The sequence below is a fragment of the Triturus cristatus genome, chromosome 10 (assembly GCF_964204655.1).
Source record: "Triturus cristatus chromosome 10, aTriCri1.1, whole genome shotgun sequence".
Classification (NCBI taxonomy): Eukaryota; Metazoa; Chordata; class Amphibia; order Caudata; family Salamandridae; genus Triturus; species Triturus cristatus.
In genome coordinates, this window is record NC_140593.1 from 816,003,698 (window position 1) to 816,147,876 (window position 144,179).

A 144,179-nucleotide genomic window follows, 5' to 3' on the forward strand; every position below is an offset into this window, starting at 1 on the left:
GGGAGATTTTAGTGGTAGAGGTGCAGTGGTTCGATTATGCTCGTTGATGCTCTAATAATGCTATGTATAAGTTAGCATTCGCTACCCCATTTGCTTTTTTGGGCTCCATTGTGTGTGTTCGAAACTAAACCTTTTCTGTTCCGAGAAATCCCCTTTGCTAAGTTTGCTTTCTGTAATGAAGAACTGCTTGTGTTAGCGCATTGTTTTCCCTTTTGGTCAAGGCCCTCTCCCACCTGCCTAGCAGACAGATCGCAGCGCAGGATAATGGCCTTGAAAATGTTCGGAGTTGTGCAAGAGACGAGATTAGAAGTTTTTTTCTTTTTACGCTGTCCGGCCACATCTGTTCCATTCTATTCCACTGTGGGCATGTTATTAGTTAATCATGCAACAAACATAATGTATCTTCATGCTTGCCGTAAGTTAGTTCCCTCTGCAGCACTGTGCAGATGGGGCCCCGCTCTGAGCGTATATAAATAAACAATATTGGTTTGTATTCTCCACTGTTCCTCTGACTCTTCACTTGGCATAGAAGGCTGAGAGGTGGTCTACGGTGACCCAGGTGGCCCTAAGGGGGTCATTCCTTCACAGGGGGCGGTGGCTGAGGAGATGGAGGAGCAGTTGAAGGAAAACAAGTGCAGTAGTCATTTAGCTTGTCCTGCTGGTTTTGAACCAAAGCTACAGGAAGGTGGGCCACGGGTTCACTAGCCAGCTCCATGTATTGAATTTTTGGATGTAGAGGGTAATTTTCCTGCTAATAACCTTAATCGTCATCCTCATCATCCTGATACTCCACATGAAGCTTAGAGGGACTGTGAGCAGGACCAAATATCCCATCATCATCAGATTCCTCCAGAAAGGTTGAAGGTGGTAAGGACGACACCACTGCAGAATCCTCGAAAAAAACGCTTAGTCGACGAGAATGTCGTCGATGGATATACAGGCATTAAGTGCAACGTTGCGACCAGGCATCAGGTACAGTGTCGTTAGCTTCATAGACAGCAGCGGTGTCTGAGTTGTCGACGAGGACATAATAGGAGAAGAAGAAATTGCAGTCACTATCGTCAACGATGCCAAAAGGGTCGACGATGAAGAGGAGGTAGTCGACGGAACCAACGTCATCGACAAGGACGCCGACGAAGAAGTTGTTAATCGAGTAATCGGCGATGAGGAAACTGTTGGGAGGCGTTGAGGCCTTGGTCGTCGCTGGAAGCATCATCGGCGGAACCGTCATCTACAGCATAGTTGTATCCGTCGTCAACAAGGAGGTAGGTGAAATGGGCTCAGATGGGGATGTCTCCATCGACGGGGACATAAGCCTTCGAGCCACAGTAATCATCATAGATGGTTGTAAAGATTTTTTCCATGTTTCTGCGAGGAATGGCTTTTCTCCTCAGCAGGAAATGAATGCTTTCCTTTTAGTGAGGTGCCTGCATCTTCCTGATGAGATTTTTAAAAAATCTTTTTCCTGGAAACACTGGTGATTCATGAGATCTTTCTCTCCTTTTAGACGTTTCCTGAGAGGTCTGAGAGGTAGAGCTCTCGTCATCTTCAGAGACGACATCAGATTTGTTCTTAAGTCTCTGAAGCCAAATCAACAGCCTACCCTCTCTGTCTTTAAGGCTTTTGGTTGAAAAAGTCCAACAAATTCTGCAGTCCCTTACCTCATGCTGAGGGTAGAGACATGAGCTCTGGTTGGCAGTCTGGTGGCCCAGGGAATTTGGCCCTCCCCAATTCCAAAACAGGTTGTAGAAAACCTGGGCGTTAAGCTGGACCAAACCCTTTCTATGAAAGTTCAGGTTAGCACTACCTAGGTCATCTGCTTCGCCACTATGCGTCTTTTAAAAAAAGTTTTTCCTTGCCTTCCTTCAACCTCCAGAAAGACACTGGTCCAGGCACTAATCACGAGTCGCCTTGATTACTGCAACAATTTGGTTGTGGCAGCCAACACCACTCTGTTGTCCAAAATGCATGTAGTGCAGAATACCACTGCATGCCTGATCTGCAACATCCCATCTTGGTCTTCCTCTGTGCCTATTTTAAAAGCTCTACATTGATTGCCCATCACGAAACGTGTCATTTTCAAGCTTTGTTGCTTGACCAAAACAGCTCTTAATCACGCACTTCATACTCTTCTTCACTCTAGACTCTCCCAGTACCAGCCTTCCAGGTCCCTCAGGTCTACTAACAAGGCATTTCTCATGAACCTGCAGTACTGCACAGCCAGATTTGGGGGTCGATCTTTTTCTTACCTCGCCCCAGTTTACTGGAACAAGCTTCCCCTTCATATCTGCCCCTATCCTGACCACTCCAGGTTTAAAAATCTCCCACAAACACGGTTGTTTTAATTTTTTAGAGTGCCATCTGTCCAGTAGCAAGTGCCGAGCTACTCCTTCGGGAGGGAGTCGTCGCACTTTAGTATCCCTAGCCCTTCTGTCACATCTGAACTTGGTAAATTAAGCATAGGTTATTTGTATTTACAAAATCTACAAATATTGGATTTTTTTCTCCTACTATAGATGATTAATTACACTGACGATTTGAATTAACAAGATGATCTTTGCATTACAGCAAATACTTCAGCTTACAGATGTTCAAATGTGATCTTTTACTCACATCCTAGTCCTGCTGAGTATCTGGACGACTTCTGCATGCCTTGTGAACAAATCCCTGCTTTTGGATGAAAGTATTCCTTTCTGGACAGAACTGACTGCATTCACCTCCGTTCATTTTAAAAGCAGCAACTATGAACTCTTGTGGCATTCCTTATGGTTAACCGCTTTTCCTGAATTTCTTTCATGTGGATTTGTATTCATTCATGTTTTTGTTAACTATTCTAATGTAGTGCCAATTATTCTATTGCTGAAATCTTTGACCTTTCCTTTGCTAACTTGTGTCACTGGCAGTCAGAATTTGCAGAAATTGAAACGCCTAAAACACAAATTATTGAAGTTGAACATCCTTTTTGTAGGATCAAGGTAGGTAGCTAGCATTTGACTTGTTGCATAATCTCCCTATTCCCCCGAAAACCCTACGCCAATTTAGAACCCCATACTACTTTCGGCTTCCTCGTGATCACTAGTTTACCAGTAAATCTGGGTTTTCCCTTTTTATAATCACAGACAAAGTGGTATCCTAATTTTAATGCGTTATCAAGACTACAATATGCAATCTCTACTTCTTTCAAGGTGGATTATGACAATGGCCTTTATTTGGGCTTACCGCCCCTTCTTCATGAAAACCGCAAGGTCTGCAAAACATCACCAAAGAGGTGACAAACACTTACAATGCCTCTTATCTTTCTAGTACAGATCCACGTGGGTGTTCACAGCTTTAAGCCATCATTCACCTGTGAGGAAATTCAGATTTATAGGTTATAGATTGTGAGTGCAAGTGTACTACAGAGCTGAATTGGCAGCCATGTCTTTTTAGTCCTAGCACCAATATAACAACCTTCCTCAAATTATGAAAATTACAGCTATTGCTCTGTGGGTAAAAGAAAAAAACTGGTGTCCTTGTTCTCTCTAGCTCTGGTTCACCAACAATTCAGATCGGTGCTCTAGCTTCTATCCTAAGACGCCTGGCTAATGTTGAGCTTTGGACACAAAACAAAAAACAAACAAAACAAACCAAAACAAATAACCAGTAAAGCCCAGCACAAAACCTTTGTCCACATTTCTTTCCAAAACACTTCCCAATCATCAGATCGGACATTCAAAATCCAGGGTTTTCACATGTTTATTACCAGGAGGCATTTTAACAGAGAAAACTGTGTCATACGGCTGACACAAATTCAAAAGCAAAAGTAACGTACATAAATGAAATCATACTATTTTTGCAGCCATGCAATTGCTTGGGAGGCTTGCACATGTCACAAAACCAATCAAGGCAACACACAAAAGAAACATTTAGTAAAACAGCATAGTCATTGTGCAGACGTTTGCAAAAAAAAAAAAAAAAAGCAGAACACCAATTAGAAATCGCCAAACATTCAGGGATAACATGATTTTTGCTGCAAAATAAAAGCAGGAGTTATATTTGGGAGCAGTGGAAAATGAATATTTCAGATGTGACCTGTTCCTAATGTGCATGAAAGTATTTTAATGGAGAGCGTAGACCAATGGAATAAGAAATGCATTCTACCTAGTTGGGAGTAAGGTCTGAGGGCACAATCTCCCGAAACAAACATGGTTGTACTTAAATTACAACCTAGTCATATTGTTACGTAAAAGGGCTAACACAAACTAGTGTCCTCGAAGTCTGGGGCTTTTGTTTTGTAAATGGCATGAGGGTTCAAATGTACACGTATTAAACAGCAGTAAATGCAGATGGTCATTGCCCGAGATTGTATTTCTTCAACACTTTGGTGTTGCTTCCTGAAGAAACATCCCCATGCCTCACACTCCATGAAATACCTGTAAGATAGCACATTCAACCTGGCAAAAAGGAAATCATTACATTACCAAAAGGAACACAAGCCCTGGTCGTACACTGACCAACATCAGTTTTTGTTGCTCTATTACTTTCAATTAACCAGAAAAAGTCATGTCATACATTGTATCCCTGTGAGAGAAAAAGTGCCTGTGTGTTAAATTGTTTGAGAGCGGGAAAAGACATGGGGGAGGAACGATGGGTAGACAGACGGATGAAAAAGCCAAGGATTCATATCCAAGGAGACGCCTTATTAAATATTAGTGCGGATCCACCAAACCCAATGCCAATCAGCAGTCTTCAAGCAAATTCACAGGCTACGCTGTATGCCACCACGTAGAAATTCAGGGATGGCACCTTGTGCATTTAAGAACAATGTGAAAAATGCAAACTCGGAGAAAGAAAAATTCCTAAGATAATTTAAATGGCAACTTAAAAAATGTTTTTAAAGGTAAATAGGTCAAATAAAAATATTGGTTTCTGAGTTAAAAGGCTTTTCACAGGATTTTTTTGCATGCTGGTGACTATTAGAGACTGGAATAAAAAATGGTGTGATGAATATAATTTTAGTATGGCTATGCCTATTAAGAATGGCACTTAACCATACCCTCAGACTATCTCTGCCACGTCAATGTAAAATGAAACATGTCACTATAACGTTAAAAAAGAAGGCGAACGGACTAAATTCCCTGAAGAGGCCAGGGCTAGTGGTGGCCTTTTAGTGGCACCGCTTTTTGCTCACACAATACAACGAAGATGGGTGGAGGCAGCAGCACAGTCAAGCTTTTGGAGAGCTGCAGTCATGCAGCCCTTTGTGGCATGCGCCCTATGTCAAAGTCACCTACTAAGTTTGCATTAGGATTCTGCATAAAAGCAGCATATAAGCAGATGATGCACAATAGTTAAGTGTGTACTACATATGACAACCACAGTGCCCAGAAACTATCAAGATGGTAAGAGGCAGAATGGCGGTCACACTTATCCATATTACCACCAAGTGCAGTGAACATAGAAGATTTAGGTATTTTTGAACAGACATGGCAGAGATCGCTCCTCTATGACCAAGCTCTATCATCGTAGAATGAAACTGTAGGGGGAAAACATAGCGGAAGAATAATTTGACATTTTAAGGGTGACCAAATGATGGAAGCACCTGCTTCTACTAGGAAGTCTTGTTGCAGGACTCCCTTGCGGTGGCCCAACATCATTCCAGAAGCATTAAACAAACATAATTCCAGTAGCATTTAGCCATGCTGCGGAGTATATGTGGTTGGTGAAGCCAGTGCGTGAAAGTTTAAATGTCCTAAAATGTGTCCATCTGAAAACAATCGAACATATATAGGTTTGTAAATATTTGAAATCAGAATTATGTTCTTGCATTGCTAGTGAAATTGCAATTTAAGTCCGAACGCAATGAAAATTCCCGAAAAGTAAGAAATCAAAAACTGAATTGCAGAAATGGCAGTTCCAACAATAGTCATCAATGTACTTGCATATTGCGGTAGAAACATTGGCACACTGACTTTTGGTACCCACTACTGCCCACCGCAGCGAGACACTGTTGTAAGCACGTGGAAAGGTGTCAGATTCCACAAGGATGCATGGTTTACAGATAAAGAAACACAAGTCAATCATAGGCCAATGTTTGCGATCATAAAGAGAATTCTTAATGGTAACAGGTTCTCTTCTTCAATTTTCTGTCTACTTCAATATTCACACGATTTGGTGCGATCATGTGTTGAGAAGAACATATGCTAACTTCCTCCCCCCCCCCCCCTTCTCCCCCTCCTTGCCGAGAGTCTTTGATGGAGTCTTCCTGCATCAGGAACGCAGCTCAGCTGGCCTTTTATGTTGAAGGGCAAAATAAATTTAGGTCAGATTGACCCAACATGCTCCTTCCACTAGGTTCATTCGGGAGAAGAAGGCTGAACATAAGTCAAGGTCACGGTGCATGAATAGGTGCTGGTACACCTAATGTAGAGGACTGGGGCGATAGCCAGAAGGCACAGCATGGTGAAAGTACACCAGCGGGTTCAGAATTCTAAAAGTGCATGAATGGAAAGTTTGGAACAAAATGACTGGTCTGACAAGTTGGGAGTTCACAAACGTAGACTGGCCAGACAGATGAGAAAGAAAGGGGCCTTGCAAGACCAAATGGGGCATGGAAAGTGACAGCACAAATGGCATTGTCTTTCAAAAAAAACGAAAAAAGAAAATCACATGATGGCTTAGGTGGTGTCTCATTTTATCAAAAGCTCCATGAAAACCAAGTTGGGATTTCTAGCCCTCATTGTCACTTGATGATAAACTGGTGAAAATAAGATGGAAGATTAGCTTAAACTGGGCTCGGGCAGAAGAAACTAGGAAATAGCCTTGCGTTTGCCGGAGGAAATCTTTCAAGGGTAATAGATCATACAAGATGCTGATTACAGAAGTAGTCTTCATGTTACAATCCCTTTTATAAGCTAAAAGCCACAGAGTGATCAGTCAGACAACAGCTCTTAGCTAATAAATGACTGGAGGATACAGTTATACCCAAGGATGGGATGCATAAATCTTAGGAGATCATATTTCGGAAATCCTACCCACGACATAGGAGCAATCTCAAAAGCTTTCATCACAGACCACGGAGTGACTTCTCAGCTTGCAAGAGCCATACTTTTCGGATGTTGAGACAGGGTGGAGGCAAAAGACACTCAGATGTCACAGGGTAGCACTAAACGATAGCGCTTGTCCCCCAGTAACACATTTAATAGATACTGGACAGCAAATCAAACTTAACACTGGCATGGATTTTAAAGCTCAGCTCAGAGGCATTTCTAATTTAGATTGAAAGCCCAGAAACAAATATATCTAGAAGTAACCCAGAATACACAGGTTCATGAATTCAGGTAGCAGAACTTAACCAACACGCTATCCATCTTGCAGCCTCACGTCTTCTAAAGCAGATCTATCCTTCTGGAATCATCTCACAAATTCATTCGTTTGACCTCACTTATCCATCATTTTATGTTAAAGGTACTGCTTCCTACTTCAAGAAGGTTGCATTTTAAGGGAGACCATACTTTTAACAGAAGAACATTTCCTGAAATTTCATTTTTCTCAAGGTTAGAGAGCTGATCTATCATTAGCATCTCTGATTTTACAAGCTGAACCTGAAAACAGTTGTGGTTGTCCAGAAGAGCAATCTTACTTCAGGTTTTAAGCACCACTGTACCCCTGAGATGAGCCTTCCATACATCGCCTGATGTCCTTGGAGCTGGCTCATGAAGAGTATATATATATTTCAAGAGTGACCAGAAGAGGGGATGTTTTGTGGAGGGGACTGTTGAAACAGATTTCTTGTAACACATATGGGTAGATTGTACAGCTTAGAGAGTGTCCGGGTGAAATTGACATTGACTAAGATGAAAGCTCTTCTTCTGTAGCATATAATCCGTCGGGCTGACAGGTATAGTGAGCTGTGCTTCTCCTCACTTTGACGCAACCAACAGGATGCAATACAGAGGCAGCAGCCGCTCAGACTAACGAAACCAGGCCTCCTCTTCCTTACTCTTCCAGAAGGACATACTCTTTAAGCGACTGTGGGAGAGGGAGCTCCTTCACTGCGTCAGGCAAGTAGCGGATCCCAAGACTGGTACGCACACTGTACCGTGTGAGGGTCTTGAGCGTGCCAGGAGTGGAGCATAGTGCAGTCAGCTTGGCACACAACTGCGGATCCCTTGCCACTTCCCGTGGCATTATGCCATCTCGTCTCAACTCAAAGTGTCCAGCAGCCCGGTGAAGGAGTTCCAAGCAGGAGTCTTCCCTCTCTGTTCCAAGTCCTCTCACTAACAAGGCCACAAGCCTGGACACTGGTGTCTGCCCCTTCAAGTTGGTCACCCTCACCTCAGCACCATGATCTAGGAGGAGTCGCACACTTTCCAGGTTGCCCTTCATGGCTGCCCAGCTGAGTGGAGTGTCGTTGTTGTAATCCACAGCGTTGACAAAGGCACCACTCTCCAAAAGGGCCCGCACACAGTCTGCATTGTTCTTGAAGGCAGCCCAATGGAGTGGTGTGTCCTTGTTCCCATCCAGTGCATTTGGGTTGGCTCCGTACTCCAACAGGATCTCCACACAGGTGTCGTCTTTCTCTGCTGCATAATGGAGGGCTGTTCGGTTATAGCCATCATGAGCATTGACCTATAATCACAGTAAAATAACAGATAAGGAGTGAACATTCATTGACAGTGCTGAGCTCTTTGTACACAAACACTACATCTTTAGGTGGCTTTGATTGCATCATTTAAAGCAGTGGTTTAAAAACCCATATTTCACAAGCATGTTTTCATACCTTTGAAATTTTTCCTTAATAGGCCAATATATTATTTTCGTGAAAAATCCCTATCGCCCAATGAGACCTAATCTTAGTTTGACAGCTTTCCCTCCAGCTAATTTGTTGCTAAGCATGCCAGCTCCAATACACACATTTGGACTTCAAAATTGCCCTTTGGTTTAATCAGATTTCTTTTCTAATTGCAAACGGGGCCCATTGTCGGCTGTGCCTTGCAGAAAGCAGCTTCAAACCCCTCTCACATCTTCAAAGAACGAAAAACATTTTTAATAAAACCAGACCTTCTAAACTAAACAGTTGAACATGTACACATAAACCCACATAGGCAAACACACTGAGACTTCAATTTTGCCTCTAAAGTTATGACTAGCGTGGTTATTCTATAGGAAATTCCTTTTTGTTTCTAACAATACATTTGGTTCCCTTCAAGGAAAAGCCACAAATCTATTCAAAATTAAGCATAGCAGTTTGTAAAGTTGTCCCAATTAGTCCGGCTGGAGAGGAGTGGATTAGGTATAAAGAGTGGTCCCAGAAGTCACATGTTCCAGTTAAAATCCCACATACATTTTTGCTCTCAACAATAGCAGATATTGCTGGACAGAATCCCCAGTGTTTGCACATTTAAATATTAGCTGTTAATCAAGTTTAAGAAGAACCTATCATTTTAGCCCCAACCGTTTCTTTCTTCACAAACCTAGTTGAAAACAAAAAAACAAAATTCTGCGAGCGCATGATAGGTCTAACACGACCTCTGGTGAAGTGGTTAGGCAATTACTAAATGGATGGAAAGTAGTATTATACACATTTCTTTTAACTGGAACCAATATGTACTCAGGCCAGTGCAAGGCCTGGGGCAATGCTCTTCCATTTGTACCAATTGACGCTGGTACATATTTTTACTATGAATGTGCCTTCACTCTAAAAAAACTAAATATGTCCATATACAATTGGAAGGGTGTTTGCAGACTGGTGCAAAAGGAGAAGATAAGCAGATGTCCAACATTTAGCATTTACTTTTTAAACTGCCACAGGGTATTCTAGTAGAGCAAGCCTGCAAAACCTATGTCCTGAAGTCCAAGTCCAGCGGATACACTGGGGGCATGCTGGGGGGAGGCCCTGGCCACATGGTGGGGTTAAAGGCCATGCCCTGTATCAAAGCCCACAAGTCTTTCAGTCTTGGGCAGAGTTCCTGGATGAAGGTCGTCCACTATGCTTTTATTTAATGGAGTGTTGAGCACTGTGTTAAGTACCCCCTAGGCACAGAAACATTGTCAAGAATTCCTGTCATACAAGGGAAACACGCCCTTATGTAAACAGGAGAGCTGTTACATAACTCAAGGGAAACACGCCCTTATGTAAACAGGAGAGCTGTTACATAACTCAAGGGAAACACGCCCTTATGTAAACAGGAGAGCTGTTACATAACTCAAGGGAAACTCGCCCTTATGTAAACAGGAGAGCTGTTACATAACTCAAGGAAAACACGCCCTATAAAGGGAGGAACCGGGAGGTACAAGGCTGTCGGATATTGTGTTTACACCGACGTACCTGCTTCGTGAAGAGCAGTGTTCCGGAGTGGTGCTCCAGTAAGGCAAGAACGGAGGTAGGTCGAGTCGTTACTCCCTGGGCCGTGTCTTGCCCCATCGTCACCTGTGAAGGACCCGGAAGCTCTACCGGTCAACCATTGAGCTTCGCTTTTTGACTCGGCTGAGTCCAAGCGCAGTGGCGCTTTTGCTGGTTGGAGTCGTAACTCCCAGCCCGACCAGAGACACAGGGACTGCCAGCTGTAACGCACACCAGGAGGTGTTTGCCGCGTTACAGACTCGGAAGTCCACAGGATCGATCGAGCGGCTGCTCTCGGTTCAGTCTTCTTGCTTGTGATTGGGGTATCGGTGACGCATCACCAGGAGGTGACTCCGCGTCCCGGTGCAGTCTGAGGAAGAGGTTGAGCGGCTGCTCCCTTCAGGTAGAGACCCCGGCTGGGTGTTTCCCTGACTCCTCGATTCTCCCCAACACTCTTCGTGCCCCTCACAGCCTACCGATTGGCATTGTCGGCCATTTCATTTCTGCCCTCTGTTGGCATACGCCGGGATCGGCGTATATGCAGAGGACGGTTAGGACCATCCGTGCTGTGGGCTGGTAACGTACTTAGGCTGGAGGATTCCAGTGACTATAACTTTTGTTTGTTCTTTGTATTTTATTTGCCTTCATTAAAAGAACTAACCCTTCACAAGTGGTTGCGTCCTCATTGTCGTGTCTGTTAAACGATCCTGAGACGTTCAGGGCGTTACAAAATATCCGACCTTAATAACACTAACTGTCTCCCGGTCGATAACAGACATGGCAACACTTGATGATGTGCTGGCTGCTTTAGCGGCCATGCAAGTTGAAGTGGCTGCCTCTAGGCAAGAAACAGCCGATGTAAAAGCCAGACTGGATGCTATCCAATTGGACCCGCTCACGCCCAGCACCTCCCTCACGAACCAGACCCCTGCGGTAGTAGTGGAAATGCCGGTAGCCATCCCCTTGGCAACACCAGAGAGGTACAGTGGGGATCCTAACACAGTGCAGGTATTCCTCACACAAGTGGCGCTACATTTATCGTGCAAACCAAAGGCGTTCCCCACGAGTCAGGCTCGTGTGGCTTTCCTTATATCCTATTTGGCTGGAAACGCGGCACAATGGGCCGTACCTCTGGTGAGCAGGGACGACCCCCTCTTATGTGATTGGGGTGCTTTTCGCGAGGAATTCCTGAAGGTATTCGACAGAAGGGCTGACTCGTACACGGCGGACCGTGAAATGCTTGAGTTGAGACAGGGATCCAACGACCTGGTGCAGTATCTCAACGCGTTCCGAAGGCTGGTTGCGGAAACCAAGTGGCCTGTTGCTAAACAGACGGCGCTCTTCCATCAAGGGCTGTGCGATGAGCTCAAGGACGCCGTGGCTCATATTGACCCTCAACCCAAGACATGTGAGGGCCTTATCAACCTGGTATTACGGCTGGAACATAGGCTAAGTGAAAGAAAGGGGGATCATGGGAGAAAAGGAAAATCCCTTCCATCCTATGTGACGGTGGGAAGTCCTGAAACTTCCACCGCATCCAAGGGAGAACCCATGGACATCAGCGCAATACGAGCGAGCCTCACAGCCACGGAGAAAGAGTCACGCCGTAAACAAGGATTGTGCCTATATTGTGGCAAAAAAGGCCACTACGTACGTGAATGCCCTGCCAAACCGAAGACGTCACGTTATCGGGCCAACCGGTCGGTAACAGCCGTGGTGGACATACCGGCGGAAAACTAGAGGACTCCAAGACCAGAGAAGGGGCATCTCGGAGTCACTCATCCATCCCTTCACTTTCCAACTCGGTCACTAAGGGACAACGACACCTGTTTATCACGGTGCACGTGGGAGTGCATGACCAGTGGATACCCGTTGTGGCCATGGTGGATTCAGGGGCCACTGGCATGTTAATGGACCACAACGAGGCATGCAGGCTAGGGCTAGTGCTTCTTTCCAAAGCAGTACCCGAAGACGTCTATGCGGTAGACGGAAGGCGATTGGTGACGGGGCCCATCGGACAGCACACGGGGGTCCTTCCGATGAGATATGGGAGGAACCATTTAGAACAAATCGATTTTAACATCATCCGAGCGCCCCAATATGGCGTCATATTGGGATTGCCGTGGCTACAGAAACACAACCCCTTTGTGGATTGGCCAACACATCGCATCGAAATGACGTCACCGTATTGCATCCTGCATTGTGGAATAAGAACGGAATCCCTTGACGCAGATGAGAGCGGGAGTCAGACGGTGGCTACAGCGGCAGAAAAAGATGTGGCTCTCCCCCAGGCTTATCACAGTTTTGAGGATGTATTTGATGAGGTGAAGGCGGAAGTGCTACCACCACATAGACAGTTTGACTGCCAGATCGACCTGGTGCCAGGGGCCAGCGTTCCCAGCGGCAGGCTGTATGCCCTGACGGAGCCTGAAAACGTGCATCTCCGGGGGTACCTGGATAAACTCCTCAAGCTAGGATTCATCCGCCCGTCCAAGTCTCCGGCCGCCTTGCCACTCTTCTTCATCCCGAAGGCTAATGGGGAGCTGAGAGCCTGTGTGGACTTTAGGGCATTGAATGCGATAACCATAAAAAAATCGGTACCCCTTGCCTCTCATCAGTGTACTTCTGGAACAGGTCAAGAAAGCTCGTATCTACACCAAGTTGGATTTGAAAGGGGCATACCATCTGGTGCGCATGAGGGACGGAGACGAGTGGAAGACCGCCTTTAAGACCAGGTTCGGCCTTTTTGAGTACCTCGTCATGCCGTTCGGTCTGTGCAACGCCCCGGCAGCCTTTCAGTACTTTTTGAATGAGGTATTCAGAGAGGAGTTGGATATCTACGTGGTCGTATATATCGACGACATCCTCATCTATTCGTCCAGTGTGGAGGAGCACGTACACCACGTCAAAGCTGTGCTCCAAAAGCTGAGGGAAAACATGCTGTTTTGTAAACTCAGCAAGTGTGACTTCCACGTCACATCCGTGGAATTCCTCGGAGTGATGCTGAGTCCAGAGGGACAGGAGATGGCAGAACGAAAGATCAAGGCGGTGAAAGAATGGCCGGTGCCCCAAAGCGTGAAGGACGTCCAAAGTTTCATTGGCTTCGCCAACTTTTACAGGCGGTTTATAGATGGATTTTCAGGAGTGGTGGCCCCAATCACACAGCTACTGAGGAAGTCCAAGGAGTTTGTCTGGTTCCCTGAAGCGAACAAAGCCTTTGAGGCCCTGAAAAGCGCCTTTGGTAAGGCGCCGGTGTTGGCTCACCCCGATCCGGATCTCCCCTACGTGGTGGAAGCGGACGCGTCGGATGTGGCGCTGGGGGCTATCTTGTCCCAACGCAACCACGACACAGGGGTGCTTCATCCCGTTGCGTACATGTCCCGCAAACTCAACGACGCCGAACGCAACTACCATATTGCGGAGAAGGAGCTTCTCGCAATCAAGGACGCCTTCACCGAATGGAGGCATTGGTTGATGGAGGCCAAGAGAAGATACAAGGCTGCAGCAGATAGGAAGAGAAGGCCCGGGCCACTGTACCGCACTGGAGACTACGTCTGGATATCCACAAGAAACATGAGGTTTCGAAAGAACAGTGTGTTCCATCCCAAGTACATGGGCCCCTATCGAATTACCAAGTGTATGGGTCCCGTGAACGTGAAGGTGTGCTTGCCCCAGTCATTGCGGATACACCCTGTCTTTCATGTATCATTGCTCAAACCAGCACCCTCCAAGCCGTCTGGGACACCTAGGCCGGTATGCGTGGAGTCGGAGGTGGAGTATGAAGTGTCGGGCATACGGGCGTCCAAATGGCGCAGGGGGAAGCTGTGGTACCTGGTTGCGTGGAAAGGCTATGGCCCGGAGGAGCATTCATGGGAACCGGCTGAAGGGGTTCATGCTCCGCGCTTGGTCTCCTTGTTCCATCGGCGTTTTCCTGCCAGCGCTGGACCCGTGGGGAGCCGCTGAGAGGGAGGATGTACTGTCAAGAATTCCTGTCATACAAGGGAAACACGCCCTTATGTAAACAGGAGAGCTGTTACATAACTCAAGGGAAACACGCCCTTATGTAAACAGGAGAGCTGTTACATAACTCAAGGGAAACACGCCCTTATGTAAACAGGAGAGCTGTTACATAACTCAAGGGAAACTCGCCCTTATGTAAACAGGAGAGCTGTTACATAACTCAAGGAAAACACGCCCTATAAAGGGAGGAACCGGGAGGTACAAGGCTGTCGGATATTGTGTTTACACCGACGTACCTGCTTCGTGAAGAGCAGTGTTCCGGAGTGGTGCTCCAGTAAGGCAAGAACGGAGGTAGGTCGAGTCGTTACTCCCTGGGCCGTGTCTTGCCCCATCGTCACCTGTGAAGGACCCGGAAGCTCTACCGGTCAACCATTGAGCTTCGCTTTTTGACTCGGCTGAGTCCAAGCGCAGTGGCGCTTTTGCTGGTTGGAGTCGTAACTCCCAGCCCGACCAGAGACACAGGGACTGCCAGCTGTAACGCACACCAGGAGGTGTTTGCCGCGTTACAGACTCGGAAGTCCACAGGATCGATCGAGCGGCTGCTCTCGGTTCAGTCTTCTTGCTTGTGATTGGGGTATCGGTGACGCATCACCAGGAGGTGACTCCGCGTCCCGGTGCAGTCTGAGGAAGAGGTTGAGCGGCTGCTCCCTTCAGGTAGAGACCCCGGCTGGGTGTTTCCCTGACTCCTCGATTCTCCCCAACACTCTTCGTGCCCCTCACAGCCTACCGATTGGCATTGTCGGCCATTTCATTTCTGCCCTCTGTTGGCATACGCCGGGATCGGCGTATATGCAGAGGACGGTTAGGACCATCCGTGCTGTGGGCTGGTAACGTACTTAGGCTGGAGGATTCCAGTGACTATAACTTTTGTTTGTTCTTTGTATTTTATTTGCCTTCATTAAAAGAACTAACCCTTCACAAGTGGTTGCGTCCTCATTGTCGTGTCTGTTAAACGATCCTGAGACGTTCAGGGCGTTACAAACATGCTGTGTACAGTTAGTATTGAAGGCAAGGGTATGAGCTCAGGGCGTGGCTGATGTCCTATGAGTATGAAGGCCATGTCTTGTGTCATCTCAAGCACAGACGCAGTGCATAGGTTCCAAATAATTTAACCAAAGAAATTCACTGGCAAGACGCTGTTATAGTTGTATGATTGTTTGTCACCAAGATCCCCAACAAAACTACTGAAACACGATTGGCCACTGAAATTTCCATAAAAAAAGCCCCCATGCCCATCTCATGATTTCGCAAATTATGCCTCTGGAGGCTTCACCATAGAGCTCAATGAGCGGACCAACCTGTATGCTCTCCGTGCTAATAAAACCTTGACTCTCAATGGAATAGATGCAACGATATGGGCTACAGGTGTCTGATACTGCTGCCTTTCCTCGCTCTAGAACCCCAGCAAGGGTAAATAATCGCTAACAGTGGTGGTGCTGCAGCATTTCTGTCTAAACACTATGATGAGGACATCTGCTCAGTGGAACCACAGCTTTTCCTCTTTCTAATGACTGAGTAAGTCTAGTTGATGACAGTGGTTGTGCTGCCTTCAGTCTTCATGCAAACTGTTTGAGAACTGTGCCGAGGAATTGCTGCCGTCCTCTACCTATTATCCTGAGCCCATCTATTGCTAATAGAGGCACCGCTGCCTTCAGTGCAAATGCAATCACCGAGGACGTTTGTTCTCTGGGATTCCTGCCTTTCTGCTTTATCAGATCTCTCTGTGGACATCAAATCCTGACAGCGGGCTAAACGCCTTTCCAAGCATTCCCTTTGGTCAGATTCTCAAACGTATTTGTGCCTCCAAGTCTCCACCCACTTAGGTGTGCACATACCGTCCCTTGCATGTGCACATGTAATGTCCTGGTTCAAAGATTTTTTATTTTTTTATTTTTTATAAATAGTTTTTATTTAAAGAAAGAAATAAAGGGCATAATCAAGTTATCACCATACATGTTACATTCGCATGATCTATTCCATTTACGTACATGTAATGTTTGCAATCATATATACACAGTACATATCAGTTCGTTCTAAGTGTAATATAGACATCATTACCTTCAGCATTATTGCCTCCCTCCATTAAGTCGTCTTCTCGATTAATTGATGGTAGTTCGCAAATATATCCCCTATAGGTATTCCATTTTCCCCATCTTGTGATCCATTTTTTGGGGCATGTCCTGTGTATGTACACCATTTTTTCCGCCACCATCACGGTGTCCATGTCTTTACACCAAATTGCTAGGGTAGGGGTAGCCGCCCCACCCCAGTGGCGGGCGATGTTTCCTTTTGCTATCATGGTACCCAGAGTGGCCCAGGTCTGTTGTATTAAATTTAGGTCTAGTGCGTCCCAAATATTAAGTAAACAACATTTGGGCTCCCTTGGTACTGAATATCCACTCACCCTCGTAATCAGGGACATGACTGCCTCCCAGTATCTCATCGGGGCAATCCCAGATCGTATGGAAGAATGTACCAATCTCCCCACATCTTCTCAGACATAGCAGGCTTTCGATCTTACCAATTTTGCAGAAGGTAGTTCTGGTGTAGTAAATTCTATGAGGAATGTTAAGTTGTATTAGTCGTAGCTTAGATGTGATTGCTACCTCTCTGGGGGAAGAGAGCACCTCCTGCCATTCTGTGTCATCCAGTTCGCCCACTTCATCCTGCCACTTTTTTTTTTAGCTTTCTCATCGGGTCTGACATATAAATAATTTTTTTTGTATGTTCAGGAGATTGCTCGTTTATCTAAGTAACCTGTCAATAATCTGTCCTCTAATGGGGACGCTTCTTGCAGAGTACTGCCTCAAGGGCATGTTTGATCTGTTGATAGCAAAAATGTTCGGTTGGCGCCAGCTTGTATCGTGTTTGGAGATGTGTGAACGTGATCATTTTTCCCTTCACCCAGAGATCGCCAACCTTCGATTTCCTGATGAGGTCCCAGTTGTGGAAGTCTTTGCTTTTTTCCAGTCTCCCAGCTTGTCCGTAACCCATAAGGGTGTCGCTTGTGCGAGTGTTTCGGGCCATCCTAGTGTTTGATGCACTAATTTCCACGTTTGGAGCGTGTGGTGCGTCGGACTTAGCAGTGGGCGGGTCTTATTGTAGAGTGTTCGGTGCAGTCCCGTTGGTCCTAGCTGTAGTCTGTCGAGGGCATAGGCAGGGTCTGTGTAGGGGACATGAATCCATTGGTTCACCACTGTTAGTTGGGAGGCCCAATAATAACATTGTATATTAGGGAGTGCAATTCCACCATCGTACCAGGAGCGATACAGTTTGACCATAGCTATGCGGACTGGCTTGTGGTATAAGAGTTTAGTCACTTCTGCCTCGATGGCCCGGAAGTATGTTTGCAGGACTGGAAAGGGCGTGTTTTGGAGGGCGTAGAGGAACCAGGGGAGAGTCATCATTTTAAAAAGGGCCGCTTTCCCTAGCAGCAACAATGATAGTGATTTCCAATGTTTAGTGTCTTTTTGAAGACGTTTCAAAGGTGCTTGGAGATTCAAGGTCATAAATAATTCCGGGTCTCGGGTGATGTGGATCCCTAGGTATTTGAAAGTATTGTCTACTACTTTTACTGCGCAGCCGGTTGGGAGGAGTGGGGGAGGTCCTCTCAGGACGTACAAGACCGATTTAGCCCAGTTAATCGTATACCCGGAGTATCGGCCGTAAAAGCTACAAATATCTAGTAAGACAAGATAGTGAGCATTGCGGCGAGGCCATATACAAGAGGAGATCATCCGCATACAATGAAATGCGGTCTTCCAGGTCTTCAGTCCATTAAAGCCCCCGGATAACTAGGTCTTGGCCAACCCAGGCCGCCAAAGGCTCCAGAACCAAAGCAAAGAGAAGGGGCGATAGCGGGCATCCCGGTCGTGTGCCGCGGTTTAACAAAATCTCTCTCGACCTACGTCCATTGGCTACTATTTGGGCCACTGAGTCAGTGTATAGTAAGCGGACCCAGGAGCAAAATTTCGGTCGGAAGCCCAGTTTCCGGAGAACAGCAAAGAGGAACAGCCACTCGACTGTATCAAAAGCCATGCGGGCATCTAGAGATAGCACCACAGCCTTTTCCTGGATAGTATGACTACGTCCAAGCACATTATGTAGGCGCCGAAGGTTTAGCGCTGTATTTCTGCCGGGCATAAACCCGGATTGGTGCGGTTGTGTCAATTTTGCTAGGTGTGGTGTGAGTCTGTTAGCCAAGGCTTTAGCCACGGAGTTGATCAGCGATATAGGCCTGTAAGAGGAACCGCCCTCGGCTGGTTTCCCGGGTTTATGGATGGCCACTATTGTCGCACTCCTCTGATCACGGGGTAGCTCCCCTTTTTCTAAACAGTCTTTGTACATTGCCGCCATGTGTGGTGTGAGTGTTGTTGCATTACGCTTATACCACTCGATGGGGATACCGTTCGGTCCCAATGCTTTACCGGACTGTAATTTGTTGATTGCCAGCGCAATTTCGTCAGCGGAAAGTTCACCTTCTAGGGTCTGGGCCTCCACTTCTTCCAATTGAGGAAGTTTGATATCTCGGAGGAACTCCTCCGCGTCAGCTTGTGCGAGTGTGATTGTGGAGGCATAGACCTGTTCGAAGTGGTCCGCTAGTGAGTCCACTATACGCTCGGGATCTCGAGTCAAACCACCCATGGGGAGCTGGAGTTCCACCACCCATCTGTCCGCCTTTTTGTTTTATGTCGAGCCAGGCCAGGAGTTTTCCGGCCTTGTCCCCAGTCTTGTAAATGGTATGTTGGGATTTGGTAAGACGCGCATTCGCTGCTTCCCAGAGAAATTCCTTGTATTCTTGTTTCTTCAACTACAGGAGATGGGCATTAGCGTCCGATGGGTCCTGATTGTGGGAGCTCTCCAACTCCTCTACTTCTTTTTCTGGCGCCTCTATAGGTTTAACTTTTTCCCCTCTTGTGATGGGTGATTAGTGAAGTGGCTTGCCCACGGAGCACTGTTTTGTAGGCTTCCCAGAGGATGGTTGGGGAAGAAATGGAGGATACATTTTCAGTAAAATAGTGCTTAGTGGTGTCAGCTAGCCCCTCCCTATCTCTGGAGACCTCAAATACCCGGGATAGATAGGGAATATATACGGTTCTGTGCTGTAGAGTACCAAGTGTAGAGGGCGCTAATCGGGGAATGGTCAGAAATGCCTCGGCTGCAGGTGGCTATTGTGCGCCCCCGAATGATAAGTGTATTGTTTCAACGAGGGGAACTGGGCACGCCAAACATCCAGCATCCCTAACACGTGCAGGAAATCTGTCAGTGCAGAGTGTGAGCGCCGGCGTTTCATGGGGGTGTGCGATCTAAAGTGTCATTCAAAGTGGCGTTGAAATCGCCACCTATTACTAAACAGCCATGTGGGAGGCGTAGGAAGAAATCACTGAGTGCTGTAAAAGCTGAGGAATGATGAGCAGGCGGGATATAGACAGACTATATTGATTATTCGACCTTCCCATTGACACGAGATTGCCGCAAATCGGCCTTGGTCATCCTTGTATGTGTGCTTTACTATGATTGGGTATTGTTTCTTTAGGAGGATTCCCAGCCCGTGAACCAGATGTGAATTCTGAATGGACAGCTAGCTTAAAACCCCATCTGTCTAAGGCCTTACATACTGTCCCCGTCAAGTGGGTTTCTTGGAGTAGGGTTATTGCAGGCACCTTAAGTTTCAAATATTATAGGACTAGTCCCCTCTTCAGTTTATCCTGGAGACCATTAACATTCCAGGAGATGAGAGGTAAATGCTGTCTGGAGGATGTCATGGGGAGTATGTGTTCACGTGACTGCGGCATGAGGTCTTTGTGTCGCTTGCACAGGTACTGGCTGATTGTGTTCAAACATTGTAGGAGTATTAAGCATGGTTAGATCATGTGCCCAAGAGCATATAGAAACCAAAACAATAAAGAAAAATGAACTGTCCCTGAACATCCCAAGACCCTAGCCCCCCTCCCTGCAAGACGGTTGTTGAATTTCCCACCACCCCAACTTTCCAGAGTGCCTAATACCCATTACCAAATTCCTATGTAAGGGAGGGATAGAGCCCTCCGCACTTCCCCCGGGGGGGTGGGTCAAACACTGGATTAGTGACCTTTATAACTAGTATGAAAGTAAAGTTCAAGATGACATAATTCTATTGCATACAAAAAGTCTTATCAAAGGATCAATAGTCACTTGCCCATCTGTAATGTCCTTCGTTGTCGGCTCACCAAGGCGGTGGATTGGTGTTTGCTGCTAGCGACAATGTTCCGTCGTCATGCCCCTGCGGCCTTAAATGTTGTTGACAGCAAATCGCTTTTAACAGATAGGAGTCACGTGGAACCTGTCCCAGTGTGAGAACTTGACAGGAGTAAGTCAGTCCTCCTCTGAACGGCGGTCTGCGTCCAGAGGGTCCGTCTTCTGAGTCATGGAGCGCTGCGTTGAGCGATTTCGCACATTGTTCCGACGAGATCGCCCCCGATGCTGGACCAAGTGCCAAACCTCAAGCCAATCCTGTGCCTCTTCCGGGGTAGTGAAGAACCATGCCTTTCCATCTGCCTCCACCCTCAATTTTGCTGGAAAAAGCATGGACTATTTAGGCTCACGGCTTCTGAGTTCTTGTTTCACTGCCAGGAAATTTCGCCGTTTGTTTGGCCACCGCTGTGGTATAGTCCGGAAAAAAGGAAACTGTACTTTGTTGGAATCGAAGTGGCGGGCCAGCTCTTGCTGCCTGAAGGATAATGTACCGGTCGCGAAAATTAAAAATCCATGCGTATAGGTCGCGGGGGTGCCCCAGGTCGTGATTTACCCCCGGGGACCCGATGAGCCCGCTTGACGAGAAGTAATTGGAGAGACCCCTGGGCTGCAGATGATTCTTTACGATATATTCCACTAGTAGAGCCAGCGCGCGCTGGGCCCCCTGCGTGCTTCGGCACCCCCACCAGGCGAATGTTATTGCGACGGGAGCGGCCTTCATGATCAGCCAGTTTCGCCCCCATGGTTTTGTTGTCGAGTTCCAAGCGTTGCACTTGCTTTTTCAATGCGGCTGTGTCTGCATTCACATTCGCTGTTATGGACTCAACTTCTGTTACACGGGATCTCAATTGCCGAAAGTCCGCGCGGATAAGTGTGAGTTCAATGGAGACTGCATCAATCCGGGATTCTAAAGAGGCGCGGACTTTATTCAGGGTGGACATGATGTCTTGCAATGTAATTTCTTTCTCCGGTGTAGCCTCGTTGATAGGGGGTGTGCCAGTCTCGGATCTGTCGTGTATCTCTTTGTCAGACTTGGTATAGGCTTATTTGTCCAACTTGTTCTGTTGGTTCACTCGCTGACCCCGGCCCCCCATCTGGCCCTGCTCCCCAGACCGCCTCTACAAGTACCAACTGATTGAGGGCAGCAATCACCACCTGACCGTGTTACCCAATAGTGCACGCGGCCTATCAGCTTTCCTGCTGTTTGGTGTGATATACTATAGGGTCAGGAGTGGAGCTGAAGCACAAGACAGCAACTTGGGCAGCACGAGGCGCAATGCACGGCACTTCTGGGATGATCTGTAAGTACGCATACCAGAGGTCTAGGTCTAGCCTAGTATAAGTCTTGTATTTAGATGGCAGTGTCTCGGAGAGTTCAGGGTAGAGCAAGTAGGCCAGGGCCCTGTTGAAGCTCAGCGTGGGATCCCTGCCTCCATCAATTAACAGCAACAGAGGTTGAAGGGACTGTGGGGGTCTCAATTCTGGAGCATTGTGCAATATTCCCAGGGGTAACAGTTCGAGTATATCCAATGAGTAAGTCCCGAGTTGGGCTCTCAGTCGGTACACCAGCGGTAAAGAATAAGCCCCATGTGGAGTTTAATGCGGCGGGCAGCATCTGTTACGGCACTAAAGGGGTGCAGAAGGAATGGCAGTACCTGAGGGGAAGTGCGAAGCCGAGTCGGTCTCCACCCCAGCAGGAGACCATCAACCGATGTCCCCTCCCCGCTCTCCACACCACAGGGGGTCGGATATGACGCCGAGTCGTTAGCGGGTGTACGGCAGGCCCCAGAGGGTAACTGGCAATGCTTGGTGAGAAGTCCAGTGCGTGTTGTAGCAGGGAGCGCCGCCGGGCCCACCACTGCCTCCGGTGGCGCCGGGCGCCTCCTCCGTGCCGGCCTCCGTTCGCCATATTAAGTCGAGCCTCCAGGGGGTCCCACACCACCGCACGCAGCAAGGAAGGCGCCAGGAGCAAAGTAATGCGTTCCCCGGGTGCTGGCAGAGTTCTGTCGGGCCCTCGGCCGCCACACAGCGAGGTCGGATTACGCCCCAACGGCAGTCCACGTTCTTATAGTGGATGCAGGCCACAAGGGGTTCCAAGCCGTCACAGGCTGCAGCGACGGTGTCAGGAACCAGAGGAGCCGTCGTCCAGGTGCAGGTAGAATTCCGACACCTCAGCAGGTCATTTTTGAGGTAAGGAGCGGATTAATGTAGCAGATTGATGTTGTTCCCCCCCAGAGGGCTCGGAGCTCTAGAAGATGGCGGCCATTACGTTCGGCAGCTGGCCACGCCCCCTGGTTCACAGATTAATATATACTAACATTTTGTAACGCAGAAAATTCTTTATGTATGGTCGAATTTTCCCTGAGACAACTGTGTTTTTGGAATTATCTTTTGTACACCAATGTCTCAAGCGGCACAAGAAGGTGAAGGTGGGGGTGTTGGTGAAGGAAGGTGGTGGTGGGTGTGTGTAGGTGTGTGAGATGGGGGGGTCATGAATTTCGCAAAACAGAACTTTCTGTGAGATGCACATTTTTTTTTTTATAGAAAAAAGTGGATTCTCTTCTGAAATTTCAGTGGTATTGCAAGCATGTAATCTTGAAAAAAGCCATGTTGGAGAAACGCTTCAATTAAATTATTGTATTTTACTTTTGGAATTTATAAAGAAATGGGAAGCATGAAGTAAAGGCTTGCGAGATAGATTGTGGGTCATAAAAGTACAGGTTGCTTGTGGTTCAAGAGTCCTTGTCTTGACATCTTGGTGAAGGAGCAGGGTGTTACTACTAGGAGCCCACAATCTCTGAAGCTTAGGTGCTCTTACCTCGGCTCCTTTCTCCAGCAGCAGCTCTACGCAGTCGGCGTCTGACACCATGCAGGCGCAGTGCAAGGGCTTCAAGGTGCCGTGCATGCAGTTCACATCAGCTCCCTAAGAGAGAGGGGACAAGCAACAGCTCTCAACCTCTGAACATTTCCTTACTCTGAATGGCCTTAGACGGTGTCACTTTGAGTTTATTAAAAAGTTCAAAAGCAATAAAACCAAACAAGTCACCGCACATTCTTTTCAAAGACCAATTAAAAATGACCCAGTAAGTAGATGATGCAATTAATTACTATCCATAAAAACGAAGATACATTAACTATCTTATAATAAAATACTACAGCATAAGTCATTCAACATAGTTAATTAATATTCCACATACTCTGATCATAGCATCTAAAACAGCATATTAAATTAATTTTCTAACTTTCTCGATAAGTTTATCTTTACATTCACTACAATTTTAAAATATCTGTTCAACATGTATTACAAAGCATGTAGGGCAGTTGCAATTCCTGTCCCCAAAAATAATGTACTTCGATTTTCCAACTTTAGCAAACTTCATGAAGTGTGGATTTTAGGCTTCGCTTAGACGGCCGGCTGAGTCCATCTTTATTTTGCATGCATAGTTTTGAATTTACACCTGAAAGCGGACATTGAGCTTTCCTAAAATGTATGAATTGCTGTTTGCCCTACTGAGAAGGCCACTAAGCTCAGTAAATTATACAAATATTTTTATAGCCGCTCTGCCTTAAAAAAATAGGTTTTATGAATGGTTTATAATTTCAACTCATTCTTAACTAATGCTCTAAATTAGGTACTACAAAAAAGGGAAATGGGTGTGGGGCATGTTAGAATTCCACACCTACTTCCAGTGTAAGTCATTTGGCTGTGGGGGTTTAGGGTACCGCAGAAGGTTGACGATTATGCCCTATGGCTACCGTACATTGTGTTAGGCCATGCGCTTTGGTTCATGGTGCACGACGACAGGGTGCAGGACATCGCAAAGACTTTGATGAAGGCCAGCCTCATCTGCCAGTGACCAGTCTGGGCAGCCAAATGCTGCTGGGAGTGCACAAGTTCTTAACTCAGGAGTCATAACTTAATGCTCATAGCCAGAGGCTGTATTCAGATGGCTATTCAGTAAAAGGGAGTAATCAAACAAATGCTGAATTGTTGTGATGTAGGGTCTATGGAACACAATATAAAAACAATTCGATTCTGCCAATAAAAGGTAACTTTGGACCCTTAAATCCCACTCCTTTCCAACGCTGCTCTTGACCTCAAACAAGACATCAATGAAATCATATATCAAATCAACACTGACCTCAACACTTACATTTTTTAGGGGAAAGGTTGTGAAGCCAAAGGCCTTGACAATGACTAGGCCCTTCGCCTAGAGTCAGCTGGCCATAGCCAAAGACCAACCCAGTGGGCTGTGGGATGAATGGTTAAGAGTGCAAGCCCTTCACGGAGGACGAGCCGTCACACAGACTACTCTGGGCATGTTCAAAGCTGATGCCTAGTAGTGCCAGCCCCAAACATGCTTGACACTAGAAGAACAAAGTAAGCAGACCCAGGGGAAAGGGTGTGGGGGAATTGGGCTGCAAAGCTCAGAAATTGGAGGGCACCGTAGGATGTGATGAAAAATGTTTAAATGCAGAAAATGATTTTCTCAATAAAAGTTCCAGAGTTCGACGATTTCAGCGGTAGAATTCTATGAACCTTTCGATAGATCCTGTACACCTCTCGGTTATAGGAAAATGCTGAGATCCAGAGGGGCTTGGTCCCAACATACAGCTTTGAAGTACTAAACTACCTTCATTGCTCAAAGTTTTCGTTTATTCCACAAAATTGAAGCCAGTGACATTGTTCTGACTGCAATAGTGAGGGACAACATGCAAAACAATCTTACATACTACAAACTGCCTCTTCAGAACCACAAACTGGAAAAAACAAGAACCTCCCAGGAGATGTCGGTGATTGGAGCACACAAGGCCCAATAGTACAATCAATTGAATAAAAATCTTAACTCCAGTTTTAGAAACTCTTCAAGAGAGTCCAACACTACACAACATTGGCACTTCTTTGGCTGCCAAACACAAACTTCATTCAAAAGTAAAAAAAAATAAAAAATGACTTTGGATAGTCCGTTTATGCATCCGGCACTTAGCTTTTGTTTAAAAAATTGAGTATATAGTTTAATTAGTCGAGTGCAATACTCCAAGATTCAATGGTCAATCAGATGTACCACAACTGTAGATCAGGTCACATTTTGAGGCACATAGTCCCTTGTGTGGAAGAAGTAAAGTACATTGTGTGGTAGAAGAGATCGGTGTAGAATGTACACTTTTGCCCCAAAAACAAACATTTCAGTGCTATGGGCAGGTCTAACCGGCTTGACCAAAAGTCCATGAGTGTCCATACCCGTCTAATGAGGTCGTCAACATTGTCGTGGGGAAAGGATCGGATGGCAGCAATAGTGCGGATGAGTCGCTCCGACAGCGAATATTTGCTCTGGATGCTCTGCATGACGTACCACATGCTGGTCATAGACAGCCTTGGAATCACTGCTAACACAGCCCACCTGCAGGAAAAAAGGCAAAAGTGCTTTTAGAAACAAGCATTTGCAACACCAATAGGCTTGACAACCAGGAGCATGATTATTTGTTCTTCCTTTTACAAGCATAAAGCACCATAAAAAAAGATAAAATATAACATGCCACACCCTAAATATGGCCATCAAGTACGTCTAAAGAAATGTTAAAATGTGGAAAAAAATACCAACGCATATAATTTAATAGAACAGTAAGAGTGCTTCCTAATCAGGCAGGGATTTTTAGAACAGTTATACAAACCCTATTAACATTTAATGCACATCACAGAAAAAGATGGCTCTTATTAGCACAAAGAAAACATACTGCTGAACTTCTGTAACATGAAGACATTGTTTAAAGACTCTTGGGTGACTAAGAAAAATAAAAGAATTAAAAATAGAAAGAAACGAAAAGCGTTTTGTAACAGCAAAATATTGGTCCACCAGCCGTAGGACAGACTAGATGTGCACGTGTGACCAAGCAAAACTCCACCACTCTCACTGCAAGGCAGTGAATGGCTGAAAAGGGCTGGCTCACTGGCCCAGGTTGTATTCTAATGTGCAGAAAGCAAAAGATGAATGACAGCTGAAAAGATCACTGAATGAAAAGAGCTGACCAAAAGCCCCTCTGTCTAAGCATATAGAGAAATGCCTTTTTTTATTTATGAAGTTTTTAGATAACATAACTGTTGAGATAGCTAGGCGGTCTCCAAGACAGACATAAGAAACGGTTAAATAAATGAAGAAAGCATCTAAATGCTTTGTACTAGTACCCCTCCTTGCCATTGTACTTTGAAACAGGGGGCATGTAACTTCGACAAAGTGACACTCCATTAGAGGCATAAATGAAGTGCTCTTCGTGTGCGCTCTTTTTGTACTGCCACAGAGTCCAGTTAAGAATCTGCTGGAGACTGGATCCATAAACTGGGATCTGCCTTTATTTACCCAGTTTGTTTTTTTGTTCCAGACAAGGTCATCCAGTTTCTATATCTTGTGTTTGGCAGAATGTCTCTGGTCATATCTCTCTTTAACCCCTTCTGTGCCCATGACGAGATAGTCTCGTCATGGAGCGCGGTTGCGCTGTGCCCATGACGAGACTATCTCGTCATGGACCCCGCCCGCTAATGAAAGGGCCGGCACAGGAGGGGGAAAGGGCGGGGCACTCAAGGGGTTAAACCTCAGTTGATACACCTTGTATCAGTACTTCCTGGACCTAGCATTTCCATCATCAATTTCTTTTACCAGACTTAAACCAGGCAGGGTTATTTTTCGAGCTTGCCACTCTGCCTTTCAAATGATCAAAGTGTGATATTAAAGTTACATTGTTAGGAGCCGTATGGTAAGCCCACCAAGTTTCTCTCAGACTATTCTTAAGAGGGACTCCAAGATTGACTACCATATAGACGCATTATTTCACATACCTATTCAGTTGACCTGCAAGGCCATTGGCCTTGGGTGCATACAAGGCTGTTTTCTGATGAACAAGTGCTAAATCTTTTAGAAAATCCTTCATTTCTTGGTAGACGAACTGCACTCCATTATCTGTCACCAGATGCTTGGGTACCTCTCCACTGGCAAACTCCTTCTTAAGGAATTCTAAAATCACTTTGGTACTCCCTTTATTTACACACCTGGTTGAAACCAATTTAATGGTGCAATCCTTCCATAACAGAAAATATGTAATCGCAGGTGGTAACAACTCATATGGTCCCATAATGTCGAGACCTAACTTCACCCAAAGGTTACTTGGGTATTACTGCAGGTGACAAAGGAGCAGTACAGCAGGTGATAGGTGATTTGTCATTAGTGGCACACATCAAACAACTTGCGACTATTTCTTCTACTTGGTGGCCACCAATATATCTCTATCCTGACCTTGGTAAGGCTCCTCCTCCCAAGTTTTCCCTCCTGAGCCAGGTTAATTACTTTCATCCTTACTTCTTCTTGGGGACTATTCTTCCACCTCCGAGTTCCCTATACCAAAACGTCAGCTAATTTCTCACATTCTAAAGAGGCCTAAATTTTTGGTCCAAGTCCTTATGGTCAGGGTCGCCATGCACTATAAACTCCTTGATAACCGGTAGAAACATATTCCTCTGTTTACACCTTTCCCACTCTTCTTTAGTCCCAGCATCTTCTCTTACCCAGTTTAGTCCACAAATATCTAATCTATCTATCTATGGAGAAGTGTGGCTCAATGGTTAGAGCGGCAGACCCTGATGCAGAGCTCTGGCCCGGACCAGGGTTCAATTCCCGCCTCGGCGGGTCTTGGGCTTAATTTCCCCGGACCCGATAATTCTCGCCTCGGTGCCTATTCTAATCATGGGTTACACTCTGCAACTCTGGGCAATAGCTTGCTTAATCTCCACAACGGCCCCAACAGCGCTAGGATGCCTGGCTTCACCTTGGGGGTGCCCAGGTGTGGGCACTTCACAGGGAAAGGCCAGGAAGGGTTCCACAGCGGTATGTGCACAGCGCCTGAGAGACCCTTTCGGGGGTGTGCGGAGCGCTATATAAATGCACTACATTTACATTTAAATCATACTCCTCAGTCCTTCTCACAGGCATCTGCTGCTTTATTTTTGAGGCCAGGCAGATAGTGCACCTGGAATTTAAATTCTTCCAGCTCCTCACTCCAACTCTTTAGTCTAAGAGTCAACCACTCACTACCTTTTACAAGAGAAAATTTGAACCAAGGGACAGTGATCTGTCCTAGCAATGAATAAAATAACCCAAAAATGAAACTTAACATGACAATTTGCACGCACACACACACTAACGCTTCCTTTTCGTTCACAGAGTAGTATTTCTAAGCATCCTTGAGGTCATGTGATGCAAAAGCCACTACTCTCATCTCCATTAACCACTTGGATTAATACAGCTACCAATTCTTTCAAACCTGTATCTGTAGTGACAACAGTTTACTTCCGTACAATGAAATGCCCCAAGGTAGATATTTTACCACTTTCACTTTTGATAGCTTTAAAAGTACTATCACACACCTCAGATCAGGAGAAAGGGCACCCTTCTTTAACACTCTTATTGGTTCCACTACACTAAAAGAATATTTGTTTTACAAAACTTGTGTAATACTGTGCAAGGCATAAAAAGGACCCAGCTTGCTCTTTAAGTTCTGGTACTGGGCCTTTCATAATGCAGTCAACGAGCTCTAATTTAGGTTTAATGCCTTCCCCAGAAATTGCTTCCACAGGTAAGTCACTGATGTAACTAAAACTCTACACTTTTCTTTTTTTGTTTTATGTTATACCATAGTCCATCTTTGCCACATACCAAGATATCATCTAGGAACACCAAGACTCAAGAAACTCCTACCATCTTCCTGACCCTCTCAAAGCAAGCAGCCACTGAGCACCAACAAAAAGGCATTCTAACAAATCTGTAAGCTGCTATGTATTATAAGTAATGTGAGGTGTCTTTAACATTCATTGAGTAGTATCTGGTAATAGGTCGATGATTGGGCCATCATGCAAAAAACCTTGGCACCTGCAAGCATCGTCAGGGTTTCCGACAAGTTGGGTTAATGTTGGCGATTTGCCCAAAGACATTAGTTTTAATTGCAAAGGTCTACACACATTTCTATGTGCTTACCACCATCTTTGGGTGGCAGGACTACAAGCACTAACCACTCTAAAGATTCAATTTCTTCTATAACACCTTGGTCAAGTGATTTCTTCATCTCCTTCTGTGGAATAAACATCAAATTGACGACTTTATGTACTGTGTTGACTCATGGTTTTGCCTCACCCTTAAGAATGATAATTTGCTCAAAGTTTTTGAGTTATCTTAAATAATCTTTAAACACATGAGGAAACTCTGCCTAATACCCATCAGTCCCAATGATCATCAACCAGCATCCCTTCTTCTCTGCTATTAGGGTTGAGTGTAATCTCCATATCTCTCTGATGACGCCATCCCAAAAGGTTATATCCTCTTCTGGCTATGTATACATTTCATATGGTTTCTGTCATGGAAGGAAATGTTCATTACAACAATCTTGGCCCGCTCTTTAGTTTACAGGACTTTTACAAGGGATTTTAAATCAATTAGCTCTTCTGCAAATTGTTCTGCCCAAATGTTGTCACCCACCTACCATGGTGTAAGGGGATCCAGAATTCGCCAAGACCAATATTTTCTCTCCACCAATTTCGATCTCACAACAGGCATTGTCAAGGTTCCGTCTTCTACCTTCAGTTTGTGTTATTTTACTTTTAAGAGACATTATCTTATGCCTTGAGGACTTGACTCATCAGCCAAGTCACTTAAGGGGGCTACTTTTTAGACAGATGGGCACGAGCAGAACAGTCACTCATAGTCCGGGGAAGCAGTGGCTAAAGTGGGCTGATCATTTGGTCCAAAGTAGATATTGTGTGCGAAAGTAAAATGCGAATGACAGCTGATCAGGCCAATGGATTTAGAAGGCTGACAAAGAACCCTATATGTACATACAGTATATTTTGTTTCTTAAAACAATAGCCTGGCGAAACAGAAAAAGTGGTCTCAATGGCCAGAACTAAAGAAACTACATGATTATACACTATGCAACACCAGCAGATAAACGGGAAATGACTAAAAGGTGTGAACTTGTCACATATACATCTGGGCGGTGTTTCAAGTGAGAATAACATTAGTCAAGTCGTTTTTGTCACTTTCTCTAGTTGACAAACATTTTTTTTTTTTAAATGACAACCTAATCAAAGTAGATTACTCTGCGAGGTTTCCAGAGCTGCCTCTATCTCTGGCTCTCTACGTGATCTCCATTGGCTCAAGGTAGAGAACCGAATGTTATTCAAAGCCTGGAGTTATATGTTTAAGATTAAAATCGGGCTCGGCTCCCCAGTACCTGCAAGCTTTGGTCCACCTTTACTTGCCCTCACGCCCTCTTCGGTCGACTACCCAGGCTAAATTTTCGGTTCCCTGGATCAGACTGTCACGGATGGGTGGTCGATCTTTTGCTTGTCTAGGTTCTTCTTTGTGGAATTCTCTTCCCATGCCACTTCGCAACAAAACTGTTTACGGGAACTTCCGCAAATGTTTGAAAACTTGGCTGTTCAATCAATTTTCTGTTTTTCTTTTGTTCTCCTCAGGCTGGCACCGGGAAACCCTGTTGGGTAGCTGTCGCCTTACAAAATTAACATAACTCAAAACATGCCTTGAGCTAACTGGATGAAAAGTACATTCCTAAAACTCGGGTCAACAAGTCATTCTGGTTCACCAACAGCTCTAACAAGCAGAGATTCAAGCTTGGTTAACATAATTACATATATGGCTTTATACCCCTGCAGACAGATAATGCAACATTGCCTGTATTCACCCCGGATACAGATTTAACCCTCACAGACCACACCACCAGGAAAATCAAGACAGCATGGTATCAATTCTCTCTCCTGAAAGAAAGTGAAACAATTCCTTCCAGAAACCGAATTCACAAAATCAATGCAAGGACTTGTCCACTCACACCTAGATGATGGCAATACCCTGCTCAACGGCCCTTAAAACCCCTCGAATCCATCTTAAAGTCTATAGCAATTCTCATCAAGAATTTGAAGCTTGACCACATCGACTCAACGCGGTTCAGGTCAGTTTCATCTCCAAGACCACATGAGCCACTTACAAGTGTATCAGAAATGATACCAGACATACCAGGCTAAGAAACAAAGCATCTCAGGGGGACAGCACCACTCCAGTGAGCCCATACAGCGCTAGACTGGTGACGAAGAAGTGCAAGAAAAAATAAAAAACAGAAGGCAGGCTGTGTCCCTCTATGCACTCAGGATTTGGCACACCATCCGACATACTCCAACGCTCATATAATTCCGAAAGAAAGTGAAGACTTGTCACTTTAAGGAACATTATCTTTTCACACAATAGGAACTGCCCCGTTATCTTGCACTGCATCCCTCGGTTTCCACCCACTATTTGGTACTCTGTTGATCTTTTCACACAATAGGAACTTCCCCGTTATCTTGCACTGCATCACTCGGTTTCCACCCACTATTTGGTACTCTGTTGATATATATATATATATATATATATACACACACACACACACACACAAACACACACACACAAACAAACACCCCCCCCCCCCCCCCATTTAAATAATGCTGCATACAATACACAAGAGAAGTCTGTCAAAAGCACTGCACCAGGCAGGAAGAATCGGTCTCTTACAGGGGTACGAAAGCAAAAGACACACAAGGACCTGGCCTGGCAGTTCGGGCTGGATGTTCCCATCGGGCGCAGGGTCAAGACTGATTTGCATATGGCTGGGTCCAAACTGGAATGGCAAGGTTAGCAAAAATGATGGAATTTTGCCCAGATCATGTTGCTGATGTCCCCTCAATGTGTATGATATCAAACAGGGGGACAAGACTGAAAGAGGAGACCAGCTTTTAATATTCGTGACTTCAAAGACTCATAAAAACGTAAACAGAAAGGACAAAGTAAAGAAAGTTCAGATACTGAAGACGGGTCGCACAGACTCAAACACTGCACAATTGTTGACAGAAAAGGCAATGATTGGTGAACTGTGAGAAAAGGCAGTGGAGAGTGGTTTGCTATATAATCTGCAGAGTGTGAGCCAGCACCTCCACAAGCAGATGAATTACCAGCAAGGTCATGAATAGGCATATATTACATCAATCAAGCATGTGTCCAATGCATGCCTCCTCGTCAATTGCTGAGGAAAGATAAAAAATAACTTGCAATGAGGGTAATTTCAGATTCCATGCTGTGATCCCCTCAGCTGCAGTTCTGCTCTTCATGTCACTGCAGTGAACGAGCAAGTGCACAATAGGGGGCTAAGGGAGGAGCTCTCAAATCCGCGGTTTCTGGCTGGTCTTAGTACTTCGACAAGAGTTGCCGAAACTCTGTTGCTAATGGAAGTTGACTTGCCATGCATATAACCCATATTTTCAGTCTGAAAAACCTGTAGGTAGTGCTGGCACTTTACGGATGCAAGCTGTACTCGACTACATAAGCATGGTTGGCAACAAGTGGGTGGGGCAGGTGGAAGAGGTGTGGCGCAGTGGCCAGAGCAGCTGACTCCGGAACACGGGGGCTCGCGGTTCTATCCCCGGCGTCAGGTTAGCCCAGCACCATAATGTGACTCTGGGCAATAGCTCGCTTTATCTACCAAATGGCCCCCAGCGCCTTGACACCCTTAGGGGCAATTGTTCGCGCTTCACAAATACCAGATTATGGTTATTATGGTAGCATTCTGCAGTGGAGTGCTTTGAAATAGGGATGTTGATGGAGTAAATGCTCTGTAACTAGCATACATCTCCGAGTTCTACTGTGAGTGGTAGGCATCTCAATGGAGTGCAATCATTCTCACAAGGGTACCCATGTGAGAAGTGATTCGCCAGGTTGCATCAGTATTGGTTTACATATGTGCAAGGGTGGAAAATCATTGCGACAGGTTGGAAAACAGCGTGGAAGGTGGAAGAATATATTGGAGCGACACGGATACAAAACAGCAGTTTTGAAAGAGCACAATTAGGAGGGGTCTACAAGAAGCTTTTACAAATGAGGCACCTATGCAGTGTTCGAGATGCAAATTCAAAAAGCCTTTGATGAGGTTTCCTCTGCTGTTTGTTCCTTCTCCGCCATCTTGCTGACACTGCCAGTAGCCATACATGTTCATACACTCTGGCAGGGTTAAATCATACTGCAACACTGAGAAGTGCGTGGTTCTGAGATGTCAACGAAAGGGAAATGCATACCCAGCAACCTTGCATTTGAGACCACTGCCAAACAGAGATGTCAGAGGACCATAATCTAGTACTCAGTTGGATGAACTGCCGAGAATCATTTGAGAACGTCATTAGAAATTTAGAGAAAATGAGGGACACTCCGATTTAACTCCTTTTGAGGAAGCGCTATAGAACAGAGGTTACAGATCTCAACTAGACAGGTCGTTAGCAATTGCAGGATCACAGAAATGCTCAAAAGAAGCATAGAGGTCAAATGTGACCGAAATAAAACGTGGGCTATGATAGATTTGCTTTCAATGAGACGTTGAGAAGAAGAGTCCTAAAAAAAGAATGACTTTATTGCCTTCATTTTTTACATACTGTATCGGAACCACACGACTGGGGAATACCGGCGGATTCCCCATTTCGCCACAAAATATGTGCCCGAGTGTTCCAAAACAAAAAGATGCTTTCCTATATCTCCATCTAAGGATGTATTTTTAAAAATAAATGTTCGGGTTTTCTTGTACTTCACGCAAGTGTGTATATTTGATGACAGCGTACGTAGTCACCTGGTAAAACTCTTCCTTCACTTGCCCTGTTACATAGTAGAATATCAATTTAGAATGCTGCTAAGCCCAGGATTAAACTAACCTGCTGACTGTTCCACCCTGTGAAAAGCACTAGTTTGGATATCACACACAACTCTTTGACTTAAGTAGGAATGATGGAGGAATTCCAAACAATACTGTGCTGAAAAGTAGCTAACCGTAATAGCACTGCCATGAACATCAAGTAAAAACAAATACTGGCACTGCCAGTGGCTGAAGAGGCCTGACCCACTGCCCCATGCTGTACCGGGCAGAAGCAAAATGTGAATGACAACAACAGACCAATGGTTGACGAGAGCTAGCTGAAAGCCCTTCCAATTAAGTATATTATACATATAATTTTAGCAAAATCAAATGATCTTTGCTGAAGCCAGACCTAAAAACTCGGCCTGCTTCACTGCTGCTCTCTATAATGGAGTTGCTAAAAATATGGCTGTATAACATTTCTATAGGGAGACGTCAATCTTCTAAATATCCTTCCATTCTCAACTAGAGCTACAAAAAAGCGATAGGGGTTCAATCTTCTTAATCACTTTCCATTATTCAATTAGCACAATACATAAAGCTAAAAAGGTTCAATCTTCTTACTACCTTTCCTTTAATTAGCTAGAGCTACACCAAGCTATAAGGGCTCAATTTTCTAAAAACTTTTACTTTACTCTACTAGCGCTACACATAAAGCTATAAGGGTTCGATCTTCTTAAAACCTTTACTTTACTAGCGCCACACAAAGCTATAAGGGTTCGAGCTTCTTAAAACCTTTACTTTACTAGCGCCACACAAAGCTATAAGGGTTCAATCTTCTTAATTCCTCCGCTTCTTGACTTCTTTCCAAAGGGATCCCCTTGACTAATGTCCCAGAGGTTACAATAATCTAACTGACCCATCACCAAGTCCATGTTACTTCGATAGCAAAATTGGCTCTTCTGCAATCCAGATTCCCTCAGTGGCAGACATTGTAGGTTGACTCCACTGACAACAGTGCTGATTTAAGATGGGAAGGAACATTTTGTATCACAGATGACACCCTGGTTTTGTTTTCCCTGTTGTGTTGTAATGAGAAAAACACAGACTTGAAATTTGTATGAAGGGAAGACTGTTGAAGTCTGACCCAGCTACTCTGTGTTCCAACAGAGCGAAAGCGGAAACCCAGACAGCTTTTTACATCCAATGGTGTGTGTTCTGAGCAGTGTAATGTAATGCCGGCGTGGCTACTGGCTTCCTTCTCAGGAGAGTATGTGCCTCTGATCATAAAAGCCAGAGGCTCTTTGATGGTAGATTAACCGGACTCACTTTGTGCACCAGGTGAATTCGTTATAAAAGTGACAACCACGTGGAGGACAAATGAAACATTTCTAGTGATCAACAATAAATCAAAGTGCTGCATCACTAGATTTTACAGAGAACTCGCGGCACTAAAAGCTGCGAGCACGTAGAACATATTCATTTAAGTATCTGGTAGATCTATATTAATCATTCGTCGGTAAAAAGTCATTTGTACACTTGCACGGATTGCTTATTTCTAGATTCCCAGAGGAATACCTCAAATAAACAAGCATTTGCAATGCAATAGGTCTCGCATTTATACAAGTTTGAGCTATTGGCATTGTAAATGACAATGCTTTGTATTTAAGTTTGTTTTTTTTAAAACATAAATAAAAGGCACTGTCATTTACAATGCCAATAGCTCAAACTCGTATAAATGCGAGACCTATTGAATTGCAAATGCTTGTTTATGTCTGCCTACCTCAATTTTCTCCCTTTCTCTCCATGTCAATATAACGGCCTCTCCCCGTTTCTGCCACTGTTAGTCTGGCCATTAACCAACTACCAATACCACTGCAGCACCTGGACCAGGTCAGGGAAATGAGTGGTTATCAAACTCCTACGGTACTACTATCTAAAGTACCTGGATAGCAAATGCCACACTTCAGGAGAGGACTCTATTGCTTTACCACTAGGAAATTATTATATTCTACGTGTTCACATAGAGCAGACACCCGATGTTTTCACTGGGGGTGGGGCTGCAGGGGATAAGCTTGCTCCGATGAGAGGGCTGGTCTGGGCAGGAACCTGGCCCCCGATGCTGTCCCTACTCGGAGTGCTACAGGTTCACATGAAAGGGGCTTACATGACAATTTAAACAATCGTTGGCCTCCCTTGAGACGCACACCGAGTGTGATAAAACTTTCATTAACATGAAAGAGTGCCGCGCGAGACCACACATGGACGAAAGGGCGGGGCTAACCTGGTGGGTGTGCGGTCAGTGGTGGGCCAGGAAGGATAAAATGCGGAGGCGACCTAATGTGAAAGACAGTGGGGATACAGTCAAAACAGGCCAGACCAAACTACTGCGGTTGTAAAAATAAAAAATAAAGTAACTTGTTTGGGGATCAGAGATCAAGGGGCGTCGATAGCTGCCCTTCAAGAGAAGCTCATTCTGTGTGGAGGGCTGGAGGTCCCCCGCATCGACTGCCAGCAGCGAGAAGGGGCGGGAAGGGGTAGAATCGGCTGCGTGAAGGAGGGGGTGGCGGCGGAATTCGGAGGAGGGGAGTGAGTGGGTGGGTGGGTGTGAAGAGAAGAGGAGCGAAGGGGAGTGGAGGGGTGGGGGTGCTGCAGAGGAGGAGGCCGGGGTGTGAGTGACAGTGGGAGCAGGCTGGGCTCCCCCGGGGCCGCTGCTCGGGCCTTGTTCGGTGCCGGGGGAAGGCTGCCGGCGACTGAAAGGCCTGTCACTAACTCACTGGGAATTCCTGATCCGGCAGGCCATGAAATGTCTCCGCATAATTATTCCCGTCCGAGCCGATTAGAAGTCATCAGCAAAGAAAGAAATGTAATTAGCGAACAAGGAGCGCAACTCAGAAGTGGCTGAGGGAAGAAACCTAGAAGGTGGAGGCTGGGACGGGTCGCCTTTCAGATTAAAGAGGGGGTCGTTAGCATGATTAATATCCGCGTTCGGGGATCACTCTGTGGCGCGGGGCTTCAGGGTGCAGCCACAGACTGGCAGGGTGGGGAGATAAGGGCCTGCTCGGTGAACGTTGAAATGTGGAGTTGCAAGACTCGCACATCATGGGCTCGGAGACATTAACATTGGAAAGGAAATCCATCATCAGAGAATGTTGAAATATTGAGCTCAGAGGCTCACCCAGCATGGGCTCGGGGACATTAACCATGGAAAATAAGTCCATCACCAGGCAACGTTGTAATGTTGAGCTGTGTGGGAGTTAGCGAGTGTAAGAGAGGGAGGGGTTGGAGTTAAGTTTGGGAATGAAGAGGTCCGTAACTGCGGCAAGCCATGCTTTAACATATTTTGCTAACAGCTATTTGAAGTAGTGCTCTAAAAATCGGCATGACTTCAATTAGGCTCCGGGAAGCGGGGTCCTGTTTACATTCTTTGGAACACTACAGAGTGTGATAAAAGAGAGGATATGGGAGGGGGTAGGGGAGAGAGGCAATGCAGGCTGGCAAATGGTGAGCACTTTTCGCGGGCGGCCGTGCAGCCGCGAAAGTGAAAGAAAACTAATGCTTTCAGGCTGCCAAATGGTGCGCGCGCCCGGAGCACATGCACTGTAGTTGGCGGCCTGAAATGCACTTGTTTCCACTTCCAAAAGTGCCTACTAGAAGTCTCGCCATAACAGCGCTAAAGCGCTGTCTCAGGCGAGACCTAAAAAAGAGCTGTGGTGACAGTGCGTGGGGCTTGAAAGTGCACCGTTAGTACTGGTGGAAGTCGCGAAATGAGACACTAGCAAGTGGATGCGAACACCAAACGTGGCCACTGATCTATGCAGCACAGTTCTCTGCTGCCACCTTGTGTCCCAAGATGGTACAAAATGCTCCTAGCTAGTATCAGGAACCGCATTCGATTGGTCAAAAAGGCTGTGATCGAGTATTTGTCTGTTCTAGTATAAACATTTTTACCTCAAGAGTCAAGACAGTTTGTTCAAATCTCACTGTATTAATTAACAAACTGCAGAAAACCACAAGTTCACGCAATGAATACAATTAAGAGGCAAGATCAATAGCACATGTGCATAGAACAATATTGAAAAAGCCCGACCCCAGCAGTTAACACGTTTCGGATAACATGCACTGGTTGAAACTTATTATTTTCTTTAATTGAGAGCGCAGTAAAATTAAAAGGCGGTTTACTGTTTTGTGATGGGTGGGAGGTTTGCAGGAGCGTAACACAAGCCTGTTCGCTTTCTTTTCGGATACAATTAACTTAAATGTTTGCCTCCTTTGTTTAAAACACAATCCAAACAAAAAACATTTGTGTAACACCTACGATCTCGCACTTTTTATGATAAATGAGTAAAAGAGACCAATGAAATTCAACTAAAACCCATACATAGCAGTAAGAGAAGAAAGCTCTAGTAACGGGATTCAGAATGAATGTATTTCTTTGAAGCAAATCGCCAGCATGTGAAAGGTGTAAAAAAGCAAACAGCATGAAACGAAAATGACATCAAAATACTTTATAAAATTATGTGTGGCCATGATAAAATAACTAGAGCGTTTAATTACATCATGACCAACAACGGTTGTTGTTTCAAGAGCAGCGTGGGAGATGGTTAGGCAATATGAAAATTTCAGGCACTGAGAATCATAACATTCTGATGACGTAAAGTGACAAACTGAGAAAATATTACGGCGCAGAGGTGGACTCGGGTGAAAGAGTGACTGCTGAAGGAAAAACTGGCCCACCTGTGAAGCGCAGGTGACAGCTGCAACTTTGACCACTGCTTTTTTCAGATGCGCCATAAATCACACAGTGATATGGGGGTGTCTGGGGATTCTCACATCTATAAAGTGTATTGTACATTTCTGTTTTATTGAATGAACAAGGTTGCTTTGACTATGAGCTAAATGATGGATAAAGAAAACTACAAGAATCCACGTTAAGATAAAAACAGCAACAGATCAATAAAAGACGATGCATGCTAGAAGGAAAGATGCTGGTTTATAAAGGCGCAGAACGGTTCAAAAGCTTGAGCCAAGAGTACAGAGCTGGAATGGGGAAGGCGTTCCAGAGTTTGGGGCGAGGAAAGTAAGAGAAATGAAACAGGACTGATTAAAGGGGGGAAGAACAGAAGTAAGAAGAAGGTACCTTTCAGTCAGTAAAAAGATGTATAAAAAAAAAAAGAATACTGTACCAGACCGCATATCACGTGAGGGGTTATCAATATAAACATCAGAAAAGCTGTACCCACTCTTGGGCGTATTTAAAAGCAAACAACACGAAACAAGGAAGTGAAACCCAAAACTTAAATACCGTTTAAAGAGGGTATTGAGCACAAGCAAGAGAACAGGCAGGAAGAGAAGAGTAATCAATGTACAAGAAATGATAGCAAGAATTTGAAGCACAGTGGGTGCAAGAGTAAGAAAAGCGCAGGCCTTCCGGATGTTAACAATTGGTAATGGCACATTCGGGCAAAAGAAGATCGAGGCATAGAGGAGTTCAAAGATCACACGGAGGTTACAGAAAGAAGAAGAGGAGAGAGGGTGTGGATCAGGGAGAAAAGAATACGATAGAGGATGGCTGCAGAGGAAAGGAAAATTGAAAAGGACAGGAGTAAGTGATCAAAACCATGAACAGAAGGAGATCAAGAGGGACAAACAAGAAGGTCCGCACCAAGATAAGAAAGCGCACATTTAAATCCGTTCTTTATGCAGAGTGGGTGGACCTAAATCATCCAGGTCTGATTTACTGGCAGCTTCTGTGGAGCTCATTGTTGATTGAGGGCTTGGACCCACCACTTGGGAATATTTCAATCTGACTGCACAAACTGACAGGTGCTAGAATGTGTTTTGGCAATATAAGCAACATTGGTCTCTTCAAAAGGGTAATGGACAATGGTACACAGAACCACAATAGGACCTGTGGTGACATTCTCCAAAATGGAGAGACTCAATACATGTTTTAAATACAAAATAATTTGAAAACAAAGCAAGAACATAAAAAAAATTACATGGGCAAAAGGTTGAAAGTCAACAGATTTCCAGACCTCCGACATTTATATACATGGTGACTATGTCAGTAAATACATATTCAGTCAGTCAAAAAAAGGCATCTTATGCCCCACAGAAATTCAAAGAAGACAATTTGGAGTCAAGATACGTCAGCCGACGACGTTTCGATCTCAACTAGAATTGGCGGATCATCATCAGGACACAAAGATTTATGCCTGAATAATAGCCTGTACATCGAAGAAAAAAAGAGAAAGAAAAGGAAGGGGGTGGGGGGTAAGGGAGAAAGAAGAAGAGAAGGGATTATAGCGGTTCCGGGTAAAACCGTTTGATCAAGACACCAGTGTGTAGTGCATATCAAACCGATAACACAGGTGAGGCATCATAGAACTAGGTGCCAATGTATCCTTCGTGCTGTAAGCCAGATGAAAACAAGCAATAGTGGGATTATGGGTGCAAGAATAAGGTAGATTCTAATAGGCCCGAGAGAAGGGTAAAAATGAGCTAAGCATGCAGATCCGCTGACCTGTTAATACTCAATGTTCATTACCATATGAAAAAATGTAAAAAAATAAATAAATAAAAATAATAAAAAAAATCACATAAGTGCGTTGCCAGAGCCGCTGTGGCCACACATCCGTGGGCTGAGATCCTCAATAGGGCTGGGAGCAAAAAGTCGACCTAAACCGTATTAATAGCAGAGTACAGGTCACATGCGTGACAATTATTGGTAATATGCGAGTGCATAGTGCCAATGTAAAGGCGGGAGTGTGGCTTACTAAATAAGGTTATAGGTAGTGACACCACGATGGTGGAGTCCCGTCAGTCTCCACAGATAATTCCTTGCATCGGGTCCCCAGTCAAGATGGAGGGTTTATTCAGGCCTAAGGGAAAGAGTACATGATCAGGGTCCTGCGGGACTGCCGCAAAACAGCTGGAATTAGCAGGCCGCTGTTGGGACTTACCGGTCGGAGCGCAATGCTTGATGCGGTTTGGATTCCTGAGGATTCCAGTTACCTGCAAAAAGAGGAGCCTTCGGTATCCAGGTGAAGACCGGGTTAGTGAGATCACTATGAGTAAGCTGGCTCAGGATACTAGAAGCGGCGATACGTGCGCATGACTGTTAAGGCACAGAGGTGAACTAGCATCCGTGAGTTATCGGCTCGTAAAAGAGTGAAAATGGGAGCCATGATGGACAAACATTAATGGGGTGTAACGTGAGGAGTAATTACGTAGAAACATTTAGAAGATATAATCACTAGAGAACAGAGGCAATTTATCGCACACAGCCAAGGTTACAGTGAAGTAGCGCAGAAAGTGGAATATAAAAGACAAGTGAGGAAAGTATCAAGATGGTCATAATCTGAAAAGCGGGCATAAAACTATTGGCACAAGCTAAACATCGTTATACATTGACAAGAAAATAACAATGGGGCAATCAGAGAGGTATGATACAAGAAATTCTAATACATAAAGGGACTAAAGGGAATAGTAGTCCTATTGAGAATATGCCACTGAAACGCGTCGACGCCCAGCTTTTCGTTAACTAGAGACAGGGAATTAAGACCTATGCCTTTTGCTGCCTATAGTGAATCCAAATTAACGCTAATATGACAAAGAAGACTGTTTATTCTCCTTTTGTTTGGATATTGTGCCTATTTAGCATTGTGTCTAGGATTTATGTGTTTTTATCTTTTTTTAATATACTGTCACGGTGTAAATCGAATATTTGGACAGGTTTTTTTATTGATTAAAATACATATATTTTTCATACAAATTGTCATACAAGTGCTTTGATATATTCCGAGTGGGTTGTGAAGTGGTGCTTGTTGGGAGATATGAATGTGGTTAGATTGATTCTATATAGATGTTGATCAAAGGGAACCCTTTCTTTTAACTTTATGGTTATTGGGAGCTCGATCCCCTTGGTCCACAGAGCCCCCTCTCCTTAATTTGAAGGCGATCTGTGTTAGACAATTGCCTGAAGATCTCTTTCTTATATGCACCAATGTCTTGGAGGACAATCCCGCCGCCCTTATCTGCTGGTTTGATAATCACATGGTCTTTCAGTTTCAGCCCCATGAGGGCATTCTTTTCCCGCAGGGGAAGGTTATATGGAATAAATCTCTGTTTCAGTTCTAGTCCCGAAACCTCCTACAGGATAAGTTTCTCAAAGGTATGCATTTCAGCTGGAATGCTGTGGTGAGGGGTTGAAAATGTAGATGGTGGTCAGAACTGTTTATTGGCAGTATTGGTTGCCATTGGTTTATCTTGGAAGAAACCATATAGGCTAATCTTTTTAAAGAACTGCAATAGTTCAGTTTGGAGTTTTAAAAAATTGGGCTCGAATTGTTGGAACAAAAGAGGCCCTTGCTTAGTAAATCTATTTCCTCTTCAGATAGTTGATAGTTAGAAAGGCTAAAGATGGGTATTGTCATGTAGGGAGTGCAGGAAACAGGTGAGTTAATTCTAGTTGCCATTGGTAATATTTTTGTCTTGTCTGCCGCTCTCCAGCTGCGCTGTACCATCTGGGGGGGCGCCCTCTCCCCCATCCGGGCAGACGTCCCTGTTTAAAAGTTTAAAAATCGTTGTTACCTATATTTCTATTTCTAGAGGTGCTGCGTCCTTCACCTGAATCGGAGTTCTCCGATGATTCACCAGAGGTATCTGAAAAGCCTACAATGGTGTGCTGTTTTTATTAGATCTGCCCCATGGGCATAGTGAGGTAACATTTGTGTAAGTTCTATTAGTATAGAAATCTTCAGACAAATAAGGATAAGTTTTCTCAATCTTGTAGTTCCTAATATCTCTTTTGACATTAGTGCTCTTTTTGTTCTGTTCGATCCTGTTGAGCTCTGCAATGGTCTTCTCGACCTTCTCAAGAAGGTTTTTAGCATCTACAATGGTGCTAGTTTCATTTATCTGTTTCTCTATGTTGTTAATCTCTTCCAAAAGTGTTTTAATTTCTTCTGTGGCTATATCAATGCCTAGTACCATCCAACGTCTGGAGCACGTGATACCAATGTAGCTAAAGCCATTGAGAAATTTCTTATCAGTAAGGACACCCAGGATATTCCTTACTTGAAGGTCAACTGGTATTGTGTCGGCTTTGAGATACTCAGTGAGCATCCAAATCATTAGCTGGAGCCTAATAAATGTTTTCTTAGATTTCTCTAGTTGGTCAAATATCGAGATATCAGTTGAATGATAGCTTCCTTAGTCTCTGAAAAGAGAAGGGCCTTCTAAAGTTTTTTGATGTATTCATCAGAGTACATGAGGGCATGGTGTGTCATACGAATACACTGAAGCAGGTAGGCAAAAAAGAAAGAAAGTAAAAGGTAAGTAACAGGGTGGAGGAACCCCCTGAAACGTAGTAGGAGAGATGATGTAGTTCCTTGCAATCACTAGATTGCGCTAAATTATTTGTAAAGAAACAAGGGAACCCTACGAGTTAGAAGGGACCCACGGTATACATAACATTATAAGCGACATTGGTCCCTTATAAAGGGTAATGGACAAAGGTACTGAACCACAATAGGATAGATAGGACCTTTGTTGATATTCTCCAAAATGGAGACTCAATATATTTATTAAATACAAAATAATTTGAAAACAAAGCAAGAACATATAAAAAAAAATAACGTGGGCAAAAGGTTGGTAGTCATCAGATTTCCAGACCTCAGGCATTTTTATATAGATGGTGACTATGTCAGTTAAATACATATTCAGTCAGTCACAAAAAGGCATCTTATGCTCAACAGAAATTCAAATGAGCCAATTTGGAGTCAAGATACACAAGTCGACAACGTTTCGATCCCAACTAGATTTAGGGGATCATCATCATCAGGACACAAACATTTATGCCGTAGTAATAGCCAGTACATCGAAGGAAAAAAGAGAAAGATTCATTCATTTGAATTATTGTGGAGCACAAGATGCCTTTTGGTGACTATGTATTTACTGACGTAGTCACCATGTATATAAATGCCTGAAGTCTGGAAATCTGTTGACTTCCAACCTTTTGCCCACGCACTTTTTTTTATATGTTCTTGCTCTATGCTTTGTATTTAATAAATGTATTGAGTCTCCATTTGGGAGAATATCAACACCGGCCCTATTGTGCTTCGGTGTACTATTGTTAATTACCCTTTTGAAGGGACCAATGTCGTTTATAATGTTCTCTATACCCTAGGTCCCGTTTGACTCGTAGGGTTCCCTTATTTCTTTACAAATAATTTAGCGCAATCGAGTGATTGCAAGGGATCCCAATCATTTCTCCTACTGCGTTTCAGTGGGTTGCCCCCCCCCTCATTCTTACCTTTCTTTTTTTCCCCTTTTTTTCCTACTTCCTTCAGTGTATTAGTTTGACATACCATGCCCTTATGTACTCTGATGAATACATCAAAAAAAGTTTAGAAGGCCTTTCTCTTTTCAGAGACTATGGAAGCTACTCATTCGACTGATGTCTCAATATTTGACCAACCTGAGAAATGTAAGAAAAAATTATCAGGCTCAAGCTAATGATTCGAATGCTCACCGGGTATCTCAAAGCCTACATGATACCAGTTGGCCTTCAAGGAAGGAATATCCCGGGTGTCTTTACTGATGAATAAGAAATATCACAATGGATTTAGTTACATTGATACCACATGCTCCAGACATTGGATGGTACTAGGCATTGGTATAGCCACAGGAAAAACAAAAAAAGGTTTGGAAGAGATTAATAACATAAAGAAACAGATAAATGAAACTAGCACCATTGTAGATGCTAAAAACCTTCTTGAGAAGGTCCAGAAGACAATTGCAGAGTTCAACAGGATCAAATAGAAAAAAGAGACCAGCAAGGTCAAAAGAGATATAAAGAACTACAAGATTGATAAAATCTATCCTTACTTGTCTGAACATTTCTATACTAATGGAACATACACACATTTTACCTCATTACGCACATAGGGCAGATATAATAAAAAAGCACATCATTGTGGGCTTTTCAGATACCTCTGGGGAATCATTGGAGAACTCTGATTTAGGTGAAGGACCCAGCAGCTCTAGAAATAGAAATATAGGTAACAAAGATTTTTTTAACCTTTAAAACAGGGACGTCTGCCCAGACAGAGGAGAGGGCGCGCACCCCCCCCCCCTCCCCACATCCCTCCCCCCCCAGATGGTACAGCGCACCGGAAGACCGGCAGACAAGATAAAAATATTACCAATGGCCAATGGTAATCAGGAATAACTCGCCTGTTTCCTGCACTCCTGACATGACTGACCACAAGACAATACCCATCTTTAACCTTTCTAGCTATCAACTACCTGAAGATGAAATATCCTTACTAAGCAAGGGCCTCTCTTCTCTCCCAACAATTCAGCACAATTTTTTAGAACTCCAAACTGAACTATTGCGGTTCTTTAGAAAGATTCGCCTATACGATCTCTTCCAAGATAAGGTGATGGCATCCAATACTGCCAATACACCGTGCCGACCACCATCTACATTTTCACCCGCTCACAACAGCATTCCAGCTGAAATACATACCTTTGAAAAACGTATCTTACAGGAGGTTTCGGGGATAGAACTGAAACACATGTTTATTCCATATAACCTTCCCCTGCGGGAAAATAATGCTCTCATGGGGCTGAAACTGAAAAACAATGTGATTATCAAACCAGCAGATAAGGGTGGGGTATTGTCCTCCAAGACATTGATACATATCAGAAAGAGCTCTTCAGGCAATTGTCTCAATGGATTTAGTGACATTGGTACCACATGCTCTAGACATTGGATGGTACTAGGCATAGATATAGCCACAGAAGAAATCAAGCTTTTGGAAGAGATTAACATAGAGAAACAGATAAATGAAACTAGCACCATTGTAAATGCTAAAAACCTTCTTGAGAAGACCGTTGCAGAGCTCAAGAGTATTGAACAGAACAAAAAGTGCACTAAGGTCAAAAGAGATATTAGGAACTACAAGATTGAGAAAACCTATCCTTATTTGTCTGAAGATTTCTATACTAGTAGAACATACACAAATGTTACCTTACTACGCCCATGGGGCATATATAATAAAAACAGAACACCATTGTGGGCTTTTCAGATACCTCTTGGGAATCATCAGAGAACTCCGATTAACGTGAAGGACCCAGCACCTCTAGAAATAGAGATATAGGTAACAAAGATTTTTTTTAACTTTGAAACAGGGCTGTCCACCCTGACGGGGTAGAGGGCGCCCCCCCCCCCCCAGATGGTACAGCACACTGGGAGACTGGCAGACAAGATAAAAATATTACTAATGGCAACCAGGAATAACTCACCTGTTACCTGCACTCCCTACATGACTGACCACAAGACAATACCCATCTTTAACCTTTCTGACTATCAACTATCTGAAGAGGAAATATATTTACTAAGCAAGGGCCTCTCTTTTGTTCTAAATGTTCGGGCCAATTTTTTAAAACTCCAAACTGAACTACTGCGGTTCTTTAAAAAGATTAGCCTATATGTTTTCTTCCAAGATAAACCAATGGCAACCAATACTGCTAATAAACCGTTCCGACCACTATCTACATTTTCACCCCCTCACCACCAAATTCCAGCAGAAATGCATACCTTTGAGAAACTTATCCTACAGGAGGTTTCGGGAGTAGAACTGAAACACAGATTTATTCCATATAACCTTCCCCCGCGGGAAAAGAAGGCCCTCATGGGGCTGAAACTGAAAGACAATGTGATTATCAAACCAGCAGATAAGGGCGGGTGGGGAGGATTGTCCTCCAAGGCATTGATACATATAAGAAAGATCTTCAGGTAATTGTCTAACACTGATCACTACATGAGTCTAGGATTGGACCCCATCAGTGACATTCAAGATCTCATTCTTAATATCTCTGAGGCCGGCAAATAGAGGGTTTCCTAAGTAAGAATGAATTTCTCCATCTTAACACCAGATCACCCAGGACACCAGTGATTTACACGCTTCCTAAGATATACAAAAACACAAATGCCCCACCAGGACGTCCGATAGTGTCTGGCTGTGGCTCTATTTTGGAGCCATTTGGACGCTATGTGGATTGCTTTATTAATGAACTTGTGCCTAACACACTTTATATTAAGGATACGAAGGATATGCTCAACTTAGTTGAACATTTACCTTTTGACTCTTGTAATTGCATACTATGCACTTTAGAAGTCGAATCACTTTACACCAATATCCTGCAGGAAGAAGGGATTGATGTTATTGAAAACATTCTTGAACCCAGGACTTGCCCACACTTGGTCCCAACATTGTTTATCCTTCATTTGCTTATGATTTGTGTAACCCGTAACTTTTTTTCATTTGATGGCCAATTCTTTCAGCAAATTAAAGGCACTTTTATGGGAGCAGTCTTTGCTCCATATTTTGTGATACTGTACATGGATCGGCTTGAAACCAATAAGATCTTATCATTTGCCAACCCTTTATGACCAATATCATGATGTGGAAGAGATACAGCGACGATATTTTTATGATCTGGCAAGGCTCAGAAGCTACTTAAATCATATTCCATGACTGGCTGAATGCTAACTGTAATGGTTTAAAATTCACCATAACACAGTAAATCCCAAATAGCTTTTTTGGACTTATTAATCAAACAATAAAAATGGTGAACTATATACCACACTATTTCGCAAACCCACTGAGAGAAACACCTTACTCTCTTACACAAGCCATCACCCACGGGGATTTAGGGACACTCTACCAATTCTCCCAATTTCTGCGCATAAGAAGGAACAATTCCTTAAAACAGGATTATTTCCATGAAGCCAATAATCTGGCCAATAAACTCATGATATGGGGGCTATCCATGCAAACTTGTTAGAATGTCACTGAAAAGAGCATGGTATGGTCCACGAGAAGTATTTTTGACACCCAAGTCTAAAACAGAAAATGACCGCTTAGTATGTGTGTCAACATTTTCTGCCGTTTCCAATCAATTCAAGAAATGCATCTTGAAACAATGGCCAATACTCAATGCTGGCAATATGACTTTAGAACGTCCATGGTTTACCTTCCGCAAAAATAAAAATATTAAGGATCATTTGGTCAAATGGTGCCTCCCCCCCTCTCCCCCAAAAACGACCCAAACGCTCACTAACATTTTGGGCCTAGCGCCTGTGTGGCCCATTTCAAATGTGGTGGATGCAGTGTTTGCCAATTGGCCATGGAAAGCAAGTAGTTTGCTTTCAAAAACATTAAAATAACGTTGAGCCAATTTTCTAACTTTAATACTGCCAATGTTGTACATGCTATCTTTTGTCCCTGTAACCAAATTTACATAGGCCAAACCACCCAAAAGATCAGAATCCGAATCTACCAGCATCAGAACCGCCTTAGATGCAAGACACCCAATGCACCACTTGTGGAACACTTCACGGACCAAGGACACACGGAGGACGAGTTAAAATGGCAAGTCATCAGCGTGATCAAACCTCCACCACGAAGCACAGACATCAGCACCATCCTCAACAAAGAGGAACTGAAATGGATATTATGCACTAATAGCCTACATAATGGGTTCAACAATACGGAGGACTGCACTAACTTAATTTAATCTGTGAATCGTTACAATGATTGTATGACATTTTTTCCATACCAGCCAGTTAAAATGAGGCACCTGTGAGAAAGTCACAGTACCCTCACCAGTACAACTACAAGTACCGTATTATTTTATCATGAGAACGTAATTTTTTTAAAATAGATCGCGAGTCTCCCAATGATTGTTTATATGTTGCTTCAAACACGTCTCTATATTTTATTGCTCATGAGAACTTATGACTAAATCTCTCTAGTGCTCTCCAATCTGAATGGGACAGCTAGGAATGTTGACATGGTAGCCCAATTGCAAACTATTTTTCATATTGCCTTAGTCCCTTTATGTATCAGAATATCTTGTATCCTACATCTCTGATTGCCCCATATTGTTATTTTCTTGTTAATGTAGAACAATGTTTACCTCGTACCGATTGTTTTATGCCCGCTTTTCAGATTATGACCGTCTTGATGCTTTCCTTATTTGTCTTTCATTTAAAAAAAAACATTTTATTGAGTTTCACAAGGTACATAAAGTGCCTTGGCCCGCTGTATACATTTTGAACACAAGATATATCAGGAGTACCAATATATGCATGAAGCTGTGACACCTGCTGAACCTGCAGGCAAAACAATATAAACATGGCACAGGTAATCTCAGACCCCACAAAACCTATTAAATCTGGATGTATGCGAGTACAGACGGTAGCGTTATGTTATCTGGGCAGTTCAGGGACCAATGGTGGATGAGAGGACAATCTTATGAGGGGTCTATGGGTGGTAAGGGAGGTAAGTCTATACACCAGTAAACCGCCCATCGGGACCATATTTTCCTGTGTTTCTGAGGACAGCCCCGGGCCTGGAAAACCGCAATCTCTGCTCCCATGCATCTATCAGCTGGGCAATGTCGCGTTTGGCGAGAGTGAGGGATAAGAAGAGCAAGTGTTGCTTATATCTGTTCCCACCAATTCAGTCAGTACTATGGAGTAGAAATAATCTCGGGTCAAATGGGAAGTCCCACAAGAGGACCTGGCCCAGGCAGGATGCTACCCTGCGCCAGAATGGCTGCAGAGTGCTACAGCTCCAGACTGTGTGTAGGTAGGTCCCCCTCTTCCCTCTCGCATCGAAGACACACAGTGGACTGGATAGCACCCATCTGCCATAGGTGGGATCGAGTGAAGTATATACAGTGTATATATTTAAATTGGATGAAGCGGTAGAGTGAGGACACCGCCGCGCCCCGGGGGCTGGCCAGGGCTTCCGTCCAGTCATCGTCTGTCAGGTCAGGTAGATCCACGAGCCATGCCGCCCTCGTCTTATGCAGTGTTGTGCGGGTCTAGGTGGTCAGTGTCTGGTATAGCTGGCATATCTTATGTGCCCCAAGTCCCCCATTAGCAGGCGGTCCTCAAGGAGATGAAAATCGGGCAAGGTGTGGAGTGAGTGAAGAAGGGGGGCGAGTGCATGCCTCAACTGGAGGTATTTCTAAAATGGTCTTATTCAGCTGAAAATCGGTCTGCAGCTGTTGAAATTATTTGAGGCTACTGCCCTGCATGACATCTCCTCGGGTAGATCTACCCAACAAATCCCACCTACAGAAACCCAATAGTGCCATGACAGGGCATAGGTATGTGCCATGCCATAGCGGAGTTGCGCTCGTCAGGTGGCCTTGCCACCCCATATGTCGGACTGTATATCTCCAAAGCCAAACTATGGTTCTGCTGGCGGGAGGCAGGAAGTCTAAATTCAAAGCTAGATAAGGGGGGTGTGCTATATTGACATTTGCTCGAGCGCGTACGCAGGGTCCGTGGGCGAATTAGACAACCATTCATTGAGTAAGTGGTATGCCGCATACTAGGCGTATACATCTGTTGCTGCTATACCACCGCAGTACGTGGACTGCGTACATGTACTCCGTGCCACCCAAACCGCCCCTCCGTTCCATAAAAATTTGTTATGTAGGGCATTGACTTGTGCAAACCATGTACGTGGTATGTCATATGGGAAGTTCTGTAGCCTATACAGAAGGCGGGGTAGGGAGACCATTTTGAAGCTCACTGAGCGCCCATGCAGTGAAAGCGGAAGGTGAGACCATATCGCTGTCTCGTCTCTCAGGCTGGCGATGAGTGGATTAATATGTGCCCACGCGGTTTTCGGGCAGGGCAAAACAAAGATGCCCAGATATTTCAATCCTGCAGTCGCATGCGACAGCTGTGCTGCCCAGGCGCTGCGTCCCTGATCTTCGCACACAGGAAAAAGTACTGATTTTGTGGGATTTGTGTTGAGGCCAGATGTCTGTCCGAACACTCTGAGCATCAGCAGAATTCGGGGACCCGAGAACCATGGTGCAGTCATAAAACACAGCACATCGTCCGTGTAAAGTGCGATATGGTCAGATTTGGATTGTGACCACTCGAAGTCACGGATTAGGGGGTCCTTCCGCACCCATGCTGTCAGAGACTCCACGGCCAGGGCAAATAGTACCGGAGACAGGGTGCAGCCCTGCCTCCGCCCGCGGCCGATAGGCAAGGGGGGCGACTGGTGACCCGCGATCCGAAACTGAAGCTTGTTAGGTCTGTGTACAGTAGCCGTACGTAGGCTAGGAAGCGTGGGCTGAAGTTAATGGCTTTGAGTAGTTGGAACAGGTACATCCAACTGAGGAAGTCGAAAGCCTTATCGATATCGGCAAGCAGGGTAGCCACAGGACGACCCAGCACCGGAGCCTTCGCCATTGTGTTATGGACCTGTCGGATGTTGTGTCGAGTTAAGCAGTGTGGCATGAAGCTGGATTAAATCTTGAATGCAGGTACCGAGACGGTCCGCGAGGACCTTGCCTAAAAGTTAGGGCTCAAAATTAATAAGAGAAACGGGTCGATACGACGATGGTTCTTCTGGTGGACGGCCAGGCTTCAAGAACAGGACGATCTCCGCACGTAGTCAGTCTTGAGGCAATATATGTTGGTCTTGGGCCTCATGTATCGCCAACAATAAATGTTTGGCGGGGAAACCGTTAAGCCTAGGGGCCCGACCCGGTCATATATTGGCCAGCGCTGTACTGAGTATTTTGTTAACAATAGTCCCTAGCATAAACTTGAATAGGTAATATAATTACACTTAGGCTACAATGAGACCTATGTCAATTCCTCCTGTGTCCAGCCGGACAGAGAAGCATTTAATCTTGATATTTTTGCATAAAAATTAAGGGTAGTGAAAAAATGATGAGACAAAGGCACAAGCCTGTACCAGTTTTCAACCAAGGGGGAAGGGGAACAAATTAAGAGAATAGGGGACAATACAAGACAGGCAAAAAAGGCTTTGGAGCGATCAAGGCGGCTTACAATACATTGATTAAATTACGTAGGCACTAGCCAACAGCTACCACAATACATTTACACAATGGATCACATGTGGAACTGTTCTAGAAAGTCGACGTGACGTTTCGATCCCTAGCTCCTAGTGTATTGGGATCATCATCAGGACAAAGAGATATATAACAATTGCCTGGTATGAGTACAAAGCCTGTGGACGTTAATGAGGAAAAAATGGGAGAAAGAAAACATAACAATCAACATTAAGTTTGAAAATCATTATTCAGTATGTCAGCACAAGAACCAGTACGTAGAGCTGCATTTATAGTGCAACATGCGAACAGTGATGAGTGACCATGCGTTTCATCGTGTACGTGGCAGTGAACTTGGTCAAGGATGTCGGTCTTCCGCGAATGTTGGTGAAGTGCCTACTGTTGAGCGAGAAGAGTACGTGGTCGCTGAAGTCAATTGAGGTTCGTGCGACGATACAACAGGCGACGTGGAGGTCGTAGGGGAGGATGCAGTGTCGGGCACGGGAAGGTGGTACATGCGAGGAACTTAGCACTTAGCTTGGTGCCGGAGGGAGAGCTAGAGAGCTAATTAGGGCGATAACGAGGGGCGGAAGGCGTCATCTGCAGGAAGGGGGGTGGAAAATCAGGGGAAAGATAGCTTACCGGGAGGGTAGGCTGGGCTAAGGCGATCTACAATTAGTTGAGGTTGTCATGGACGCGCGTCTGGTAAGATATCCTGCGAGCTGCGGCAATGGCTGTCCGTGATTCCGTAATAGGGCTAAGTAGAGAAAGTGCATTAGCGAAGATCAAGGATGGCGTGGAGTCTAAGGACCTGTGCAGAGGTGGCGCTTACCTCGACAAGGTTCCGCGGTAAAGTAGCGCGTCTGGTGGGATGTCCGGGCAACAGCTGCGGACGCTGTCCGTGAATGGCGTGATAGGTCTAAATGGAAGGGACAGTTTTAGAGAAGGGAGGGGTGGGGAGCAGAAGAACGACGGTGTGAGGAGTGAGGGTCGCGCTTACCTCGACAGTGTATCAAGGTCGGTGGACGGAGAACAGCCGTTCTCCGGGTTAAGTGAGGACACGTCAGTTGCGATGTCCGTACGGCAGCTACAATGGCTGTCCGTGTGCCTTGAGTTGAGCTGGATAAAGGAAAGGCACATTAGGAGAGGGAAAGGTGTCCCGAGTTGCTAGAAAGCTGGTAAATTCGGCGCTTACCTCAAAAGGAGTCTCAATGTGGTGTGGATGAAGCAGGGTCAGCCAACAATGGGGACTGGGAACACGAGTGAAGTGCTGGGTTAAAATGGCAAAGTTTGGTAAAAAGAAGGATAGGACTACGATTGTGTGGAGCCAGGACAGTGGGGGCCATTTTGGAATGGGAAGAGGAGTGCTTGGTGCAATGTGTGAAATTGCGTGAATACGGGGACCATTTTGGAATGGATTGGAGGGTGCACGTGGGAATGGTGAGAATTTAAGAGAAAAGCCTAAGGATTATGAAGGCATAAAACAATATGAATTGTAGTTTAAAAAGCAATCTAAAGAGCAATCAGTTTGCATATTAACCGTGCAAGCGAAAAATTAGAACAAGTAAATTGCAACATTAATGGAGCCAGCAAGAATGTTCGAGGGAGAAAAGTCTCTGTATTTGGAGTGCAAGGTTAAATCAGCGTTGTCCAATCTTCTGTCCTGTTCAGGCCTTTACGAATTGAGTCAAAAGTGATAATTGCTTTCAATTCTTCTCTGTTTAGCATCTGGGCCATGTTACCACCACGTTGTGGTAATTTCAGTACTTTCAAAACAGTCCATCGGACCTTGCCTAAAAGTTTGGGCTCAAAATTAATAAGAGAAACGGGTCGATACGACGATGGTTCTTCTGGTGGACGGCCACGCTTCAAGAACAGGACGATCTCCGCACGTAGTCAGTCTTGAGGCAATATATGTTGGTCTTGGGCCTCATGTATCGCCAACAATAAATGTTTGGCGGGGAAACCGTTAAGCCTAGGGGCCCGACCCGGTCATATATTGGCCAGCGCTGTACTGAGCTCATCTACTGTAATGGGGACATCAAGCTGATCCTGCATATGGTCTGCGAGTGTACGGGGAGGGATGTCTGAGGAATTCGGCGATCTGGTCTTCTGAGAGCTGCTCCTGTCACGTATAGAGCGAGGAGAAGTATCGTGCGAACTCCCTAGCAAATGGCTTGGGAGAGAAGCACAGGGTTCCATCTACTCCTCGCAGCATTGAAACGCTCAAGGGAGATTTTGCAGCTTGGCACAGTCTGTGTAGCATTTTACTGGATTTGTCCCCCCATAACTAAATCTGATGTTGTGAGGCTAACCATATTTCCTTCGCTTCGCGAGTAAGATATTGTTGCATGCGCTGTTGCGCCAGGAGTAGGTTACATTGGTGGGTTGGGCTAAAATGAGTGATGAGCTGAGCTTCTAAACTCCTCTGGTGGCGCTCCAGGTCGACTAACCGTTTTGAGCGCTTACGTTTATTACCCGCACGGAAGCTTCTATCCGCCCCACGAAATGTTAGGTTTGATGGCTTCCCACAAAATTATTTTGGATGGGGCCCGAGACCACATTCGCTGCAAGATAGTCTGTCACAGCCTTAGCCATGGTCTCCTGTTACTCTGGGTCACGGAGGTGCCAGGGGGACATACGCCACCTGAATGGGGGTAATGAGAACTGGTGCGGAGTTTGAATAGGACCGGAGAGTGGTTGGAGAGCCCTCGCAGTAGGTGAGATATATGGGACATCCGGTGGACATAGCGGAGTGGTGTAAAAACGTAGTCTAGTCAGGACAATGATCCGTGGACAGCAGACATGTATGTGTATCCCTGTTCAGAGGGACTGTATTCGCGCCATGTGTCCGCCCAGCCCAGTGTAGTGGCAAGAAGATGCAGTTTAGTCTCACCCGTCAGGGGTTCCCGTACAGGATTGCACTGTCTGTCTATGGGTCTCATTTGTCTTTTATGATTCCACTTTCTGCGCTAATTAACTGTAACCTTGGCTGTGTGCGATGAATTGCCTCTCTTCTCTAGCGATTATATTTTCTAAATGTCTCTACATAATTACTCTTCGTCACGCTACACCCCATTAATGTTTTCCCATTGCTACACCCCATTAATGTTTTTCCATTGGGGCACCCATTTTCACCCTTTTACGAGCCAATATCATGCATGGTAGTTCACCTCTGTGCATCAACAGTCATGCGCATGTTTAGCATGCATCAAAACCTCTAGCATACCAAGCCAGCTTACTCCGTGATCCCACTTCCCTAGTCTTCACCTGGATACCAAAGGATTCTCTTTTTTCAGGAAACTGGAATCATCAAGACTCCAAACCAAATCAAGCCACTGCACTCCAACCAGTAAGTCCCAACTGCGGCCTGTTAATTACTGCTGTCTTGTGGCAGTCCCACAGGACCCTGATCGTGTACTCTCTCCCTTAGGCCCAAACAAACTCTCCACCTTCATCGGGGACCTTATGCAAGGAATCATCTGTGGAGACCGACAGGACTCCACCATCGTGGTGTCACTACCTATATAACCTTATTCAGTAAGTTGCACTCCTGCCTCTACATTGGCACTATGCACTCACATATTACCAATAATTGTCACACTTGTGACCTGCACTTTGCTATTATTACCAATCAGGACGCCTTTCTACTCTCAGCCCCATTGAGGCTCTCGGCCCATGGACGTGAAGCCACAACGACTCTGGCAATACACAATTATCTGTTTTTTGATATGGTAATTACAATTGAGTATCAACAGGTCAGCGGATCTGCATGCTTAGCTCCTTTTTATCCTTCTCTCACGGCCTATTGGAATCTACCTTATTTTTGCACCCATAATCGCACTATTGCTAGTTTTCATCTGGCTTACAGAACTAGGGATACATTGGCACCTAGTTACATGATACCTCACTTATGTTACAGGTTTGATATGCACTACACACTGGTGTGTTGATCAAACGGTTAACCCGGAACCGCCATAATCCCTTCTCTTTTTCTTCCTCCCTCCCACTCCCCCCCCCACCCTTCCTTTTCTTCTTTTCTTTCTCTTTTTTCCTTTGATGTAAGGCTATTACTCAGGCATAAATATTTGTGTCCGGATGATGACCCCCCCCAATTCTAGCTGGGATCGAAACGTCATCGACTTGTGTATCATGACTCCAAATTGGCTCATTTGAATTTCTGTGGAGCATAAGATGCCTTTTTGTGACTGACTATGTATTTACTGACATAGTCACCATGTATATTATAAATGCCTGAGGTCTGGAAATCTGCAGACTTCCAACCTTGTGCCCCACGTAATTTTTTATATGTTCTTGATTTGTGTTTTCAAATTATTTTGTATTTAATAAATGTATTGAGGGTCCATTTTGGAGACTATCAACACAGGTCGTATTGTAGTTATGTGAACCATTGTCCATTACCCTTTTGAAGGGACCAATGTCGCTTAGAACGTTATGTATACTCTAGGTCCCTTCTGACTCAAAGGTTCCCTCGTTTCTTTACAAATAAAAGAATGTGTTTTGGGGCGAACAGAGCCATCTATGGCTTATTAATATTTAGAAGCAAGTAAGGCAGGGGTGCCGCCTGGTACCAACGTATTTCTATCCACTGGCAATCTGAACTTCAGTATTCTGAATGTGAATGTAGATGCATGTACTGTGGATGCCAGCTGCACCCATGTCCCCATTCTCACAGCTAACAGTGGCTTGAGCAGAATTGTTTGTGCAACCTCTTTAGCAGAACAAGCATTTGCAATGCAATAGGTCTCGCATTAGTTAAATGGAGAGCTATTGGCTTTGCAAATGGGATAGAAATGTGCAGTCCGCCTGGTTTTGTTTTGAAATGTATAGACTCTTGTAGCAATCGCGGCACGACTTAGATTTAGATGTGAAACACTAAAGCGTAGTGTGTTGCCATTGCTATAAAAGTTACTGAATAGAAAGAAAGTTTGCGGCGGACGTATTTTTTTTCTATTTACTATTGTAGCAATCATGGCACGCCGCGCTTTAGCTTAATATGTGTAAAGTAAATCAATGCGTGCCGTGATTGCTATAAAAGTATATCAACGGAAAACAATGCACCTTTCTCCTGCCTTTGTTTTTCTATTTATTGACTTTTGAAGCAATGACGGCATGCCGCGCTTTGGCTTTAGATGTTTAAAGCTAAAGGGCGGCGTGCCGCCATTGCCACAAAAGTCACTAAATAGAAAATAAAAGTAGTGCGCCTGCCATATTTATTTTTTATTTATTTGCTTTTGCAGCGATCGCAACAGATAATAGGTGGCATTGATGCGTCATGTTAAAAATTCATTTTGTGCTTCAGGTTTCAGCTGCAAAACCAATCTGCTGAACGGTGTTGTCACGCAAGCTCCCAAGTTAAAGATAGGAAAGTAGACCTTATTTGGATATGCCATGGTGAGTGTTAGGAAATCTCAGGCTCACATGCTCCCCAATTTTACTGACCAGCTACGTCCATTTGGATGTGAAGGCGGCAGTAGGGTTCTGAAGTTGAAGTAATGAAAGGGAGAAGGCTTTGGAGCAGGGTCAACTTTGAGTTGAGGATGGTCTGGATGTATAAGGTGTAAGCCTGAAGCAATGGGAGACAGTTGAGTTCAGGACACGAAAACACCTCTACGTGAACCATCCAGATGTGAGGGGAAAAAAACACACACACCCCAGCAGATGTCAGAGTGCAATTTGAAAAAGCCTAGCAACCTGCATTGCCGAGGGTCAAAGAGTTGGAATAACATTCGCCTAAACAGGCACCACATTCTTTATTCCCATTCAGTCACCCTGCTTCAGCCAGGACACCGGGGGCAAACTTCCAGAGAGCTACAAAAGAGATGGGTCCCAAGTCAATTTGAGTGAACAGCAGCACAGTCAGTCAGTATTGACAACTGTGGTTAAAGCGGCGCTAGGGACAAGATGGACAAGTGGCGCTGGCCGCTACAGGCCGTGAGGCTCTCGGTCAAAAACGGCGCCACTCGCATTGCTTCAGGGCGAAGTCCAGTCAATCAGACCGAAGTCCTCAAGTGTAGAAAACAGCCTACATCCCAGAATAGCCAACATATTATCCGCATATTGTGCAATCATAAGGAGGGTTGCTGACTCCAGAAACCTACCGCTGCCATCCACCAACATCAGAAGGGTCGGTGACATTGACCGAGCAAGAGACTCCGAGAGGCCTGTATTCGTGGTGCATCCGGGAGCTAGTGACGAGTGCTCCCGCAGGCAATGCGCTAATGTCGGTAACGCAGAGGAAACAGATCGCCACCCACGTGGCGGCACCGGAACTAAGTGCCTCATCATCGGCTGCAAGCAGCAGGAACAGGGTCCCATTGGACAGGAACATGTCCTATAAGAGAGGGAGAGAGCCAGTTGTGGCTGACTCACCGGAGTGCCCAGCGGTGTGGAGAGAAAAGTGAGAGATGGCTACTGCGGAGGTTTTTGAAGGCCGCCGGCAATGAAACTAACTACATCGTAGCAGCCAGTGTGATCCGAGCAGACAGAAGGATAGCCCAAGCCACATCAGAAGGTAACCGAAGAGCGGAGGCGGCCTGCGCTGCTAGGGCCCGGGCAAGCAGGCCTCCTGGGACATAGAGCAGCTGTGCAACATCTCCCTGGTGCGCCCATGACAATCCGCTCCACACTGACCCAAGATGCAGGCAGGGCTAGATAGACCCATATCTGACTACTGAGTGGAGCAAGAAATAATACCAGCACGTGCTTGCAGGATGCGGGTCTGTGTTCCCACCGAAGGCCCCATTCTCTGCCAGTTCTTTCCCACAGGCTTCTCGAGCTCTCCTGCCTAGCCCAATTTGTCACACCCCTGCTCAATCAGATGTTGGTATTTCTGGGCAGTGTCGTGACCTGTAGGACTCCTGTCCCATTCCTGCTGCTCCTTGTCCGTGGAAGGCTGACAACCCGACACCTGGGGGCGGGAGGGCGGGGATCCTACAGTAATCTCGTTCGAGCGAGGGGGGGGGGGGGGGGGGGGGGGGCTGCTCATCACTGACAAATGGCGCAGTTAGAATAGGGTTGTGAGGAGGGAGAGGGGGTGTCTCCGTCCCAGGGAGAGAGACAGCATGGGCCTGTTAATTAATCGACGCTGCCAGGGTGTCCAGTCATTGGCAACCTTTTCCAACCTAATGACAGGCAGCCCTGGGAGGGTGGGAGTCGGGGGATCATTGAGAGGAAGGGCCACCCGTTCAAACCGGTTGACAGAGGAGTCAAATGCTTCATCCTGCCGCCGCCAAATATTTCTGTCTGACAGCACCGAAGACTTCACTGAGTGAGTGATAAACACTGCTCTCTGACAGCAGCAAATACTCTTTTAACAGCACGTAATACTATTTTATAGCAGTGCTGCATTCTTCATGATGGCAGTTACAACAAGTAGTTATGTTAATGTTAATGGGAATTTATACAGCGCACGTACGCCAATTGGCTTCATGGCGCTAAAACTCTAGATAGACGGGAGGGCGAAAGCTAGTCCTTTGTGAACAACCAGGTTTTCAGGAGTTTCCTAAATAGGAAGAGATCGGTGCAGGAGCGAATTTCAAGCGAGAAGGAGTTCCACAGTTTCGGAGCAAGAGTGGCAAATCTGCGACCTCCTAGACGAACCCTTTTAAAGTCCGGAATGGCGAGAAGGAACAGATAGGCGGACCTTAGGTTGCGTGTAGGAGAATACCTGATTATAAGTTTATTAACAAACCCCGGGCTGGTGCCATGCAGAGATTTAAAGATAAGGCAAGCAACCAGTCTTAAACACACATCGCTGTGATATAGGAAGCCAATGTAGTCTCCTTAGCAAAGTGGAAGCAGACTGCCATTTAGGTTGATGGTAAATCAAACGCGCTGCCTGGTTCTGGACCAGCTGAAGTCGCCTGAACAGATAATGAGGCATTCCCAAGTAGACCGAGTTGGAGTAGTCTAGATGAGATATGACAATAAAATCATGGCTTGGACCAAGGCATCGTGGGTTAGGAAGCGGTGGATCTTCCTAATTTTACGCAGTTGAAAAAGAACACTTGGACACCACCGCTCCGACCTGGGTTTTCAATGACAGATCACTATCCAGGAGTACTCCTAACGTTTTAGCTGAACTAGAAGGGGTAGGAGGCAGACCCAGTTCAGGGGGCCAATAGTGAGGGCCCCAATGCTTAAGGCTATCACCAGTAAGGACTATCTGTTTTTCCAGGATTCAGTTTAAGGTGATCGAGATCCATCTGGATAAACAACATGGTTTCCTGGAATTCAGTAATAGAGTTGTTGGTACTGTCAACCCTAAGAAGTAGCTGAAGATCATCAGCATAGTTGAGGTCCAGCACATTTCTTTCTTTAAGTGACTTATTCAGATGAGCCATGTAGATATTAAATAGATGGGGAGAGAGAGCCCAGCCCTGGGGTACCCCACAGGTGGTAGTTTGTGGGTTGGATGAGAACTGACCCAGGCGGACAGCTTGTGAACGATCCTTCAGAAAAGAGGTGAGCCAACATGCCGCGGACCCCCGAACTCCGGCCCTCCTTACACGGTCGACCAGAATACTGTGGTCGACCGTGTCGAAGGCCGCGGACAGATCCAGCAAGACCAAGGCACGAGGACAGCCTTTATCAGCATAATCTCGCAGGCTGTCCACAGCCGTCAAAATCACAGCTTCGGTGGAATGAGCAGGTCGGAAACCGGCCTGATGAGAGTCCAAATATTTAGACTGCTCCAAAAAAGTAGAGACATTTGGCTATGTAACACTCGAGGATTTTGGCCAAGAAAGGTAGTAGAGAGATGGGACGGTAGTTGGAAAGAAGCGCAGGATCAGCTCCAAGCTTTTTCAGAAGAGGGACCACTATAGCTCTTTTAAAAGCCAGGGGGACTATACCTGATGTAATGGATTCATTCAATAAGGCGAGAGCAGGGCCAGAATGAACTGCAAAACACTCTTTCAAAATACGAGGGGGGCAACAATCAGATGGGGCACCTGATTTGGTTTCCACTAGTAGGTCTTGAAAGGCCTTATCACTAAGGATGGGGAAACCACTTAGGGTGCTATTATTATAGTATGGGCTAGGAGAGCCCAAATGAGGGGGATGAGACGGAATACTAGCTTTTATTAAGGAAATCTTCTCAATAAAATAGTCATTCAATGAGTCGCATAGTTCTTGGAAAGGAGCAGCCTTCAACAAAGTACACTCAGGGTTGGAAAGTTCATCTATTATAGAGAAAATGATCTTCGAATTTGTGTTAGATTTCAGGATACTGTCCGAGAAGAAGGCTGTTTTGGCAGTCAGAATACTTTTCTTATACTCTTTCTGAGCCAAGTTATACTGTAATATTTTTTCAGAAGAGTATTGCTGGCGCCATTGTCGCTCTAATTGACATACGGCCAGTTTCTGGGCTTTGAGATCCTCCGAGAACCATCTATTGGCCTCCGCCCTGCGTACTAATTTAACTGTTTTAAATGGGGCATGTTTATCACTGGCGTCAAGAAGCCATTTGGATACTTTATTTTCCAGGGTATTAACATCATGGTCCAGTACTGGAACAGTATCGGCTAGTGTATTATGAAATTCTTCTTTATTGATGAGATTCCATCTTCTCGCGGAGCCTCCTTCAGTCGCCATGATTTTCTGAGGGAGTGATCATATGAGTGAGAATTTTAATAAATGGTGGTCGGACCAGATACAGGGTAGGATAATAGGGGTAGAAATATTCACACCAATAGCCCATATTTGATCTAAAGTCCGACCCTTAGAATGAGTTGGGGAAGAGACCATCGGGAGAGATTTAAATTTCTGAGAAGGTCAGACATTTCTGCAGATTGAGGCCCTTCATTGGGATCATCGTACCAATAATTAAAGTCACCTACAAGAAGGACCTTAGTATGTTCCGTCATTAACTGAATCTAGTTTTATCACTATATTCTCGGTATCGATGAGGAAGGCAAGTCAAGGAACAAAACCTCAGATTGTTATGAATAACAGCAGCCACACCCCCACCTGACTTGCCCGGGCATCTATTAGCAGACATGATGTAGTAGTCAGGGGGAAGTGCTGCAAGAATATCTGGGGCAGAATCATCAGTAAGCCAGGTCTCAGTTAATAACAGGACATCTGGTTTATCAGTAATCAAGAGTAAGAAAATCTCAGTAGTTGTTTCTAATACTGCTCTAGAACAGCGCCGAATACTTCATCCTGTCAGGCGCAAATGACCCTTCCCGCCAATGCCAAAAACCCATTCTGTACGTGACCAATACCTCACCTCCTCGGTGCCAGATAGCCCACCTTGTAGCGACAAATACCCCCGCCACCACCACGGTCGGTGGCAAATAAGTCTTCCTGCCAGTGCCATTCACTTCATCAAATACCCATTCACGAGCGGGCCAGCCCTCTCTGCCAGCACTAAGTGCCCCGGAGCGAATTCGGCGCTCCATCCTAACAGCAGCGAATCCTCCACAACGGTGCCAGACCTCTGTCCCCAAAACTGCTGAATTCACCCACAACTGGACTGCAAACCAAAAATCAGTCCAGGCAAAAACAAGACGTCAGCGCTTCTTTCCTTCCGTTGCTTCCCTGAGAAACTGATCCAAAAATGAACAATCCCGCGAGTGGTGCGCGCACGCCACAGCGAGATGTGCTTTCAATTATTGCGCCCGTGTCTGGGCACGGCAATTAAAACCACATGGCCTATTAGTGTCTACACGCACCAAGCGCGTAATAGACACCAATAGGCCGTGGGCGGAGCAACGCGCCCGCCTTTGGCCAATTGCGTGCAGTCTTTTATAAAAAGACGCACGCAAAGGCCAATGGGGTAGCACAAAAGGAATCGCACACGCATGAGCGTGTGCGATTCCTAGGTCAGTGCTAAATCCCCGTTTTTCACCTACTAAATGTCTCGCGCTGCACGAGCACTGCAGCGCAGTGCACCGCTAGGCACGAGACCTAAAAAGGGTAATAATTGGGGGTTTGAAAAGCATGCCATACAATGTTTTGTGAAACACGCGCAGTGATAGCATGGCTCCATTGTACAAAACACCGATTTATGATGCAAGTCTTTATACTTATGGGAAAGGCTCTTAATGCCCTGAGTAGGAGGGTTAAAATCTACTTTTTTCTGAAGGAACTGATTCAGGAGATATGTAGCACACCTACTAAAATGAAGACTACAAGAGGTTCTTAACTAGATTTTCTACACCAATACATACCCGCAGATGGCTAAAATATGGGCAGAATTTGAAATGCAAGAGACCGTGTAGGTACATCATGATAAAAGGAAAGGTGGATGCTATCTTTGTATATGGGTACATTCCTAATCCGAATCAGCTGGAATTTCTGGAGAAGAGGATACTGACTTGCGCAACTTTAGGAAGGGGGCGATTATTCTGGGGTAGGAGGGAGAAAAGTGGACTGGGCATAGCAGTGTCAGGAGTCCAGGATCCCCTAGACACTGAAGCGGAAAGGCGAGGTACTGGGATTGAGAAATGACTATAGTGCTAGTCATCCTGACAAAGATTAACCCTTCTGCTGTCATGTCCATAGGTTCTAGCAGCATACTCTAAATCACTAGAGCAGCATTGAAATTCTTTACAGAAAGCCTAACCATACACAACCATATTTCTTCACAACAGTCATTAACTGAGTTGCAGAAAGGGAAAACCCCTGAAGATGGCATCTCGATGACTCCCTATTCAAAGAGCAGGCCACTTTGCAAACGGATAAGAATGTTAGCTAGCAAACAGTTCTGAATAATACAGAGGAGGCGAGAGTAGGGGCTGTCGGGCGTCTTGAAATTTTAAGATGGAAGGTCATAGCCCTTGAAATTTCAATCTTCACTGGGATGAGGTTAACAATAGCCAGGTTAACTTCTTTAAGGAATTCCTAGCTGACCAGACACTCACCCAAGCCTTCACTCTCCTAACTCGCAGCAAAGGATCTACACTTGACTGGCTCATCTCTACAGAAAAGGCAGTCAATTTAATCTCGATTTCTCCATATGATTGGTCAGACCACCATTCTATTACCTTCCAAATTCCAGGAGAGCTACACAATATGTCAAATCAAAGAGATGGATTAGTGATACAAAAGGCCTAGACTACGAGAAACTGGCTGCGCTTTGCAAGTAGTATCTTCCCCCACCCTCTAATTTAACAAACATCAGTGAACGTACGGACCAACAATGTCAGACAATCGATTCAGTTGCTCCTCTAAAACCGAGAAGGATCACGGACAGAAAGGAGAAATCTGAGACTAACCGAACGGAAATGGAGACAACACCCATCATCCCCCCAACTAAAACTGCTAAGAAAGACCAGAAACTAATATAACAAAAGCATTCTCAAATAAAAAAACAAACAATTCTTTAGATTGGAACTGGAGAGCGCTCAAAATAGACCATGCAAACTCTTTGAAATAGTAAAACTACAGTAAATAAATTGGCCAAATCCTCTAAAGAAGCTGCAAAACCCCTAATTAGCTGTGAGGAATTCTAGTCTTTCTTCACAGACAAAATCAATTCATTGAGAAGTGAGCTTAGAGCAGCCGCTATCAACCTACCTTCCCTGATGGCTTGACAAATCCGTGAACCTACACAATCCATCCAAGCAGGGCTCAGAAATGAAGCTCAATAGTCTTCCTTCAAGTTAGATGAAATCTCCAAAATCCTCTTGTCTACAAAAACAAATAACCACTTCAATGAACGTCTCCCTTCTAAATTCGACGACAACCAACCATCTGGACTGAGACAATCAACGCCTCTGTGTCTCAAAGCTCCATACCAGACTACCTAAAACCTGGGCAAGTCATATCCATCATTAAAAAAGAAAAAAAAAGACATTGAACGCTGCTGACACAAATAATTTCAGGCCAGTATCCAATATTCTCTTATTATCGAAAGTGCTAGAAAAATGTGTGCATCAACAACTGAGCCAACACATCTCTAAATGTAATCTACTAGTAAATCGGGTTTCAGACCAGACCATAGTATGGAAACTACTTCATATAGAGGATGACGCCTTGCAAGCTCTAGACCAAGACAAAGCTTGTCTTTTATTTCTTCTGGACCTTTTGTCAGCGTTCAACACCATAAACCACGATAAACTTCTAGAAAGACTCGGAAACAGGATAGGACTGCCGTGAACCGTTCTCGAATTGTTTAAATCTTTCTTGGAGAACAAAACGAAAAGATGTTTTGCAAATCAAAAGCTATCATCGCCGTCCCCTATTACGAATGGAGTACCACAAGGATCAACTCTTTTCCTGACTCACTTTTAGCCAGAGGTTCCATGTAGAGGTTAAAGACTTCGACACACCAACATATTGTTTCATATGTATGCCGATGACCCACAGATTTAAATTAAATCAAGTCAATGAATGAAGTACTAAAGATGACCACTCATTGGCTAACAAGTAATCAGCTTAAACTAAATTCTTTCTCGAAGAAAGATATTGGAATGGGGCTTGAAAAACAAGAAGACACGTTTGTACAACCTATTGCAGATTAATAGTGCTTCAAAGCTGACTGAACAAAATATTACACGTGCATTGTTAAGGTTAAGCACATTGATATTGTATGTGAAGCAATCATGCCAACAGACACACCAAACAATACAAAGTAACATGCATCTCTTCCATGTAAAATACATCAGGGTATCAAAGAGGGAAAAAGCTGGCAACTTAACTTTCAGCTATTACAATCCGAAACTACAGACAGGAGTTACATTGACAAAGTATAAAATGAGAGGATGACTTTTGGGTGTGGGGGATAGTCAATGCCTAAGAATATGAACAGGAGAAGTCCTGTTATACAACAACTAGTTCTTGAAACTAAGTAGGGTAAAGGGAAGCTCTCCATCTATTTCATGTTGTTTGATCATAACATGAAATATGCTCCCTTCAAAACCTCTCATATTTGCTTAGAGGTTCCACTTCCTCGAAACTTCGATGAAGCAGTAGAGAGAATTGTGACCGGATGTGATCCCCAATACCCCCCGTCCCCAAATTCAAGCACTTAAATTCTTTGGCTAGGACTATTTCCTGAGAGTTATTTGAGGTCTCTCTGGACTTCGCCTGTGTATTTATTTACGTAATGATACAGCCAAGAGGCACTTCTACCCGTAAGCACATGAACACCGCCCCCACGGTTCTTGCATGGCTTAACTGTTAGAAGAACTCTTGCAGCATTTCTAAAAACGGTTCTGCCTATTCGTGTGCATTTACTGTTTCATAAAAGCTAAAGCGGTAAAGCAGAGTGTGGTGGCTCATATAAAAGATTGCGAGAGGCAGGATGTCCAACAGTGCTTCCAAGTTTATTCTATTCAGAAAGACACCATCTTTCATCCAGTGCAGGCAAGGGAACAACTAGAACATGTGACATAAACACAGATATTCCATCCTACAAAACTAAGAACAGTAAAAACACTAGAGTTTAAATATGACTAAGGTAACCCACATATCACACAGGGTATGTGCCAATATTGCACTCTATTTCAGCAGTTTATGAAATTCATTCAAAAAAAAAAAAATAACACACACACACGCGCACACACACACACACACTCACACCCACACCCACACACACCATTACGAGATGTCTAACTATATAGTGGCTGCACAAAACCCGGTCATGTTTGGTATCAAACATGTGGAAATCGTACCCAAACACTGACTCAAGTGTTGATGGTATGAGTCCATGCACTGGGGGGCTACTTCAGGAAGCACCCAGTACTGCCAGTAACAGCCTTCCAGGGTCTGCCAGCAAGCTAGTGCTGCTGCTGACCCCAGACACAATTCTGCCCTCCTGCTGCTGAGCTTGAGCAGGGGGAGGTAGAGCAATAGGCTTCCTGCCACAGGGAGGGGTGACCAGCTCCCAGACAGGACTTAGTGTTTTGGGCTGGAGTGGAGGCCCTTGCCAGCGCCACCAAACTGCTTTGAAGAGCACATTTGGTGCCCTCCTTGCATACTCCAGTTGGAACACGTTCTGGGAGCACTTGGCTCTCGCTCTGGCGCGAAACTGGATAAAGGACATGGGAGTATCCTTCCCTCTGTCCAGACCCTCCTCTGGGAGGGACCCCTCAGTCGTTCCAACGCATTCCCTATGGTACTTAAAGGCTTACATGTAGGTAGCTCTTCAGATTCATCGTGGGACAAGACTCAACCTCTAAAACCACGTCACTCTTCGACCGTATGGACACTTGGGCTTCACTGGACTTCGTCTGGAACTGAGACTGCATGAAGGAAGACTCCAGCTGCTCCTGGTCTCGCTGTTCTGCAGGTTTTCTTTGTCTTCTGTGTCTGTGCTTATTCCAGATTTTTCACCAGACTTGTGGAAAACAAGGACACTCAAAGTAATCTACCTTGAAGTGAAGGAATCACTCCCCTGCATCTGCACGCACCGCAACAAAGCTGACCGATCTGCTGCTCCCGATGTTCCACGGACTTCGAAGGCTCAGCAACATAGGTGGTGGTTCTGCAACTCCCTCGAGGTCTGACCTCTTTGCAACTGTGAGGCTAGAATCCCTCGTCGGAACCGCTGGGACCAAAACCCCGAGCACCGTGTCGACTTGCCAATGCCAAGGCTTGTTGGCTCTGCACTCCAGAGATCTTCAGGCTACAAGAAGCTCTAGCCTTCAGCTTCTGTTAGTGACAAGTACAGCGTCCTCACCTCATCCTCTGCACCATGGGCATTCATTCTTGGTGAGCTGCTCGAGGTCCTCTTGCAACTCCTTTGCCTTCGGCCTGTGGTTCTTCTTGAGGGTCTTCTGCTCCAGTGGGATCCTCTGGTTGCTCAGGGCCTGCTCCGACTACCCTGCTTGTGGTGCGACCCTTGGACCTTGCTGGACCCAACGTTGCTCCTCCCTTGCTTTCCACGCCTGTGGTAGCTGCCAAATATTGCTGGTGCTCCCGCCAGACACCGACCTCCTGGTTCTAGACTTCCGACGTGGGGCAGCTCAAAAAGGGCTTCTTGCCTTCCTCAGTGTCGCCTGGTCCCCACAGCTGCAGCGACAAGGACAACGTCAACTCTTCCAAACCGCCCTTCATCGGTAGGCATTGCTCATCCGTGCCTCCTGGTCACCTCCCAGTGACAGACACTATCCCCTCAGCTTACAGGTTCTTCACTACAAGAATCCACCCTTGGAATCCACCGGACTCTTGCACAGTCTTCTCCAGCAGAATCTTTCCTGAAGTCCTCCATTGTGGTCTACGGCGGTTTCCGACATCACTTCGTACCTATGCACCTGGCTTCCCTGGTGTAGGCATTGTGGTTCCTGGCCTTCCACAGGGTTTCTCAGGGTCCTTTTTCAAAACTGCAACCACAACTTCCCCGTTGACTTCTATTGGACAAGCAGCTGTGTTTTCACTCTACACACAGCCTCCGTGGGGTTCCCGAGTACTTACCTTGGGTGGATCCTTGTGTCCCCAGCTCCTCTGAATCTCCCGTTCCAAGTCCCAACTTCGGTCGCAGTTCGCATTCCACTTTTTTAGTATATGGTGAAGTATTATTGTGTATTTGTGTTTACATCTCCTGGTAGGAGAAGTGCCTATGTGTTAGTGAGTGTTGTGTAATTAACAGACATGTTTTTATATATACACTGTGTGGTTCTTTTTCATTTAACCTACACTACATGATTAATCTGATAAAAGAAACTGCTTAACATTCCTTTAAGATAAGTATGAAGGCTGCTCTCCACAGCTACCACTTTGAGAGCTTTCAAAAGGTTATCAAAGACAGCAGTGGTCATTTTCAGATGTAATTAGTGATGTCATGAGTGATGTCACTGACCATGTCATGAGTGATGGAATATGTGAGGTCATAAGCAGTGCATTGCATGGGCGTAAGTTATAGTTAGCTCAGGTAACTACAGCTGCTGAATTTCATTGTTTGAACGATTGAAATCTGATCCTAACTATAACGTCCCTGTTATCTTTGGGTTTTTTCAGGTGAATTTCAAATTTTTTTATCATTAAGATGCTCATCCCAGTGCAAGCCTGGCCTGGCATTGTGCTGCCCCCAACCAAGCTTGCTGCTCCTGCCCACCTTCCTCCTTGCCATCCATTATCCAAGTCCATGACCCTGCTCCCTCATTACAGCTGTGTGTGGCTATTGTTCTGCCACTGCCCTTCGCGCCTGCCCACAGCAGATTGCTGCCCCATCCACCTCTCTGTCGTCAGAGTCCATGCACCAGCCCCCTCCCTCCCTCCTGCCCTGCATGGTCCGATGTGCTGCTTCTGCCCTCCTTGTTAGCGTGGTTACCCTGCCCACTCCACCTCCCCAATTCTATGCCCCAACATTGCACTCCTGCTTAGCAACCGTGCTTGGCTTGCGGTCCCTAATCTCCTCCCCCCCCCTCTTCTCTGATGTCTGTGTGCATGGTCCTGCTCTCTCCTTTTTTACCCACCATATTCCACAGACATACCACTGCCCCTTTTATCTACTCTCGAGTGTTCTGTTAAGCTGCCACTGCCCCTCCCACCTGCCTAGAACGGTCAGTTGGCTGCTGCTGTCCCTACCACCTCCGCCTGGCCTGTCCAAATTCCGTGCCCCTGTCTCTTCCCTCCTGCCCTCAATGGTCCATTTTGCTGCAATTCCCTTCTACCCTCCATGCTCTGTTCTGCTGCAACTGCTCTTCCTGCCTGCCCTACATGGTCGGTCGTGAAGCCCCTTCCCCTGCCGTCCTTTGTCTGTGTCCATCACCTACCCCTCCCTTCTGTCCTCCATGGACCTTTGTGCATGCCCCTGCCCCCTCTCTCTTGCCCACCTTGCCCGTTGTGCTGCCACCAACTCTCCCACTTGCCATGCGTGGTCTTCTTTGCTGCCACAGCTCCTCTCACTTGCCCTGTATGTTCAGCTTGCTACCCCTGACCCCTCCCGCCTTCCCCTCTGTTGTCAGTGTGTATACCATTATAGTCTCACTGTTGCACCCCATGGTCCGTTGTGCTTCCAGTACCCATCCCACCTGCACTCCATGGTCACCTTGCTGCTCCTGCCATGCCCCCATACATCTGTTTTCCATGTGCAGACCCCAATCCCCTCCTTCCTGCCTTGTCTGGTCGGTTGTTGTGCCCTCGCCCCCTCCCTCCTGCCCTTCATGGTCTGTTATGCTGCTGCAACCCCTGACACCTGCCCTGTAAGGTCAGACAGGTGCCCCCGCCCATTTTCCTTCTGCCCTATCTTATCCGAGTCCATGTACCCACCCCATTCCTCCGGTCCTACGTGATCCAATGTACCTTACTTGAACATTTTGAACTTGGTAAGAGGGAGATTGTAGGAGGCTGGCTTAGTATTTGCTTCTGCAAAAACTACTTATTGAGAGGAAAAGGAGCGTAGATCAGGTTGTACTGTCTTGTGGTTTAAAACAGCCCTATCCGCTTTTCTTGATTGGCAGGCCGGCCATCAAAGACTGCTGCTCCACCCTAGCTGCAGATAGAAGAAGGAAAAGATTCCTCAAGACCTTCAAACTAATTCCCAATTTGCCATACCCCTGCAACATCTTAAGAGTGGGGACGAAGCAAATGCAGGAATATGTATAACAAAATGAGTTGATTCATGGCCTTGAGCAAGGGGGTCTGTCCTCTGAAAGGTCTGAAATCTTCATTGGCAAACTTTAAAGATTATCTCCTCATCTCGCTTGATAGAGGCCAACAAGCTGCTAGGATCCTTCTTGAGTAGTGCATAATTATAGAAAAATGTTAACAGGGGCTAAAAATATTTTTTTCTGTTTCAGTTCCCATAGTAAATTTTGCTACCACATAATCCGTATCTGCTGAAAGTATTTGCGCCACACGTGGCATGAACGTAGAACCCAGAAAGCGTGATTTTGTTTGGTGTAAATATATTCAGTAGTTTTTGATATATAAGCGTTTTCAAAAAGTTACTGAGCAGGCTTTAACGGGTTGACTCTGCAGCAGCAGCATCACTCCTATTGACTGACTAGAATGTAAATAGGATCTCCAGATTAGTACACAGAACGTACTAGGGCGGGGGACTGAAACTGGAGCTGTATTTTAAGCATTGCAGGGTGTTTTACATCTTTTCCAGGAGCGTTCCATGACGTGTGAGTATTACAGAAAAGACAATGAGCAATGTCAGGCACCGTGCTGTAGGATGGTGTACTAAGCATGCAGCTGGGGGTCCTCATGGTTTATTAAACCAATGCTATGAATTAATGGAAAGGGGCTTAGACCAATCCTTATGAACTCTCCTCTCTAAGATCACTGTCTGTTCAGGGAACTCTGCTTGAGATACCAAATCTAAGTTGAAGTGGAGTTCTTTCCTGTGCTGTCAGCTCCTGTTTGAATCACATATAAGGATGCATGTATGTGTAATGGGTGTGCCACAGTGCATTCATTCCCTTATTTTACATAATGTTTATTTCCCACTTGTTTTAAATTGTATCACTGATTTTGTTCTTTACATTTAGAATATTACAGTTTTGTGCTGCCAGAGTAGCAATGTAGGGTGGAAGGGCACACAATAGGTAAATCAGTTGTTTAGCTCCAATTTTTCCATATTTATGTATCTTTATTCTGTCATAGGTTATATATTTTTCTTTTCGATCCAACTGTGCCAGTCTGCCCCTTTTGGTGTTTTCTCCTACCGTGATCTGTTCTCCAGATCTGTGACTGGGGGTGAGTGTCTGAAAAGTTTCAGCACTCCGTCCATCGTCTCCTTGTGTTTGCTTTGCTCGCCCTAAGTTGGGTCCCTTGCTAACTTTGCCACTGGATTCAAGCTAGCCTGGCTGATGAGGGGTGTTACCGCAAAACCGGTCCCAGGATGCTGGTTTCCAGTCCAGAGAAGACCTGGCTTGGCAATTCAGTCTGGACTGTTCCCATGAGGCACAGGGTCATGACTGATTTGCATATAGCTGGGTCTGAACTGGGGTGGCAAAGTGAGCTAAAGAACAATGATGGATTCAACCCAGATCTGTGACTGGGGGTGAGTGTCTGAAATATTTCAGCGCTCTGGCTATCGTCCCCTTATGTTTGCTCCATTCTCCATAACGCCAGTTCAACCATATCCAAATGTTATGCTTCCATCCTTTAAGTGAATTGTTACTACTTTGTCTACATATGCTTCTCAACTGCAGTGTCTATTTGACCTTTCTGGAATTTTCTCTTTAATTCCTTCACCAATGTCCTCTGCACAACCTTTATGGTGAATCCTTCACCCAAACATTCAAAGCAAGTGCTTATTGCACGGGTGACCCCTTGTTCTTGCACCAATTCGGTTCTTCCTTCATGATGTCTCATATTTCCACCCTTTATTCATCCAAGTTTATTTCCTGAGCCATTCCTCTTTGTCTCTGTTCTACCTTCCCAGTGGCTTCCTAATTCTGTGTGTCTCAGTTCTCATTATTCCGCTCCCTTAACTCTTCGAGATTCTGTCAATTCCCCTGTGCTTATTCTCCAAGTTCATTACCTCTTCCTCTCCCACTGTTTCCTCTGCACTATCTACAAGATGCTATTAAATCACTTGTGTGGGGGGCGTGGTCTGGCCACGCAGGAAGATGGCCGCCTGACGAGTGAGCTCCGCCGCGGGATGGGTTATCGGAAATATTTTACCCCATATCGGCTGTGGAGTCCTCTTCACGTGCCCTGCGGTTGCCGGAAGGTGGTGGGCACGATTTGAGCGTGTTCCAGAGATGTGACGGCGTAGTCTTCCTGGTGTTACTCGTCTTGACGAAATTGTGTGGCGCTGCATACCCGACGCAGCCCGCCTGACGTACTTCCTTCGGCTGCCTCATCCTCCCCCTGAAGCCGCGCCTCTGTTGCTCATGGTGTGCGCCTGCCCCCTCATGAGGCCGCGCCTTTGTTGCTGTTGAGGAGCGCTTGCTTCCTTATGAGGTCGAGCCTTTCTTGTGGATGTCAAGCGCCCGCCTCCTCATGAGGCCGCGCTTTCGCTGCTGCTGTCAAGCGTCTTCCTCATGAAGTCACGCCTTCGCTATTACTGTTGAAAACCTGCCTCCTCATGAAGCCGCGCCTCCTTCAATTTTGTCTGCTGGATTATTCTCCTCAGAAATATTACCTGACAGGAGTCACGGTTCTTGTTGTGCTGATGGTCTGCTACTGGTAGGATTAACTCCTTTTACAATTTCATTGTGGCGCTTTTGTCATTCGCCTCAGCCAATCATTTTGCGCCTCACCCTCTGCAAAGTTAGCGATCTTCTTGCAAGACCAATTCACGATTTGTCACTCAAAACTGAACTTCCAAATTTAATTTTTTCAGTAGTAGGAACCCCATGGAGAGCGTGTGCAGTGTGGGAACACAACCGCCTGCTCCGTACAACTCTACGTGTAGGTTGCGGTTGTATTTTTAAGGATTAAGGACCCTTCTCAGAGGACCGTGAAGAAACCCTGTGGAAGACAGATGGTTGGAGAGCCACCCAACCCGTGAATACCCTAGTACCCACGATAGCTACACCAGGGAAGCCATGTGCATACGTGTAAAGTGGGGTTGGAACCCAATGGAGGACTTCAGGAAAGTGCTGCTGCTGAAGAAGGAGAAAGTGTCTGGTGGAATCCAAAGATGGATACTATATGAGAGCTACCTGCAGGCAGAGGGGAAAGAGTCTGTCATTCACGAGTGATCAGGAGACTAGGAAGACGAATGCCCTCCGATGTCGGGTGTTGCAGGATAGGTGACGATGACCTTGACTCTGCAGCTGTGAGCACCAGGTGAGGCTGAGGAAGAACAGGGCATGAGCGGTCCCACAAAGGATGTCGAGTGCTGAGGGGTTTGTGTCTGGCGGGAGTACCAACAAGCCTTGGCAAATGAAACCAACGCAGTAATTGAAGTAGCAGCAACGTGGGGGCCAGTAATGTCCAGGGGACTCACCGCAAGCAGGGGAGTAAGGGCAGGCCCTGAGCAATCAATGGAGCCCAAAAGAAACAAAGGTGACCCTGAAATGGATCCACAGGCCGGAAGCAGTGGAGTCGCAACAGGACCTCAAGCAGTTCACCAAAAGATGGAGAAGTGTGGCTCAATGGTTAGAGTGGCAGACCCTGATGCAGAGATCTGGCCCGGGACCAGGGTTCAATGCCCGCCTCGGCGGGTGTTGGGCTCAATTTCCTCGGACCTGATAATTCTCGCCTCGGTGCCTACTCTAATCATGGGTCCCACTCTGCAACTCTGGGCAATAGCTTGCTTAATCTCCACAACGGCCCCAACAGCGCTGGGGATGCCTGGCTTCACCTTGGGGGTGCCCAGGAGTGGACATTTCACAGGGAAAGCCAGGAAGGGTTACACAGCGGTATGAGTACAAGCGCCAGGACGCCCCGTCGCTGGGGCAGCAGTGCGCTATACAAGTACAAAATTTCATTTCATTTCAAAGATGCAGGCCACGATGCAGTGTGGCTGAAGATTCAAGTCACTGGAGGTGCTACAGGTTGGGGCTACTTGGAGCCTTAAGATCTTCTTGGAAGGAAGCCAACAAGCCTTTGCAACTGCAAATTGATGCGGTGCACATGGGTTCGGTTATTGCAACCCCCATCTGGGATGCTGGCCTCAAACTTGGTGAGAGGGCAGGTCAGTCCTCGGGAGCTGTGGAAAACCACCACCTGTGTTGCAGAACCTTACGGAGTCCAGAGGAACTCAGGATCAGCAGACCTGTCGACTTAGTTGCGGTGCCTGCGAATGCAGGAGAGTGACTCCTTAACTCCAAGGAAGATTCCTTCAGGTGTCTTTCATGCCCACAGTCCTTGGAAGGTTCCTGTATGGTGCACAGTCACAGACTATGCAGCAGACTGGAAGGGAGACGAAGTCGAGCCTAAACGAAGTCCAGGTGCCCAGACAGTAGAAGAAGTAGTGGCTGATCTGAATCTTATCCCACGACAAATCTAGGGACCTACAACAAGGTAAACCTTTTAGTACTCTAGGGAAAGGCTTGCGATGATTCAGGGGACCCTACTAGGGGAGGGTCTGGACAAGGGGGATGTTACTCCCATGTCCTTTGTCCAGTTTCGCACCAGAGCAGGGCCAACGGCTCCCAGGACTGGTTTGAACTGGACTATGCACGGGGACACCAAATGTGCCACTCATGTAAACTTGGTGGCGCTGGAAAGCGCACCCACCCGGTCCCAATACATTGAATCCTGTCTGGGAGGTGGTCACACCTCCCTGTGACAGGATGCCTATTGTTCTGCCTTCCCCTGCTCGAGCTTGGCTCGGCAGCAGGAGGGGAGAAATGTGTCTCTGGTCGGCAGCAACCATTTTGTGCTGTCCGGGTCAAGAAGGTTGCCACCAGTGCTTGAAATCATACCTCCCACACAGTTTACGGTGTGGGGGTATGATTACAACATGTTTGATACCAAACATGACAGGATTCGTTGCAGCCGTTTTTTAGATGGTCATTGTGTAATTACGCAGTGCCCCTCTATACAGTATATGGCTGCTTCACCGACAACCTGAGAATGGACTCCATAGGCTGCAGGGGTGTCCTGCTTATGCAGGGGCACCCTCTCACTTAGAAACCAGCACCCTGCCTTCAGGATTGCAAAGGTCTACTATAGGGGTGACATAGGTTTTAAGTGCATTGACCCTAGCTATAAGAAAGTTATATCTTTAGTAAGTGGTGCTAGCACCAGCTTACACAGGCTGCAATGGCAGGCCTGTAATTCCATTTTGAATGGTCTCCCATGGGGGGCATAACGCATGCTTTCGCCCATGGGGTACCTATGCCCTGGGTACCTTAGTACCATATACTAGGGTACCCCAGTATCTAATTGAATATGCTACTTACCAGTATGCATCTGTTCTTGGCATGTAGGGCTGCTGACATTCATATCTGTGCATAGATCGCCGCCTAGTGTTGGGTCCGGATGTTTGCACGTTGTTGTCCTGGAAGAGTCTTCGAAGTATCCTGAGATAGGTGACTCCTCCTCTGGACTACAGTGCGCATGGGCATCCTCTCCATCCTCAGATTGTTTTTCGCCATTGTGGCAGTGATGGAGTAGATACAGAAAGTGGTGACCATGCTATACAGTAATTCTGAGAGCTGCAGCTGCTACAGGCGCCGGGGAGGAGGGTGGGCGATATGAATGTCAGCAGCCCTACATGCCAAGAACAGATCCATACTGGTAAGTAGCATATTCAGTTCGAGGCATGTGGGCTGCTGAATTCATATCTGTGCATAGAATACATAGCAGTACCACCCATTAGCGGCGGCTACCAGTGCCAGCTGCAGCGGTCTGAAAAAGAGTTTTGAGAACAGCCTGTCCTACAGCTGCCTGCTGTTTTGAGTGTACATCTACACAATAGTGTTTGGTAAATGTATGTATAGTGGACCATGTGGCTGCTTTACATATATCATGTAAAGGAATGTTTCCCAGGAAAGCCATGGAGGCCCCTAGCTTACGTGTTGAGTGGGCCCGTGGGGGAATCGTTAATGTGCGTTTAGCCTTTTGATAGCAAATTTGAATACATTTAACGATCCATCTGGCTATACCTGCTTTGGAGATGGCGTTGCCTTTGTGTTGTGGGGAAAAGGCAACGAAAAGTTGTTTTGTCTTCCTAAAGTTTTTGGTTCTGTCTATATAGTACACGAGGGCTCTTTTGACGTCTAGTGTATGGAGCATTCTTTCAGCGACATTTTGTGGATTCTGAAAGAAAACAGGCAGTTCAATCGTTTGATTCATGTGGAACTGCGATATTACTTTAGGCATGAATTTGGGGTTGGTACGTAGTACGACCCTGTTTGCGTGAACCTGTATGAATGGCTCTTGAATGGTTAGTGCCTGGAGTTCACTAACTCTTCTCAACAAAGTGATTGCTACTAGGAAAGCTACTTTCCAGGTGAGGAATTGAATCTCACATGAGTGGAGAGGTTCGAAGGGTGGACCCATCAGTCGGGTGAGGACCAAGTTGAGGTTCCACACTGGTGCTGGTGGGTGTCTTGGGGGGAATTACTCGTTTAAGTCCCTCCAAGAAGGCTTTGATGGCAGGCACTCTGAATAAAGAGAGGTGCTGCCTGTTTTGGAGATAGGCTGCTATTGCGGTTAAATGGATACGTATTGAGGTGTATGCCAGATTGCATCGGTATAGGTGTAAGAGGTAACAGATTATGTTTTGAATGGATGCGTCTAGCGGGTTAATGCCATTGTTATTGCAATAAATGACAAACCTCTTCCATTTGGCTGCATAGCAGGCTCTGGTAGTGGGTCTCCTAGCTTCCTTAATGATCTCCATACAGTCAGGTGGCAGGTTTAGCTAGCCAAACTCTAGGACTTCAGGAGCCAGATCGCCAGGTTCAGCTGTTGCAGATCTGGGTGCTGAATGTCTCCATGGTTCTGCGTCAAATGCGCGGGTTTGATCCGCAGCCTTTGATGCGGCACCACGGAAAGTTCCAGAAAGGTGGTGTACCATGGCTGGCGTGCCCATGTTGGAGCAACCAGGATGAGTGTCAGTGAGTGTTGTCGCAGTTTGCGTGCCACCAGCGGTATCAACGGCGCTGGGGGAAAAGCGTACGCAAATCTGCCGGACCAGTTCATCCATATCGCATTGCCCTGCGACTGTGGATGTGGGAACCTGGCGGCAAAGCTTTGGCATTTTGCGTTTTTGCTTGTGGCGAATAGGTCTATCTCTGGATGACCCCACTGTTGGAAGTACGGTTGGAGTACTGACGGGTGTAGCTCCCACTCGTGCATCTGGTGGCTGTGTCTGCTGAGCAGGTCCGCCATCTGGTTGTCCTTGCCTGGGAGGTGTTCCGCCATGAGGAATATGTTCCTCTGAATGGCCCACTTCCACATGCTCTGAGCCAGATGAGACAACTGTGGAGAGTGCGTTCCTCCCTGCTTCTGTATGTAGTACATGGCAGTCATGTTGTCCGTCCGGATCAACACGACTTTGTTGCACAAGTGTACTTTGAATGCCTTCATGGCGAGGAAGATTGCCATCAGTTCCAGAACGTTGATGTGCATCTTCTTTTGTTGTATTGTCCATAGTCCCTGAACTGTGTAATTGAGTACATGAGCTCCCCATCCCTGGAGAGACGCGTCCGCTGTCAGTATTATTTGTGGAACAGGCTCGTGGAACGGTCGGCCCTTGCAAAGGTTTTGTGGATTCCACCAATGCAGAGAGTTGTACGCCCGACCGCTCACCAACACTAGGTCTTTTAATTGCCTGTGAGCCTGATTCCATTGACGTGCTAAGCACTCCTGAAGCGGGCGCATATGTAGTCTCGCGTGTGGGACTATGAAAATGCAGGAGGCCATCATGCCTATCAACTGCATGAACACTCGCGCAGGAAGGGAGTGTTGGGGTTTGAACTTGGAAATCAGCATTTGCATGCTGTTGATCCTCACTAAATTTGGCTGAGCTGTGGCTGCCAGAGTGTCAATGGTCGCACCTAGGTACTGTTGTACGTGTGCGGGTTGGAGATGTGATTTTGGGTAATTTAGTGAGAATCCCAGACTGTGAAGAAGGTGAATGGTGCGGGACATGTGGCTGGCACATTGCTGGGCTGACTTTGCCTGAACAAGCCAGTCGTCCAGGTAAGGGTAGACGTGAATGTGTTGCCTCCGTAGATGTGCAGCCACAGTAGCTAGGCACTTTGTGAAAACTCTGGGTGCTGTTGTCACTCCGAAGGGAAGGACTTTGAATTGGTAGTGCTGCCCCTGAATGGTGAACCGGAGATATTTTCTGTGTGACGGGTGTATGGGTATGTGGAAATACGCATCTTTGAGGTCTAGCGTGGCTAGGAAGTCTCCCTGTCTGAGGAGCGGGAGAACCTGCTGTAGGGTGAGCATGTGAAAATGCTCTGAGAGAATGTAGTGGTTGAGGGGTCTCAGGTCTAGGATAGGTCTGAGTGACCCGTCCTTTTTTGGTATTAAGTAGTACAGCGAGTACACCCCTGTTCCCTGCTGGTGGACGGGCACGACCTCTATTGCGCCTTTTTGCAGCATACTTACCACTTCCTGCTGTAATAACGCTAAGTGCTCTGAGGACATAGGACGGTGCTTTGACGGTATGGTGGGTGGAGTGGAGGTTAATTCGAGACAGTAACCGTGTTGGATAACATCTTTGACCCACCTGTCCGTGGTGATGGAATTCCACGTGGACAGGAACCGCTGGAGCCTTCCCCCGACAGGTGTTATGTGGTCGGGGGAAGGGAGAGGGCGTCACTGTTTGTTCTTGGGGGAGGACCTGGTATTGCCGTAACCACGTCCTCTGCCTTTGGTGCTGGAGCCACGATATCCACCTCGGGTGTTTTTATCGTAGGAACTCTGTGTGCCCCCTTTATTGTAGGTTTGCTGTGCCCCCTGTCCTCTACCTGCACCTCTATTTCCGGGGCGACGAAAGGAGCCACTACGAAATGTCTGCGTTTGCAGAGCCCCCATTGACTTCGCAGTGTCCGTGTCTTTTTTTATCTTTTCTAAGGTGGTGTCAACCTTCGGTCCGAATAAGTAGTCGGGGTTGACCGGCTGATTGAGGATGTTATTTTGGACCTCAGGTTTGAATCCGGAGATTCGTAACCAGGCGTGTCGTCGTAGCATGACGCTGGTGTTTATTGCCCTTGCAGCAGTGTCTGCGGCATCCAGTGCACACTTGATGGATGCGTTTGTGAGAAGTTGTCCCTCCCTGATGAGGAGCTCCGCTACCTCTTTGTACTAGTCTGGTAGGTGTTGGAGTAAGGTCTCTAACGTGTCATAGTGTGAGCGGTCGTAGCGAGCTAGAAGCGCCTATGTATTGGCAATGCGCCATATGTTTGCTGCCTGGGCTGCAATCCTTTTGCCGGAGGTCTCTAGAACCTTGGACTCTTTGTACGGGGGAGGAGCATCACCAGTTGTCTGCGAGTGTGCCCGTTTGCGAGCATTGGCAACTACGATGGAGTCCAGAGGCAACTGGCTTCTAATGTACGTGGGGTCCCCAGGTGCGGGTTTGTACTTTTTCTCGATCCTGGGGTTTATTACCCGTGCCCTGGTGGTTTCCTTGAAAATGTCCTTTGCTGGCTTGAGGACACCTTTTAACATGGGCAGAGTCTTTACAGTCCTCTCGGAGGATGCGAAAGTGTCCACCAAGAAATCGTCCTCGATAGTGTCTGAGTGGAGTTGCACCCCATGATTGGCTGCGGCACGTTCTATGAGGGCGTTGAATGCAGCAGTGTCCTCTGTGGGGGACGTTTTTGCGCCATAAAGTTGCGTGTCCTGTGTATCCAGAGCGGCACCTGGGTCTACAGGGTCATCCCAGACTTGATCAGGGTCTTGCTGGCCCTCGGGGTCCATGTCCCCGGGGTAGGTGGTGTCTTCACCCATGTAGTCCTCCACTGCATCCGTGTCGGAGTGCGTCGGAGAGAATGACTGTGGATCTGTGTAAGAGGTGTGGATGCGTTCATAAAGAACTGGTTCCGATTCCGCCGGCATTTTTTGCTTTAGCGGGATCCTATAAGAGTCCAAAGCCTGCCCTGAAGTGATCTTCCGCTTTCGGAGCATGAGCCTGCCGGTGTCGGCGTCGATGAAGTGGGACGGTGATGTCCCAGTAGGAGAGTGTTCGGTAGATGGGGACCTTGTCTGGGTAACACGTGTTCTGATCTCGAACATTTTCGGCGCCGTGGATGGCGGCAAACCAAAGGTGATGTTGGCCGGTGCCGAAGGTGCCTTCTGTGCCTTTTTCGGTTCGGAGCCCGACGAGGTCTGGAGGGCTGCCTTTTCCCTGATGCGTTGCAAGGACGCTGCCACTTGTCGCTCCTGGAACGCCGACGGTTCTTTGGCGCCGAGTGGTTCCGTAGAGGCAGGTGTGGACTTCTTCGAAGTCACCGGGTCATCGAGTCGAGGAGAGGTAGTAGCTGTCGACGGCGTCGATGAGTGGACCGTAGTCGCTGCTTTCGAGGTGGATTGCGATGCAGTGGCCATTTTCACCTTGGTGGCCGGTGCCGATTGTTTCGGTGCCGGGGGCCGAGGCGCTTTGGCGGTACCGACGGCTTTTCTTTTTGGGTCTGCGCCGACATCGGCTGCAGCGAGTTCGGCACCGAAGTCCCTTTTGGTGCGGTCGGAGCCGACGGGTTTGGCTGGCGTCGAAGGTGTGGTGGTCCTCGAGCCGACCAGTGTCAGTTTCACTTTCGGTTTCTGTTGAACCGGTGCGATGATTGGTTTCGGTTTCGTGGAAGGGAAACCAGTCTTTTTAGGTAATAATGGCTCTCGCTGTATGTCCGTGGCCGGGCCAGAGGGCGGGGCCGAAGAACTGCGGGATTGGTCTTGGGTAAGGCCCGAAGGCGATCCCTCGACCGGAGCAGTCGACTGACACACTGGGATATCCTCCATTTGGACGGGTAGGCCCTGCTCCTCACCAGAGCTACCTTCTTCGGCCCCTAAGGCCTCATCGTAGTCTCCTACCTCATCGTCGGCTTCTTCCCTGTGAAAAAGCTCTTCATCAACGTCTTCCGATCGGGAACCGTGTTCGGAAGCGGGGCTGGAGGGTATATTTTCCACGCTTTCGACATCTTCGTCCTCGGTGCTGAAGATGTTGGTCGGGGCCGGTGCCGCTTGCTGCGCTTCCAGTCGCGCGGCTCGTCGATTCCGGAGAGTCTTCTTGGATCTGAATCGGGCACAGGCCATGCATTTCGATTCGTCATGATCCGGTGAGAGGCATTTGTTACACACCGGGTGGACGTCGATATGGGGGTATTTGGCGTGGCAAACAGGACACCGCTTGAATGGGGTCCTCGATTCCATCATCGAAGTTCGGTCGATGGTCGGATTTAATGGATCCGAAAAGTTGTTAAAAATCGCTAAACTAACCTGTAAACTGTCGATACCGATCGGGAACAGTACCGACGAAAACTAAAGGCCTTTTGGCCTGAAAACTAAATTTTCCTAACTTGAGTCAAGATAAGCACATCCGAACCCAATGGCGAAAAAAAACAATCTGAGGATGGAGAGGATGCCCATGCGCACTGTAGTCCAGGGGAGGAGTCACCTATCTCAGGATACTTCGAAGACTCTTCCAGGACAACAACGTGCAAACATCCGGACCCAACACTAGGCGGCGATCTATGCACAGATATGAATTCAGCAGCCCACATGCCTCGAACCTTGGATGTACCCAAGTAATGGACACAACAATTTAAGGGAGAAACCCGGTACACTGGCCCTGATTAGCAGGATCCCAGTCAGACTAGTCAGTAACAGCTTAGCACCAAGCAAAAAGTGGGGGTAACAATAGAAGCAGATCCTACTTTCCTACATTCGGCATCCCTGTACAAATCACAAGCCGTCCCATTTTTGAAGTGGAAGAATGAACAAGTCTTAGCTAAGGTAATAAGCTGAATTAGTTAAAACGGAAAAACTGTGTATCCTGTTGTTAATCTTGAGCTATACAGTCCTTGAGATGAAACATTCTTAGGTCTTTGTGGCAATACAGCTAATTCACACATACAATCCTGCAGAATACAAGAAATATGAAAGTGTAAAACTGAGTCATACCTGGCATGGCGATTCCTAAAGCGTCACTGGGTTACCATCCAGCCGCAAAGAGTCTGTAAAAAAGCAACAACAAAAAAAACAATTTAAAACACATTGATGACACTTGGAAATACAAATAAAAAGTAAATATAAGATGTAAATAAAAGCTATTCAATCTTTCAGCACTGTGTGGATGCACAGCATGGTTCTCCAAACCCAGAATAGGTTTCCAATATTTTTTTTAAACCTATTAACCAACAATTATATAACTGAAGAATGCGACACACATTTTTAATATTTAGTCTGCAATTGGTCTTGGGTCTATTTTTATTTATAGAATCAGTGAGGGGACACTGCTGCACCGTGTACAACATACAAACACTGTCACAAATCTTAGCCCTTGGATTGGTATGATTTGGCTTCTATAGAGCTAAATATCGGAGACAGGAATATCTCTATTGTATGAACGTGCCAGAAAAAGAAAGAAGGAAAAAAGAAAGGAGAAAAAAAACACAAGGGCACAGCAAAGAGGATTCCTTTATGGAAGGGACTTAAATAGCTGAAAGCTGAAGCAAAAAGCAAAAAGAATATATCACCATTTCGACTCGAATTAGCATGAGGGTCTGTAAGAAACTGGCTCTATATATACTGCACCAAAGTGAGGTACAATGTGTATAGAGTCCAAGGGTCTCCAGAGGTTTGGCAGAGGTTAAAGTTAGATAGAACCTTACTCTCTAAAGTGGTAGCTTGGTCGAGCAGTAAGGCAGTATCAGAGGACAGTGTAAAGCATTTGTTGTACACACTCAGTCAGCAGCAAATGGTCTCACACACTCAAGAACTGAACTCTAGGCCAATTGTTTTGTATAAAAAAATACACTTATTTCTAGAACCAAGCAAGCCTGGTACAGATAAGCATATAAATACTTTGCAGTAGTAATGGACTTGAACACCGTTCAGAATTGCAGTATAACTGGTACTGGTTTTGATTATAGGTTTAAGAAAGCAGTTTGCAACACATTGCAGGTATAGTACATTCAATTGAAAGGGCTTTTTAAGTAAAATGCAGATAATTACTTTTCAGATTACTTTTCTAACCACAGGATTGGACCCTAGATTCAGCCCTGGGACATTTCCTGAAAACAAGTGAGTAAATGCATTTTGGTTAAAGGTATGATTTTTAAGGAATATTATTGTATTTCAAAAGTTGACACTTAGAAACTTTTTCACATAGAATCACCAATGTTATCCTATGGGAGGAAATGCACTTAACAGGTCAATTAGGTTATCATTACTTATTCTTACTCAGTGCTGGATCCTGGATTCAGCACTGGGACATTTGCTGAAAACAGTTGACAGAAATAGTTTTGGTTAAACAGGCGATTTTGAAGGAATATTTGTGTGTTGCAAAAATTGACACTTTGAAGTTTTTCTGATAAAAACCAGGCAATGTTATCCTATGGGGGAAAATCAGGTTATCGTAAAATCACAGTTGTAAATACTTTCTCTGGTCAGTGCTGGGCACCCAAGTCCAGCACTGGGATATCTCCTGGTAACAGGTGAGTAATTCCGTTTTCGTTAATCGGACGATTTTTAGAGAATATTTTAAAGTTTCAAAACTTGACACAGAAGAATTTCCAAGTGAAAACCAGTCAATGTTAACTGATGGAGAAAATGTAAGTTATCGGATTTCAGATAAGTACTCGACTGGCAGAGTTAAGGTTCAGGGGCAAAACTCAGGGGTCTCCCAGGTTCAGGATTGTACTGTTGTTGCACCCTCAGCGACACAGGGGCAGCCGGGTGCAGAGAGAGTAGGCCCAATGTTAGCCTATGGCGGGCAGGGTGCCTTTGGTTGGTGGCTGCTAGCAGGCAGGCCACCCGGCTGTGGGAGTAAAGCCCCTGGTCACTTACTCAGGGCAAGTCGAACAGGGTAGTTGTTGCACCCTCAGGGGCATGGAGGCAGCCAGGTGCAGCGGGCTTCTGGGCCGTCGGGCACCCAATGGGTTTCAATGGGAAAGCTGCAAGACGAACAAAGGCTGCAAACTCGGGGACGGTGATTCTTCAGGTGCGACCATCACTTCGAGAGGTAAGTTGGGAAGCTGTAGGTTGGGTAGACACCCAGGAGTTGGGCACAGGGGGCCATGGGGCGCCGGGGTGTCTTTAGGCGTCGGGAAATCTTACCCTCTGCTGGTTGCGGTTGGAGGGGTCCCTGGTGTTGAGGCTGCAGGCGTCGTCAGGAGCATCGAGGCGAGTCCTTGGGTGCTGGATTCTGGGTCACAGTCGCCGGGGGATGTCCTCGTGGTCTTTGTCCACTTTAGCTCGGGCCGGGCTCGGCGGGTGCAGAGTGGGCAGGATCCGCGGTCTCCGGCCTGGGGTTGCCTATGTTTGAGCAGAGCCACTGCTCTTGGGAGTCCCAGTCTGTTAGTTGAGCAAGGCAGTCAGGTCCTCCGGGGTTTGTGAGGTTGCGGACCACTGAAGGCGCCGGGGTTTAGCAGGAGCAGGTTCGAGGGTCGACAGGCCGGTCGGGCTGGGGCCAAGTCAGTTGTTGTCGTCCTCTTGTTAGCAGCTGCACGGCTGATCTTCTTTCTTCTTGTACTTTTGGAATCAGGATCTAGGGAAGGAAGGTTCAGGGTGCCCCTAAATACTAAATTTAGGGGTGTTACAGGTAGGTAAAGGGCAGGGATCAATGGGTCCCTTCCCTGGGGTGGGTACACCCCCTATTCTGCCACTCTCCAGTGGGAGGGGGGCAAGAGCCTGTCCCTGGTTGGCTGGGTCCCCCATCCTCAAGATGGTGGGGACTCGAGGTTGTGCTTCACCTCGCCTCCCCACCTTAGGGGTGGAGTTGGCAGAGGTGGGCACACCTCTCTTCTTCACTTTGTTTTTCCCGCACGGGTCTCCCGCCCCAAAGGGGGGGTAGAACCAGTGGGGAACAGTTGCTAAGTACAGCAAGTGGTCTGGACAGGCTCACAAAGGCGGCATGCCTTTGAAGCTTCTCCTTCGTGAACCCTGCCCATCCTGGGGAAGGAGGCTTGGCACCTCGTCCCAGGGTGTGCATTGTTTCAGGCCCCCGAGAGCAGCAAGCTCTCGACCCAGGGGTCCAGAAACATGTCTAGTGGTGGCAGCCTGCGCAGCCACTCAGTCAGGTCACGGGCAGTTGGTCGAGTTTCAGGGGGCATCTCTAAGATGCCCTCTGTCGTGCATTTTACATTAAATCCCACACTGGCGTCAGTGTGGGTTTAATGTGCTGAGAAGTTTGACACCAAACTTCCCAGTCTTCAGTGCATCCATTATGGTGCGCACTGCACTTACGAGGCCCTGGAATGGACCTGGGCACTGTAGGGGTACAGGGCTCATGCACCTGTACCCTCACCACTGGCATAGGGCACCCAGCTAAAGGGGTGACTGATGTATGCCAGGGCAGTGGTTTGTGGGCATGGCACACAATGTGTGCCATGTCGTCTTTGTTTTGTTCTGCACCCAGACACTCAGCCTGCAAAGGCAGTGTGTGTGTGCCAGGGTACAGGGCATCTAAGGGTGGCACAATAAGTGCTGCAGCCCTTAGGGACCTTCTCTGGTCACAGTGCCCTGGGTACCTATGGTACCCTTTACCAGAGGCTGACATGTGGCCAGAGATGCTAATTGGGTTTAGGTTTCAATGCAGTTTTAGGGAAGGAACACAGGCCCTGCGTACCTGATTGGCAGGAGCCCAGGGCACACTCAGTCAAAGTACATCAGCAATTCAGCAAAAAGTGGGGGCATACCAAGCAAGAAACAGGGCACTTTCTCACAGGGTCACCTTACCACCACAATGCAAATTCAAAAGCCAAGCTAGAGATACTATCACCCAACTATTAAAGCGGCAATTGTCACCCAAACCACATGCACTTTACTCCAAGCCAGATTGTGCCAGGCTTATCAACAATCTGCATAGTCGAAGGTAATAACTGAAAGACACTTCACCAAATATCACGTCACCAACAACTAATGAAAGCGAAGAGTTTTGTGGTGAATCACTTGCCACAAGTGGCATAAGGTAACGCTTCTTCAAAATGACTACCATTTTGCAGTAGTTTCCTTTGTCTCTGGCTGTTGCTTTATTATTGTGGTATGGCTTGACAGCACAGCCGTCGCCAGACAATTATGTGAGAATCACCAGAAGAAAAGCTTTGCTCCGCCCAGGTGCTGGGAACCAACAGTAAGGTTTTGATTAGGTAGATGTGCTGTGCTTCCACAAAAAAGTATTTGCTCTCCACACAGCTGTGCTAACTTTGCTTATCTAGCTGCCTGGCCTTCTCTCTTGACACTGTAATGCTAAAGTGTCTTGAATAAATAAATCACTTATGGTTTATTTTCCCTGGCAGCAGCACAGATGGGACAGAGGAGTTATTAACCTACATGGATATTTATGACTAGCTTGACAGTGCAACTGTCACGTGGCCTTTTACCTATACCAATATTATTCTACAGTTCTTTGTCTCCACACAACTATATATTAATGCCCATGATATTTACTTCCAATATTCATTCCCATACAACATTTCTGTAAAGCCAGGCCTATTGGCATTGCCATGAACTGTTCTTTTAATTTTGTGGCTTTTTGGGAGATCTCATGCATGTACTGTAACAGGCTGGTAGGGACTAGAAACCATTCAACTTCCAAGCAACATACTACGTGCTATTAGTCTGTATGTTTTCGGTCAAGGGAAAGAAAGAATCTGATCGCACTCCTCCCTACTTTGTCCAAAAGACTGAGGGTTGGAGTGCCTCTAAAACACAGGATAGACTTATTCCAATAGCTCTAGCAGCATCCACAACAGCCCATAACCGCTTCATCAAATCACAGGGCAATTAATATTCCAAAAATTCTAATATTTTGATTGTGGAAAGTCGAAGAAACTAATGCTTAAGAAGCCATAGCACAAGGTGGTCCAGGCAGACACTACCAAACTGATGAAAATAAATGTATGTAGCTAGCGGTGAAATAATTGCAACAACGTCGGTAATTATTGAATCACTGTTTCAGACTTTAAGTCCCTTTCACCATTTCTTTCACCATGTAAAAGTTGGACAGAATTTTTTTAAGAGCCTGACAATAGGAAAAGAAGAAAGAAAATAATCTACCTTGAACCCAGCATGAACAATTGCAGAAATACTGAACTCAAGGACAAATTGAACACATAAAGACAAGCCATCTCAAAAGAGAATTTGTTAAGTGTTATGTTCCTCCCTCGATGAAGGAAGGGGGTGGAATCCTGGAGGGCCGAATCACGCCTTAATTACATATTATAAGGAACATGGACCGATACAGCGGGCTGCTGATGAGGTTTAATGTGTACATACGCTGTAGTTTGAACCAATATAATATTAAAGTTCAGGTACTGGAATGTCAGAAAGCCCAATATGTTTGACAACCTGATACAGAAGAAATCAAAATGTTTACCAAAATAGATTTGGCAAGTGTTCCATTCCCAACAAATGAAGAAATAACGCATTATTTAATTTTCCAAAGTGATCTTACAGCATTAATATAAACTCCACATCTTTATGGGAGCAGGAGTGGGGAAAGACTAGAGAGAGATGTACAGATCAATGGTTACCATTCAATGTATGCACATTGGTAAGGAAATACTTTCTACAGTCACTCATCTTGCCTACCCACTGCTTTTCTAGCCCTGCGTTATGACACCAGGAATAGAAGATGGCACTGAGCATCCACTCTTGATTTATAAGGCAGTCATTTCGCCGCACCTGGAGGACGAAATAAAATAGCTCGGCAAAGTTAGTTAGTGCAGAGATCACTTTCCCTCACACTGGTAACAAGCTTTGGATGTACAAGCTCCCCAAGGACACAGACACAAGAATTACTTGGCAGATTTTCAAGTTGGCATTAAAAAGCAAGACATTAGGATCTTGGCATCTGTCTGAAGCTTTAAATATTAAACAGACATCCAAACAGGTGGCCATAAAGGGGCACCCAACAGGCTTCTGCAGTTCAAGCAGCGGTGCACACTTCTCGGGCCTGTTACTTGGCACATAACACAACCTGACCACAACCAATCCACGTCACCTCTTCTTGGTGCTGGTCCAGTGATCTACAGGTTCTGGATAAACTATCTGCTTTCATGGATCAGCTGAGAAATGTCTTCAGTCCTGTAGGTCGTCTGGTTTCAAAGCAAAGTAGGCATCAGATCTCGTAGACCGAATTAAATGGCTGAACCTTGGCCTAGCCCCTGTATTTACATCAAATTACTATTTAAAACAGGGCAAAGTTTCTGTTATGGTGGAGTAATCTCGCGAATTTTGCATTAAGCTTGTTGCTTAAAAATACACTATTCTGCCATAAACAGGCCACATTTTTGCATGAGAACAACAACAATGAAAGCAGAGCTTGGGCGGCTGTTCGCATTAATTGTACTTTTTGTCCCTTTTTACGTACAAAATCCATCCTGGCATCCACAATAGGAGCAATGATGCATTTAATGCTAAAATATAGGGCTAAATGCCGGTTTTGTATTTTTATGAAAGGTTTTCTGAATTTCAAGTAATTACACAAAAAACAAATTTTGTTAATTAACTTTACACACCCCATGTTACTAATCCCCCAAATTAGATAATATATTTAGAAATCCAGTTTTTGTTTTGTTTAAGTAGGTCTCTTTAGAGAGACTTCTTGGTGATTTGGCGCTCTATAAATATAAACTAACATAACAAACATATACCTGCATCGTGTTTTAACTTCTAATGAGACAGTCCTACTCACACTAAAGCAACTGCAACACTACATTCAACAGCAGAACTCTATTTACAATAAGGAACTTCTCCAGTATTTTTGTCCTGATGGAAGCACTCACACAGTAATAGTGAACCCTCTATGGTCTGGACTGCTTTGCTTTTTAGGTCTCGGCTAGCGAAGGCTGCGCTTGCGCAGTCATGCTCGCGAGTTTTAATGACTTAGAGAAGAGGGGCTTGAACCCGCCCCTCTTCTCCCCTCTTCTCCATTGGCTGGCCTCTTGAATGCTGGCCAGCCATTGGAGAAGAGGTTTGTCTCTCCGAACAGGCCCCGTCCTTTTCGGATTCGGGGGCGTTTTTTTGCTACTTTTCTAATTTTCGCAGCCCGGCCCTTTTTTCGCTGGTGGGCGTGTTTGTTTTTTTGCATCCGAAGGTTCGGCCATTTCGTGTGCGGCGGGACTGGGAACAGAGCAGCAACAGTCCTTCGCTCGCAGTACCACAAAGCCGTCCCTGCATAAAGGCTAAAAACATTTGCTGTGATCACTCCACACACAGAATAGCCATGTTCTATTTTTGTCCGTCTGGAACTAGCAGGGCGGGTTTTGTAAAAGTAAAAAAAAAAAAAAAAATGTAAAAAAAAAAAAGGGGGGCGCGCGTCATTATTTGCCAAACCTTGGCCAAACACAATGTCTGTTCTGTGCCTTAACGCGGTAAGACTGTGCTCTATGCAAATCAGAATGTTCACGAACGAGTAATGTTCATGACAATCTGTAACTTTCAGTGAAATCTGTTCTTAAATGTAGAACACCAAGTGCAATTTCGGTGGCACTAGACAGCACCCACAACGAAGGAGGCAGCCTGGGGCCTCGCGGGCCCCATCCTGAAGTTCCGGTCCCGAGACGGGGTACCGGGTGAAGCCTGGTGCAGCAGCAAGGCGGGGCTCAGTTGAAGGTACTCTGTACCCTTACTATGTTTCCTGAGCAAGGATTTCTGAGGGGTGGGAGTTACATAGGTATCTGCCTCCACAGTTCATCCCTGCCCTGAAGTTCTCGGAGTTTGTTTGGGACTTTACTGGTATTTATGGAAGCTGCCTTTAGACTAAATCAGCATCTCCCTTAGTTCCTTTCTCTTCCCGTCCGTCCTTCCTCCGTTCATTTTATAGTTTCTTTCTCATACCTTCTATCATTTTCCCTTCTTTCTACTTTCCTTCTCTCCTTCTCTCCTTCCTTCCTTCATCCCTCCCTTCTGTCCTTCCTTCCTTTATCCCTTCCTTAACTCATTCCTTCGTTTTACCACTTCTGTCACTCTTTCCTTCTCTCATTCCTTCCTTTATTCCTTCTACCCAAGGACCAAACAGAGGACTTCTCTCTCGGCACACACACAATAACATCACACGTTAGTCAGGAGGCACACACATGCTTTTATTTATTGACATAAATAAATCAACAAATCAGCCTAACAATAACTAAATAAAGCAAGACGGAGTGCTCTTAAAGTGGGCAGATTGGTTTTATTCAAACCCCAAAAACATTAGCGTCATTTTACCGAGTTTGCCAGTGAAGCGCTGTTCCCCCGCCCCCCTGGGGAAGTGCGCCAAACCAGGAGGTATTGCAATACAAAATGTGTAGGGCGGCTTTGTGTTCACGAATGTGGGGCCATATTATCAAGTAACAGCGATAACATTATCGCCGTTCCTTGATAATATGTTCCAAGGTGTTTTTAAGCCATACTGCTTACGTTTTGTAAGCATATAAGCAGTGGACATTGAAAAGGGTCCTTTCTGGGCCCTGTAGTTTTCAGGCAAAAAAATACTTGTTGATTTCTGCATAAATGTAAAAGCGTTAAGTTGTTCCTGCTTACATTTCACATGCTTTATTTAATGGCTCTGTGTGGGTGGCTTTGTGTGTGTGGCTCTGTGTGTGGGTGCAAATGCAATAGGTCTCGCATTTGAGAGAGATTGAGCTATTGACATTGTAAATAACAATGCCGTTTCTTTAAATGTTTTAAAAACAAACAAAAATAATGTCATGAGCAATGCCAATAGCTCTAACTTTAACAATGCCGAGACCATTGCATTGTAAATGCTTGTTGCTAAACCTTACCAGTTTTTAAGAGCTGTGAAACCACTTTAGGGGTCAGTTAGCTGAGGCTGTTCAGGATAATCATGGTTTAGAAATAGAAAAAGCTCTAATTTGTAGATCAGTTTCATAAAGATGATCTTGAAAGGCTTTCCTACCTATTTTAATGAGCTCTCTTAGAATATTTCAGGGGAAAATACATACCAGTTATGTGAGCGGTGCTGGCTCAGGTGTCCAAAATGCTGGTCTCCCAAATTGTGACAACTGCACTTGTTCTGCCCACGATGTCGTACAATAATGCCCTTGTCTCAGAAGACAGCAGTAAGATGCAGAGGTGGGGTCTTCCTCATTCAGCAACAGCACATTTTTTAACCACGTTGCATGCTCTTGAGCGCTTCTAAGACCTATTTCCTATCCCGGGCTAGCAGGAAAAAGTTAAGGTAAGATTGAAGGGGCCAAAATGGAAGGGCGATTCAAATCCCCTTTATGAGTTATGCTCCTATAAACAAGTCAGTAGCGGGTCACTAGCAATAAGTAAAGAGAAAGGAGCATGGACAGAGGTAGGCATAGCTGTCTATGCAAACGTGTACCCAACACAGCAAACATCTTTTAGGAATCTGTGCTATTGTGCAATACATTTGTAAAACAGGGAGGGTCTCGGAGAGCTACAAGACAGTTTCCCGGAGACCATTAATCGAACTGGGTAATTACAATATAGTGCAAATCTTACTTCCTATGTATGCAGGTTACTAAGGCTATGCACTGACAATCACAATGGTTTAAGCGCTTTACTTATTCAGAGGCTTCAGTGTGCTCATACTCAGTCAGAATGACTGGAGAGCCAAACCAATCAGATTATATTTCAGTCATCAAAACAAGACAGGTAATCTTTTTTAAAGGGTTACAATTATTAAATAAATGCTTCACGGAAGAGCTTTAGCTTCCTGTATAGTAAGGCTAGGAGAAATGTTTCCACTAAAAATCCCTGATATCAGCTAGATTTGTTAAGGGGCAAGAGCAGATAAAAGAGTATTTCAAGTCTAGAGTCTCTTTTATGAAACACCCTCCTCTAAAGAATTAAGTTATAAGAATACCAGAAGCTCCTCTGACATATATTTAGAACAAACTGTTAACCAAGTCACAACAACATGGGCACTCTGCAATAAGTATGGGGAAAGTGATATAACCCAAGTTTCTAGAATGAGGCTCCCAGGAAAACAGGGTTGATTACCAAAAACCCTAATATGTTCATCAACAGAGCAGCAAACAAGATCAACAAAATAATCGGAGCACTCAAAAGGTAAAAAAGATAGAAATGTAAATCCAAAATTATCGAATAAAAGTCCACTTTAATCCATGTTTGGGCCAATAGGAAGTGGAATCCAAAAGTTTCTCAGACGAGAACGTTGATGTTCATATAACCAATGAAGAACCCAAGTACAGAAGGTATAAAAGAAAATTCAGCAGTATAAGAGAGCAACTCAATCAACAAGTGTTTCGTAAACAGGTGAGTAATACCTCGACTTCATCAGGGCTGAAAAATCAAAACTAACAAAATCAGACCAAAATTAAATAAAGAGTCTGAGCAGTGTTAGGTTAAACCCACCACAGGTGTTTGGCATAAAATAATAGGCCACAAAAAGGATGAAAGAGAGAAGAACAAGGGAGAAAAAGAGGAAAAGAAGTAAAGAAAAATGCACTAAATATGTATCAGTGATGATATAGCAATGATACAGAGAACCCAAAAGAAACAGTAGCGTATGGTGTGTTACAATAAATACTGCAAGTACAAAAATGGTGTACATAAAATTTACCAAATCCCATAAATAATTGTAATTCTACATGCAGCTACACATGTAAACTGAAAATAGTAGCACGACATAACAGGTACAGAAGCCATCTTCAATGGGGTAGATAGTTGAGCTATGTGCTCACATGAGAAAGAAAAAGGAAAAACAAAGCACAGGACTGCAAATGCCGGCATGCAGATATTCAAAACCACCGGTGCACGATCTCTAGATAATCGAAAAGCAGAAAATAACCTCATAAGTAAGGAATATCCGTTCAGGAACGAGAATAAGTATCAGGATAACCAGGTCAGTAACGCCATAATTATACACCACAATATGAGTGCATTGCCTAAATAAAAAGAGGGGCGGGGAGGGAAACAAAAAGTATCTTTAGAGCCGTTCATTAACACCCCAAATATAAAACTTAATCCATATATCAATGTATCAAAAATTAACACAGAGCGAAGGAGCTTCCGCCGGATCAACGTACAGCCACCATAGTGATGATTCCTAAACCGGGTAAACCTCCAGAGGAATGTACCTCATACCGCCCAATATCACTGATTAACGCTGAGGCTAAAATCCTCGCTAAACTCCTTGCAACTAGATTAACCCCCATCTCACTGCCCTAATACACCCGGACCAATCGGGCTTTATGCCTGGAAGAAACATGGCCCTTAATTTGAGACGCCTGCTTGGGGTGATGGCCCGTATAACTTTCATCCAAGAACCAGCCATCATCCTCTCATTGGACGCACGTATGGCGTTTGATATGGTGGAGTGGCCCTTTCTCTTCGCGGCCTTGAAACATTTTGGCTTCTGCCCCACATTTTGTGCTTGGGTGCACTTGCTGTACTCAAAGCTTTTGGCACATGTAACTGCAAACGGTCACATATCAGAGGATTTTTCGCTAAGGCGTGGACCACGTTAGGGGTGTCCCCTCTCACCATTACTGTTCGCCCTCGTTCTGGAACCATTGGCTGCATGGATCAGATGGGAACAGACTATTCGAGGGCTCCATTGGGCGGCGGGCTGGGAGGACCGCATCTCCCTGTATGCCGATGACGTGTTATATATGGCATCTCCCAGGCGATCCATCCTGATGCTCTTAAATATCTGTGACCTTTATGGTCAGGTCTCTGGCAACACCATTAATTGGTCCAAATCAATTATATACGTTCTACGCTGCCCACCACCACAACTCCCAAGGGGCTGTAATCTGCAGGTCACAGAGGGAAGTTTTAAATATTTAGGTATCCATGTCACGCTAAGGTCAGACGAATTTATTTAAAAAAATCTCATGCCTCCCCTGGAACGTCTCAGACGTGACACGGTACACTGGCATTCCCTACCATTGACATTGCTTGGGAAAGCAGCACTTTTTAAAATGATGGCGCTTCCCCGGTTTCTCTATGCTTTGGAGAATACTCCGGTTCTTGTGCCATCAAGCTATTTTAAAGCGATAGCGGCGGGGGTCTCCAGTTTACTATGGCGGAACAAACCGGCACGCATTGCCATAGACAAATTGGTCCGAGGCTGGTATGATGGAGGCATAGCTCTCCCGAACGTACAATTATATTATTGAGCATCACAGTTGAAAGTCATTAATCAGTGGAAACACGCCCCACAAACAGACCCTGCGTTAGAAAGTGGACAGAAATGGGTTGAGAGAATGAGGTGTCATGAAGGCGCTATACACCAAAAGCGATCTACCCCACTAATCGGACCAATGGCACATACAGCCCAGATTTGGTACACAGCACTCACAAAACTAGGCTGGAGTGGGGTCATTACCCAGCTCACTCCACTTTGGGACTCACAAAGACTAGGAAGACTTCTAAATAGTAAAGGTTTCCACAGATGGGATGCTATCGGCATCTCTGCGGTGGGTGACTTATGGATTAAGGGTGGGATGGCTACCTTTGCTCACCTACAGGAACACTACGAGTTGGCACCCTCTGAAATATTCAGATACATGCAGATCAGGCACGTAGTCATGGCAGCTATACCAACTGACACCGCACTGCCGGAGGCCTCTCCCTTGGAAGATAGGTTACTGACTGAATACATGGATAAAAGGGCTACTTCTCTCAACTACCGCAAACTCGTTAACAATTTACCTGATCCCATGCAATCGCTATGCATAAAATGGTCTACTGAGCTGGGGGACTTGGATGACAGAGACTAGCAGAAGGGACTCTCGTTCTACCACACCATGTGGCAGTGTCCACGGATAACGCCATACTGGACAGCAGTACTGCGAACTATATCCTAAATAGGTGAAGTCTAAATTATGCCAGAGCCCAAAAGATGTCTATTAAACATATGGGAGCCCACTGATCTTAACCATGCAGCATAAGATTGGCGAACAGCCTCTCGAGGGTCGCCCAAACGCAATATAGCCAGATTGTAGGGTTCACGGTGCTCGCCAACGCTCCATGACTGGTTTAAAGATATGGATGGGGCCATGGTGGCAGAAAAAGGCGACATGTCCACCGGGGCTGTCCCCAAAAAATGGTGAAGAATATGGGGAGCATGGAATAAGTATAGAGGATATATATGTACTCCGCCTCTGACAGCATCCGATGAAGGTTCCGAATGAGGGGGGTGGTGAGGAAGTCAGGGGATTTGTACCATTCTATTTCATACTCCATGTACTAACTGTATTACTGACATGCATATGCCAATGGAATTTGTATCAAACAAGCAGCAGCAATTTATCAATTTGTAATTACTTTTTACTATGCCCTGTCATTAATAAACTATTTAAAAATTTAAAAAAATTAACACAGAATTCATAAGAGGCGAAATTCCATTAATGGATACAAACAGATGATTATTACCTTATCGTGTAAGTAAGAGAAAGAATACTGCATTTCATTAAAAGCAAGCCGGGGTAACGTAGAAATGTCAACACTTAAAGGTGGTCAACTAAGAGCTATTAAGTATCGGCATGTAAGCCATGTATCTTGATGTTAAATAATCATACCATAAATCCATAGGGATTTGGACTGGCATCCAAGTTAAGTAAGCATGGCCGGCATCCTCACCAATACGACCATACAAGTAGAAACAGTTATGGTCATCCCCAACATTATTAGTGGTACCATATGGTCAACAGCGAGTGGCACTTATAATATGCAGCAAAGAGAAACGAAGAGTACTCCCGATCCCTCATGTGTAGCGGCGTGGACCACGGGCGCCATCTCAAAGTGATAGCTAGAGAAAAAACACCACCAACACCACACACACCAACACCACACACCAACACCACACACACACACGTTTTTTGATGAGGAATATATCTATTATATATATCCTTGCTCCTCTGCACCTAGAACCGGCGCACTCGTGGACGGGTGCTTGTGATGCAGAGGTGCATCCGCGTTCAATATGCGCGCTCACTCCCTTTTCCTCTTTGGTTTCGAGAAACCACTCATAGGGGTCTTTGCTTTTATCGATTATTTTAATTCGTACAGCCAACATGACGCGTTTCGGCTTATGCTTTAGTCTAATGTTTTCATATTGCGCGCCAAAAAGCACCATTTTTTAAAAGGACAAACATTAAGTCACATTAAACCAACGAAGGACCACATCATATCACTTTCACAATTCGGCGCCATATTGGAATATATTTAGTACGGTTAAATCCTTATGTCAAAAGCATAGTTGATATACATTGCTATACTTTCGCAACCGTGCAACACATAATCCAATCTGATTACGTTAGCAATTTCATTATTCCATATCAAGAACTCAAAATGAAACCTTACGGTGCATAATTATGACAATAAAATAATTTCATTAATTATTACGCCGTATATCAGCATGATCCCTAAACCAACCTAGTTCCCTCATGAAGCCAAAATCGAAATAATAGTAACCAAACTTATTCCAAAGCTGTTCATTGAGAAATTATACACAGATCTGACATTGTGTCACATTCCACTTATATTTCATATTTAACTGACTCAAATTCAGACACCAAGATGTATGGCTAATTCTTCCCCTATATTCATACCTTTTGGGGCCTTAGTTTCCAAGTCAATTATGTATCTAGATTCTAGCCTACGTAACTTCTTAATCCTGTCACCCCCCCTTACACTAGTCGGGATCTGATCTAATCCATAATATCGTAACAGCTCCCTGTCACTGCGGACAGTTTGCGGCAGACCGGGGACAAAAAGGTGGCATTGTGGCAAGACACGGGGCAGCGGTGGATCCCCGGACGAATCCCTCACATCACACGAGGAAGGCGGTGAGTGCGAGCTCAGGGACGGCAGTGGCAGGGCAGGCCCAGCGGCGCACCGGACCAGAGCTGAGGCCGCTGGGCGACCACGCCATCGCACAGGTGGGCCTGTGACCTCTGCGCGAAGCCCAGTGAATTAAATAAGCAGGCAGCTTGCAAGAAAGGAGATCAGGAGATAAGGAGCGGGCCACTCCCACCCCCTGCGCCAGCTCGTGGGAGAGGCGGAGGAGGCCTGGGACACAACACCCCACCATCGGCCTGTCCCGTTTAGAAACGAAAGCACCATGGACGCCTCGAGGAGGCGAGAACAATGAAGGTCCTGAATGGCTGATCCTGAAGAGAGGCCCATTTTAAGGGCCTCCTCTGACGGGCGCCCCCTCAATGGACGGGCAGTGGGCATGGAGTGTGAGGCATGCATTAGGCCCAGTGAGGAGCGGGACCCAGGCTAAAGACTTGGAGTTATCCCAAGGCCATACAGGAAGGCATCTGGCCCCCACCTTGGCAAAAGAAAGAAGCGGCTGAATGGGCCCCTTCCTTCCCTGGAGGGGGAACGTGCTTGAAGGAAGAGTTGAGAGTGACCCAAACACAGTGCCCTGTAGTCAACCAAGGGGGTACGGACCAAAGCAGGCGTCGCGAGGCAGATTCTGGGTTTGGCTGGCAGCGTAGGCCACCCATAACGCAGGGAGAACACTCACCTGGCAGAAGAGTGACTCGGGCCTAGGTGGAGAGGGACCCCAGTTTCCTCTGAAAGAGACCCAGGAGAAGGAGGAAGCGGTGAGGACACCCACCGGGAGACCACGTCCACCCAGAGAGAGTCCCGTATCCCTGGAGGTACCAAGGTCTCCCCCAGGCATGGGGACTGGGGAGTTAACCGTCTAGCAGAGGGTGCAGCGAACCACATCCGGGAGGCATTACTCCCCCCTCTCCCCCCTGCCGGGAGTGGAGGACCCTAGGGCAAACCAGTGGGAAAAGGCTGTCCTCCTCAACAGATACCGAGATATTAAGCCAGGGGCCCGGGGACCCAGAGAACCCACCAGAGCAACATCCAACCAACGGGGACCCACAGGCGGGGCTGTCGGGTCGGAGGGGCGATGGCCCCCTCCCCCCCAGTCACAACGGGGTCCCAGGTTCACGCAGAAGAGACCCCCGCCTGAAACAGAGCAGTGGCAGTCGGTGACGGTGAGGCCCAAGAACACAAGCTCCTACCCCAGAAGACCTCAGAGGGGCACTGCCCTGCACACACAGGGGTGGCTGATGGGGGGGGGGAGCCTGGTCGCACCCTATCAGGTCAATAGATGGTGCCTCCCAGGATCCCTGCCGCGAGCAAATTGAGAGCCTGAAGGTATACCCTCCAGAATAAGGCCGTGAGGCAACGCATGCCCGGGCAGCATCAGTCCAAGGCAGCCGATCAGGCATTACAGGTTCTCCGACAACCGACTTGTGACATGCCTGAAGACAGTCCTGGACTTCTGATCAGAGACAGGAATCGCGCCCTCAGCACTTAAGAAGTGGCACAGCGCCAAATTCTCAACCACCATGGGGAAAAACAGAGGAGCGAAACCAGCTGCAAAACAAACCCGAATGGATCAATACACCATGATCCTCTGAAACAGTCAACAAGAAAGCCACCCTCCCAGAAGGAGATCTTAAAACAATTATTCAGACTATACGCTCCTCGCAGGCCTCCGTAGAAAATAAAATAGGCGAGGTACGAGTGGACATTGCCCTCACACAGAAAGACCTCCACAACGCCACGGCTCGATTATCAGAAGCAGAATCCTGCCTCTCCACAGTAGAAGACTGTTGGAAAACCACACTCCCACTCTGAAAGGGTGGTGGTGGTCTCCCGGACACACTGTGGTAGCTTGGCTCGAGTGGTCAGGAATCAGGCTCCGTGCTAAGCATACAACATACCCAAACAATAACCATGCGTGCATCCGTTCCAAAAACGACTCTACACCGTAAAAATTATGAAAATAACTTTCTTTATCTGCTTTTTCTCTTAGTTGCTGATTGGAGAAAATAAATAACAATCACAATATACAAACTTTTTAGAAAGTGCAGGACAAATAAATACTGGCTTAATGATTCAATAAATAGGGGTGATCATAAATACTGAAGGCATAAATAAAAGTGCAATACAGACAGGCAATTAAATATTCTGAGGCAATAAATACTGTAACCAATAAATATTGTGCATCAATAAATACTGTGGACCAATAAATACAGTGGAACAATAAATAGGTTAAATACAATAAATACAGTGCCCCTAATAAATACTTAAAAGCTGACAGTGACACTCATGGATTCAGATCACTTTTGAATTCCTAAGGGCTGATTTGGCCCAGGCACAGCTTGTGGGGATGTGGAAGGCTTGGGGGTGTCTACTCCCTGGCTTGGTCAAGGCTGAGGCCTAAACTGAGGTAGATAAAGGGGGAAAATACCAGAGACCTGGCTCTCTCTCTCCACACAACTTCTCTAGATTAGTCCCAGTTCACCCCTGGCACAGTCAGGTTGGTTCCAGCACCTCCCTAGCCCCTTAGAGCAGTCTCTCAGGTCTCCACAGGGCCTTAGGATCCCTCTACTCCACTTACTGCCCTTTTTCTGATGCTCCGACGCCGCTGGAGTCGTATCGATGCCGTGAGGCGGTTCCGGTTCGATGTCCGCGGCCTCGGCACAATGTCAGTTCTTTGACGACGCCGGCAGGCGGATCCGGTCTCGATGTCAGCGGCCTCGGTTCGATCTCGACCTCCGATTCGATGGCGTCGGGCAGTCTTACTCGATGTCGACTTCGGGCGGCTCCGGTCCGATGGCGACCTCGGCTTCGATGACGTCGGCCGGCCTTGCCTCGATGTCGACTTCCGGCGGCTCCGGAGTGCGATCCTCACTCCCGACCTCCGGTGTCCCTCTCCTTAGGTTTCCGGCGACTCCGGAGTGCGACCTCCACTCCCGACCTCCGGCACGATTCTCACAGGTTCCGGCGACTCCGGAGTGCGATCCTCACTCCCGACCTCCGTTACCCTTCACCTCGGTCTCCGACGACTCCGGAGGGCGGACTTCACTCCTCCGATGACGTCGCTCACTCGACCCCGGGTGACTTCCTCCTCGACCTCTGGTATTCCTCACGACCTCTGACGGCGCCCTCTCTCGACCTCTGGCGGCTCCGGGTACGACGTCTGCTTTTCCAGTCAGCGCCGTTTCTCCACCTCGGGCTCCAGGTCTTAGGCTACTCGACGTTGGACTTCAGGGAAACCAGCTTCCAGGTCAGGATCTTGCTGTTCTCTTGTTTCTAAGGCCTGTTCCTGCTGTCCAGGTCCTCAGGATGGTTTTTCTGACTTCTTCCCACACAGGGCTCTAGGCTGGGCTCCGTCAGTAGGGACTAGTATCAAGGGTGGGTTTATGGACCCCACTCCAGGCACAAGTTTCCACCCCTGCTGCTTCACTCCTTCCTCCTTCACGTTTTTGCTGCTCACTCCTCACCAGTCAGGTGCCAACTGCCAGCTCCAACTGCCAACTCTCTCTCTTAGCTTCCCAACATTCTAAACCGCCTCCAACTGTCACAGGGTTCTGGAATGTTCTGGAAGGTGCTGGTAGGTTCCAGTGGATGCTGGTGATGTCACAGGTGGCCACCATTTTGTGCTTCAGGCCCTCAGACAGAAGTTTCAGGGGTAGGTAAAATGGCTCCCTGAATCTGCAGCAACACGAAAAAGTCTGGTGGTTCCCAAAAAGGAAAAATTCAAACAGGGTTTGAGGCAAAAGTGGGACAAAATAAATAATGATGAGGAGGGACCACCCAAAGGGCTGACAGGTCTAACACGCGTCCCCCCCAGCTGAAAGTGGGGAGAGCTACCCAACCCCTTGGGAGTTCTCATCACTAAGGCGGAAATACCTTGAGAGACCGTCTGCATTGGCGTGGTCCACTCCAGGCCGATGTTCCACCTGAAAGTCCATCCCCTGTAGGGAAATAGACCACCTCAACAACTTGGGATTCTCCCCCTTCATTTGCATCAGCCAACGAAGGGGTCTGTGGTCGGTCTGAACTAGGAAGTGCGAGCCAAACAGGTATGGCCGCAACTTCTTCAGAGCCCATACCACTGCAAAGGCTTCACGCTCTATTGCACTCCACTTCTGTTCCCTGGGAAGTAGTCTCCGGGATAGGAAGACCACGGGTTGATCCAGACCCTCTTCGTTGAGCTGCGATAACACTGCCCCAATGCCATGTTCTGATGCATCTGTCTGGACAATGAACTCCTTGGAAAAGTCTGGGGCCCTTAAGACCGGGGCCTCGCACATGGCTCTCTTCAATCTCTCAAAGGCTTGCTGACAAGCCTCCGTCCAGACTACCCGTCGAGGTTGTTTCTTGGACGTGAGCTCCGTGAGGGGGGTTACGATGGTACCGTACCCCTTCACGAAGCGGCGGTAGTATCCCGTGAGGACCAAAAATGCTCGGACCTCAGTCTGTGTCTTGGGGGGTTCCCAGGCCATGATGGCCTCGATCTTCGCCTGGAGGGGTTGCACCGCTCCCCTACCCACCAAGTGTCCAAGGTACACTACCGACCCCTGCCCGATCTGGCACTTGCTGGCCTTGATCGTCAATCCAGCTTGTCTCAGGGCCTGGAGAACAGCTTGCAGGTGACGCAAGTGATCCTCCCAGCTGTTACTGAAGACGGCTATGTCATCCAGATAAGCAGCAGAGAAACTCTCCTTTCCGGTGAGGATCTGGTTTACCAGGCGCTGAAACGTGGCAGGTGCGTTCTTGAGCCCAAAGGGCATCACACAGAACTGGTAGTGGCCATTGGGCGTGGAGAAGGCTGACCTTTCCCTTGCTCCATCAGTCAAAGAGATCTGCCAGTACCCTGAAGTAAGGTCAAAGGTACTTAGATATTGGGCAGCTCCCAGCCGGTCGATCAATTCATCCGCCCTAGGGATCGGATGAGCATCAGTTTTGGTCACTGAATTCAGTCCCCGATAGTCCACACAGAACCTCAGTTCCGGTTGGGCACCCGGTGGTGCAGCTTTTGGTACTAGTACCACCGGACTGGACCAGGGGCTGCTAGAAGGTTCGATCACTCCTAGCTCCAGCATCTTAGTGACTTCACTGTGAATGCTGGCCTTCACCTTGTCTGACATCCGGTAGATCTTGGACTTCACAGGTGGGCTGTCTCCTGTGTCCACGTCATGGACGCACAGGTGAGTCCTACCCGGGACAAGGGAGAACAACGAGGAGTACTGCCCCAGGACCTGGCGGCAGTCCTCCTGCTGTTCAGGAGTTAGAGATGGGGAGAGAATCACTCCCTCCACCGACCCATCCTTCTCTTGAGACGCAAACAGATCAGGGAGAGGCTCGCTTTCCACGTCCTCTCCTCCGTCAGTCACCATCATCAAGATGACTTCGGGCCTCTCGTGGTGGGGTTTGAGGCGGTTGGCATGCAGCACCCGCAGGGGCTGACGAGGGGTCTTCAGGTCCACCAAGTAGGTAGCCTTACCCTTCTTCTCCAACACCTCAAAGGGTCCTGACCAGCGATCCTGGAGGGCACTAAGCTCTCCGGGTTCGATCACCCACACCTTCTGGCCAGGCTCCAACTCCACCGGGTGAGCATTGTGGTCATACCACGCCTTCATCACTGCTTGGCTGGCTTCCAAGTTGTCAGAAGCTTGCTTCCACAACTTAGCCATTTGGCTCCGGAAGGCCAGCATGTAGCTCACCACATCCTGGGGAAGCTTTCTGGGAGTTCTTTCCCATCCGTCTCTCACCAGGTTGAGAGGTCCACGTACAGGGTGCCCATACAGAAGCTCGAAGGGGCTGAAGCCCACTCCCTTCTGTGGCACTTCCCTGTAGGAAAAAAGTAAACAGGGTAGGAGGACGTCCCATTTCCTCCGCAGGCTTTCAGGCAGACTTCTGATCATGCCCTTCAAGGTTTTGTTAAACCTCTCCACCAGACCATTTGTCTGGGGGTGGTAAGGAGTGGTGAACCGGTATGTCACTCCACACTCCTTCCACATGGCCCGCATGTATGCTGACATGAAGTTGGTCCCCCTGTCGGACACAACCTCCTTGGGAAAACCCACTCGGGTAAAGATTCCCATCAGGGCCCTTGCCAAAACAGGTGCTGTTATGGTCCTCAGAGGTATTGCCTCTGGGTACCGTGTGGCATGATCCACCAGAACCAGGATAAACCTGTGGCCAGCTGTAGTCGGCGGATCTAATGGACCCACAATGTCGATGCCCACCCTTTCAAAGGGGGTGCTAACGACAGGAAGTGGTTCCAGGGGAGCTTTCAGCTTCACCCCTGTTTTCCCACTGGCTTGGCAAGACACACATGTCCGGCAGTAGGTATCGGACGACACTTTCATCTGAGGCCAATAAAAGTGTGGGACAAGACGGGCGAAGGTCTTGTCTTGCCCCAAGTGTCCTGCCAATGGTATCTCGTGAGCCAACTCCAGAAGGAAGGCTCGATAACGTTGAGGAACTACCAAGGCTCGTGACGATCCGTGTAGGGGTGCCTTGGGTTCACTGTAGAGGAGGCCATCCTCCCAGTAAACACTGTAGTTCCCTTCAACGTTCCCTGCTGCCTGGGCTTCGGCCTGTCGCCTCAGCCCCTCAAGGGTAGGGCACTCCCTCTGGCCCTGGCAGAATTCCTCCCTGGACGGGCCTCCCTCCACGTGCCACTCGGCCGGGATGGGTAGGTCCTCCAGGTTGGTAACGTCCCCCACTGCAGACTCCTGGTCCACCACCTCCGGTGGCCTATCCGTCCTACGGGGTGGGGACGCCGAGGCAGGCTCCTCCTGTCCTCGGTTCTTCCCTTGACTGGCAGCTGGCTGGGCCTTTGTTCCAGGCTCCAGCCGAAATTAACTCCCTCTTCAGGTAGTCGCGGACCTTGTGCTAACACAGGCCCAGTCAGGTGTACCCAGCATCTCGGTGTGAGTCCGGTATTCCACCTCCTTCCAAGCGTTGTGCTCCATGTCATTTCCCAGCAGACAATCGACTGGCACGGCAGGGCTTACGGCAACTCGAAGTGAACCTGCAACCCCCCCCCCCCATTCAAAGGGAACCTCGGCCACTGGATAGTGGCCTGTTCTGCCGTCAGCCATCGCGGCTGGGTGGAGTACATCGGGAATTACCTGCTCTGGAGACACCAGTTGGCTACGCACCATAGTCATACTGGCTCCTGTGTCTCTCAGAGCCTCCCCTCTTTGGCCGTTGATGGTGACCCATTGCCCATACTTTGCGGTATTTGCGGGCACCTGGATCTTAGGAACCATCTCCCGTTCTCCCAAGGACACTAAAGTGACACCCGCCCACTCCCTTCCCTTAGTTAAGGGCATCTCCTCCCCGAGCACTACACTAGCTACTCCGGGGGTCTTTCCTCCAGTGGGAGGGGGTGGTCGTTTCAAGCACTTCGGATCTCCTTTATAGTGTCCAACGCCACCGCACTCATAGCAATGGACAACCCTTGGCTGCTGACTCTGGCCAGGATTAGGGTTTCTGGGTGGGTTAGCCTTAGGGGTGAATCCTGTTCCCTTCCCTTGGAAGTTATTTTGGGGGCCTTTGGAGAACTCCTTTTTCTTTTCCCCTCCCTCTTTCTTCTGGGGGGCGCCCTGTCCGGCCTTTTGAGTATCCCCTCCAGTCCACCTTGTGGACACCCGGGTACTAGCCCAAATGTCCGCCTCCTCAGCAAGCTTCCGGGGACTGGTCAGCTTGCTATCCACCAGGTGTTGCCGCAGTTCAGGGAAACATTTCTCGAGCAGGTGTTCCTTCAGTACCAGGTCAAACAACCCCTCGTAGTTCCTCACTTCACTGCCCTGAATCCAACCTTCCAGTGCCTTCTTTGCATAGTCCAGGAAGTCCACCCAATTCTGCGTGCCCAGTTTGTGACTACCCCTGAACTTCTGTCTGTACTTTTCAGGTGTTAGTCCAAACTTTCTGATGAGCGCCAGTTTCATGGTGGGGTAGTGGGTCTGCTCATCCTCCTCGAGGGCCAATAAAGCATCCCTACCAGCTGGAGGCATGTACTTGTACAATCCCCCTCCCCAGTACTTCTCTGGAACCCCATGGGCCCTCAACGAGACCTCATAGGCCGCTAGCCACTTGGCGATGTCGTCGCCCACTCCATAGCTAGCTACTATGTCCTTTGGCAGGTATGGTTTAGGTTCCCTGGTGATCCCTTGGGTTTGGCTGCCACCATTAGGAACAGGTTGTGCCCCGATTCTCAAGATCTGAAGATCTATTTCTTTCAGTCGTAATTCATGGGCCATCCTCTGCTCCTCCTTCTCCTTTTCCAGCCTTGCTAAGTCCCATGTGAGCTGTCTTTTCTCCCTCCGGTCTGTTAGCTCCACTTCAGACAAGCCACCGCTAGAGGCACTGCTGCCCTTCCTAGAAATGGTTCTGGGCCCTGCTGACAGGTTCCCCACCTCAGGTTGGTACATTTCAGCCCCCTCGGTATCAGGCTCTCCATCCCTGTCTTCCTCCTCAGCCTTGCTTTCTCGGCGTGCCTCCCCCCAAGCCCTTAAGCTGGTTTGGAGTGCACCCTTCTTTGCTCCTGGGGGACAGTACACCCCCTCCCGCTGGCAAAACTCCCTGAGTTGGGCCACAGTGTACGTTTCTAGATTTTCTAGTACAAACTCCATCTTGCCCACTCAGGTTAGAGGACAGGTTTTTGTGCAGTAACTATGCAGGGGGGTACCTTTAATAATACCTCCTCCCACCACCAGAGTAAATTTGGAAAAAACAAAAACCCACAATTAGGAAGGCCGCTCTTGAGAAAACTCCCGGTGTAGGCCTATGGACTACCCACAGTTATTGTTGAGTATGCGTAGGCACAGCTCTATCCCACCACTGAACACCAATTTATGTTGGAAAACCACACTCCCACTCTGAAAGGGTGGTGGTGGTCTCCCGGACACACTGTGGTAGCTTGGCTCGAGTGGTCAGGAATCAGGCTCCGTGCTAAGCATACAACATACCCAAACAATAACCATGCGTGCATCCGTTCCAAAAACGACTCTACACCGTAAAAATTATGAAAATAACTTTCTTTATCTGCTTTTTCTCTTAGTTGCTGATTGGAGAAAATAAATAACAATCACAATATACAAACTTTTTAGAAAGTGCAGGACAAATAAATACTGGCTTAATGATTCAATAAATAGGGGTGATCATAAATACTGAAGGCATAAATAAAAGTGCAATACAGACAGGCAATTAAATATTCTGAGGCAATAAATACTGTAACCAATAAATATTGTGCATCAATAAATACTGTGGACCAATAAATACAGTGGAACAATAAATAGGTTAAATACAATAAATACAGTGCCCCTAATAAATACTTAAAAGCTGACAGTGACACTCATGGATTCAGATCACTTTTGAATTCCTAAGGGCTGATTTGGCCCAGGCACAGCTTGTGGGGATGTGGAAGGCTTGGGGGTGTCTACTCCTGGGCTTGGTCAAGGCTGAGGCCTAAACTGAGGTAGATAAAGGGGGAAAATACCAGAGACCTGGCTCTCTCTCTCCACACAACTTCTCTAGATTAGTCCCAGTTCACCCCTGGCACAGTCAGGTTGGTTCCAGCACCTCCCTAGCCCCTTAGAGCAGTCTCTCAGGTCTCCACAGGGCCTTAGGCGCCCTCTACTCCACTTACTGCCCTTTTTCTGATGCTCCGACGCCGCTGGAGTCGTATCGATGCCGTGAGGCGGTTCCGGTTCGATGTCGGCGGCCTCGGCACAATGTCAGTTCTTTGACGACGCCGGCAGGCGGATCCGGTCTCGATGTCAGCGGCCTCGGTTCGATCTCGACCTCCGATTCGATGGCGTCGGGCAGTCTTATTCGATGTCGACTTCGGGCGGCTCCGGTCCGATGGCGACCTCGGCTTCGATGACGTCGGCCGGCCTTGCCTCGATGTCGACTTCCGGCGGCTCCGGAGTGCGATCCTCACTCCCGACCTCCGGTGTCCCTCTCCTTAGGTTTCCGGCGACTCCGGAGTGCGATCCTCACTCCCGACCTCCGTTACCCTTCACCTCGGTCTCCGACGACTCCGGAGGGCGGACTTCACTCCTCCGATGACGTCGCTCACTCGACCCCGGGTGACTTCCTCCTCGACCTCTGGTATTCCTCACGACCTCTGACGGCGCCCTCTCTCGACCTCTGGCGGCTCCGGGTACGACGTCTGCTTTTCCAGTCAGCGCCGTTTCTCCACCTCGGGCTCCAGGTCTTAGGCTACTCGACGTCGGACTTCAGGGAAACCAGCTTCCAGGTCAGGATCTTGCTGTTCTCTTGTTTCTAAGGCCTGTTCCTGCTGTCCAGGTCCTCAGGATGGTTTTTCTGACTTCTTCCCACACAGGGCTCTAGGCTGGGCTCCGTCAGTAGGGACTAGTATCAAGGGTGGGTTTATGGACCCCACTCCAGGCACAAGTTTCCACCCCTGCTGCTTCACTCCTTCCTCCTTCACGTTTTTGCTGCTCACTCCTCACCAGTCAGGTGCCAACTGCCAGCTCCAACTGCCAACTCTCTCTCTTAGCTTCCCAACATTCTAAACCGCCTCCAACTGTCACAGGGTTCTGGAATGTTCTGGAAGGTGCTGGTAGGTTCCAGTGGATGCTGGTGATGTCACAGGTGGCCACCATTTTGTGCTTCAGGCCCTCAGACAGAAGTTTCAGGGGTAGGTAAAATGGCTCCCTGAATCTGCAGCAACACGAAAAAGTCTGGTGGTTCCCAAAAAGGAAAAATTCAAACAGGGTTTGAGGCAAAAGTGGGACAAAATAAATAATGATGAGGAGGGACCACCCAAAGGGCTGACAGGTCTAACAAAGACGAAGTGAACCAACTGAAGGAACAGGTCACACAACTGCGATCCCACACGAAAGAGCTGCAGAGGAGAGCGGAGGATGCAGCAAAAAAGCTCGAGGCGCTCTAACCTTCAGCTAGTGGGCTTTCCCGAAGGAACAGAGCAAGGACGAGCTGCAACTTTCGAGACCTGGATCAAATCATGGTCACCTGGGGGCAAATTATCGTCATGCTTCGCAGTGTAACGGGCTAATCGGACACTTGCACCCAAACCACCACCGGGGGGCACTACACCGACCGACCATTGCAAGAATTGTCAACTTTAAAGCTAGAGAAGCAATCATGCAAGCAGCCTGCTCTCAGGCAACCCTGACCTACTAAGGGCACAAAATCATGGTATTCCCAGATTACACCAGGGAAGTACTGGCCCAGCGGAGGTCCTACACAGAAATCAAGTAGAACTGCGTGCGCTCAGTCTCCAGTACAGGCTTCTCTTCCCTGCTCACCTCCCAGTAATCTTTCAGAACAAATCCCACTTCTTTGAATCACCCGAGGTGGCTAGGACTTGGCTGACTGAATAACGCCCACTCCGACCCTGGGCGGAGGCCTCTCATCCTACCCTCCGTCCGGGGCCACAGCTCCTGCAAACTCTAAGTCCCAGAGGCAACGCAACCGCTCCCGTAGGGGTCGAGGCGCCCAGAGAGGAGTGTCTATCTCACCCACTGCTACCACTCATAACTCTGGCACACCGCTTGGGTCTTTAGCAGCCACGACCCCGCAATGGGGCCAGTCCATTGAGAGGGTAACAGCCGAGGGACGCCCTCAAATGTCTCCGGATGCCAGGTCAGTGGACACCAACCTTTCCCGCAGTCCGACAATATAACGGCATCTGACCAGAAAGCAAGTCCAATCACCTAGAGAAGAACTCCCCCAATGAAATGACGGACTAGACTGTCAAGTAGAGCTGGTGTGGTCAGCAAGACTCCATAATGGTGATGACCACATCCCGATACATGGAGGGGTCCATAAGCAGCTCCCACACTAAGCTTTGAAGATTAATTTTTGTTGTAACTATTGTCACAAGGACGACAGATGCTTCCTTTCCAGAAATATAGGGTGGAGGGGATGGTTGGGGGTAGGGGGTGTGACCTTTGTCCCTAGTTCTGTGTTAATTACGTTAGACAGCGGCAGATGAACTCATGCACAGACGGTGCTTGCGACAAAAGACTAGGCCTCTGCTTACATCTAACCATTGACCAAACCGGCCCATCAGGTCAGTCACATCACTGGCCCCTCATGAGCCCGCGCACAGATTATGACCCAATAAACATATAGGGGGAGCCCCTGCAAATCCTCTCCTGGAGTGTCAACAGGCTTCTCGAAGCATACAGCGGTCCTGAGATATGCCCAGAGATATGTCCCCAAAGCCCTCCTGCTTCAAGAGAAGCTGAGATAGGATTGCCACACCACGTGAACCCCGCTCAAACCCAGAGTGCCAAACTATCGAATCCATGTCTCGCTCGAAAGGGGCAGTGGTTACCCATGAGATGTCTCTTTTGAAGTAGGAGGGTGTCTGGGGCACATCTCTGGGCATATCTCAGGACCACCGTACGCTTCACCTTGTAGAGAAGCCCGCTGACGTTCTAGGAGGGGATTCACAGGGACTCCCCTCTTTATGTTGATTGGTTCATGATCTGTGCACAGGGTCATGAGGGGCCAGTGATGTGACTGACCTAGTCGGCCGGGTTGGTCAATGGTTAGATGTAAGCAGAGGCCTAGTCTTTAGTCGCGAGCACCGCGTGTGCTTGAGTTCACAGTGAGAAAATGGGTGCCGCTGCTGCTGTCTAACGTAATTGACACAGAACTAGGGATAACGGTACCCCCCTTCTCCCAAAGCATCCCCCCACCATATACTTCTGGAAAGGAAGCATCTGTCACCCTAGTAACTAATAGTTACAACAAAAACTAAACTTTAAATCTTCGTGTGGGAGCTGCTTGGTGGACCCCTCTATGCAGCAGGAAGTGGTCGTTTCCATTATGGAATCTTGCTGACCACACCAGCTCTACTTGACAGTCCAGTCCGTCGTTTCATTGGGTAAGTTCTTCTCTAGGGGATTAGACTTGTTTCCAGGTCAGATGCAGTTATATTGTCGGACTGCAGGAAAGGACGGTGTCCACTGACCCGGCGTCCGGAGGTGTCCCTCGCTTGTTACCCTCTCAACAGACCGGCCCGTTGCGGGTACGTGGCGACTAAAGACCCAGGTGGCGCGCCAGAGTTATGGGTAGTAGCAGTGGGTGAGGTAGACACTCCTCTCCAGGCACCTCGAACCCTTTGGGAGCTGGTGCATCGCCTCTGGGACCTAGAGCTCACAGGCGCCATGGCCCCAGACCAGGAGGCAGGAGGAAAGATCTCCGCCCAGGGTCGGAGTGGGCGTTCTTCAGTCAGCCAAGTCCAGGCCGCCTCGGGTGATTTCAAAGAAGTGGGTTTTGTTCTGAAAGATTACTCAGAGGCAAGCAGGGAAGAGAAGCCTGTACTGGAGACTGAGCGCACTCAGTTTCTGCTTGACTTCTGCGTAGGACCTCCGCTGGGCCTGTACTTCCCTGGTGTAATCTTGGTAGACCATGATTTTGTGTCCTTGGTGGGTCAGGGTTGCCCAAGAACGGGCTGTTTGCAGGACTACATCTCTATCTTTAAAGTTGAGAATCCTTGCAATAATCGGTCGGTGTGGGGCCCTTGGTGGCGGTTTGGGTGCAAGTGCCCGATGGGCCCATTCCACAGTGAAGCATGACGATAATTTGCCCCCAGGTGTCCATAATTTGATCCGGGTCTCAATGAAAGTCGCTACTTGTCCCTGCTCTGCCCCTTCGGGAAAGCCCACTAGGCAAAGGCTTTTGCACCTCAAGCGGTTTTCTGCATCCTCAGCTCTCCTGGGCAGCTCTTTCGTGTGGGATCGGAGTTGTGTGACCTGTCCCTTCAGTTGGTGCACTTTATCTCCTACTGTAGAGAGGCTGGATTTGGCTTCCGATATACAGGCCGTGGCATTGCGGAGGTCTTGTCCATTCACACCTCACCTATTTTATTTTCCACGGAGGCTTGCGAGGAGCGTATAGCCTGAAGAATTGCGTTAAGATCTTCTTCTGGGAAGGTGGGGCTTCCTTGTTGACTGTTTCAGCGGATTTGGCCCCATTCATAGTTATTGATCCATTCAGGTTTGTGTCGCAGATGGGGTCACTCCTATGTCTTTCCCCATTGTGGTTGAGAATTTGACTCTGTCCCACTTTTAAGGTGCCGCGAGTCTCGTCACTGATCAGAAGTCCAGGACTGTCTTCAGGCGTGTCACGAGCCGGTCGCAGGAGAACCTGTATTGCCTTATCGGCTGCCTTGGACTGACGCTGCCCGGGCGTGCATTGCCTCACGGCCTTATTCTGGAGGGTATAACTTCAGGCTCTCCATTTGCTCGCGTCAGAGATCCCGGGAGGCACCATCCATTGACCTGGCTGGGTGCGATCAGGCTCCCCCGTCAGCAACCAGTGTGTGCGTAAGGCAGTGCCCCTCCGAGGTCTTCTGGGGTAGGAGCTTGTTGTGCTTTTGGGCCTCACATGCACCGACCACTGCTGCTCTGTTTCAGGGGGGGGGGGTCTCTTCTGCGTGGACCCAGGCCCCTGTTGCGGCTGAGGGGGCCAATCCACCTCGGACCCACCAGCCCTGCCCGTGGGTCCCCATTGGTTGGATGTTGCTCTGGCGGGTTCTCAGGGTCCCTGGCTTCAGATCTTGGTATCTGTTGAGGAGGGCAGGCTTTTCCCACTGGTTCGCCCAAGGGTCCTCTGCTCCCAAGGGGGGGCAAGGAGGGGGTGTGGGGATGACGCCCGGATGTGGTGCACACTCGGCTTGACGGTCACCTGCCCAGTCCACATGACCTCGGTGGATCCAGGGATACAGTCCTCTCTCTGGGTGTATGCGGTTTCAGAGAGGGGGGGCTCCAGGTGGGTGTCCCCACCGCTTCCTCCTTCTCTTGGGCCTCTTTCAGAGGAAACTGGGGAAGGGGGTACCCGCTCCGCTTGCCATCCCAGGCTGCCCTATCCGCCTGGAGCCAAGTCACTCTTCTGCGGGTGGCTGTTGTCCTTGCGTTATGGGCGTCCTACACCGCCAGCCCGCTCCAGACTATGCCTCGTGAGGCCCGCTTTGGTCGGTACCACCTCGGTTTTCTTCGGAGCACTGTGTCCGGGTCACTCTCAACTCTTTCTTCAAGCACGTTCCCCCCCCCCACCCCCTCTAGGAACAAAAAAGGCCCATTCAGCCACTTCTTTCTTTTGCCAAGGTGTGGGCCAGAAGCCCTCCTGTCTGTCTCCGGGATCACTCTGCGTCTTTAGCCTGGGTCCTACTCCTCGCTTGGCCTAATGTATTTCCTCGGCATCTGGCCTCACACTCCGTGACCACTGCCTGTCCGTCGAGGGGGCACAGAGTCGGGGAGGCCCTCACAGTGGGCCTCTCTTAAGGATCAGACGTTAAAGGCCTGCATTGTCCTTGCCTCCTCGAGGCGTCCACGGGGCTCTCCTTTCTACTAACGGGACCAACCGATGGTGGGGTGTTGTGTCGGGTGCCTCCTCTGCCTCTCTCACAAGCCTGCACCAGCACCAGGGGGGTGAGGGGCTCGCTCAGTATCTCCCAATCCCCTTTCTTGCAAGCTGCCAGTTTATTTTATGTGCTGGGCTTTGCGCAGAGATCAGAGGGCCCCCCAAGCATGATGGCGTGGTGTCCCAGAGGCTCCAGCTCGGGTCCGGTGCGCTGTAGGGCTCCGACTCACCACGGCAGTCCCAGGGCTCGTACTCACTGCCTTCCTTGTGTCAAGTGAAGGATTCACCTGGGACTTTGTCGCTGCCCTGCATCTCGCCACCTACTCTAGTGTCCTGGAGGAGGTCGGGTGTATTCCCACAGTCTCGGTGCCGCAGGACAGGCTCCGCTGTCTTCTTCAGTTTGCTTTATCCAGGGCCCTGGTCACGGCAGCGCCATTGGTCCCCGGTCCACCGCAACCTCAGAGCTGCCCAGCATCCGAATTGCTGCACAGCAGGGTCTTTTCGGGGCCCTATTCCACTGCTGTTGCTGCCGGACTGGTGCAGGAGGTGAGGGATGTTTTTTAGCGTACTGGTGGGCCTTGGGATTCGGATCGGATGACAGAGGGGTCCAGAGCACTCTTAGAGTGTGCCGCCATCTTGATGCTCCAAGTCAAGCCCAAACACTGATTTTAACAATACTCTGCTAGATATGGAACCCAGAGAGGATATGACTCTTACACAATCAGTAAAGCTCCCAAACGTACACAACACCTATTATGGGGCGAGACATTGAAACCTAAACAGAAGAATAAGTCTGACCCATCTCGTAAAGTGAGATTGATCACCAAGTACAGTTCAAATATGGGTAAACTGTATCAGACTCTTAAAAAATATTGGCATATTTTGGTTTCAGACAAATCCTTAGCTTCATTTTTGACACCGCACCCTAGTGTAACTTTTAGGAGAGGCCGTACACTTATCTGATTAGCCCAAGCTATCCTCAACCATCTAAGCTGAGCAACTGGTTGAGTGATGATATGAAAGGTTTCCATAAATGTGAACACTGCAATCTATGCAGATGGGCAAAGGATAAAACTACACACTTCAATTTTAACACCACAGGTGATATCATTATTTCTATGTTTATGAATTCTGATAAGAGATTTGTTGTCTATGTGATTATCTGTACCAGGGCTCGAAAAATCATAGAAAATGCACTAGACCTGCAGGTCTAGTAACCTACAAAATCTCCTGGACCCAACTGAAATGCACTTGACCTCGAATCTGAAAGCTGATCAAATGTGACATGTTAACAAGATTTAAAAGCATTTTTATTGCTCATTTACTTTGCGAGCAATAAAGATGCCTTTAAATCTTGCTATCTTGTCACGTTTCCCCTGTTTTCAGAGGCAGAGGTCAAGTGTCAGTTTGTATTCCTACTCGCCAGTAAGGGCGTGTAGGACCTAAAAATAGCTCATCCTGAATTAAATTGACTCGCAAATGCGAGCGGTCGAGTGAATTTTTTGGGCCCTGTGTACTATGTTGGGAGTACAATACGGCTGTTGAAGGCACGCATTGCTGAAGACTTCAGGGCATTGAAAACCAATGATTTTAAAAAACAGATTATGATGCATACTCTCGACACCCCAACTCAAGAACAAACTCATAAATTTAGTGTCCATGGTAGTGACCATGTGAAAAGTGATCCCGGAGGTGGAAACAGAGAACTGAAAATTAGACGCTGTGAATCATCGTGGATAATGAAACTACGAGCTGTGGAACTGGGACTTAACCTCGATCATGAAATGCAATTTGTTTAGAAGATAAACCTGTTCCACTCTAGAAATGTTGTATTTCTTGTAATAATCATATCTGATCACACAACCTGTGAGGAATATGTTACAAAGAAGTTTTTCTGGATCTATCATTCTTGATCACTATATGTACATTGAAGAACTTATTTTAAGTACGACTTGTGCTTGGATAGAAGTACTACCAAGCAATTTTCTTTCCTCTTTTGTGTTTGACATGTGCCAATACTGTTATTGGGTTGGACCGATCTACTCATTCCTCTACATTATTTTCTTCCTCTTTCTTCTTGCCTCTTGCTGGATTTGCAGAGATTATTCAAACCTGCAACGCTGGTCTACACTTTGGTTATGATACTGTAGCCTGTACTTTGACCTAATAATAGAATTACCCAATTACCTTGCCACCCCCTCTCTGAAATAGAACCCAACGCACCCTTCACAACCTCTTAGCAGTCTCCACACCACACACACCCTCTGAGCAGTCTCCACTTCACACCCCTTCATAAAACACCATTGATGTTTAACTCCCCATCATCAACAAATGAAACTATTTTACCATTGCTCAACAACGCATTCTCCCACATTCAGAAGCAGTGATCAAGTCGAGGGTAGACGCCGTCTATCCATTATTTTCCGAGGGTAGATGTTGTCTACCCTGCTGCAAAGCTTTCAGAGTGTCACGTTACTTTGCTACTTCTCCCAGGATTCACAGAAATAATCCTCAACTCGTCCTGGTGTAATTTTCCGACACCGCAACACTTTCAACAACGCCTGAACATGGTCTACTTTTGTTCCGAGCAACGAAGTGCAGGCGTGGAAGGTGCTTATCAGATTCTAGCTTCGCCCATAACACAAGCTGGAGTAAAGGGTCCGTTAGCCCTGTTTTTGTTGGAGTATCCTGGCTGGGAGCTATAAGGAACCTCACACAATGGAGAGGGAAAAGGCTCCTATCTGATCACTTCACAGACACTTAAGAGAGAAATGCGTTTTACTCGGTTCATTCCCTATATATAAAAGTTATGCATATACTGTAAGACTGTCAGGTGTGTTGGTCGACCCCAGTATTTACACAAATAATGTAAATAGCACCATTTTTTAGGTCTCGCTGAGTCGGAAAGACTTTTGTACATGAGTTTTCAAAGTGCTGCTTGCTGGCCTAGCGCTTGCGTTCACGCGCGCAGCCGGCAGCTTTGCAATGTGTACAGCCAGTCGCGATCACTTTCACTTGCGCGCGCAGCCTACTTTCACTTTTCACGCGCGCACCACTAGCGTTTCTTTTTTTGTTTAAGTAACATGCGATTAGGTGATTTACTTACAATCACAGGATGTTGAGCCAATGCGTAGACTCGAACCTGGCCGGCTGTTAATTTTAAAGCGTTTGGTGCTTTGAACGGAATTAAGCCACCCTGCCTGTACTCTGTCATGCAATATGTCACAGACTCCTTCGCCCTAGTTGCTTCCTCATAGTTGTTGCATGCAGATGCGTCGCTCGAGTATGCGCTTCAAGTGTTCTGGCTTTGCCATGTAAGCGCCTGTAAGTAATTAAGTTTGCTGTGTGCACTGTGCATGAAAAAGAACTGACCCCTAGCATAAATAAAATCCTTTTTAAAGAGTGTGAGCTGTCTATGGTAAATACACTACCCACATAGCTGCCTCCCCTTCTCTGAAATAGGTGAGGCATGAATGTAGCGCCTACTAGTCTTGACCCCAGTCCAAGCATACTGAGGATAGCGCTTATACTCCTGCACTCATTTTCAGTGGTATTTCGATGCGACACTACTTTGGCTCAGTTATACTTCACAAATTAATTTTTTCCTAAACTGGAATTACTACACACCTTGTTCTCCAATATTCGAGGAGCTGCTTCCCCTTAACGTGTTGCATCACCCCCTCTGTGTGTTGGGGGTGCATCCAGCAAGAAAGAGCTGGTCCAAACATGTCCTCAGAAAAACCTGCAAGCTGCGAGCTCCTGCTGGGACACACTAAGGAAGAAGTGTGCCCTGTCCGGAGCTGAAGCACAGATGCAAAGACATATGGGATGCAAACAGAAGAACCCTAACATGGGATCACCATGAAATTATGGGCCAAAGTCCAAGCACCGATGAGCAATGCGCACAATCACTGCAGTTGCCTATCTGAGAACCCTGTGGTGACTTGTGTGTCCATGGCAGCCATTCACATTTAAGTGGTACAAAATAAACAGGAGTTGTGAGGACTCTTGATTTTTTTTCTTTTCATTGGGGTGGTAAGGCTGATCCCCAATTGTGGGCCTAGGCAAGCAAACTGCAGTATTATCCCTTTGACACGCTATTGCACAAACTGCATATGTACAAAAGCCGCCCAGTCGTAAGACAGGTCAAACAAGCATTGGCATAGCCAATAGGTCTCGCCTTTGGGACCATATAAGTGTTTAGCCATGCAACAGTTGATGTTGTTGCACCAAGGATATTGTGCTGGATAACTAAACAGTTATAAGGTCCCAAAGGCGAGACCTATTGGCTATGCCAATGCTTGTTTTTTTAATTTTTTTATAGTGCTTTAGCAGTACTCATTCCAATGCAGGGTGTCAGAGCGCTTTAAATCACATGTACAGATTATACATTGACAATAAATGATATGTGTGTACATTAATATAAATGTGTTACATAAGACAGTGAGGGTTACAAGGTGTTGAGTCCCATCTCCTTCATACCTCACTGTTCTATATTAGAAGGATTACAATTTATGAACTGCAAGTAACAAAAGGATCGGTCTTAAAAGCAGTAACCCACTTCCATAAAATAAAAATCTGCCATCTGCGTGTTACATAATGTGCCATCTGCGTGTTACATAATGTGCTTTGCCTGAGACATAGTAACCTTCTATGCTACTTTGATTCAAAACTAGGACAAGGAAAAACACATCTCTCCAGCAAATACGATATCCTCCAGAGTTACCTTACCATTACAATTACTCCCAGGGATTTAAGTGGGATGAAAAAACTGGAGGGTCTCTCAAAGGGGCGAGTACAATGTCATTAGGGCATGGTTTAAAACACTTAAGCTAAAAATCTGTGCTTAGCGTAGTGTGCCGTCCGACTTGTATTTTGTTGTTTCTGTCGTTGCATCTAGATATATGATACAACAAGTAACATCATACCTACAACACGTCAGGACTATTGGCTTTGTCAATGGTTGTTAATTGCATAAGATAAATAAGCAGCAACTATGGCTTGTATATCATATTGAAGAAGGTTCCACTTAAAGCCCTGGTGACACCATGCCAATGTTGCTTCTCCTTAGTTTCAAAAAGAGAAGGGAAATCCAGGGAGAAAATGACTCTCTTTAAAGCATTTCCCCACCCCTACAACGCTCACCTGGCATGGCATCATGCCTTAACTTCTCCACTGGTGAGAAGTGAGCAAGCGCACATCGATCGGCCTGCTGTCACTGCAGTCCAGAAAAAAACTGAACATCTATGCCAGGGCAGAAAACAGAGCCCGATAGAGAGCCGTCAAGGCCCCCTCTAAAAAACTGCCACTGCTCAGACCCGGTGAGACGAGGCCCACTTAAAGCCCTGATTAGTCCCTGAGACTTAACTGGCACACACAAACATCTCTGCAGCAGGTGCCTTAACCCCATAAGAAATTTTAAAATACAGACATTGCAACCAATTAAGCATAACAGATTTACTGCCAAGTTTCTCCTTCATGCCAATTTTTTTGTGGAAGTGTTTTAAAGAAATGATATGTTGAGGCCAGTTTTTGCGTTGGAGTTGGTCAATATTTTGGCTCAAGCCCAATGCAAAATCTAATTTGTTCAATAGTGTAATGTGCTCAAATGTACTAATGATACACCTGCTAAACAGATCTGATGTCACTTCCTGTGAGGTCATAGGTTGTAATGCCACGTTCGATATCATGCGCTGATGTCACGCCCACTCTGCCTAACTTGGTGAGTGAGTCCCCCTCTTCTTTTTTTAGGACCTGAGCCCTGTTCATTAATATTCTGCCTCACCACTTACCCCAAGCCACCGTGCATTCATTTCAGCCCCTACGTTTGATGCTAATTAGCCTCACCACCTCACACCAACCCACTTGCTCCTCCTTCCACGTTTCCGTCCCTAGCATCCAATATTTGTGTCACCCCATCTATTTCCCTCTTCCTCTATCACGTCCACTTCGTACCTGGTCAGTCACACTATGGTCCTTGTTCCTCCTCTTTTATTATCGCGTCTACCTTCATTTCAGTCTATATCCTCTCGTCGTCGGAGCTCTAGATTACCCTCAATAATCATCTCATCCACAGCGCTCTTAATTGTACATAGTCACACACCACCCCAACATATTCTGCCAAAACACATGACCAACAAACCTTTTACTCCTCTTTCAGTCGCACTCCGCCACTAAGATACTTAAAACACCTGCTGCTCCAAAGTGCCTGTCCTCTCATCCACAAACACCTCTGATCCTCCCACACGGCTATTGTAGATTCCTACTGCCCGACAACCCATGACTTCCGTCCCCCTTCACTTATCCACCATATAGTGGTTTCCTGTGCCGCTACAATCACAGGGCAGTGTATCTTGGCCTTTACCTTTGGAACAGAAGATCGTGTCTTCGCCCTTCGGTGCCGTTACCTCTTTGCATCTCACCCCGGCTTGGAACAGAAACCAGACCACGCCTACGCAGGCCAGTGTCAGGCGCTGATCCTGGGTGCAGCGGACGCTACTCAACCAGTCGCCATCTTGGCAGGGAAAGGAGCCTCGCGTCAGCAGCCAATAGGATTGTACGTCACCCAAGAGTTGCGTGCCCCGACTGCTTCCACAGCTGTGCAGTGTAAGACGCGCTGTGGACTTCTCGCGCCGTGATTAGTTGAGAACTTGTCCGTACGTCACCAGCTGTCACTTTTGCGTTTAGCGGCCACAGAATAAACAAACTGTGCGAGGCCGAAAATAGAGCGAAGATGTAGGCTACCTAATAGGCGTTCGTTCGTTGACGACAAATTCCGAGTGCTTATGGCAGTCCCGAACATTCTCGAGTTAAAATGAAAAAGATGCCTCTTTATATGTTTTTTAAGGCAAGCGGTCCCGTAAACCCCCTTTCAAAGTGAACAAAAAAAAGTGTTGGGAACTGGTGCGGGTGGGGTCAAAGAAGTAGATACAAATAACTATACATCTGTTACTATTGTATTGGTATTTCCCCTCAGTTAACTGCATGTATAATATAAAATAATGCACAACTATTTAAAGAATAAATGCAAGTTAAACAAATCACTAGGAAATGCGTTATTTTACGTAAGCAAACTCCTAGCCGTTAATGCGATGTGTGTATAACTAGAGAGTTACAGAATTCTGTGCTTAGCCAAGAGGAGTGCCAGATCAATGAATCTTGCAGTCACCTTGTTTTTAGGTCAAGCCTAGCGTTGCAGCACATCTGCTGCTCGCTCTGCGAGGCATGCTGTAGTAGGGTATGTTGTGAGAGTGCTGTGAAGCCCCACCCATATTTTTCATTGGCTGGTGTCATTGTCCATGGAAAATGCTAGCTTCCAATTGATAATAAGGCTTCTTAGTCCCTCCTTGTTACCGCCCTGTCTCCTTTTGTGACCGCCCATCAGGACTGGATCTTTAACTTGCGGCGTTACACCGTCTCCTTCATTAGTCGGCAAGCACTCTTTTTTTAAATTTGGCTTTGACAATGGCGGCCACGCGCTTATTTTTGCATCCGCTTTCACTTAAGCAATAGCTGCCGCCCCACCCCGCGAGTGCTGTGTGGGGCGGCAACTTTTGTTAGAGTGAAAGCGCAATGCAAATCTAAACAAGCGGCTGCCTTTGCGCAATGGCGACAGCTTGTTCATGTGGGGAAGTCGGGACTAGATGTTCATTCTCTGGCCTCCACAGCCATCGATACAGACAGTACAACTCGGAAAAAACAATTGTAAACTGAGGGAATACGAGGACTGTAAGGAGCGTAACTTTCCCTCTGTGTGAAGAAGGGCTGGGAGTGTGCAAGATCACAGCAGAGTCAGAGCCAGATATTCACTCTAGTATGGGACATTAGAATGTTTGGAGCGAGGATGAAGTAAGGTGGAGACAATCGATCACAGTGTGAATTCGAGTGAGGTGGGTGAGTGAGACCGCAATTGAGTAAACAAGTTCATGGCTAGTGTGCACTCACAGATCCCCTGTGGTTGTCTGTTTGAGGAAACGGCATGAGTCAACCAAAGGGCACGTATGTGCTCATGGAAATCTTGTCTGCCTCAATGAAGACAATACCGCAGCTCTCTCTCGTGCGAGAAGCGACTGTGCCTGGGGGAGGGGAGGCGGTTTATTGACAGTGCTAGCTTGCGTAATCCCTGCAAAGTTGTGGGTGATGGAAGGGCACAGTACTGTGTGCTTGGTGGACTCTGCCTGTGTGGGATCACGACAGCACTTCAGGGAGACATTTACGTGCATTTCTGCTAGGGCTTGAATCAGATTTGTGCAGGGTGTGTGTGAGTGACGGTCTGGTCTAGCAGCACCGAGGCACCAGTATTGAAATACATTTTAAATGCAGATGAATGGTTAAAAAGTGAAAGTGCCGGGATCAGTGGGTTTACTTCATCACGTAGATGAGAGAGTTGTTTTCCTACGAAAATCTTACATACCTGTAAGCAGGACAACTGACATGAATGATTTTGTCTTGCAATGAAGCTCAGAAATGTGATTTCATTAACGGTGTCCATTCTACCTCCCGAGCAAAATAGATTGCATAGAGCGTATATACAGAAAATTCGCCTTTGCGAACACACTTTTTGTTATTTATGGTGTAGTGCTTTTCTTTTGTATGTCCTTGTTATGTTCTTGGCGCTTTAAGTCTCAAGGCATCAGACCTCATCAAGCGTGTATGGAATTCTTCTAAAGTGTGTCTGCCTGTGATCTTGACAGATAGGCTGCATTGAGGACTCTCCTTATGGCTTAAACAGGATTTTGCATTCGTAGTGAACACTTTTTTCTAGACAAAAAAGGAGTAACTTGTCCATCTCTGTGTAAATTACATTTAAATATACGGGTCTGTATTAACAAACAATTATAAATCTACTCATAAACACCACCTGCACCTAGTTGAAATCGTTCCACTTTTGTCAGTCGCACACATTCCCAGTGGTGCACTTGGAAAGCGTGCTAGTGGGACTGTCATGTGACATCTGCTATTTCCCCACCGTGGAGTTGTACACTGAATATACCCCTGCATTGGAGAATGCAGCCCCATAGGAAAGGCACATTTTTTACATTTATTTTTTATTCTTCATAATAATAATAATAATAATAAACCATTTCTAAAGCGCCTGGTTACACTAGCATAGTGTGTCCCCGCGCTGACAAGTGCCGTCCCTCCCCAAAAAGACCAAAACCGAGGCATGCCAGGAGGTTAGTATGTGCGTGGAAATAGGTGAGTTTTCAGTTTTAAGCGGAATCTAGCTTCAGAAGGCTCCATCCGAAGATCAAGAGGGAGCCTGTTCCAATGTTTACTGGCTAGGAACCTAAAGGAAGCACCTCCAATCTTGGACTTGTGGACGCGGGGAGGTAGGAACAGCATAGCTCCAGCAGATCTAAGATTAGGGATGGGGCGATGGGGAGTGAGAAGGTTGCGCAAGTAGCCCGGGCCTTTACCCTGGACAATACGGTGAGCAAAACAAAGAGCCTTGAACCTAATTCGCTCCTCGATGGGAAGCCAATGGAGTTCATAAAGTGCCTTTTTTCCTGATGCTCTGCGTGGGAGGTTAAGCACCATACGTGCAGCCGCATTTTGGACACACTGAAGTCGGTGAATGCCATGTTTGCTAAGGCCCAGAAGGAGTGCATTGCCATAGTCCAAGTGGGGCGTGACCAGGGCATGAATGAGAGTTTTTCTGGTACTAATGGGAAGTAGATCGAGGATATTGCGGAGAGTTTTAAGTATTCCAAAGCATTTGCCCGTGATTTTGTTGATCTGATGCTGAAAGGAAAACTTAGTGTCCAGCATGATCCCTAGGTTTTTGACAGACTCCACTGGCTGACGAGTGGTCCCTAGTTCCGTGGGCCACCAGTCCTGTGACCAAGCGGAGGGGGATTTACCAACCACTAAGAGTTCTGTTTTATCACCATTGAGGCGCAGACAGTTATTGTTCATCCATCTAGCCACGGAGAGCATGCAGTTCGAAAAATTAGTAGCAGCATCAGACTTATTGTTGGTGAGTTTGATTATTAATTAAGTGTCGTCAGCATATGTGACGATATCCACTCCAAAAGCTTCCACAATATGGGCAAGGGGCTCCATATAAAGGTTGAACAACGTAGGGCTCAGGCTGGAGCCTTGAGGGACTCCATGTCTGAGCTTTCTGAGGGAGGATTTGTAAGGGGGGCAGTGCACCTGGAAACTCCTATTTACTAGAAAGGATTTAATCCATTCCAGTGCAGATCCCGTCACTCCCATATCTGAGAGGCGAGACAGCAGTGTTGAGTGCAGTACAGTATCAAAGGCAGCACTGAGATCTAATAGGACTAATGCTGCCGTCTGCCCCTCATCAACTAGTTGTCTCAGACATTCAGTAGAGAAGAGTACCGCTGATTCCGTGGAGTGGCCAGCTCTGAATCCAGACTGTGTTGAGTGGAGAAGAGAATGCTCTTCAACAAATTTCATGATTTGTATGTTAGCTACCTTCTCTACCACTTTGGCACAGAAAGGGAGAAGGGAGATAGGGCGAAGATTTTGTAACTGGGAAATGTGCAGTGAAGCTTTTTTCTTCAGAGGAATAACTTGGGCCAGTTTCCACGCATCTGGCACATAACACTCCTGAAAAGATAGGGTGATAAGATGTTCGATCTGCTCAATCATGCCTTCTTGGGCATCTTTACAGTACTTAGGAGAGATCACATCAAGTGGGGAGCCAGACCGGATGCTGTTTATAATAGTGAGCAGATCCTGCCTCTCTGGGACTTTAAAACATGTCAGGAGAGGTTTGGAGGCGGGGTCGTTTCTAACAATCGTGTGTTTCGTGGGCAGATTGTCATCAAATGTGGCGTGAATTGTGTCCACCTTTTTCACAAAAAAGTCTGCAATGTTGTTGCATAATTCATTAGAGTAAGTGTCCTGGGCCACTAATCTGACAGGAACAGTAAGTTCCTTGTAAATAGAAAAAAGTTCTTTGGTAGGATTTTTTGCGAGTGCAATCCGTTCCTTAAAATAGGCGCCTTTGGCTGCTCTTATAAGTTTGTGGTATGTTTTTAGTTCACTTTTGTAATTCAGCATGTCTTTAAGAGAATAGTTTTTCCTCCAGCTGCGTTCTAAATTTTTACATTTGGCCTTTGCTGCTATAAGATTTTTGGAAAACCATGGGGCAGTTTTGATTTTTCTGGCCGATGGCTTGGCTGTCCATGGTGCTACAGAGTCTAGAGCCCTAGATATCCATGTCTCATAGTCATTCCATGCCGTAAGCAAAGTATTACTAGGGGAATTCATTGTCCCTGTGGAGAAACACATTTCCCTGTACCCCTCAAAGTTTGCAATTATTACGGTTCCCTTCCCACCCTGGTATGGAAGTTACCCCAGCCCTTTTCTGGAGTAACACCTGAACCATTTCCAGGATGGAACAAGCATTTGCAATGCAATAGGTCTCTCAATTGCGAGATTTTAAGCTATTGGCATTGTAAATGACAATGCCTTTTATTTGTGTTTAAAAAAAGCTGCAATAATAAAAGGCATTGTCATTTACAATACCAATAGGTCAAAGTTTCTAAAATGCGAGACCTATTGCATAGCAAATGCTTGTTTTCTTAGGATGCAGGAACAGGCCGAGAACCTATGCACCCCAAGAGGATAATGATGGGACTCCAGATGATGTGGGAGAAATGGCCCGCAACAGCGTACCAGTAATCTGTGAGTATGGGACAAGACCTAAAAGTGCATGAAGTCTGTGCTTTTGCAGAGGCAATGGGGGCAGGCAGCATCCGTCCGATTAAAGATCCAGTTAAACCTTGGATGGGTGAGATAGGTTCTGTGCAGAATGTAAAATTGTATGAGCTTGAATCATGCATTTCGGGAGACAGTGACAAGGTAGGCCAGGGTCGCAGCCCACTCCACGTCACTGCGCACCCTGCCCAGGTCGTCCCCCCCACGGGTCCCACAGCACTGGGAGGAATGAGCCAGTGTCGTCGTGTAGCGCCATGGTAAGCCATGTGACTAGGTGACGTCCTGTGCTCAGAAGATGTAAGTTCTGGATTACCTGGTAGGTCTTCGGTTCAGGTTGCAGTTGCCCCCAGGATGTAAGTATGTGGTCGACAGTATAATTATGGATGAGGAACTGCACAGGGGGAGGCCTGTGTGGTCACACAGGTCTGCAAATGGACCAAGTGCAGTGTCAGAAAATATGTTGTCCAGAGTGTGAATATCTGCCACATACCACGAGGTAACAGCTAGCAACGTGAGGTACGGAACCTAGAAGTTTGGAGGAGTGGAAGCAGAGGGTCGTATAGTATCAAGGTATTGGTGAGGCGCAAGAAACAATGGAAGCAGCGCGGCGCTACCAACAGACAACAACAGGGTTGCACAAGAGTTTGATCCACTCCCCATAATTGGTATGGTATGATCTCCATGCACTCCTGTCTTCAGTGCAACTGCACATGTAGCACTAGTGATCACAGCTGGCCTGAATAGAAGTGTATCACCTCTGCTTTGTTCCCCCCGTACCACCTGATAGGAATCTGGTCTCTAGTTAGCAGAGGTATACACCCTGTCCGAATAGGAACTGCAATTCTAGTCAGGGCATGTCAGTCACATACTTAAATCAGCCCATGCTAACCCTCTGGTAGCTTGGCACAGAGCAGTCAGGCTTAACAGAAGAGGCAATGTGTAAAGTAGTTGTGGATACAGTTCCACAATGAAAACCACCAAAAAAGACTCCACAATGAGGTATGAAAATAGTATCTCATTTACTCTTCAAAACAAGATAAAAATTATAAGAATCCAATTAAAGCATCTCAAGTTACGAATGCGTCAAGAAGGTACAATGCTGAAAGAGCCCTTGTGCTTTCAGTAGGTTCTTTACGGTTATGATGGGGAAATGATGGATACAGACTTTCTACCCGAGTCAGCGTGAAGCAATACTTCTAAGTTATTACAGTTAAAATGCAATGTCAAGTTTGCGGGAGACCGATCCCCTCGCTCCATTCGGGGCTGCCCATGAGAGAGCTGGTGGGCGGCAGGGACCTTATAAGTCCCAGAGTCCACAGTACCTCTCTCGGGGGATCGCAGCAGTGACATCAGCCTCTGGATTAGGACCTGCGTTGTTGGAGTCTCCCCTTGCTGAATACGATGCAGGGATTGAAGTCACAGAGGGCAGATGTGTGCAGAGTGTACCAGGTCATAGTAGACTGCCTTTTGGCGCTACAGTAAAGTCGACAGACACGATGGTTTGCGCTCAAGCAGGCAGACACAGCAGTTCTTGATAGGTGCACTGCACTGATGTGTGTGGATGGTCAAAAGCAGCTGCCGACACTCAGCAAAGGCCCGGGACTGTTTGAGGGCAAGTCAGGCAGAGTCAGACTCCTTATTAGCAGAGCACAGCAGTGGTCATTTGTGTGAATGAAATCATTGATGGCCCTGAGATTTCCTGAACAGGGGGCAAGCCAACAAGCCCTTGGAGTTACTTAGGTTGAAAAATGTTGTAGAGAACAGTCCCAGACATTCTCACTACCCAGGTCAGAGGCAGGAGGCCAACACAGCAGAGCGGGTAGCAAAGTGGCAGTCCTTCCTGTAGCCCAGCAGCCAGAAGGCCAACATAGCAAAGCAGTTAGCAAAGTGGCGGTCCCTCCTGTAGCACAGCTCCTCTTCTTGGCAAAATCCCCTTAGGGCCCTAAAGTGAAGTACTGAGAGGGTGTCATAGACCCAATATTATACCCAAATGTGCCCTTGAAGTGGAGGTGACTATAAAGCAAGGCCTTTGTGGTGCAGAAGTCTCCTTTCAGATCAACTCTGTCTGCCAGCCTATCTGTGGGGGGGGGGGGTAAATCAGTGTTCTGCATGAGGCCAGGCTAATACATATTCAGGTATAAGTGTCAGCTTCTCCCCTCCCTCTTTCCCAGGAAGACCCATCACTATGCAGATGAATGCAGATGCAGGTGAGTGTCCCATACTTGTGGCTGTCTAGAGGAAATGCACAAAGGGTAGCTGTCACCCCACTCCAGACGTGTATTGGAGACAGGCTGTAAGGCACACAAGAGAGCTAAGAGCAGAGAAATGTCCACTTTCTAAAAGTAAAAGACACACAGATGATGGACGGAATGCAGAGAAAATCAAACATTCAGCCCCAGTCAAGAGACCTTGGTCTAATCCATCGTTCTTTTGCTCACCATGCCACCCCAGTTTAGACCCAGCTATATGCAAATCAGTCTTGACCCTGTTCCTCCTGGGAACAGTCCAGCCCAAACTGCTGAGCCAGGTCCTCCCTGGACCAGAAACAAGCATCCTGGGAGGGGTTTCGGGGTTTAAAGGGATATCACCCCTCATCAGCCAGGCCAGCTAGAATCCAGTGGTACAGTGAGCCTGGGACCCACATCTGGGCATACCCGGCACACTTAGGGCTAGAAAGAAAAAGACACACAGATGATGGACGGAATGCACAGAAAATAAAAAATTCACTCCCAGTCAAGAGATCTGGGTTAAATTCACTGTTCTTTTGCTCACCATGTCACCACAGTGGCCTTTCTAGATTAGTAATATCAGGTCCAACTTTACCACCAAAGACGCTTTGTCATTACCAATCCAAATATATAAAGCATAAAGCAGCTACTCCTCTGCAATCAGGAATTACACTTAAAAACAGTATTTAAGGAATTTCCAATGTTAACCTATGAGAGGAGCAGGCCACACAGTAGTGAAAACGAAAGTGGGTGGCTGTCACTACAAGGGCATGTAAAACTACAAAGGTACATGTCCCACCTTTTACACAGCACCCTGCCCTTAGGGCTACCTAGAGCCATCCTTGGAGATGAGTGATATGTAATAAAAGGGGAGTTTAAGGCTTTACAAGTACTTGGGAATCCCAAATTGAGGTTGCAGTAAACTGCACCCACAGGCCTGCAGTGGCAGGCCCGAGTCACGTTTGAAAGGTTACTTCTGTGAATGGCACAATGATTGCTGCAGGCCCACTGGTAGTATTTGGCTTACAGGCACTGGGTTTATGGTATACCACTATACTAGGGACTTATAAGTGAACCAAATATACCAATCATGGATAAACCAATTGTCATCACATTTTAAATAAGAGCACATGCCCTTTAGCACTGGTCAGCAGTGATAAAGTGCTCTGAGTCCTAAAGCCAGCAAAAACGAAGTAAAAAGCAGGAGGTCAGAAATCAAAAAGTCAGGGGAAACCACACAAAAAGATGCCAGGTCTAACACCACCAATGCTTGAAGATCACTCCAATCTTAAAACAGGCTCTGACTTTTTTGAGGGGGAGTTCTATACAGCACAAACTCAGCCCAAAGGCATTGGAGCACTTCATATGAGTACAAGTTACATTACACATGGTCAGAGTTATTTTTATTTTTTAGGTATGGGGAAATTAAGCAATTTGCCCGGAATCACAGGATGTTGAGTCAAAGCTAAGAATTGAACTTGGTTCCCCAGTTCCAAAGTTGGCAGCTCTCACAGATAGCCACATCTCCTCCCTTTTAGAAAAAAAAATGAGCTCTGGCGTGTTTCCACCGGTTTTGCTGCAAAGATGCCCTGGGTCCTAATTCTAGTAAGAAACATGAGCCTTAATACCCTTTTATTTAAAGACAGTCACAATTGAGATACAGTGGACTCCTCAGACTTCTGGACCCCCGTGCTGCTGCACCTGCTTCACTTTTGATACTTACTGCCTTGCAAAGTGGGCTGTTTCCTCCATATTAAAAAAGAAAGCCTGGGCTACCATCTTGCCCTATCCTCCTCCTGCCATCTCTCTGATGTCCAAACTAAGGTGTCTCCTCTCCTTAGATTCCTCCCTTTTCTGCCAGGCCATGGCTCCAAGGCCCAGAGTAAGAGGAAGTGTGCACAGGACCCTAATGCAAGCAAGGAAGAATAGTAAAACAGCCATATATGTGGTTTCGTTGGCCCCCTAATACCACTGGCCCCTGGTGCTACTGTATATGCAGCATCAATGATACCTGCACCTCTGCGAATTAGGCTATCTGCTCTACCCACTCCACTGGGGCATCACTCCTAGGCTTGAGGCTCAAGGCAGGCATTCTGCCCTTTAGTGTAAAAAAAACCTGAAACAGACATTTCTCACATGCCATGTTGATTGGACCCTGTTCCTTGCACAGCAAGTGTGACCTTATCTCTAATAACAGCAAATAGGCCTCCACTGCCATATTTCATAGTAATGCAACCAAAATGTGGGTGCAGTGGCCACTCTTGCCCCAGGCCCCAGTGCCACAGCATCTGCTGTACTAATAGTAGTGATGGCCCTAACAGATAAAAAAGAGACCCCAGCGGTATCTGTCAGGAGAAGCTGTTTCCGTCCGTTTGTTTGAAAAGAAAAATGATTCCCCACATCTCTGAGGCCCAAGGGATCTAGAGGATCAGGGCTGTGTATCTGAATGCAACCCTCTGGGCTTCCCTTTTACAAAAACAACCATACCTTAAAGGTTAAGTCTGACCTTGAGATGCCTTTGCGGGAAAGTGAGTGGGGTTGGGGACTCCACTGAAGTGAAGCCGAAGGAGGCATAGAAAACTAAAAAAGAAACACGCCTTCTTACAAGGGTGCCTGCTACCTGAAAGAACTGTAAATGTGTGCAATTGGTTAATCACCAACTGTAGAGGCTGCTTGGGAGCCAGTATAGGCTTTAACTAATGGAGTCACTTGGGAGCTCCATGGTGGCAAAGGGTTTCTCTTCTTGGGATGTAATATGAGCGTATTATCACTCATAGGCTTGGACCTCATTGCACTATAAATACACAAGCCATTCCGTGTTGTGATTTTCGGGCAGGACCACCGAAATTATGCAATTATGTGGCCTTTTCGGCATAATTATGAATTTCTGGCTTTTGCCATTTAATCAGTCATTAGCTGAATAATCGGCAAATTTTAACAAAAAATTGTTTCTATCTTAAACAGATGAAACGCTACTAAAAATGCGCGACAAGTGTTGGCACACAATGGATAGCCCTTCGCAATAGGTGACTGGTCAACTTTGAGTTGCTTATTGGTCTATTTGGGTATTAAACTTGTACTAATGAGGTACAATCTGTGCCCAAACAGTATTCTCATGATTGAAAAAGGCAAAATAATGAAATTCTATCATAAAATGTGTTGCATTAAGGTGCATAATTTGTCTTTTCCTACAGCGTAATTTAGTCTAAACTGCTGCATAATTAGGTCGCCCGGCTGCATAATTCTAGGGGCCCTGCTTTCTAGTCACACCCAGGCATCTGAATTGATCTCGTTAGCCAACTGAGGTTTCCTAGTAAAATGCATTAGTTTAACTTGCATTTATTTTCCATTAACATGTGTGCATTATTTTAGATGCACTTACCTGAAGGTTACAAAAACAACAAAACTGTAACAGAATAAATTGTTCTTTTTGGACACATCTTTGACCAGCCAATTTACTCACTGACCCCCACTCCATGGCATCCAGGATTACAGTTCCCATTCTGTTTTAATTAAGTTTAACAGCTGTATTTAAATCAAGACTGCCTGGAAAGGCGCAAATAAACAAAGACTCACTTTCAGGCCATCTTCATTTACAAGTAATTGATCCCATTTGCTCCACCCTTGGAATGCAGCTACGAACCCCCAGGGGGGCGCACCCCATAGTTTGAAGACCTCTGAATTGTAAGTCATATTTTAAACTTACAATAACTCTTAAAAAGAATAACTCCTCATGAAGCCAACACCAGCTTCCATGCAGCCTCTACTTCACAGATTTGCACACATTTACATGTCTTTCAGGCTGCAGGCGCCCAGCAAGAAAGCTTGTTTCTTGTTTATCTGTCTGGCCCTCCCTTCCACTTCAGTTGAGGTATCTCAAATGTCTGAATGAACTGTTACGGATGGGGAACAACCTTTACAACGCAACTTTTACAACGCACTACCATTACAACGCATTTTTTACAACGCATAATCCATTACAACGCATGACATTACAACGCATGACACTACAACGCATTTTTAAAAACTACCTTTACAACGCATTCCATTACAACGCATACTACCATTACAACGCATACCATTACAACGCATAATATTACACTATACTATCCAACAATTACCCTACTGATGCACCCCCTGGAGTTAGAATAGTAATTTTTACCCCTATACTATCCAACACTTACCCTACTGATGCACCCCCTGGAGTTAGAATAGTAATTTTTACCCCTATACTATCCAACACTTACCCTACTGATGCACCCCCTGGAGTTAGAATAGTAATTTTTACCCCTATACTATCCAACACTTACCCTACTGATGCACCCCCTGGAGTTAGAATAGTAATTTTTACCCCTATACTATCCAACACTTACCCTACTGATGCACCCCCTGGAGTTAGAATAGTAATTTTTACCCCTATACTATCCAACACTTACCCTACTGATGCACCCCCTGGAGTTAGAATAGTAATTTTTACCCCTATACTATCCAACACTTACCCTACTGATGCACCCCCTGGAGTTAGAATAGTAATTTTTACCCCTATACTATCCAACACTTAGCCTACTGATGCACCCCCTGGAGTTAGAATAGTAATTTTTACCCCTATACTATCCAACACTTACCCTACTGATGCACCCCCTGGAGTTAGAATAGTAATTTTTACCCCTATACTATCCAACACTTACCCTACTGTTGCACCCCCTGGAGTTAGAATAGTAATTTTTACCCCTACACTATCCAACACTTACCCTACTGTTGCACCCCCTGGAGTTAGAATAGTAATTTTTACCCCTACACTATCCAACACTTACCCTACTGTTGCACCCCCTGGAGTTAGAATAGTAATTTTTACCCCTATACTATCTAATACTTACCTTAAATGTAATTTAATATTATGCGTTGTAATGGTATGCGTTGTAAAGGTAGTATGCGTTGTAATGGTAATGCGTTGTAAAGGTATTTTTTAAAAATGCGTTGTAGTGTCATGCGTTGTAATGTCATGCGTTGTAATGGATTATGCGTTGTAAAAAATGCGTTGTAAGTGCATGCGTTGTAAAAGTGTGCGTTGTAACGTCATACATCCGTTACGGATGGTTGTCTTTTAATAAAATGTAGGGAAACAGTTTTTGTTAACTTAATGATCAATGGGCACTGCGTGCCCCACAGATGCCACACACTTCGACTTCTGTGTAAACCCCTAGGGTACACAATCTGTCAACACTCCAAGGGACGCTGGGTGGGGCTAACATTGGGCTGTTTCTGTTTCATTGTAACACTGCTGCCAGTAGCCCTGCAAGCATCTCAGCAACAGTACCGAACCCTGTTTTTAGGTCAAGCCTGGGCAGAGCATGGTTGCTCGACGAGGCACGCTGTATTCAAGTATGGACTTGAAGCTCCGCCCACTCTCCGCCCATATTTTTCATTGGCTGGTGTCGTTGTCGTTCGTAAATGCTGGCTTCTGATTCGTTAATAGGCTTGTTAGTCTCTCCTTAGTACCGCCTTGTCTTCATTTGTAACCCTCCATGAGGACTGGCCCTTTTACTTCAGTTGTTACACAGTATGTCTTATTTAGTCTGTAAGCACTATTTTCTTTACACGTTTCTCCTACAGCAGCCATGACATACTTTCCTGCAACTTTCAGTGCACCATGCGCGCTTTCACTTTCTAAGCAGCCCGGGACAGTGGCAGCGAAGTCTCGCATTTACAAGAGTTGGGACTATTGGCATTGTAAATGACAATGCCTTTTATTTATGTGTTAATTATCAAAACAGATAAATAAAAGGCATTGTCATTTATAATGCCAATAGCTTAAACTCTCGCAAATGCAAGACCTATTGAATTGCAAATGCTTGTTTAGATATCAGACAACAACCAAAAATGGCTCCACGTGTTTTTCTATGGAAAGTTATTTGTTGCAAGTGTAGTATCAGATATCCATATATTTTATCCAGCCATAATATTTACTTCACAGCCTGCTGTAGCGTGGTTCATGCTCTTGTTGTTTTTCCCTCCCTGGTCCTTGCCTTGCTTCTTGTTGTGTGTGCATGCCCCCACACGCTCTGTTATTGGTATGAGATCAGACGGGATCTGATGCTTGGTTTACCAGCAGACATCTGCAGTTGCCAATTAAGTGCTGACCGTTATCTCATGTCCTCATCCCTGTCATTATTTGTGATGTGATCTCACCTCCGACATGAGAAAGAACACAAAGTAAGCTAAAAACAGCCCGCTTACCTCGTAAGTATATAATTCACAACACACTAAGGGCACTTCCTGTTTAGTATCGAAAGTATGGGATTCTTGCCAGGCCTGAGTCCCCAAAGTTTAAGAATCTGAACACCGTGGCAAGATTTTCTGTGCCAGCCACAGGATTTAAAGGCTCTAACCCACACGTACGGCGTAGTAGAAGATATCGGGGAGGGAAGTTCCTGATTTTTCAGATCCTGTTGGTGAAGTTTTTCTGTCTGTTACGAGTTCCTCCTTCTACAAGTTAAGGAAGGTTTGCCTATGATCAGGTAATCTTTCTATATCGAGTCTAGGGCTTCCCGCACGACGAAGTAGAGGTTTAAGCTTTATTGAAACATCAGAATGCGCTCCATGTAAGTATCTCACCTATGTTTGCCGCAGGACAAAACGGAAGCAAAGGTCCACAACCTCTCCAAATCACCTAATTGCACCTGGGACTAAAGAAGGTGGCAAATGGTAATCTGGGGAAGAAGGGGAAAAAAACAAGGAAAAAAGGGGAAAGAAACTCCACGTGGTGACTCAGCTAACCACAGGATTTGTCAGGATAAGGCAAGGAGCTGTAGATAGGAAAGAGTCAATACATAAGTAAAATAATAGAAACATATACTAACTCGTTTATCTTATTGTTCTTTCTTTTCCCTACCTTATGAAATCTCTTCTCCCGTAACTGGGTAGTAATATAATGGTGTTTTTTGAGCTTGTGTTTGATGCTAGAAAAGACAATATAGTGCGCTAAGTAAAGGACCTTTTATGTATTGGCAGACACTATATGTAAGGGTCTCGATATGTGCCTACCTGTTCACCCCGTATTGTTCGTAGAAAATATCCCCAAGCAAAACAGCTTGACTATAGTAAAGTAAATACACCTTATCCTCAGGAAAAGACTGATTTTCACTATATCTCCTAGATCCTAAAGGGCGGAGCGGATCCCCACAGCGCAGAGAGCACAGAATCAGGTAAGTAACAAAATATACTTTAAAATAATATGTTAGAGCAAAGCGCTGAATCTGCATAAAGCAATAATGCTTCTTTGTTTTTGTTTTTTTAACTACATCTTTATATGTGCATACTGTCCTCACTGCGTCATCTAACTCCCAGAGGGCGGCGCGAATTCCTACAGCGGCGAGGGCACGGGAACAGGTAAGTAATAATCAATCAAAAATAAACTCAAAATATTAAATCAGCGCAAAGCGCTGTTACCGCATAATTCAAATGCTTCTATCTTTATCTTCTTTCCTTTGTTCTGTAAATATGCAGGCAACCGATGGATGGAGCGGGATGCAAGGGACGCCAGGGAAAGATGACCCGCCACGGGAAACGCCGAGCAAACGCTGAGTCCAACGTGTGGAGTGTGACGACCCGGAAGAGATCAGGTAAGACGTCAGAGGTTCCTCAATCCAGTACGCGAAGCGCAGCTGATTGGGGAAGGCCGGGCTTTAGCTTGCCTGACCTGTCCACACGCATGCGCGTTCCGGATCGGCATCCATTTTGGTAGTTCTTAGTCCCCGCACAATCCTGACACTCCATTGAAGACAATGGAGGGCTCTGAGTTTCTAACGGCTGGTAGAAGCCCGGAGCATCAATATTCCATTGTTTGTTCACAGCTGTTGCTGTGAACAAATGCCTCACGGAGCCCGAGGAGATTTTAACGTCCGGCTCCATGAGCCCTTTGTTTTTATAAATTAGATCATTCTGAACTCTAGGGGCAGAATGTTCTAATAGCCTTAGGGCCCTCTGTGGTGAGCTCTCCCAGCCATTAAAGGCCAACTCCCTTGTTAAATGCCCAAGCCGAGCTAGAGCGGGCCTTTATTGGCTGGTAGAGCCCCCTACAGCAGGGTCTAAGGATATACTAAGTAGCATCAAGTGACACCGCCATTAGGAGTGTCGGCGGTTGCACAGCGTCTTTTTCTGTCAGCTGGCGCATGCTAGTTGGAGTGTTCTCCTCTAAATCAGCAGGATTCTCCCTCTTTTGGTTCTGATTCTGATGAACAACTAGAGAAGTATGTGGTGAAACAAAGTGGAAATATGTCAGTAAGGAGATGTTGCCAGAGATGTTTGCTAAATTAAGGCAGAATATGGGTTTCCTGGCAGAAGAAGTACCTTCTACCTCCTCAGACACTGTTCTATGACAAAGGAACCCCTTATCCAGGGCTACCTAAAGCGTCCAAAGCTACAAATAGATTGATTGATTTAGCATTATTAATTACGCACAGGTTTATAGCCATGTATTGGAAAGTTCCGACACTACGCGGAGAGGTCCACTGGTGCAGAGCAACACTTAAATGGAGACTGGCGGAGGCAGTAGCTCTTAGGTGGCAAGAAGCACGTGGCCTGCGGAAATATCCCATAGCTGCAGAGCGGGACACTCTATTAGCTAACGTGCAAGCTTATAGTGAAGGCCTAATGCTTTGTTTCCTGTGGTATATTCTTCCCTACCTTTGTCTGTGTATGTATCTTCCTTGTTTATTGCTGTAAATCCTGATACTGCAGTGCCTGCCAGTTTTTTCCCCAGTTGCAGTGCCATTACATGAAGCCTGGAGGATAATATATGATAATTCATGGAAAAATAGTAGCCTTGTGGACATTGTGAGTAAACTCCATAAGCTACGTAATCGCTGTGAGATAGATGGAGGGGGCTCTTTTAGCCAATACCCTGAAAAGTCCTGCATATAAGTAGTGTTGCCGCAGGTTCTTTACAGTTTTACTAGTTAAATAAGTTGATACTATGAACCACAACTTCCTTTGTTTTTGTACACTGATACACTGATCCTGTTTCTGAGATGGACATGTACATATTGTTATATTATTACGCCCCTGTATAACATTATATGGTGCTATTATGATAGTGAAATAAAATGGTTCAAAAAGATCCAGGGCTACCTATTCATCAATGTGTCATGAACGTTTGTCGAGAGAGTGGAAGGATCATTACCACAAAAGAGTGAGGAGGAGGAAGAAAGGGGGCACCCGTACATTCCTCCAAAACAAAACTCGCAAATCACAAAAAGGTAGGCTGCCAGTAGGAATAGAGAAGTTATAGATACCCTAATTAGAATCAATCAACTCCTACTGTGTACAGTGTGAGACCATTTAAAAAAGGGAGGCCATCCTTAATAGAAGAGGATGCCTCACACACATAATAGTGTCATGCTTCATCATCAGCATCCTCTTCCCACCCTGGTAAGATCGCACTACCAAGGTAGACTCAACCTCCGCGAAGACTCTGCGGTAGGAGGGAGTTCTTACATAAAACTACTGAACAACAGCAGGATCCAGACAAGCTAAAAATACCTTGGAGTTCCTTGGTTATCACCTTTATTTGTGAGGAGGTGGCCTCCATAGATACCTTGCCCCTCCTTCCTTCCTATATGAGGCAGAGCAACAGCGATATTCATAGGCAGAGCAACAGCGATATTCCTAGGCAGAGCAACGGCGATATTCGTAGGCAGGGAAAGAAGGAGTTAATCTCTTCCACTGCCTCTTGCATACAGGGAGGAGTCCCTCCAGAGGAAGCAAGGAGCCAATGGGACAACAGGAAGGCGGGACCAGTGGCGTATGAAGGGATCCCGGAAGAGCAACAGTTTTGTCTTGGACTGGAGGAGCAAAGAGGGCAGCAGCGTAGCGAGGAGGAGAGCAACGTGGAGGAGGAGTGCTTTTTGGACGGAGAACAACCCGGAGAGACAAGCCGAGAAGCCGACCCCGACGTCACCCTCGAGCCGCTAGGAGAAACGGAGTCCTGGTCAGAAGAGTGGTGGACGCCCCCAGAAGACGCCGACGCAACTCCGGAAAGTTGCAGCTATCACGGTACGTGATACGGGAGGGGGGCGGGAGTAAAGGGTGGTTAGTGGGGAGCATACCGAAGTACGGCGTACTGTAAAACTGGTCACTTGTGTGTGTTACCCACATTGTCTTGCCGCCACTGGAACACTGGTCTGTTTTTTTCCCCCCCAAGCACTCATCACAACCTTTTGTGTTCCTTTACAACCTTTCCTCGCCCCAAGAAACTAAATGCCTCCCGATTGAAGGCTGCTTAGGCCTCAATGTTACCTTTAGGTTTTTTCCTCTCTTTCCTTCGACTATCCTGTTTTCATAATTTTTGCCACCATAACCCCATAACACGGCCAGCCTAACGCTGACCATTCTTTTGTAAAGCACGACGGGTGATCGTTAAACGGTGAAGGGTTCTCAACCAGAAGGATAGCGAGAACAGAGGGACTTACTGCATTTTCTCTCCTTCTCTTTCCGAGGCTACTGGGGTGTCCATCCACATCAAGGACCACCAACCGACAGGAAGAAGCATAATATCATCCTAGAAGAGAGAGAGAGCCGTCTACACCATTCTTCAAACTATCTTATGGATGACTATACATATTTCTGTGCTATATCTGAATAAACCCAATCACAATTGATCCTAGAATCCGGCCTCCTCGCTTTTCCTTTCGCCCATCCCTCTCACAGTATGTTAAAAATAATTCTTTTGATTGGTATCATAGAGTACAATGGCTCAAACCCATCTCCAATTTTTCCAACATGTTTCTGCCTTCGATGATTAGCCTAATAGGTCTGGGGCATTCTTCAGGGCTAGTGGATCCCTATAGTGTTAGCTGGTCCAGAGGCACGGACTGGAATATGCCAGGTTCACACAAGTGGTGATCCATTTGATGAATGTGCAACTACTAAGGGTCCCACCCACTCCCTGACCAGCCTACCAGTATCCCCTAAAGCCTAGGGTTTACTACGGAATACGGGAATTTTGAAGCCCAAGTCGGACTCACCTGGGTATTCTTATTGTGGGTTGCACTCGCATTACCACCTAGGGTCCACTTGACTCTTAGGGTAACACTATTGGGATCAAGTAGCCCCGAAGAATGCCCCAGGCCTATTAGGCTAATCCTTGAGGGCAGAAATATGTTTATACCCATCAAAAGATTTGTTTTTAATATACCTAGAGACCTCACGAATAAAGTTGATAACCGAGGAACTCCAAGGTATTTCTAAGAATTCCCTCCTACCGCAAGGCTTAGAGGAGGCTGAGTCCGCCTTGGTAGTACGATCCTTACCGGGGTGGGGAGACAATGCCAATGATGAAGCATGACACTTTTATGTGTGTGAGGCATCCTCTTCCATTAAGGGTGGCTTCCCTGTTTTAAACATTCCCACACTGTACACAGTAAGAGTTGATTGATTCTAACTAGGGTTTCTATACCTTCTCTGTTCCTACTGGCACCCTACCTTTTTGTGATCTGTGAGAGAGTGTAAGGATCCAGACAAGGTATCTGACCTGAGATTCATGTCTACGTTATATTGCTTGAAGATATGTAGAAAAAGATTCCTGAGATGGTTATGATGGATCAGTGGCAGCCAGCCTCATGGGGCAAACATCTATCTATGAAGAAAGTATCCTTAAAGATCAGATTGAAAAGAGGATTAACTCAGCCCACAAAAAGAGTTATGCCGGCCCTTGCCGAGTCATGAGAGTAGGAATCCATAGGGCTTATTTATACAAGTCAGTTCCTCTTTTCAGACAGCAAGGTATTGTTCAAGGCAGTCCAGGAGGAGTATGAATGTTCTACTTTACTGGAAGATATACAGAAACAAGCAGAATTGCTTGTCGACATGGCCTCGGATGTGGTTACACCTCTTGGGAGCAGAACTTGATGCTGCATCAGCTGTTTAAAGAAAAGAAGCATTCTTCCTCTACACCATCTTCAACTTTTCCTTCATCTTCTTCACAGGCTTCATGGAGATCCCCTTTTTAGCAAGCCTCCATGAAATTTCAACAACAATTACATGGGTTCTCCAGAGGACAGAAGAATAAAAGCTTCAAGAACCTTTCTGACTTGAAGTCCAAACCTGCATCACTAAATAAACATCAGTGCTCCAGTCTATGCCAGGAAGGTATCTCTGCCCACTGGGGCCGATTAAAACTATTCAGGATGGCATGGGCAGAGTTTACCTGCGACATATGGGTGTTGGTATTAATCAAATATGGTTATCATAGCGATTTCCTGACTCATCTCCCAGAGACTGGGACCATAACTACTCCATGTCTATCAAATCTTACAAGAAAGAAGCCATGCTGACTGCAGTAGAGACCTTAGTACTAAAGAGAGGGCAATCTCCTTGTTCAAAGGAGGAGTTGTGGATGGGGTATTTCTCCATTGTATTTCTAGTTTCAAAACCCTCAGGAAAGTTCAGTTTGATCACCAGTCTCAGGTGGGTCAACAAATGGATCAGAAAAAACCCATTCAAGATGAAGATTCTCCAAAACACAATTCCTTTAATGTCAAAGAAAGACTGCTTGACTTCCCAATTGAGTGCATACCTACTGTTGTGGTTGAGTCCGGTTCTCTGGAAAACAAGCAAAGTGTGCCCATCTATTGACCATGAATAGGTGTTCATGTTTGGAAATGAAACAATCTTTGAATTGGAGAGATATGATGACAATCTATCATGCTCTTCATGGGCTCCAGGACACATTTTAAACACAAAATGTGATCATACGGAAGGACAGCATAGTGGCCATATCATGTGTCAACAGACAAGGTGGAACAAAATCTGTGTCCCTGAACTTGCAAGCAATGAAGATTGGTCTTTGGACAGAGAATCATCTTCTGTCTCTAAAGGATGTTCCTATAAAGGGAAAGGGCAATATAGTGGCAGATCACCTATGCATGGTGTTTCTGTCTTCTCAAGAACTCTCTCATCCTCCAAGAACTTTTGCCCTGATGTATTGGAAGTTCAGAACTCCAGCCATGGGCTTGTTTGCATCGCTAGAAAACAAACAAGCACACAAATCCTTCCATATCTATTCCATGGTCCCAACATCTTCTCTTTGCTTTTCCTCAAGTTCCTCTAACACCCTGATTATTTCTGAAAATACAAAAAAAGAAAGCAGAAGTAATAGTGGTGATACGGTTTTGACAATGCAAGTCTTGGTTTCCTTGGGTAAAAACGATGGCACAGGAACCTTGCTGGAAAATTCCAATGACACCTTGTCCTCTAAGAGCACTGGGTTGTCTTCCTCTTTCCTGCCTAAACCTATGGGTCTGGAAATGGAAAAGATAGTAATTTCGGAGTAGAGGATTCCTCCCCATCTGGCTGTAATGATTCAGAGATTTCGTCAACCTTCTACGCTGAAGTCATATTCTGAACACTGGAAAAATTATGAGCACTGGTATTCTTCAAATTCTATATCATCTTTGGAATGTGGCATCACTGCTATTTTACAATTTCTTTTAGATGGTTTTGAAAATAATCTGACTCTCTTTTGAGCCTTTAGAGTTTCAGAGGTACTTTTTTCATGATGAGGATCTGATTGTGAGAATCCTAAAACGTTTTGCTATTTCTAGGCCAGTGCAGACATCTTTATGGCTTTCTTGGGATTTGTATTTGGTGCTAAGGATGCTCCAATGTGTTCCCTGCTGAATACCTGAGCTCTGATGACCTTAAGTACCTAATGATGAAGGTGGTATTTTTGGCAGCAGTTACTTCGGGACAAAGAATTGGGAGCTTGATGCATTATTATGCAAATCCCCCTCTATTTTTTTGTTTTATACAAAGATGGTATTGTTTTGACATCTAAGACATCTAATCTTGATTTTCACCCTAAGGTTGCTTCCGCATTTCATTACAATTAGATCTTCCTACTGGCTTTTTTCCTTAAACCAGTACACAATGAGGAAAACTTTGGCACCTACTGGATATTAAAAGAAAAGTGTTGGCATATCTGTCTAAGACTAAAATTTTTAGGACAACTGTGTTTTTGTTTGTAACATTTGGTACTAATGGTCAAGGTCACAAAGCATCTAACCTGACTGTTAACAGATGGATTTGTCACACACTATTAATTGTCTATTTTCTAGCTAATTTACCTTCTCCTGAAGCGTTCAGGGAAGATCCACTAGGGGTGTTTCTGCATCCTGAGCGGAAACTCATGGATTTGCTTTGAGCAAAATGTGTGGAGCAGCAACTTGGTCTCCTAATAATACATATGGTAAGCATTTTAGTACTGAGCATGTGAGTTTTGGAGAAAATTCATGTGGGCACAAAGTGTTGATTGCAGTGTAGGAATTAATTTATGATAAAGATTTTTAAACAAGAGTAATCTTTAATTTATTTTTGTTCTTATTCTTCAGAAGGCTAGTAACAGGCTTTGGTATACCTCATAAGTAATGACTGGGATGAGGATGTAGGACATGGGGAAAATGCACAAGTTAGTTATTGGCAACCTTCATCATCCTTAGTCTGTTACATCCTTGTCACAGTCCTAAAACGTGACCATTAGCCATATAAAGCTTGGTATGTACAGGCAGTGCCCTTAGTCAGTTATTCATTATATACCTATGAAGTGGGCAGGGCTCTTTTTATATGTCTTTCTGTTCTTTCTCATGTCAGAGGTGAAATCACCTCACAAGTAATGACTGCGACAAGGGCGTAACAGACTAAGGATAGTGAAAATCACCAGTAAGTAACCAGGGCAGTTTCTACTATGTGCCATATGAAGGTGCTTTCATCTCACGATCACCCTGGAGCACACATGCTGAGTTCCTGTCAGCGTGTTCTGTCTCCTTTCAACAAAGCGGGTGGCCGGTCACTGTTCTCCTGACTCTTCACTGCACATGGTGTGTCTGGTCTGCCCACTCCTGGATTCCATACCCCTCCAACTCCTCAAGGCGGAGCTGTTCCTTGATGAACTTGTGTGGAACTGACAGTAATGAATTTGGAGGGAGACAGAGACCATGTTTTTAACTTAGCTGATTTCAACCTCTCCATTCATTTTTGTTTAAATTTCTTTATTCACATTTTTTTAAAGATTACAAACTGGAGAACTCATGCAGTCATGAGCCAAATTTGGAGTATAAACCATTGGGTTGAGGCAGCAACCTGTCATGAGTACAATCATGTTTCGACCCATTTACAGTGTGGTGAGGCCGCGACCGAGAAATGGCCGTTGGGGCTGAAGGAAGCCCTGTGTGCAATGATGGGACAGAGTTGTTTATCTTAATGATTGCAGATTGGCTCAGATGTGCATGAGGAGGGGGAGTGGGGGGATTGATTGGGGTCATAAAATCTCCAAGAGTACCAAGTTATGTGCCCACTCCGTTCACTGTGCAGATGTGTCTGCTGCTAGAGCTCTGATTGCTAGCCCTCCACCCAGTCAAGGAGCACGCGCACTGCTGCGTAATGTGAGTATAGGTGTAGAGGGGGCACGGGGGAGCCTTCCCAACAGGAGCGTTAGTGGTTACTAGTGTCAGATCGCATGTATGATGCAGGCCAGCTTGGCTTCTGGTGGGGGTTTTGTAAGTCCCTGAGCATGGCATCCCAAGCTGTTGCTAGCGGGATCTGGTGGAGACCCAGTCCATCCTCCTGGCGTAGTGCCACACTTTCTGCCTGTGCCCAATTGAGAAAAGAGAAGGGACATGCTTCCCAAGGGTGGGGGGGGGGTCTGTGTGCCTCCATTGTCTTGTGATCAGGCATTTGGCAGTTATGAGGCCTAGGTCAATGATGAAGCCTGACAACTTTGTTCTGTTTGGATCTTTGGTACAGGCCCAAGATACAGATCTCCCATGTGTTCATCACTGTGCGCTCAATGCAGTCATGGAGTTGGGTAGTGACGGTGCGCCAATAAGTGGCTAGGGCAGAGCAGCTCCAAAGCATATGTACCAGGTTTGTATTCTACAAGTGGCAACGGGGCACTGATCGTCTGTGCGGTGAAAATATCTATTGACGTTCTCCGGTGTGAGGTATGCCGTGTGGACTATGTAAAGCTGAATGAGATGGAACCGTGCATTTCTAGGTATACAAATTGGTCCCTGCAATATAGCTCCCCAAGTTTTGTCAGTAGTGGGGGTTTGTAAGCTGGTATCCCAGTGGTTTCTGAGTGAGGGTTGCCGATGCACCATGTGCATAAGCAGTGAATCAGTGAACCCATTAATTAGCCGCGTCACAGTGCCCATGGTGTGGATATATTGTATAGTGTGGTGCATTGTCACCTCCTGTGACGTCGCCCCAACTTTCCCTCAGTTCTGCCACTAGGGAGGAGTGAAGCAGGAACTGCCCTTGAGGGAGTCCTTCCTCTGACGCTAGTGCCAGAAACGGAGTCAGCTGTCCATCTCTGTATAGGTCTCTCAGTGTTTGTAGCCCCACTGCTTCCCATGTGAGGAGATCCGCACTCATAACGTGTTTTTGCGCAAATTTAGTGATGTGTTACGAGATGGGACGAATCAGTTTTGGTTAGTTTGTACCCATGCGGGGACCAGAGGGGCCAGGTGTTCTGCCAGTATTTTGTCCAATATTTCATAATTAGGCTTTCCTGTTTTCAGTTTCTATTTTTGGTAAATTCTGGTGAGTTTTTTACAGTGTTTTTAAGTGAGTTCAATACCTTAGAAAAAACAGTGGTTATGCTGGAGCAGGGTTTTCTGTTTAAACCCGAACATCAGCTTATATTTTTGTATGTCATAATTAAAATCACGAAAGAATAATTACTAGATATTAATTTTGTCGAGTGGTCTGACTAATCAACCTTACTAATGAAAGAATTACACGTGGGAATGCAATTGCATGGCTTAATTAATATGTGAATTAAGTTGGTGAGCAAATTAATTAAATACGTGTGGCTAAAGTGCTATTTGTTATGTGTTTGCGCTTTAAAATAATATGCTTTAATGCTTCTTTATGTCGCAAATGGCTAGATAAATACATACACATAAGGGTATTAGTGGGAATTAACACTGTATAATCAATACGATGTAGTAATGTTGTTTTGTGTTTCTTTTAATTAAGATTGTCAATTCTGGCCTATTGGAAAATGGCCGACATTTACAGCCTGCATTTGAGTAGATGAAATATGAAGAGAGGCCTCGCTGAATATGGTTGAAAACATGACCTCGGCCTCTGTCAGAGCTAAAAGTTTCCGAAAGGACGGCAGCTCTGGGCTCATCGCCAGATATCCTTGGAACAGAACAATTGTCACAATGAACATTTTGATAAACTTGCGGTGGCTCCACTATAATTCCGGAGAAGAGCATCTATGAATGTTTCAGATTTAGTTTGTGCTTCCTTCTTCCGTGTTTTTATTTTTGAGATATTCGAGAGTGGAGGTTTTTTCTAAATGTTGCGAGCCAACATCCTTTCCTGCTCGCTCTGCTCAACGGACGCTTGGAGCTTGTTTGTAACTTTTAATGTGTAAGTTTTAGTATAAATATTGTTAGACTAGAGAGGGTCTAAGGCCA

The 144,179-nt window shown here is 46.4% G+C and overlaps 1 protein-coding gene across 1 annotated transcript; it reads right to left on the bottom strand.

The window, feature by feature from the left end:
* Window positions 1-3,717: 3,717 nt before the first annotated feature.
* ASB8 (ankyrin repeat and SOCS box containing 8) lies at window positions 3,718-119,308 on the bottom strand. The gene is made up of 5 exons (XM_085628401.1): window positions 119,136-119,308; window positions 82,589-82,641; window positions 25,821-25,980; window positions 23,397-23,501; window positions 3,718-8,610 (listed from the first exon to the last, which is right to left on the bottom strand). The coding sequence occupies exons 3-5, from the start codon at window positions 25,944-25,946 to the stop codon at window positions 7,978-7,980; spliced, it is 864 nt and encodes a 287-aa protein (XP_085484527.1). The 5' UTR covers window positions 25,947-25,980; window positions 82,589-82,641; window positions 119,136-119,308; the 3' UTR covers window positions 3,718-7,977.
* Window positions 119,309-144,179: the final 24,871 nt, after the last annotated feature.

Excerpts from the sequence above, each read along its gene's own strand:
- ASB8 (XM_085628401.1), bottom strand. The coding sequence starts at position 25,946 with ATGACCAGCATGTGGTACGTCATGCAGAGCATCCAGAGCAAATATTCG. Across the intron at positions 23,502-25,820 it reads TTGACGACCTCATTAGACGG|GGAGCTGATGTGAACTGCAT; the intron begins GTATGGACACTC and ends CCTCTCTCTTAG. Across the intron at positions 8,611-23,396 it reads TGCTGGAGAAAGGAGCCGAG|GTCAATGCTCATGATGGCTA; the intron begins GTAAGAGCACCT and ends CTGTGATTATAG.